Here is a 139962-nt window from a genome sequence, read left to right as displayed (position 1 = left end):
TCTGAACTCCTCCGAGAAGGAGAGCAAAGCTGGAGATGGCAAGAGGGGCAAAAGGAAGAACAAGAAAAACCGCCGGCGACATCACGCCTCAGACAAGAAGCTGTGAGGTGGTGGCATCGGGTGGGCATGGGGGGTATCTGAGGGGGTGATGACTGTGGGAGGGTAGATACCACCTGAGTAGGTTTAAGGAGTGCGAGTGAGTGTGGGTAATGCAAAGGAGGGTGAGAATGACTCTAGTGAGTAGGTAACTTTTGAGTAAGAATGGGTATCATTTGGATAGCACAGGTAACATCTGACTAGTGCGAAAGAGGTGGCTATTTTTATCTGAGTTAACTAACTTGTGGGTTACATCTGAGTGGGTGTGGCTAACATCTGGGTACCCGTGGCTCATTTATTCATCCTACAGATATTTATTGCCTACCTACTAGGTCCCAGGTACTGTTCTAGGAGTTGAGGATACGGAAGGGAGTAAACTCAATAAAAATCCCTGCCTTCATGGCACTCAGAGTAAGTGGGTAATATTTGAATTACTTGGAGACATCGGAGTGAGCATAGGTAGCATTTGAGTACATGTGGATAACAGCTGAATGATCATAAAATCTGGTTAAGTGTGAATTGCTCATTCATCCGTGTATCCATGCAACCCAACAAAATTTCCTGAGGACCTACAGTGTGCCGGGCACTGGGAATACAGAAGGGGAATAAACAGACCAAAACCTTGCCCGTAACTCTCATAGTAGCTATTTGAATAGGTGCGGGTAACATTTGGGTTACTTGAATACACATTAGTGAGTGTGGATAGCATTAGAGTGTGTGGGTAGCGTCGGCGTATAATTGAAAGTAGTTGAGGGTAATATTTGAGAGTGTGCGGGTAACACCTGAGTATGTGTATGGGTATCATTTGAGTAGATGAGAGTAATTTCTAAGTGAGGAAGGGTCTCAAAGACCCACAAACATCTTCCGCCACCCGGGAGACCCCGCGGGAGCAGCCGCGCAGGCGCAGTCAGAGCCAGAGCCTAGCAGCGCGTCCGATCGTTGCTATCATGTTTGCCAGGAGACCACAGGCTGCCCCCAAGGCGCCTGCGCCCTTTGCAGAAAATGGAGGAGGGGGAAACGGTCCCGGATTCCAAGGTTTTGCAGATCTCTTACTGCAGTTGAAGAAAACCCACGCAGATCCAGGAGGAACGTGTCAGGGAGATCCCTGCTCGGGAGAAGACCGCCATCCTCCTTCGGCTGTCACCCGCGGCCTGATTCTGGGGACAGCCTCTCTTGCTGGGGGGAGGCGGGCGGCACAGACCCCTCTAGCTTTGCGCCCTCCTGGAAATCCTGTTATAGCAAAGTCTAGAGCCGTTTTCTGTGTTTCAAAAGCATGTACCTTGAATGTACCTCTGGCACAAACTGGTCCGGAGTGGGCCACCCTGTCAAGCAGAAACCATGGCTGAGAGTGAGTTGCCTGCTCCCCACCTCTGAGGAACTCACTGATCTGTAAGTGGCTGTTGAAAAGCTGTCGCCTTTCTCTACACGCTGAGTCTCTCTTACAGAAGTGGTCAGAAGCGGGACCCTTCCGCCCCGATTGGCTCCTGGGGTGAGGGAGTCTCCCCAAGTTAAATTCCAGAAGCTCTGGCTTGGTGGGGAGGAGTGAACTCCACTCTCTACAGAAGAGGCAAGGCTCCTGGGCAATGGTCCAAAAGGAGGTAAATAATTAAGAGGCCATTTTCAAGAGTTACCAATGAACAACGTTAACACTGAGGTGAAGAAGAATTTTAAAATTCAGGTAAAATCCAAATACATGTGAGTAGGCAGATCTTTTGCTCAGAGACAAGGGACCTGTCAATTTGCAAACTTCTGTTAGTCCAAGGATCTGCAAAGGTTTAACGGAATCTCTTTTCAAAAATGTAACTTATACACAAAGACTCAGCCTACCAAATTGTAATACCGGAGACTGCCAATGTCTTATTTATTATAATAATAATAATTATTATTATTGAGACAGTCTCGCTCTGTCACCAGGCTGGAGTGCAGAGGTGCGATCTCAGCTCACTGCAACCTCTGACTCCCTGGTTCAAGCGATTCCCCTGCCTCAGTCTCCCTAGTAGCTGGGATTACAGGCACATACCACCACGTCCAACTAATTTTGTATTTTTAGTAGAGATGGGGTTTCACCATGTTTGCCAGGATGGTCTCAATCTCCTGACCTCATGATCCGCCCGCCTCAGCCTCCCAAAGTGCTGGGATTACAGGCATGTGCCACCGTGCCCGACCAAGACTCCTAATGTCTTATTGTGGTGGACGTTAGTCATGTCTGCGACTTCCAGCATTTAACATTCTTTTTTTTGTTTTTCTTTTTCTTTTTCTCTTTTTCTTGAGACAGTCTCGCTCTGTCACCCAGGCTGGAGTGCACTGGTGTAATCTCGGCTCACTGCAACCTCCGCCTCCCAGCTTTGAGCGATTCTCCTTCGTCAGCCTCCCGAGTAGCTGGAATTACAGTTGCCTGCCACCACACCCGGCTAATTTTTGTATATTTTTTTAGAGATGGGGTTTTGCCATGTTGGTCAGGCTGGTCTCGAACTCCCGAACTCAAGTGATTTGCCTGCCTCGGCCTCCCAAAGTGCTGAGATTACAGGCATAAACCACTGTGGCTGGCCTCAACCCCCTTTCTTATTTCTGGGAAGCCACCCCTATTTCGCCCCCTTATCAAAGCCAAAAAATGGATGTTCTGTCTCTACACCCCTACCCTGGCGCCCAGGGTGCAGGTAAGAGACCCCCTCCCAAGCAGGCAGAAACTCCTATTAGATTCTTGCATTCCCAGAAAGTGCCAAGAAACAGAAGGAAATTTTAGAATTCACTTGATTGACATAACCTAAAACCTCGAAGACTGATTTTTGCCCCTTTCCCAAGCTGGCTGTCTAGCCTCAGATCACCATCCTTTTCTCTTGTGCAGTGGTTGGGATACACCTTTTCCTGCCATCTCCACACACATATGTGAACTTCTTGCAAATCCATAGTCAAGAAGTGTAGCTCTCTGTTGACTGGTTTTTTTTTTTTTGGAAACATCTTGCTTGGTTGCCCAGGTTGAAGTGCAGTGCCACAGTCTCGGCTCACTGCAACCTCCGCCTCCCTGGTTCAAGTGATTCTCCTGCCTCAGCCCCCTGAGTGGCTGTGATTACAGACATTTGCCACCACACCCAGCTAATTTTTGTATTTTTAGTAGAGATGGAGTTTCACCATGTTGTCCAGGCTGGTCTTGAACTCCTGACCTCAAGTGATCCACCCACCTCGGCTTCCCAAAGTGCTGGGATTACAGTTGTGAATCACTGTGCCCGGCTTCTCTGATGATTCTTTTTTTTTCTTTTCCTTTTTTTTTTTTTTTTTTTGAGACGGAGTCTCCCTCTGTAGCCCAGGCTGGAGTGCAGTGGCGCGATCTCGGCTCACTGCAACCTCCGCTTCCCGGGTTCAAGTGATTCTCCTGCCTCAGCCTCCTGAGTAACTGGGACTACAGGCGCCCGCCACCATGCTCGGCTAATTTTTGTATTTTTAGTAGAGACGGGGTTTCACCATGTTAGCCAGGATGGTCTCAATCTCCTGACCTCATGATTTGCCCACCTTGGCCTCCCAAAGTGCTGCGATTACAGGCATGAGCCACCGTACCTGGCCTGATCTTTCTATTCCTTGTAAATGCCCGGCCTGGGTATACCCACTCGCAGAATATCGTACCACTGTGTTTGTTGTTGCATCCCAGAGTCCCAGCTTGAATAAATGCTACGAAAGCCTCCAGCATGTTTGCTGAATGCTGCTCTCCCATCAAGTCATATTCGTTGTATAATAAGGGATGGTGTGACATTTCTTACCATATTGCAGTACGAAGACTGTATTTTGTGCTTGTTGTGGATTTCAGGGGTATAACATTTATATTTGTAATATACAATGTGTGTGGTTGTTCAATGTGGCCCATGAAATCAAAATCCTACCACTTCTCTTTCAAGGTTTTCTGGACCAGTCAAAGTGTATCCTGGGACTCCAGTACAAGTTGTCATGTAAAACTGTCACCATTTGAAGCTACTTAGCTGAGTCAATATATCACTGATAGGGCAAATCCCAAGCAAAAATTCACAGGTAAATTGAATGTGCCAGCTGTTGGAGGGCTGCATCTGGCTTCTGTAAACCCCTGATTTCAAAAAGGGGTTCAGCTAAAACTCTTCATTGTTCTTTGTGATTGAGATGCTCTTTTGTACAAATATGAACTCATAAAATAAATGTATGCTAATGAAATCACAGTCTGCCCCTTGATTTATGGGGGGGAAATTCATGTAAAATTTAAGTTGGAAAAATGATGTGGCTGCTAAAACAAGTACTGAAAACTGCTTCCATGGCCTGAAGTCTTCCAGGACTACATTTATTTTTATTTTTATTTATTTATTTATTTTTGAGACAGTCTCTCTCTGTTGTCCATGCTGGAGTGCAGTGGTGTGATCTTGGCTCACTGCAACCTCCGCCTCCCGGGTTCAAGTGATTATCCTGCCTCAGCCTCCTGAGTAGCTGGGACTACAGGCGCCCACTACCATGCCCGGCTGATGTTTTTGTTTTTAGTAGAGATGGGGTTTCGCCATGTGGACCAGACTGGTCTCGAACTACTGACCTCAAGTGATCCACCTGCCTTGGCCTCCCAATATGCTGGGATTACAGGAGTGAGCCACCGTGCCTGGCCCTGCATTATTTTGAGAAGGGCTGTTATTGATATTAATGGCCAAACAGGCACAAGACACAGCTTTCTTTTTTTTTTTTTTTGAGACAAAGTCTTGCTCTGTCGCCCAGGCTGGAGTGCAGTGGCACGATCTTGGCTCACTACAAGCTCAGCCTCCCGGGTTCACACCATTCTCCTACCTCAGCCTCTCGAGTAGCTGGGACTACAGGTGCCTGCCACCACGCCCAGCTAATTTTTTTTGGTATTTTTTAGGAGAGACAGGGTTTCACTGCGTTAGCCAGGATGGTCTCAATCTCCTGACCTCGTGATCTGCCCACCTTGGCTTCCCAAAGTGCTGGGATTACAGGCGTGAGCCACCGCGTCCGGCCAAAACATGGTTTTGTTTTATCCTACGAGCTTCTCAGATGTCAGGCCGTTTTCCAGTGGTTGGTGTGAAAGATGAAACAATTTAACCGAAATAAAAACAGTAACGGCTATCTTGTGTTCCAGGCACTATGCCACATTCCTTCATATCATTAGCCCATCATACCCTGCCAACCCTGTGAGGTATGGCCCTATAGGTCCACAATCTCTTATAAAAACCCTCAGCCAGATGTGGTTTCAGGGGTATATGTGGTTCCGAATTCAGAGTTTTGGATTTTAGAAAAATGATACCTTATATTGTAGAATTTAGTATCAATATAGAGGGATGCGGGAAGCCCTTATAATCCCATCAATACTTCTGTAGTGGGCTGGGTGCAGTGGTTCACACCTGTGATCCCAGTACTTTGGGAGGCCAAGGTGGGAGAATTGCTTGAGGCTAGGAGTTCAAAACCAGCCTGGGCAACACAGCAAGACCCCCATCTCTACAAAAACTAAAACAAAACAAAACAAAACAAAACAAATTAGGCATGGTGGCATGCACCTGTAGTCCCAGCTACACTGGAGGTTGAGGTGGAGGGATCACTTGAGGCCAGGAGGTCAAGGCTGCAGTGAACTGTGATTGCACCACTGCACTCCAGCCTGGACAACAGAGTGAGACCCCCCTACATCTCAGAAAAACAACAACAACAACAACAACAACAGATAAGAGATTAGATGATCAACCTGTACTATTATTAAGATCATCATTTCATTCTGTGGATGAAGAAAGTAAAGCTCAGAGAGGCTAGGTAACTTGTCTAAGGCTACAGAGCAAAGCACAACAGGAATTGAAAATAGGCCTCTGACCACATCCTGTGCTCCTAACACTGATGGGGGTCTCTCTCGGGCTGGGAGGCCCCAGCTGATATCGGAGTCATAGAGCATGGTGTCTCTGGTAATGGCTGGGCGGAGATTCTTCAGGATACCTTGGGAAACGAGCCAGAGGTGGGTGGCACTCTGAGGGCCCGTCTGAAACTGCAGTGAACGCTCTGGTTTTAAGTGGGGGCTTAGAGCAGAGAATAATCTTCGCGCTTATTGAATACTTCATATGTACCAGGCACTATTCTAAGCATTTTACACAGAGCTACACAATTTAAACAGAGCCAGGATGTGAACCGGGCTTGAGTCTGCAAACAGCTAGACCACACTGCCTTTTCTCTTCCTTTCCTTTCCTTTTTCCTTTCCTTTCCTCTTTCCTTTCCTCTTTCCTTTCCTTTACCTTCCCTTCCTTTCCCCTCCCCTCCCCTCCTCTCCCCTGCCCTCCCCTCCCCTTCCCTTCCCTTCCTTTCCTTTCCTTTTAGATGGAGACTCGCTTTGTGGCCCAGGCTGTAGTGCCATGGTGTGATCTTGGCTCACTGCAACCTCCACTTCCCAGGTTCAAGTGATTCTCCTGCCTCAGCCTCCCAAGTAGCTGGGACTACAGGCGCGTGCCACCATGCCTGGCTAAGTTTTCATTTTTTTTTTTTTTTTTTTTCAGTAGAGATGGGGTTTCACCTTGTTAGCCAGAATGGTCTCCATCTCCTGACCTCGTGATCCGCCCGCCTTGGCCTCCAAAAGTGCTGGGATTACAGGCGTGAGCCACCACACCCGGCCCACACTGCCTTTTCTAATTTCTTGAGCATTTACCATCCCTGGGCTCTGTGCTAATACCTCTCATGGTCTCATGAACTGCTCACAACCTCTCCATGGGGTTAAGTCTCATTACAACTGCCATTTGCCAGAGAAGGAAACCAAGGCTCAGAGAGGTGAAGAAACTCACCCAAAGTCACACAACCACAGAGTGATAGAACCAGAATTTGAACCCAGGCAGCCTAGCTCCAGAGCCCACATGCTCCACCACATGGAGGGCTAGCAGGGCACACAGATGAATGGGGCCTTGGTGAATCCAGGGAGACAGCACCCTGGCGCCTCCTCCCAGCAGTCCTTGGTGAGAAACAGGGATTCTGAAGGCAGGCTCAGAGTCTCTGAGTGACCAACACATAACATGTGATTCCGGCCGGGAACGGTGGCTCACGCCTGTAATCCCAGCACTTTTGGAGGCTGAGGCAGGTGGATCACTTGAGGCTAGGAGCTTGAGACTAGCCTGGCCAACATGGTGAAATCCTGTCTCAACTAAAAATACAAAAATCCGCCAGGTGTGGTTGTGCGCACCTGTAATCCCAGTTACTTGGGAGGCTGAGGCAGGAGAATCGCCACTGCACTCCAGCCTGGGCGACAGAGCAAGACTCCATCTTAATAATAATAATAATATGTGATTCCCATGAAGCCTGGGGCTGGTGATTCTCCACGTGTCTCCAAGATTCTTTCTCTGCACTTCCCCAGCCTGCTCTGTGAGCTTGGGGTGGGAGGGCTGACTCTGTGGACTGCATTACCCAAGTTCCTTTGCACTATGATTTCCAGCTGGGATCATCTCTCGGGGACCAGGAATCAGGGGATGGAAGGAGAAAGAGGTTGAGTTACTTCTTCCTTGCTCCCGCCTGCTGGGCTCCCAGCCCTTGAGGTTGCATCCATATCACAGCTCTCTCTCTTGGGTCCTCCTGCCTGGAGGTGCTCCCACACCTCCCTCAGTATGTCCCCTCCTTCCAGTCTTTTGAAAATCCCAGCTGGGGCTGGGTGCAGTGGCTCATGCCTGTAATCCCAGCATTTTGGGAGGCTAAGACGGGCAGATCACCTGAGGTCAGGAGTTCAAGACCAGCCTGGCCAACATGGTGAAACCACATCTTTACTAAAAATACAAAAATTAGTGGGGCGTGGTGGTGCACACCTGTAATCCCAGCTACTCAGGAGGCTGAGGTGGGAGAATAGCTTGAACCTGGGAGGCAGAGGTTCCAGTGAGCCAAGATCATGCTACTGTACTCCAGCCTGGGCAACAGAGTGAGACTCTGTCTCAAAAAGGAAAAAAAAAAAAATCCCAGCTGCATGTGCCCTCTGGTGCTTACGGGGCAGGAAGTTGGGAGGGCAGATAAGGGGTGGGCATATGTGCCTAGGTGGGCACAGAGCACACGACTCTGCACCTGCTGTTCCGTCTGACTTTCAGTCGCCCTTCAGGCTTTCCACCCCCTCCCTCCAGGAAACCTTCCTGGACCCCTCAGACTGGATTAGGTGTCCCCATTTTTTTTTTTTTTTTTTTTTTGAGACAGAGTTTTGTTCTTGTTGCCCAAGCTAGAGTTCAATGGCGTGATCTTAGCTCACGGCAACCTCTGCCTCCCAGGTTCAAGCAATTCTTCTGCTTCGGCCTCCAGAGTAGCTGGGATTACAGGCATGCACCACCATGCCCAGCTAATTTTGTATTTCTAGTAGAGACAGGGTTTTACCATGTTGGTAAAATAGGCTTCTCTAGGTGCCCCTATTTTATCCTCTCATAGCTCCCTGTATTTTTCCATCTTGGTAAACCTCTCAATGCTGATTAATCTTATTTGCATAAATCTTTGATGCCACTCTTCCCTGCAAGACTGTGAGCTCCCAGAGGGCAGAACTGGGTCTGTCTCCTTATCCCCAGGGCCCAGCACTGTACCTGGCACATCGCAGGTGCTCAAGAAATATGTGGGATTGTTTTAATATAGGTTTTATTATGATTTAGGTATGGTAAGGCCAAGAGGTCAGATAACTACTGTTGAAAACATGTTTGTTACTCACAGATCCCAAGAGGAAGAGGCCACACTATGACGTGTTACCGGAAACGGGTCCTGATCCAGACCCCAGGCAAGGGTTCTTGAATCTCGTGCAAGAAAGAATTCAGGACAAGTTTATAAAGTGAAAGCAAGTTTATTAAGAAAGTAGGCCGGGCATAGTGGCTCACGCCTTTAATCCCAGCACTTTGGGAGGCCAAGGTGGGCAGATCACCAGAGGTCGAGAGTTCGAGACCAGCCTGGCCAACATGGCGAAACCACGTCTCTACTAAAAATACAAAAATTAGCAGGGTGTGGTGTCAGGCACCTGTAATCCCAGCTACTGGGGAGGCTGAGACAGGAGAATCGCTTGAACCCGGGAGGCAGAGGTTGCAGTGAGCTGAGATCGTGCCATTGCACTCCAACCTGGGCAACAAGAACGAAGCTATGTCTCAGAAAAAAAAACAAAAAAGAAAGAAAGTAGAGGAAAAAAAGAATGGCTGCTCCACAGACAGAGTAGCCCCGAGGGCTGCTGTTTACCCATTTTTACGGTTATTTCTTGATGATATTCTTTTTTTTTTTTTTTTTTTTTTTTTTTTTTTGAGACGGAGTCTCGCTCTGTAGCCCAGGCTAGAGTGCAGTGGCCGGATCTCAGCTCACTGCAAGCTCCACCTCCCGGGTTCACGCCATTCTCCGGCCTCAGCCTCCCGAGTAGCTGGGACTACAGGCGCCCGCCACCTCGCCCGGCTAGTTTTTTGTATTTCTTAGTAGAGACGGGGTTTCACCGTGTTAGCCAGGATGGTCTCGATCTCCTGACCTCGTGATCCACCCGTCTCGGCCTCCCAAAGTGCTGGGATTACAGGCTTGAGCCACCGCGCCCGGCCGGTTATTTCTTGATGATATTCTAAACAAGGGGTGGATTATTCATGCCTCCATTTTTTAGACCATATAGGGTAACTTCCTGATGTTGCCATGGCATTTGCAAACTGTCATGGAGCTAGCTGGTGGGAGTGTAGCAGTGAGGACGACCAGAGGTCACTCTCGTCGCCATCTTGGTTTTGGTGGGTTTTGGCCGGCTTCTTTACTGCAATCCGTTTCATCAGCAAGGTCTTTATGACCTGTATCTTGTGCTGACCTCCTCTCTCATCCAGTGACTTCGAATGCCTTCACCTTCTGAGAATGCAGTCCGGTAGGTTTCAGTCTCCTTTTACCCAGACCCTATTCAAGATGGTGTTGCTGTGGTTTAAATGCCTCTGACAGATGGAGGAGGTTCACAGGGAAGCCCTGGGCTTGGAGGCAGAGGGAGCGGGGAACCAAATGAGGGTCTTTTTTTTTTTTTTTTTTTGAGTCAGTTTCGCCCTTGTTGTCCAGGCTGGAGTGCAATGGCTCGATCTCGACTCACCGCAACCTCCACAACCTCTGCCTCCCAGGTTCAAGCGATTCTCCTGCCTCAGCCTCTCAATTAGCTGGGATTACAGGCATGCGCCATCATGCCCAGCAAATTTTGTTTGTTTTGTTTTTGTTTTTGTTTTTTTTTTGAGACAGAGTTTCGCTCTTGTCGCCCAGACCGGAGTGCAATGGCATGATCTCAGCTCACTGCAACCTCTGTCTCCCAGGCTCAAGCGATTCTCCTGCCTCAGCCTCCCAAGTAGCTGGGATTACAGGCACCCGCCACCACGCCTGGCTAATTTTTTTTTTTTTTTTTTTTTGGTATTTTTAGTAGAAATGGGGTTTCACCATGTTGGCTAGGCTGGTCTTGAACTCCTGACCTCAGGTGATCCACCTGCCTCAGCCTCCCAAAGTGCTGGGATTACAGGTGTGAGCCACTGCGCCCGGCCCAAATTTTGTATTTTTAGTAGAGACAGGGCTTCTCCATGTTGGTCAGGCTGGTCTCGAACTCCCGACCTCAGGTGATCCACCCTCCTTGGTCTCCCTAAGTGCTGGGATTACAGGCATGAGCCACTGCACCTGGCCTCAAATGAGAGTCTTAAGTGGTTTTTGCAGGAAGGATGGGTGAGGTAAAGTAAGCAGGGTTAGCACTTTCAGTGGGATGTGGGCCATAGGGGCTGTCTCTGGTTGTCTAGAACCTGTCCCTGGGGCGACTGGGGCAGGTGAATGGTGACCCAGAATATGAAAGCCCAATAAAGGAGGCAGTTGGGGGCGTGGGCTCTGGATTGGTGGTTTTGCTTTTGAAGAGCTTGTTCAAGGACAAGTTGTTTACTAAGTCTAGGAATTGGCTGGCCCTGGGAGGAGCAGTCCCTCTGGGGTCGTCATGGCCCCAGATGTTAAAACATCAGGCGCAGAAAATACAAGACATGGTCATACAGTGATAAATACAGCCTGTGGATAAATATCTAGGGAGCCAACAGTGGAATTGCACATGAAATTCCTCTCATCAGCTTGCTCACTGGGCAACCTGCTAATTAAGGCAACAGATGCCTCTGTCTTGTGTGTGAAGGTTTGGAGGCAAAGAGTCGTGTGGGACATGTGGCCTGGGTTCAAGTCCTAACTCTTTTTGTTTGTTTGTTTGTTTTTTGAGACAGAGTCTCCCTCTGTTGCCTAGGCTGGAGTGCAATGGTGCCATCTCGGCTCACTGCAACCTCCACCTCCTCCCAGGTTCAAGTGATTCTCCCGCCTCAGCCTCCCAAGTAGCTGGGATTACAGGTGCCTGCCACCATGCCTGGCTAATTTTTGTATTTTTAGTAGAGGCGGGGTTTCACCATATTGGCCAGGCTGGTCTCGAACCCCCGACCTCAAATGATCCACCCACCTTGGCCTCCCAAAGTGCTGGGATTACAGGCGTGGGCCACTGCGCCCGACCCAAGTCCTAACTCTTTCACTTCCTGGGGCATGAGCCTGGGCAAACCACTTCATGTTTTTATACCTCAGGTATCTTATCTCTAAAATGGAGATAGCAGTAACCTATTTCACAAAATCTGAGGGAGAAGTAAATATATACAAGCAACTTAGCAAAGAGGAAGGAAGCTGTTAAATGTTGGTCCCTGCAATCCTGGGTCCAGTGATAATTTGTTTTGTGTTGACATAGAACATGTTAGCCTGTTTTTTGTTTTTCATTTTTTTAGCTTTGCAGTGAGCTAGCCTGGTTTTATAAAGACGTGCCCAGCTTCCTCAAGAGAGGGGTCCGTTGTCCATGTGCTAATAAAAAGTTGTTTTGGAGTCTCAGACACCAAAGGCAAACTGGTGACTACTCCAAGGTACTGCCCCTCAGGAGACAGAACCCGACTGTGTCCCAGCATCAACAGGGGACGTGACAGAGAAGACATCAAAAGCTTTGGAGTTGCACAGGCAGACCTGGGTTCAAATCTTGGCTCTGTTACTAACTAGCTGTGTGACTTCAGGGAGGTGACTTTACCTCTCTAGGCCTCAGTTTCTTCATATGCAAGGTGGAGCCAATACTACCCCTGCCATAGGAATCTTTGCAGCAGAGAGTGTCCATCTTGCATTGAAAACATTGGCTTGGCTAGGCACGGTAGCTCAGGCCTGGAATTCCAGCACTTTGGGAGGCTGAGGTGGGTGGATCACTTGAGGTTAGTAATTCGAGATGAGTCTGGGCAACGTGGTGAAACCACATCTCTATTTAAAGTATACAAAAATTAGCCGGGCACGGTGGCGCACGTCTGTAGTCCCAGCTATTTGGGAGGCTGAGGCAGAAGGATTGCTTGAACCTGGGAGGCAGAGGCTGCCATGCCACTGGGAGGCAGATCATGCCACTGCTCTGCAGCCTGGGCGACGGAGCAACACTCCATCTCAGAAAACAAAAACAAAAACTCAGGGTTGGCAGACGTGGTGGCTCATACCTGGAGTCCCAGCACTTTGGAAAGGTGAGGTGGGAGGATCACTTGAACCCAAGAGTTCAAGACCAGCCTGGGCCACATAGTGAGATCTTGTCTTTATAAAAAATCAAAAAATGAGGCGGGAGGCTCGGTTGAGTTCAGGAGGTCAAAGCTGCAATGAGCCACGATCGTGCCACTGCACTCCTGCCTGGTGACAGAGTGAGAGCCCGCCTCAGAGTAAAAATGAGAAAAAAAAAAAAGAAAAAGAAAAAAAAAAACATAGGCTCTGGGATATTTATAGCAGCTTTATTTCTAAGAACCAAAAACTAGAAACAACTCGATGGCTGAAGACAGGTGAATGAATAAGCAAACTGCAGTGTGTTCATGCAATAGAATATGACACAGCAACAAAAAGGAATGCACTGGGCAGGCGCAGTCACCCTCCCAGCACTTTGGGAGGCTGGGGAGGGTAGATCATGAGGTCAAGAGATCGAGACCATCCTGGCCAACATGGTGAAACCCCATCTCTATTAAAAATACAAAAACTAGCTGGGGGTGGTGGTGCGCACCTGTAGTCCCAGCTACTCGGGAAGCTGAGGCAGGAGAATCGCTTGAACCCAGGAGGCAGAGGTTGCAGTGAGCCGAGATCGTGCCACTGCACTCCAGCTTGCTGACAAAGTAAGACTCTGTCTCAAAAAAAAAAAAAAAAAAAAAAAGGAATGAACCTCAGATGCACACAGCAACATCAGTGAACCTCAGAACCGTTATGTGGAGTAAAAGAAGTCAGACCAAAAAGGAGACACACTATACACTTCCTTTTATATAAAACTAAAACACAAACAAACAAAAAACACTATAGGGACAGAAATCAGAGCAGTGGCCGGGTGCAGTGGCTCACGCCTGTAACCCCAGCACTTTGGGAGGCTGAGGTGGGTGGATCACTTGAGGTCAGGGATTCGAAACCAGCCCGGCCAACACGGTGCAAGTTTGTCTCTACTAAAAATACAAAAATTAGCTGCGCATGATAGTGCATGCCTGTAATCTCAGCTACTCCAGAGGCTGAGGCAGAATTACTTGAACCCCGGAGGTGGAGGTTGCAGTGAGCCGAGATGGAGCCACTGCACCCTAGCCCGGGTGACAGAGCAAGACTCGGTCTCAAAATCAATCAATCAATAAATAAAATAAAAACACCACTTCCAAGGTGCCCGTCACCCATATGTAATTCCCGGGGCGCAGGACACTGTACAAGAATTCTTTCGCTTCAGGGATAATTATTCCTGAGAGACAAGGTCACAGAATAAAATTAGCATGTTTTAATTTGGAATTGCCTTCATTAGAGTCACGGGAATTGTGGCCACACAGTTAGCTCTGTATTCATTTTCTGTGGCTGCTGTGACACAGTACCATATATTAGATGGCTTAAAACATCAGAAATGTATTCCTTCATGGTTCTGGAGGGCAGAAATCCAAAATCAAGGTGTTGGCAAGGCTGAGCTCCTTGCAGAGGCTCCAGGAGAGGAAACTGCTTGCGTCTTCAAGCTTCTGGTGGTTCCAGGAGTTCCTCGGCTGTTGACTGCATCCCTCCAGCCTCTGCCAACAGGGTCATATCCACATCACCTCCTCCACTCTGAATGGCTTTGCCTCTGTGTTATCTTCCTTGACCTCCTTTTTCTTTCTTTCTTTCTTTTTTTTTTCTTTTTCTATTTTTTTTTTTTTTTTTTTTTTTGAGACGGAGTCTCACTCTGTCACCCAGGCTGGAGTGCAGTGGCGCGATCTCGGCTCACTGCAACCTCCACCTCCCGAGTTCACGCCATTCTCCTGCCTCAGCCTCCCGAGTAGCTGGGACTACAGGCGCCCGCCACCACGCCCGGCTAATTTTTTGTATTTTTAGTAGAGATGGGTTTTCGCCATGTTAGCCAGGATGGTCTCGCTCTCCTGACCTCGTGATCCGCCTGCCTCGGCCTCCCAAAGTGCTGGGATTACAGGTGTGAGCCACGGCGCCCGGCCCTTGGCCTCCTTTTTCTAAACTTTTTTGGGATAGGGTCTCATTCTGCCACCCAGGCTGCGGTGTAGTGGTGCGATCATGGCTCACTGCAGCCTGGACATCCTATGCTCAGATGTTCCTCCCACCTCAGCCTCCTGAGTAGTTGGTACTACAGGCGTGCACCACCACATCCAGCTAATTTTTTGTATTATTTTTGTAGAGATGGGGTTTTGCTGTGTTGCCCAGGCTGGTCTTGAACTCCTGGGCTCAAGCGATGATGCACCTCACCGAGTGTGGAGATTGGGGCCAGGCACGGTGGCTTCCATCTGTAATGCCAGCACTTTGGGAGGCTGAGGCAGGAGGATCGCTTGAGCCCAGGAGTTTGAGATCAGCCTGGAAAACATGGCGAAACTCCATCTTTACAAAAAAATTAGCTGGGTGTGGTGATATGTGCCTGTAGTCCCAGCTACTTGGGAGGCTGAGATGGAGGTTAGCTTGAGCCCAGGAGGTTGAGACTGAAGTGAGCAGAAATCGTATCACTGCACTCCAGCCTGGGTAACAGAGCAAGACCCTGTCTCAAAACAAACAAATAAACAAACAAACAAAAAGTGTGTGGAGACTGGAATCTAATAAACCTGAGTGATTCAAAGCTTGGCTCTGCCACTATCTAACTGCGTGACTTTCTTTGGACTCAGTTTTTTTTTTTTTAATCTGAAAAATGAGAGTAACACTTGCTTAGGGAAGGGTTCTAAGGACCAAATGAGAAAGTGCACAGGGCCAAGGATAAAGTAGGTGCTCTGTAAAAATGAATTATTATCAGTATCACATTCCTGGCTTGAAGGAATAAAGATGGAAGCTGTCGTAACAAAAGAAAACAGACTGGCAAACACTGACACAGGACATTAAGCAAAAACACATTTTTATAGTCATAGATCTAGTGCAATTCCCAGCATTCATTCAGTTAATAAATATTTGTAGCTCCTACTTGGAGTGTTCTAGATCTGAGACTTCAGCAGTGAACAAACCAGACTCATATCCCAGACCTAATGAGATAGTATTCTAATAGGGTGAAACAATAAATAAGAACATACAAATAGACCCAGTGTGGTGCCTCTTGCCTGTAATCCCAGCACTTTGAGACCCAGAGGCAGGAGCATCTGTTGAGGCCAGGAGTTCAAGACCAGACTGGGCAACATAATGAGAATACCTCTCTATAATTTTTTTTTTTTTTAAATAGCCAGGCATGGTGGCACACACCTGTAGCCCCAGACACTCAGAAGGCGGAGGTGGGAGGATTGCTTGAGCCCAGGAGTTCGAGGTTACAGTGAGCCATGATCATGCCACTGTACTCCAGCCTGGGTGACAGAGTGAGACCCTGTCTCAAAGAAAAAAAAAAACAAAGTGGTAAGTGCTGTGACGAAAACAATTTAGGATGATGGGGAAAATAAATCTCTGTGAGGTAAATTCTAAAATTAACATAAAAACAAACAAAAAGCAGGGTGCAGTGGCTCACACCTGTAATCCCAACACTTTGGGAGGCCAAGGCAGGTGGATCACCTGAGGTTGGGAGTTCGAGACCACCCTGACCAACATGGAGAAATCCTGTCTCTACCAAAAATACAAAATTAGCTAGGTGGGGTGGCCTCTAATCCCAGCTGCTCTGGAGGCTGAGGCAGGAGAATCACTTGAACCTGGGAGGCGGAGGTTGCGGTGAGCCGGAGATCACGCCATTGCACTCCAGCCTAAGCAACAAGAGTGAAACTCCATCTCAAAAAAATAAATTAAATTACATTAACACATACACTAATGCAAGCATTTTTTTCTCTGGAAAAATACAGAGATGTTTAACCGGTTACTTTTTGGGGTGAGGCTGGAAGGTGGGGGGTGGGGAGAAGAATTCACTTTTGAAAAAAATTTACCTTTCTGTAACTTTTGCTTTTTCTGACCGTGTATCTCCCCTTTTTTTTTTTTTTTTTTTGAGACAGGGTCTTACTCTGTTGCCCAAGCTGGAGTACAGTGGCACTATCTCAGCTCACCGCAACCTGTGCCTCCCTGGTTCAAGCGATTCTCCTGCGTCAGCCTCCCTAGTAGCTGACATTAGGGGCGCCCGCCATCGTGCCCAGCTAATTTTTGTACATTTAGTAGAGATGGCGGGTTTCATCATGTTGGCCAGGCTTGTCTCGAATTCTTGACTTCAGGCGATTGCCTGCCTAGGCCTCCCAAAGTGCTTGGATTACAAGCTTGAGCCACCGCCCCTGGCCTGTGTGTCTCTTTTTTTTTTTAATGGCAACAAAATGTAGCTGGGTAGAGGGATTTCAGCCGTGTTTTCTCTTCCCCATTTTTTTTCCAATTTTCCATTTCTTTTAAATAAATGCAAAAGTGAGGCTACAATTCTCGTTTTTATTCTTTTATTCTGTGATGACTGGAGAAGGGTCTCACCTGCCAGAGATCTGTGCAATTAAAAAAAACCCACAGCTGAACCGCTCAGGATCTGGCAATTTTTTTTTTTTTTTTGAAAGGGAGTCTCGCTCTGTTGCCCAGGCTGGCCTGCAGATGGGCGATCTCCGCTCCCTGCAGCCCTGACCTCCCCGGCTCAAGTGACAGGCCCACCTCAGTCTCCCGAGTAGCTCGGACCACAGGCGCACAACATCATATCCGGCTATTTTTTTTTTCTTTTCTTTTTGAGATGGAGGCTTGCTCCTCGCCTAGGCTGGAGTGCAGTGGCGCGATCTCAGCTCACTGCAAGCTCCGCCTCCTAGGTTCATGCCATTCTCCTGTCTCAGCCTCCGGAGTAGCTGGGACTACAGGCATATCCGGCTAATTTTTAAATTTTTTGTAGAGATCGGAGTCTCGCTATGTTGGCCAGGCTGGTCTCCAATTCCTGGGCTCAAGCGATCCTCCTGCCTTGGCCTCCCAAAGTGCTGGGATTACAGGTGTGAGTCACCGCCCCCGGCAGGGGGTTGACAATTTTTACAAAAATGTGGAACATTTGGGATTTTCATGTCTAAGATTATCCTCCTTGCGTCTCTCCCTGCTCCCCCACCAAATAAAAAAAAAAAAAAGAAAAACAAACAAAACGAAAGCCCTTTTATGACTACAAAACCCAAACGTCTCATCTGAGAGGTCACCACTTGGAAGGCACTGGCGATTCTTTAACCAGCATTCCTGAAACCTAGGTGTCCTTAGGATTTTTCATTTTTTGGTTTCTACAAACAGCTTTTCAGGGAAGCTGGCTTTGGGGACGAGGCCTAAGGGAGGCACCAGAGGCAGAAAAGAGGGGCTCCTGCCGTCCTCCGTGGGGTCCCCACCCCCACCATCTCCCTGCAGCCTCCGCCTCCGCTTCCATCCCACCCGCTTAGCTTTGACCCGCTCGGAGGAGCGCGTCCCATGGTTGCCATGGAGACCGCCGGACTGCGGAGGCCACAAACTGCAAGAGGGAGGGGAGGGGAGGGGCGGGGCCGTGGGAGGCCCGGGGGCTGAGCGCGGCGGCTGGGACCCAGCCAGGGAGAAAGAGGAGAAAAATCTAGCGAAGCCCAACGACCTGGCTCTGCAAGAGAAAAACAACCTGAATAAGCCAGTAATTCTGAACAGGCCGCTCGCTGAGACCTTAACTTCCCCTAAGCCCCACGTATCTTTTCTTACCCTCTCGCCCGTCTCTTTTTCCTCCGTTCCCTCTTTAAAAATTTGCCTGGCTCCTTTACGAGTTAAATAAGATAACGTTTATTTATTTATTTATTATTTATGTATTTACTTATTTGAGACGGAGTCTTGCTCTGTCTCAAGCTTGGAGTGCAGTGGCGCGATCTTGTCTCACTGCAACCTCCGCCTACTGGGTTCAACCAATTCTCGTTCTTCAGCCTCCCCAGCTGGGATTACAGGCAGGTGCCACCACGCCCGGCTAATTTTTGTATTTTGTTTGTTTCGTTTTGTTTTGTTTTTTGTTTGGTTTTTGAGACGGAGTTTCTCTCTTGTTGCCCAGGCTTGAGTGCAATGGCACAGTGTCAGCTCACTACAACCTCTGCCTCCCAGGTTCAAGCGATTCTCCTGCCTGAGCCTCCCGAGTAGCTGGGATTACAGGCATGCGCCACCATGCCAGGCTAATTTTGTATTGTTAGTAGAGGCGGGGTTTAACCATGTTGGCCAGGCTGGTCTCGAACTCCTGACCTCACGTGATCCACCCGCCTCAGCTTCCCAAAATGCTGGGATTACAGGCGTGAGCCACCGTGCCCGGCATTTTTAAATTTTTTTAGTAGAGATGGAGTTTTGCCATGTTGGCCAGGCTGGTCTCAAACTCCTGACCTCAGGTGATCCACCGGCCTCAGCCTCCCAAACTGCTGGGATTAAAGGCGTGAGCCATGGCGCCCAGCCTGAGATGGAGAATTTTCAAAAGAGTAGAGACAGATGGGACCTAAGTTTTTAAAAGATGCCCCCAGCTTCTGGGTGGGGCCTGGATTGCAAGCAGTGATGGGGAGGCAGGGAGCCCAGTCAGGGGGATTTGTACACATCCAGGCAAGACAGCCTGCAAGTATTATGGCTGTTAAGGGGTTAAATGGTTCAACGCATTTAGGAGAATGAGATTAGCTGTGTCTTTAGCGTCTGCTACTGTTTATGCTAGTGCCCAAGATCTGGTTCTAATATTAGATCCACCACTCGGAGCTGTGCAACTTCAGACCGGCCTCAGTTTCCCCATCTGTAAAAAGATGATTGATGGCACTGGCCTTATTACCATGTACCTACCTCTCAGAATTCCTAACAAGGAGGCCTATTCAGCATATCTCTTGATGCCTGGTTCCAAAGATGTGGACCAATCCTAGTCGCAAGTACTGTAGCAGGAGGAGCTTCCGACAAAACCCCTCAAACACCGGGTTAAGGAAGGATTTGGCTTTATTCCGACGGGAGCTTCAGCAGACTCGCCTCTCTACTGCCGGGAGCTTCGGTAGACTCGCGTCTCAAGAACCGAGCTTACTAGCATTGGTCCACATCTTGACTGTGTGTGTGTGTGTGTGTTTTTTTTTTGTTTGTTTGTTTGTTTTTTACATGGAGTCTCGCTCTGTTGCCCAGGCTGGAGTGCAGTAGTGCGATCTCGGCTCACTGCAACCTCGGCCTCCCGGGTTCAAGAGATTCTCCTGCCTCAGCTTCCAGAGTAGCTGGGACTACAGGCACATACCACCACACCTGGCTAATTTTTTTGTATTTTTAGTAGAGACGGGGTTTCACCACGGTAGCCAGGATGGTCTTGATCTCCTGACCTCGGAATCCGCCTGCCTTGGCCTCCCAAAGTGCTGGGATTACAGGCGTGAGCCACCATGCCCAGCCATCTTGACTCTTTGGTGGGCACAAAAGGCAGACTATTCTGGATTCAAATCCAAACTCAACCACTCCCCCTGGCTGTGACCTTGAAAGAGTGGTTTTATGTCCTTGGGCATCAGTTTCTTCAGCTGTCTAATGGGAGTTGTACTCATGCTACCAGTCTCCTGCTATAGCAAGGATTTCCTGAGTTCATTCATAGAAAGCACTGGGAATGGTGCCTACTACACAGGAAGCGCCTCATAAACCGTGCCTATCCTTAGCCATCTCATTCTTTTTTCAAAGTTGCAAAATATTTCACTGTAAGATACTACCATAAAATAGAGGCAGTATCTACTCATGAACTTTTAGGCTTTTTTGTTGTTGTTTATTTGTGGGGTTTTTTTGGTTTTGTTTTTTGGCTTTTTTTGTTTGTTTGTTTGTTTTGTTTTTGTTTTTTTGAGACAGAGTCTCCCTCTGTTGCCCAGGCTGGAGTGCAGTGGCGCCATCTCTGCAACCTCCACCTCCCGGGTTCATGCCATTCTCCTGCCTCAGCCTCCCGTGTAGCTGGGACTACACACGCACACCACCACACCCGGCTAATTTTTGTATTTTTTGTAGAGACGAGGGTTTCACCATGTTGGCCAGGCTGGTCTCGAACTCCTGGCCTCCAAGTGTTCCACCCGCCTAGGCCTCCCAAAGTGCTGGGATTACAGGCATGAGCCACCGCGCCTGGCTATGAACATTCAGGTTTATTCATCCACTCAAAAATATGTAGAGCCCTGACCTCCTGCCAAGCGTCACAGGGGGACTGTTGCAATAAGATCCCGGTACCCATTTCTCTACCCACGCGTCTGGGTGTACGGGTACGGATAGTCGCGTGAATTTAAAATGCTAATCTATGGTGCCAGTGGCTCTCAAAAGGTAGAATCCACTGGCACACCCACCTCCAGGACTTGGCTGGAAACTTGTACATTTCGGATGGCAGGTTTGGGAACCGCTGCCTTTCAGCAAAGGTGCTGACGTGGGCCACCGCCGCTTCGCTGGGAAGCAATGGGCCCAGCTAGGCCCCAGGCGCGGCCACACCCCTGTGGGGGAGGGGAAGGAGGCTGCCCCGAAGGGAGTGGACAGCCCCCCTGTCAGTCTTCCAGAGTCTGGGAGTGTAAGATGAGACGGGGGAAGGTGGGCCTCATTCTGGCGGAGGGCAAGGAGGAACTTCCTGCTGGTGCGCTCCACCGTGCAGAGCCCTAAGCGCGCGGGCTGGCAGGCTGCGGCGCGTCAAGGTCAGCCTGGAGCTGGGTGGTGGCCTGCCTGGGGGCGGGGGACCCTACTGGGGGGCCGGGCTGAGGCCTCTCAGCGCCTCCGCCATATTGAATAGCCTCGACTGGACCGTCTTTGTCTGCGAAGTCCTCTCCCAAGTTCCAACCGCGTCCCAGGGGCCTGGGGCAGGAAGAATCGCTGGCAGCCCGCGCGCCCCAACTTGGAGCTGGGACACCACGTTTCCAGCTTGGAGTGGGCCTTGAACCTTGGGACTGACCTCGCCTCCGGCTCACGTAGGCATCCTGGAAATTGATTCTCCCAAGTCCTTGGTGGAGGAGCCGGACTTGGTCAAGACTGGACTTGTTGCAGGAGAAGAGATTGGAGGCGTTGACTCGTCCCTGGCTGGGGAGGTGAGACTCTGCGGTCAGCGTTGCTGGGACTCCCCCCATCCAGTCCCTCCCTCAAGACTAAGGGCTACAGTAGTTTGTTGGGGCTCTTTGCTCCCTCACCCCAGATATCACCCTGGAGATCTTAAAGACTCTCGAGAAAAGCCACGTGGGGGGCTGGTTCCCCTGGGGCTTCCTCCCGTCCCCCGACTGCCTCATTCTTTGGAGCGTCCCCGATGTCTGCAAAGATGTGGATTTGGACGTCCTCGTGGAAGCCCTAAAACCCGTGGGAACATTTAAGAAGATCGGCAAGGTGTTCCGCAAGGAGGAGGACTCCACGGTGGGGATGCTGCAGATCGGGGAGGACGTCGACTATTTGCTCATCCCCCGGGAGGTCAGGCTGGCCGGGGGCGTCTGGAGAGTCATCTCTAAGCCTGCCACCAAGGAAGCAGAATTTCGGGAGCGGCTGACCCAGTTCCTGGAAGAACAGGGCCGCACCCTGGAGGACGTGGCCCGCATCATCGAGAAGAGCACCCCGCACCCGCCCCAGCCCCCCAAAAAGCCCAAGGAGCCCCGAGTGAGGAGGAGAGTGCAGCAGATGGTGACTCCTACGCCCCGGCTGGTCGTGGGCACGTATGACAGCAGCAACGCCAGCGACAGCGAGTTCAGCGACTTCGAGACCTCCAGAGACAAGAGCCGCCAGGGCCCGCGGCGGGGCAAGAAGGTGCGCAAAATGCCCGTCAGCTACCTGGGCAGCAAGTTCCTGGGAAGCGACGTGGAGAGCGAGGATGATGAGGAACTGGTGGAGGCATTTCTCCGGCGACAGGAGAAGCAGCCCCCCGCGCCGCCTGCCCGCCGCCGCGTCAACCTGCCAGTGCCCATGTTTGAGGACAACCTGGGGCCTCAGCTGTCCAAGGCGGACAGGTGGCGGGAGTATGTCAGCCAGGTGTCCTGGGGGAAGCTGAAGCGGAGGGTGAAGGGTTGGGCGCCGAGGGCGGGCCCCGGGGTGGGCGAGGCCCGGCTGGCCTCCATCCCAGTGGAGAGCGCAGGGGTATCCTCCGGCACCAGCCCGGGGGATCCCGGGGATCCTGTGGAAAATGTGGGAGATGTCTGTGCCCCGCAGGCCTCCCCTAGGCGATGGAGGCCCAAGATCAACTGGGCCTCGTTTAGGCGCCGCAGGAAGGAGCAGACAGCGCCCACAGGTCGGGGGGCAGACATCGAGGCTGATCAGGGGGAAGAGGCTGCAGATAATCAGAGGGAAGAGGCCATAGCTGACCAGGAGGAAGAGGCTGCAGGTAATCAGAGGGCAGGGGCCCCAGCTGACCAGGGGGCAGAGGATGCAGATAACCATAGGGAAGAGGCTGCAGATAATCAGAGGGAAGAGGCCATAGCTGACCAGAGGGAAGAGGCTGCAGGTAATCAGAGGGCAGGGGCCCCAGCTGACCAGGGGGCAGAGGCTGCAGATAACCATGGGGAAGAGGCTGCAGATAATCAGAGGGCAGAGGCCCCAGCTGACCATAGGCCACAGGGTGCAGATAACCTGAGGGAAGAGGCTCTAGCTGACCAGGGGTCAGAGGCTACAGATCCTCGAAGGGAAGAGGCCATACATGACCAGAGGGAAAGGGCCCCAGCTGTCCAGGGTGCAGGTAATCAGAGGGCACAGGCCCGGGCTGGCCAAAGGGCAGAGGCTGCACATAATCAGACGGCAGGGGCCCCAGGTATCCAGGAAGCTGAAGCCTCAGCTACCCAAGGGGCCACAGGAACAGCTTCAGGAGCCAGGGCCCGGAAACAGGTCAAGACAGTGAGGTTCCAGACCCCTGGACGCTTTTCGTGGTTTCGCAAGCCCCGGAGAGCCTTCTGGCACACTCCCCGGTTGCCAACCCTGCCCAAGAGAGTCCCCAGGGCAGGCGAGGCCAGGAGCCTCAGGGTGCTGAGGGCCGAGGCCAGAGCAGAAGCTGAACAGGGAGAGCGAGAAGACCAGCTGTGAGGTGAGGGCTAGAGACAGCCCACGGGCCCTCCCTACAAGCGTGGGAGAGAAAGTTGCTCTTTCTGCCTCTGAACTTGAAAGTGGAGTTGGAGTGCTGCCCACATCTCCACCTTACAACCCTCTTTATTCTCTTGTTAAAGTTTTGTCTCATGCGTTGATTTTTAAAAAATTTTTTAGAGACAGGGTCTCACTCTGTTGCCCAGGCTGGAGTGCAGTGGCATGATCACTGCAGCCTCAAACTTCTGGCCTCAAGTGATCCTCCTGCCTCGGCCTCCCAAAGTGCTGGGATGACAGGTGTGAGCCACCACACGTACCACCTGATAAAATATATATATATATATACATATATACATATATATAGTGATTCCTTGTAGCAACCCAAAAAATGTAAAGAAAGAATTCGATACAAGGGGGTTCTGTCACCTATAGTTTTAATTTCCTCAAATGCAACTCAAGGTGCTCAGCTTGATAAAAGGAGAGCGGGAGGGCAGGGGAGAAATTGCCTGCTTTTCCTGTCCCTTTTTTGCCTGCACACTTAACGTGGACTGCCTCCTTGGACTTAAAAAGAGGACTTGAGCCAACATGCAAATAAAAAAACATTTATGAACTGGTTTCTTAGCTTTGGACTTGGCAACTGACGAATGCTCTGGGGGTGACCCGGCCCTTCCTGTCCGTTCTACTCCCATCCTTGAAGATGGAGACACCTGTGTTTATGTTGTCACTTCGCTTGCCATCCTCATGCCCCTGGACTCTGCTGCTTTGGAGGGGACAGGGCCCTTGGTTTGCATACCTCTCCCGATCTTGGTTGTAAGGTACAGTAAAAGCATCTGAAAAATGCGTTCAAAACACAGATTCTGGGGCCCTCAGCATCAGAGATGTGGATTTGCTAGCGGTGCCTGTGTGGCTCTGAATTCTGTTTGCATCAAGCTTCCAAACATCTGGGCAATTCGGCCATTGGACACATTGAAAACTCATTGCAATAAGAAAAGGCCTAAAAGAGGGGCTGTGGTTGGCCGGACGTGGTGGCTCACACCTGTAATCCCAGCACTTAGGGAGGCCGAGGCGGGTGGATACAAGGTCAAGAGATCAAGACCATCCTGGCCAACATGGTGAAACCCTGTCTCTACTAAAAATACAAAAATTAGCCTGGCCTGGTGGTGCACGCCTGTAGTCCCAGCTACTCGGGAGGCTGAGGCAGGAGAATCTCTTGAACCCGGAAGGTGGAGGTTGCGGTGAGCCGAGATCGCACCATTGCACTCCAGCCTAGTGACAGAGTGAGACTCTGTCTCAAAAAAAAAAAAAAAAAAAAAAGGCTGTGTGTATTGTGCATTAATTGCTTGTGCATTAATTGCTGCTGCTGGTTCTTTTTTTTTGAGATGGAGTCTCTGTCACTAGGCTGGAGTATGGTGGCGCGATCTCGGTTCATTGCAACCTCCGCCTCCCGGGTTCAAGTGATTCTCCTCCCTCAGCCTCCCGAGTAGCTGGGACTACAGGCGTGTGCCACCACACCTGGTTAATTTTTGTATTTTTAGTAGAGATGGGGTTTCACCATGTTGGCCAAGCCTGTCTTGAACTCCTAACCTCAACTGATCCGCCCACTTCGGCTTCCCAAAGTGCTGGGATTACAGGCATGAGCCACTGCGCCCAGCCAACTGCTTCCTATGATTGGGAAGAAATTGGGTTGCTAAGGCCCTGTGGAGGTTGGGAGGAAGCTGGGGGCCTCTCTCTGTATTGCCTTGTGTCCCCACAACCCCCAGCAGTGAAAAACAGCAAATGACCAGACTCGAGCCTTGCTGAGGGCAGGAGAAAAGGGAGTTCATGGAGGTCCAGGGGCCAGTCTGTCGTCCTAACTGGTTGCAGGCCTGGCCTAAGTTTCTTACTTTTTTTCTCTGGAAAGTAAAGAATTGTATCCCACCACCCTCCTTTTGTCTTTCTCTCTTCCACGCTCCTCCCTCCCTCCCTTCCTTCCCCTCCTTCCCCTCCTTCCCCTCCGCTCCCTCCCTCCCTCCCTCCCTTCCTTTGTCTTTCTCTTTCTCTTTCTTTCTCCCTACCTCCCTTCCTCCCTTCATTCCAATCTTCCTTCCTTCCTTCCTTCCTTCCTTCCTTCCTTCCTTCCTTCCTTCCTTCCTTCCTTCCTTCCTTCCCTCCCTCCCTCTCTCCCTCTCTCTCTCTCTTTCTCTTTTCTTTCTTTCTGTCTCTCTCTCTTTCTCTCCTTTCTCTTTCTCTCTCTCTCTTTTCTTTCTTTCAAGGCAGTGTCTGGCTCTGTCACCCAGGCTGGAGTGCGGTATTGCAATCACGGCTCACTTGCACTCTTGGGATCAAGCGATCCTCTGGCCTCGGCTTCCGAGAGCACTGGGATGATGGGAGTGAGCCACCGCGCCCCACCCCAGCTCTTTTCTGAGTGGAGTGGTTACTGCTGGTGCTGCTTGCTGCCTGGCGTGCTGCATGGCCTTGCTAGAGCCCTTTTGTGCATGGTGGTGGATACTTGGCCGTGTAGTCCACGGCTCACAGCCTGGCAAGAATGAGGCCCTGGGGAAAATACAAGCTGTGGACCTCACCTGGAGGGGAGGCTTTGTAGGTGCAGGGAGGCGGAGAGGCTGAGTGGGAAGGTTCTGGTTGGTGGTGGAGAGGGAGGCTGTCCTTTGCTGCTGCCCACCTCAGAGGGCAGAGGTACGTGACCACAGGGACCTGGCCTGCCTAAGGAGCTAGAAGGTAAAAGAACAGCAGAGACAGATGCTCGGAGGGATTTGGAGACCGGAGGAGCAAACAGCAGAACGCAGGAAATGAAGACTCAGAGTGAGTTTCTCTGCTCCTCCTCCCTGCAGCGCCCAGAGCTGTGGGCTGTCTCCGGGGAACAGCGGGGGGGCCTATGAGAAGGAAAGCGGTGTGGACCCCAAACAAGTGGCAAGATGGATTTAACATGGAGTTGTGTGGATTTCACAGACATCAAGCAACACTGGGCCAGTCCCTCTCACTGCCATACACGTGTGTACACACATACACATGCACAGTCGGACCCAGGCACGCAGGCACAGCACATACCACAGACACATGTACACACACAGGCACCACTGGCAGACCACATTCACCAACAGACATTATGATGAACCTGCCCATACATAGACACAGACACGGACACACACGTGTAGCACACACACGTACTCACAGAGGCACACAGATCCACTGCTCCGGGAAGGCAACCCCCACACACCCACAGACCCATTCACGCAAACACTGCCGTACTTGCAAATGCCAACGTGTTCACTCACTCAGGACACGTCACACACTGCTAGATGCCATTGGACATTTTGATCCCCTCAGCCACATGGGCACACTCACATGTTACCACACAGAAACTCAAACGCCAGTCAGTCACAGACAGATGCTTGCAGAAACAGTCTCACACCCGGGCGCGGGGGCTCACACCTGTAATCCCAGCATTTTGGGAGGCCGAGGTGGGTGGATCACCTGAAGTCGGGAGTTCGAGACCAGCCTGGCCAACATGGTGAAACCCTGTCCGTTCTAAAAATACAAAAAATTAGCTGGGCGTGATGGTGCATGCCTGTAATCCCGGCTACTCAGGGCTGAGGTAGGAGGAGAATCGCCTGAACCCGGGAGGCGGAGGTCGTGGTGAGCTGAGATTGCGCTATTGCACTCCAACCTGGGCAACAAGAGTGAAACCCTGACTCAAAAAACAAAACAAAACAAAAACAAACAAACAAAAAAACAGTTTCACACCGTCTCCCTGGGTTTGTTTGTTTTAGAGTCTCCATCACCCGGGCTGGAGTGCAGTGGCACGATCTCAGTTCACTGTATCCTCTGCCTCCTGGTTCAAGCGATTCTCATGCCTCCTGAGTCTTATTTGTATACCCGGCCATCCCTGGGCCATACCCTAGCCTTTCTGGGTGGCCTTGAGGCTTTGGGCAAGTCTGTCCCCCACTGAGTCAAAATTTGTTCCCCCTCGAATGAACACAACGTTTTCTGAACTGTTCCCAGCATCCCCACCGCGAGCATTCGGGGAGGCCCCAGAGGTGGGGGGAGCCCTCTAGTAACTGAGACAGAACAGGGTGTTCAGTATTAGATTTCATCCCAGGCGCCTTGAAACAGCGTCTGCAGGGCCAGTCAGTCCCTTGATGCCTCCGGGGTGTGGTTTCAAATGCACAAAGGTTTCCAAGAGGAAGCCCAAAAAACCAGAGGTTGGGTTCTGAATCCACCTTCATCTGGACCAGTCCAGCTGCTCCTCATTGTCACCAAAGAGGAAAATAAGAGGCCACAGGTGATTCCAGAACACAGACATGGAGGGGAGGGATGCCACTCTAAGACATGGGGGTGGAGGGGCTGGGTACAGTGGCTCACTCCTGTAATCCCAGCACTTTGAGGGGTCGAGATGGGCAGATCACTTGAGGTCAGGAGTTTGAGACCAGCCTGGCCAACATGGCGAAAACCCGTCTGTACTAAAAATACACAAATTAGCTGGGCGTGGTGGCAGGTGCTTGTAATCCCAGCTACCTGGGAGGCTGAGGCATGAGAATTGCTTGAACCCAGGAGGCGGAGGTTGCAGTGAGCCGAGATTGCACCATTGCACTCCAGCCTAGGCGACAGAGTGAGATTCTGTCAAACAAACAAACAAAAGACACGGGGGTGGAAGGATTTCTGATTTCTGATTTCTGAGTCCCCCTCCCAGGCCCACAGGGTGTGACAGGAGAAGAGGGAATGGTTGGGTACTGGGTGAAGAGAAATTTGGAGCTCGGCTGCCTGGCTGCCCCAGCACCACCCCTTGCAAGCTGTGTGACCTTGGGCTGGTTACTTGACCTCTCTGTGCCTCCATGTCCTCATGGGAAAGGGGGATCATAGCAGAGCTTTCCTTCCAGCATTGCTCAGGGTACTGAAAAGGGTGTGATGTGTTTGTGCTCAAATCAACCCTAGGAGACATCATCTCGTCTTATTCCTGCTACATATCAGCGGCGGCCAGTTATTCACTGCACATGCTGGCCTTGACAGAAACCCTAGGGTAGCAGTCCCCGCCCGGGCTGTGCCTGGAATGGCCCAGAGCCCTTGTCCAGCATGCACACAGGAGCCACTCTTGGAATCTCGGGATGGTGCAGAGCACCGCTGGGGCAGCAACAGTCCCTAAAGCTTCCCAGGTGATTCCCAGCAATGGGCAGCCGGGGCTGACAACCGCGACCCTAGGGATCCTAGAGACCATCAGACCCCACAGCTGGGGTCTCAGACTGTGATTCCGGAGCGTTTCTCAAGCTGGTCCTGTATCGCAGGTGCCTGGGGGGTCCTTTGAAAACTCAGCTTTCTGGGCTCCCGGCCCAAAGGGGTTCTGTAGGTCTCAGGTGGGCCGGATAATGTGTATCTAGTTCCCAGGAGACGTTGACGCATCTGGTCCAGGACCTGACTTTGAGAACCGCTGTCCTGCTGCTTTCTGCAGTCTAGCATTGAAAGGCCAGGGAAAACTTCGGCGCTTCCAGTGCTCGGGAAAAACCATCGCCAGCACGATTTAATATTTGTTTATTTTATTTATTTATTTGTATTTATTGTTGTATAGACGAGAGGCGGGGAGCGGGGGTTGAGAGTGGGTCACTATTTTGCTCAGGCCGGTCTTGAACTCCTGGCCTCCAGCCATCTCTTCCCGCACGATTTTTACTAGCGGCCCTGGAGCGCCTCTTGGTGGTTAAATGGGGCGCTGCAGCTCCTGTGCGTTGACATGCTCTCTGCATATCTAGATGTAGGAGATGTGGCCTCCTATGCAAGGGGCGGAGACAGCGCTGGGGAGGGCGGGGCCTCGGTGGAAACCGGGTCTGGGGAACCGGATGGGGGTAGAGAGTGTCGTTTTCTGTCCCCGGAACCCAGGCGTCTCCCTCCCTCCAGCAGCTGGTCATATCCCTAGGAGTTTTAGGGCGCCCCTGTCTCTGAGCTGGCTGCGAGATCGGCGGGGTTCAGGATCCAGATCCCCCCCGGGCCAGCTCTCTGAAAGTCTACACGGCGGAACCTCCCCCAGGTCCCCCAGCGAACTCTGCAAGCTCATTTCCAGGCTGCCTCACTTTTAAACTCCAGGCACGTGGGAATCCAACCCAACAGCGACCACCATGAAGGCAGGTGGCCTTCTTTGGCGCCACTGCCTCCCCTACGCCAGCACCAAGCCTGGCACGGGAGGGGCAGTAGTCACACATTAATAACCCCCTATTATCACACCCACTTGAGGCTTTTAACCTGGCTCTTCCTGCATCTCCCGTCATGCGCTTCCCCCAGGCATCTGCTGGCCCCTCACCTCCTTCTGGTCTTTGCTTACTTGGCACCTTCTCAGTGAGGGTTTTCCAGGCCGCCCCGTTTCCGATGACTGCAAACCCTCTCCTGCCCCGACCCTCCTCGGGCCCTGCCTGCCAGACTTTTGTCCCCAGCAGGCCTCACTCCCTAATGCATGGATTTCGTCTTCATCTAGGAGGCATACCCACTGCCTCCCCACCGCATGCTCGCTCTAGGAGGTTCCTGTTTCTTGCACCTACAACAGGGCCTGGGAAACCCCAGGACCCTTCCTTGCGAGACCTCAGGGCCTTTACGCGGCCACTCCTTCGATCTCAAACGCTCCTCCCCACTCCCTGGGCGCACTCCCTCCAGGGGGCGTATCTTTCCAGCACATTCCCCAGTAGGCGCATCTGGGGTCAGCCTTCCCCAGTCCAGGTGATTTCTATCGACCGTCAGTATTCAACAAATAACTGAGCAGTTGCTGGGGCCGGGAACACCTCGGGGACAGGTCAGAGCTGACCTTGAGGGACTCTACTGCCTCTCCCCGCCACGCCCACCTGCCCCCTGCGGGGTAGGACCCCGCAACCACAACTCCAGAGTCCTCTGCAGGGACTGCTGTTGCTATGGGAGAGGAAGCCAGAGGAAGGGGACGCCATCTAGGGGATACTTGGGCCGTGGTGGCAGCAGCAGCAGTGACGGCCACCGCTGCGAACCAGGGGCTCCTGCCTGGCCAGCGCAGCCACCTGGGCTCTGGGCAGCAGCATTTTCCACGTGGCTCCTCCAATCCTCACGAGCGAGCAGCTCCCTGCATTGCTAGTCGTGAGCCCACCTGACTTCCTACTCTCAGCACTTCCTGATTGCAACGCCCGTGTCACCAATTTCCTCTATTAACCTCCCTGACAAGTCGGCGTGCTATTGAGAAACAAATGAGCGCACCAGGTGCAATCAGAGCTCTGAAAAATAAAGCGAGCAAGCGCAGAAAAGGTTACTTTTTTTTTTTTCTTTTTGAGACGGCGTCTTCCTCTATCACCCAGGCTGGAGTGCAGAGGCACGATCTCGGCTCACTGCCCCTCTGCCTCCCGGGTTCAAGCAATTCTCGTGCCTTAGCCTCCCGAGTAGCTGGGATTACAGGTAGGCGCCACCACGCGTGGCTAATTTTTGTATTTTTAATAGAGATGGGGTTTCTCCATGTTGGCCAGGCTGGTGTCGAAATCCTGGCCTTAAGTGATCCACCCGCCTCGGCCTCCCGCAGTGGATTACAGGCGTGAGCCACCGCTCCCGGCCCATGTGATTTTATTTTAACACAGATAACTGTCTTTGAGTTAGAGACAGGACTTTGGGGCCCAGAAGAGGTGGGAACTCCAAGGGGTTGAGAGAGGAGAGCCTGGGTCCACAGAGGAGGTCTGGAGGGGAGTGTCCACCACGTTATTTGAGGATCCAGCAGGCAGGGCCTTAAGAGCAGCTCCACGCCCCAACAGGAGAGAAACTGCCCCAAATGGGTCGTCAGGACAGCTCTGGGAAACGGGCCCAAGAAAACGCCTTTAAACATCCCTGTTTCACTGACAGGAAGACTTCGGCCCAGAGTGGACGGGAAACAGAGAAGCGTAAGCCTCAAATAGTTAGAATGGTAGCTGAGACCAAATTTTGAGAATTGGAAATGTTTGCATACCATACAAATGAAAATCAGAAAAATATATGGGGATTGGCAAAAGGGCATCCTCTTTCCCCAACACTTTGCCGCCATCTGCTGGACGAGTGTTGTAATGACTATAAAACACCGTGGTGCTGCAGCGCCCCCTAGCGCCATGCAGTTGACAGGCACAGAACAGTTCCAAGAGAATTGTTTTTTCCCACCGGGACGTTTCTGAGTTTATTTGGGGCACACCCAGGCGAAGGCCCTGCACCTAGAAGAAGGTGTTGGGCCTCTTGGTGGTGAAGCGTGGCTTGTGCTGACGGCGCAGGACCCGGTGGGGCAGCGGGAACTTGATCTTGGAGTCGTGGAACTGCTTGACAGCTGGCCGACGGCACTTGCTGGCTGCAATCTCCTCCACCTTCATGATCTGAATAGAGTGGGCCCGGGCGCGGTGGCGAGCGCCCGTGTCTCGGTAGCACTGGGTGACAGCACCCGCAGTGGTCAGCTTCCGGTACTCCCGGTACATGTTGTGGGTGCCGCTCCGGGAGTCACAGCGCAGCCAGATGCCGAAGTTCTTCACCGGCAGGGGGTGCGTCTCAAACACCTGCCCACAGTAGACAGTCTCCCCTGAAGACTTCTTCATCTTCTTTTTTTTTTTTTTTTTTTTTTTGAGACGGAGTCTGGCTCTGTCGCCCAGGCTGGAGTGCAGTGGCGCGATCTCGGCTCACTGCAAGCTCCGCCTCCCGGGTTCACGCCATTCTCCTGCCTCAGCCTCCCGAGTAGCTGGGACTACAGGCGCCCACAACCGCGCCCGGCTAATTTTTTGTATTTTTAGTAGAGACGGGGTTTCACCGTGGTCTCGATCTCCTGACCTTGTGATCCGCCCACCTCGGCCTCCCAAAGTGCTGGGATTACAGGCGTGAGCCACCGCGCCCGGCCCATCTTCTTTAACTGAGATACAAAGTACCAGAAGCGGGACTTGGCGACGACATGATTAGGCGCAAAGATTTGCATGCGGTAGAGGGGCTGTGTGTGGCATTTGGGGGTGCGCAGGCAGCGACCCACCACCTTGTACTCTCGTAGGGTGCCCGAAGCCTTCATGGCGTCCTCTCCGCGCTCGCCGCCACCCGCAAAAGCGAGAATTTTCTTTTTTTGAGACGGAGTCTCGCTCTGTAGCCCAGGCTGGAATACAGTGGAGCGATCTCGGCTCACTGCAACCTCCGCCTCCTGGGTCCGGGTTCAAGCAATTCTGCCTCAGCCTCCTGAGTAGCTGGGATTACAGGCACCTGCCACCACGCCCAGCTAATGTTCTTGTATTTTTAGTAGAGACGGGGTTTCACCAGGTTGGCCAGGCTGGTGTTAAACTCCTGACCTCTGATCCGCCCGCCTTGGTCTCCCAAAGTGCTGGGATTACAGGCGTGATCCACCCCGCCCGGTGGAGAAATCGTAAAAGACCGCTAACAAAAATGCTTTGAGGCCGGGCGTGGTGACTCACACCTGTAATCCCAGCACTTTGGGCAGTCGAGGCGGGCAGATCACGTGAGGTCCGGAGTTCGAGACCAGCCTGACCAACATGGTGAAACCCCGTCTCTACTAAAAATACAAAAATTAGCTGGGCATGGTGGCACACGCCTGTAATCCCAGCTACTCAGGAGGCTTGAACCCGGGAGGCAGAGGCTTCAGTGAGCCGAGATCGCGCCACTGCACTCCAGTCTGGGCTACAGAGCGAGACTCCATCTCAGGGGGAAAAAAATGCTTTGAGAGCTGCACAGCTCTGGGGGAAGTCGTGAGTTTTCTATTCAGGGGTAAGGTTAGGGACCATCCATGTACTAAAAAGGGAAAAATCAGATTAACCAGGCAGGATAAATTCTTGCCATCATAAAATTTTTGTTTGCTAAAAGGGGTCAAAAGCTTTTCCCCAGATATTATTTTAGCATTTGGCATCAAAGGGCTGTTGCGAAGACCCTAAGTGCCTGCAAACCGCCTGACACGTAAAGCGCTCAATGCTACTGCAAACTGGTTCAGGGCACAGACTGCAGCCAGTCAGCTGGTGCTCAAGTCCCGTTCTGCCACTTGCTGGCTGTGTGACTCTGAGTATGTAACTTAACCTCTCTGTACTTCAACTTGCTTATCTGCAAAATGGGCATCTGAAAAGTGTCTGACTGAGCTGGAATGCAATGTTAATGCGTGTGAACTCTTAGAACAGAGCCAAGGGGCCAGGCGTGGAAAATGCCTGCTGTTCCTCGACTTATCCTGAGATGGGTGCCCACCCTGCCCCTCCTGGTCCCTTCAGGTTTTAACTGCTTCCACACGTTTTCCAGTGTCCAAATTCCTCACCCTGGCTCCCCACATCTGCTGGACCACGGAGATGAGAGCCACAGGAGGGTGTGGGCAGAGGCAACCATGGGCCCAGTTTCTCCATCTGCCAGGTGTGGTGCTGGCAAGGAAGGGTGGGGTGGTGGCCTGTCCCTCTGGCTGCCAAGCAAATGACATCCCCCATAGGTGGGAGGCAGGCCCCGCCCCCCTCCACTGGTGCTATGGAGGTTGGGTCATCTCTCTGCCTGCCCTGGTGGCCAGAGCTTGGGTCTGTGACCTAATCATGGCCATTGACAGATGGGGGCCGGGGAAGACAGCGTGAAAGGGACCAAGAGAACGACAGGGAGACAGAACTCAGGTCCTTCCTGCCTTGGAGTCTCTGCTCCACCCAGCTGGGTGGATGCCTGGGTCCATCCTGGTCGATAGGGTGGGGAGCATCTAAGGCCTCCCCCTCCCCCGGGTTCTCTGGTCTTTACTTCACAGCTTCCTTAGTCGGTGGTGAGGCTTCTAGGACCCCTAATTCATGTCCACCACTCCTGGGAGTTCACATCTGCTCCTGCCAGACCCTGAGACTCCCCAGCAGCCTCCGACACCATTGCTTAGTGTCCACACCTGCCCCCAACATCTCCCCCACCTCCGTGTACCTGGCACGTCCCCAGCTTGATGACCCTGATCCAAACCGTAAGCTGTCCCCTACTTCAGCAGACTCCTGTGCTCAAGCGATCCACATGCCTCTGCCTTCCCAAGTGCTGGGATCACAGGCGTGAGCCCCCGTGCCCGGCCAGCCCTGGATGTTCATCACCTGCCTCTACGGGCGTCTCTTGGTCACACTCCCTTTTGGAAGCTACTGTTTCTTTTTTGTTCAATTCATTGCCTCTAACTTCAGAGCCCTACTCACGTGTATTTATCCCCCTTGATTCCCCAAAACTTATCGGCTTACCCAGACCTTCCCCCGTTAAATGCTTTCGCTCCCTCCCATATCCCTTCCGTTTCCCTGAGCCCAGCTCTGTGGCATTGATCCGCTCAAAGTTCTGGTCCTTCTGGTGGGTGTGCCTGAGTCTTTTTGTTCTGACTTAGCGAGACATCGGTCGCCGTAAAGACCCCATCTCTTGCAGCATCTTCTGAATTTCTCTTCTCGTTTAAAAACTTCCTCCAATAGCCACTTGGAAAAAGATAAAATGAGACCCATTCCTCACATCACATACAAGAAGGAACTCCAAATAGACTGGAGATCTTGACATGAAGAAGAAACCCGAGGGAACTTCCCTGAAACCCGGGTGTGGGGAGAAGCACCGACTCCCACGCCAGCACAATTAAAGAAATACTCATACATTTGGCTTCATAAAAATAAACCTGCACCGTGGCAACAAACCACAAGTGAAGTCTAAAGATAAAAGACAGTCTGGGATATAGACTTTCAAGTGGTTAAGGTGGTACAGTTTATGTGATGTGCTTTTCACCACCATTTAACAAAAAAGGACAGAATGGGGGAAAATGATCCGCAACATACATCACAAGCATGGGGCCTCTGCTGTGTCCCCTCCGAGGTGCTCCCACTGGACAGCCCGGCCACATCTGACGGGGAGGAGACGGCGGCCAGACAGGGAGCACTCTTCAGTCTCGGGGAGGGGGAGGAGCGTGATCGTCACAAACGTCCATGTCAAAGACAAAGAGGGGCTGAGGAAACGTTGCAGATTGAAGGAAATGAAAGAGACAATTGAATGTGAGGCAGGACATTGCTGAGGCAAGTGCTACAGCTGGAATGCAGTTGGTTGATTTAAATATAAACATTGAATGCTCCCTTGAGGGACCCAGCTGCCACGGGGAGAGCAGCTCAGGCCACATGGAGGCCACACGCAGGCGCCCCAGTGCCGGCCCAGCTAACGGCCCACAGCAACTGCAGTCACGGGAGTCAGCCCCCATGGAGTCCAGCCGGGCGAGTCTTCAGATGCCTCCAGCCCTCAGGTGCGCCCCGCACAGCCAAGCCCAGCCAATCACAGAACTGAGGAAGACAGCAAGGCGTTCATTGTGTAAGCCGGTGAGGGTTAGGGGGTTTGCTGTGCAGCTGTGCAGCACGGGAGTAGCCTTGACCAAAGAAAAGGCTGGCTCCTGGAGGTCACCTGGGAGCCCGTGGCGTGTCCTCCCTGATAGGAACGTCTCTTTTATCTGGGGCCCTGGGCCACAGTGGACAGTCTATGCTAAGGACGTGATTTAGGGTGGGGGCCGTGGGTCTCTCTGGAGGCTACGGTCAACCATGTGGGGTGAGCAGTCCCCATGACCAACCCCTGAAGAAAACCCTGGATGCAGAGGCCCGGGTGAGCTTCCCTAGGTGACCACACTCCAGTACGCTGTTGCATCCACACGCGGAAAATGAGCGCCGTCCACACGACTCCGCAGGAGAGGGCAGCAGGACACTCACACCCCTCTTCCCTCCGCTCATTCTCACCCCCGTCTTTTCACTGTAATGGACCCTAACGGTGAGGATAATGGCTGCTCTGGGTCCCGGGAGGCCTCCTGAACTGCAGCGGCAGGAAACCCCGACACCCAGTGAGTCCGAGCGCCTCACAGCTGCCCGCCTGGCTGGCTCCCGTCAGGTCTGAAGCGCCCTCCCGACAGCCATGGTGGCTGCTTTGGTCTTTCCCAGGGAAATGAATGGCACTGGCAACCTGGGCCTCGGGCCTGTTTTCCTGAAGCCATGTGTACTTGGCTTCCGGCCCCCGGCGCACCTGCCCCCAGAGGGCAGTGCACTCACTGCCGGGCTGATGGGCCTTAGAGAACGCCTCCCCAGCACCTACGCGCAATCAGGACCGCAGATGCCTCATGTCTGCCTGGGAGGCCTCCAAAGGGCCCAACACTCCTGGACGCGGCCCTGCAGGAGTTATTTGCTCTAGACCATCCCCCAGTGCCACTTATCACCGGAGAAAGCTGAGTCCAGAGGAGCTCAAACTTGGAAACACAATCTCTCTGGAGGACCAAGGCCTAGCGGGGCAGCCTGAATGGGATCCAACGTTAACCGTGACTAAGAGCCACCTGGGAGTGAGACAGGGGTCCTCTTGGTCTCCCTTGATGACTGGAGACGCCTGCCTCATCGTGTGGCGTGAAGAACCACTGCTGGGCCTACCCTGAGCAGGGAGCGGGGAGCGGGGAGCGGGGAGCGGGGAGCGGGGAGCGGGGAGCGGGGAGCGGCACATCACGCTCGGTGCTGGAGCTGGCAAAGGGTGAGGAGCTTCTTCAGCTTCCGCTCTGCTCCACTCAGTGCTGGCCTCATCGGCCCCACCCAGGTGACAGAACTCTCCCCGGGAGCCCACGGCGCTGGGCGGAGGCAGCGGCCACTTGGGCTGTCAGCCCAAAGCTGGGTGGGCCTGGCCAGTGGGACTTCGTGGCCTCCCCACCCTCCGGATCTCCTCAGCAGGCAGGCAGTGACCCAACCCCGGCAGCTCCTGCGGCTCCACCATCCAGAGACAAGCTGACTTCCGATAATGACTTTATTTTAACATATTTAATTACAGACATAAAATAGCTGGGGAGGGGGGTGAGCCCCAGCCTAGCCCCACCATGGGGCTACAGGAGGGGAGGCGCAGGCGAGGCCCCCCTGCTGACCCTCTCTCTGGGGGTCTTCCTATGGCAGGGCCCTATTGCTTGAGTGGGGGAGGAGCCATGCAAACGAGGGGGGCAGGGCAGCCACTCAGCCCCACCCCACCCCGAGGACGGCCTCCCCACAGAATGCCCGGGCTGTGCCCCCAGCCCCAGCTGCTCCACCTCCTTCCTCTCTGTCCAGGGAGCAGACCCTCTGGCCAGCCCCTGACTCTGCCCCTACCCCCTCTGCAAACCTAAAGGGGAATAAATACAAACTTTACAAAGTAAAAGGGGGTCCAACGTTGCCCTGGGGCGGGGCCTGCTCTGCCCCTGGCCCAGGGCCGGGGTCCGGTGGGAGTGGAGGGGCCCTGGGGTGCAGGCCGCCCCGCCCGTCGCCTCACATCATTCCTAGCTGCAGCAGCGTGTTGGCGTAGGCCATGGGCTTGACGTTGGGATGAGGCTGTGGGGCCGGGACAGGTGGGATGGACAGAAGTCACAACAGAGCCCCTGAGCACCCAGAGTACCCACCGGCGAAACCTATCCCCGTCCCTTACCAAGGTCTCAGCCTCTTTGTCCCCAAGCCAGGATGGGAGGGGCGGGGGCCCTGAGGGGTGACTCACCACTGCTGTGAACTGGTGGAACTGAGGCCGTAGGTCGGAGCCCTGGAGGTGGATGTAGGAGGCTTTGTTCCCCATCTGGTCGCTGCAGGGACAAGAGCAGAGTGCACAAGGTGGTCAGGGCTGGGCAGGGCTGGAGGGTTAAGGGAAGGAAGGGCTGGGCAAGAAGGGACAGAGAGAGGGAGAGGGAGGGACAGAGCCACGACAGACACAGATGAATGGAGAGACAGGGACGGGAAAGACAGGAATCCAAGGGGAAAGAATGGGAAGGGCAGGAGGATGAGGATGGGGAAAAGAGGGTGGGAGTGAGGGAAGCAGGAGCAGGGAGGGGCGGGGCGTAGCTCACAGAGGTGGATGCTTGCCAGACCCCACTAGGAATCTGACCACGCCTCCAGCTTTGCCCACACGGAGACACAGGGAACAGAGGAACGTGTCACACGGCACCACGGGGATGCAGTCAGCCTAGTCCAGGACACAGGTGACTCTACAGCAGGCCTATTCTTGTTGAAGAGGAATTTGTTGAAGAAGCCTATTCTTCAACAAATAAATGATGGGGGTGGGGAGAGACAGGGAACTCATAGGCAAAGGGACAGAAAATGTGGGCCTTGTTTGGGTCCTGTCTGGAAGAAGTCAGCTGGAAAAGACACTTAGGAGAGACCAGCAGAAAGAGAACTTGGCAGGATTCGGGTGAGGGCAAGGGATCAGCACTCCTTTGTGGGTGTGTGTGTTATGTTTTGAGATGGAGTCTTACTCCTGCCCAGGCTGGAGTACAGTGGCGTGATCTCAGCTCACTGCAACCTCCACCTCCCGGGTTCAAGCAATTCTCCTGCCTCAGCCTCCCGAGTAGCTGGGATTACAGGTGTGCACCACCACGCCTGGCTACTTTTTGTATTTTTAGTAGAGACGGGGTTTCACCATGTTGGCCAGGCTGGTCTCGAACTCTGGACCTCAGGTGATCTGCCCGCTTCGGCCTTCCAAAGTGCTGGGATTATAGGCATGAGCCACCGTGACCAGCCAGCACTCCTTTTGTGAACATGATATTGTGGTTAAGAAAAAGACCCTGGCCGGGCGCGGTGGCTCACACCTGTAATCCCAGCACTTTGGGAGGCCGAGACTAGGCGGATCACGAGGTCAGGAGATGGAGACCATCCTGGCTAACACGGTGAAATTCCATCTCTACTAAAAATACAAAAAATTAGCCGGGCGTGGTGGCGGGCGCCTGTAGTCCCAGCTACGTGGGAGGCTGAGGCAGGAGAATGGCGTGAACCCGGGAGGCAGAGCTTGCAGCGAGTAGAGATTGCGCCACTGCACTCCAGCCTGGGCAACTAAGCAAGACTCTGTCTCAAAAAAAAAAAAAAAAAGAAAAAGAAAAAGACCCCTTTCCTTCTGAAACGTGCTGGGCAATCAATGGGAGGAAGGTAAAGTGCCCGGGGCTTGCTGTAACACGGGGCAGCTGGTCAGTGCCCACAGGCTGGTCCCACTGGTGCTGCAGAGGTGGGTGATGCGCACGGGGGTGTTCGTCATGCTCTTTCATCTGCTTGTGCCTGTCTTTGACACGTTCCATCATAAAAAGGCAAAACAAAAACCAAGACAAAACTCATGGCTTGGCAGAGGCCCTGGGCAGGAAAGGCAAAGACATACCAGTAGTTGGGGGCAGAGAAGACGGTGACACAGCGGCCTCCGTGAGCCACCTCATAGCCCTCGGCCTTGACCTCGTGGCTGCGGATGATGTAGTCCAGGTTGTTCTCTTCCAAGAAGGCCTTGGTGACGTCAGGCCCAAACTGACAGCTCACGCCCCGCTTGCTGACCGAGCGCCCGTTCTGACGGTGGGCAGATGGGAGAGACGGGGTTCAGGGTGACTGTCTGCCTCTACCTGCTGCCCACAGCCCACACCCGCCGGCCCTGCACCCCACCCAGACTCACCTGCGGCTGTGGATCTGACCAGAGCAGGTCACACATGGGACCTGGTGGGGAGTGAGGGAAACATTAGGAACCCGTCCACCTCCCCGGGGGTGGTCACTCATAGGCCACCTCCTGGCCCGGCCAGGTGCCCACCCCACAGCACAGCCTGGGTGGGGACTGGGCAGGGGACATCCAGCACGGACATGGACATTCAGGACAGGTGACTGATTCTGAGCCACCCCTACTCGCTATGCTGATCTGCCCTCCACACCCCACTCAACCCCCATGGCCCCGAAGCCGGACAGAGCTTTCAACGCCACTATTCAGATCAGGCCCTCTCCCTGCTCAAAGCCTTTGGTGGCTCCGCACTGCCCTAGGAACAAAGTCCTCACTGAGGCCTGTAAGGCGCCACAGGATTTGGGCCCAGTGAATCCCATGTCCAACGTCAGCCCGCAAAGCACAGCCCTGCCTGCTCGCCAACTTCTCCCTGCCTTGGGACCCCTCCTTGAGCCTGGAATATGCTCGCCAGATGCCTCTGCTTCTTGCAGTGGCAGCTCAAACCTCGCCTCCCTGGAGAGGCCTTCCCGACCACACGGAACTGGCGCACCCAATCCACGTCCTCTGCAGCACTTACAGTGTGCACGGGCGTGTGCACCGGTGCGTGAACTCTCTGAGGTGTGTCCGCCACCAGCACAGGAGCCCCAAGACCTCCCCTCCCTCCAGGGGTCCGCAGCTGAACTCACAAATAAGGACAGGCGTGCTCAGGGGTCACCGTGCCCTCACCCCGCACCACGGTCATGACCGTGCTCGCCATCACAACCCCATGAAGGAGGTGCATTGGCCCAAGTCACAGGTGAGGAAACTGAGGCTCAGACCCGCTGTTCCTTGCCAAGGGCACAAAGCCCATCCTCTGAGGCAGGGCCAGGTTGCCAGAGAGATCTGAGCCCAGGCTGCCCCTTTCTGCTGCAGACACCCGGCCCCACCCTGCCCACCTGAATCGGGGGGTTGTCGATTTCGCTCGATTTTCCGGATGTCATCCAGGGTGACGCCATCTTCACTGAACAGGCCTCCGTGCATGATCTGGGGAGTTGGGGGATGCCGCTGTGAGGGAAGGTGCCAGCCACCCACAGGCCCCGACTTCCTTCACCAGCACACATCTGCCCAGGTGTGGCTGGGCGGGGAACCCACACTCAGGGCTCACGCCATCCTCACCAGCACTTTGCCGTTGATGCACTGGGCCAACGGGAGCCACTCGAACACCTCGCTAAAGAGCTCGTACATCTGGGCTGTGTACTTGGCCTTCACCTCACCCTCGAAACCGTAGATCTGGTTCATGTTGTCTGTCTCGTGGTTGCCTGGAAAACACGGGGACAGAAGAGAAAGCTCAGCCTCCAGGTACATCAGTGTCCTCCAGCCAGGCACCCTCAAGGCCCAGAACTGTGCGTGTGTCTCCTGCCCCCGTGGGCTTCATGCCTCCCATTGTGGTGCCTTCCAGATTGGAGGTACCAAGGGTGGAATCTTGACAAAAAGTAGGTCCATGGCTAGGCACCGTGGCTCATGCCTGTAACTCCAGCACTTTGGGAGGCCAAGGCAGAAGAACTGCTTGAGCCCAGCAATTTGAGACCAGCCTGGGCGATATACTGAAACCTCTCTACAAAACAATTTTAAAAATTAGCTGGGCATGGTGGTGCGTGCCTGTAGTGCCAGCTACTTGGGAGGCTGAGGCCAGAGGATCACCTGAGTCCATGAAGCGGAGGCTGCAGTGAGCTATGCTCATGCTACGGCACTCCAGCCTGGGCAACAGAGCAAGACCCTGTCTCAAAAACAAAAAGTAGGCCCATCCGCAGAGCATGTGCCCCAGCCCAGCCCACGCTGAGCTCCACCCTTCTGTCTCGGACAGAAGCACCTGGCCGCCTCCTTCCCTTCCAGCGCTTGAGGGCAAGGAGAAGGCTGCCCAGCCTCGCATCTGCTCAGACTCTGCTTGTCCAGTTCCTTGGCCTGAGTGCTTGTTGCCTCCTGCAACGAGGCCCACAGTAGGGGGCTTCCTGAGCTATGGCCCTGTGCTGGGCACTGCTGCATGAACCCTGTGAGCCGAGGGACACAGGCATGCAGGCTTCGCCCCAGCCTATCACTCCCCTCCCAACTCACCCCGACCCTGCCATGGGCAGGGCCTCCCTGTGTGGCCCTCACATCCTGGTGAACTCCTCTTGTCTAATCTCATCTGGACACCAAGAAACCTATATTTTCAACACCCCTCGGAACCTCACCCACACCCCATGTCTCCTGAGTCTCACAGCCACATCCAAAGGGGAGCTCCTCAGCTCCTGGCCACACCCTGCTCTACGTCTCCCCATCTTTGTCATTGGCAGCCACAGTCCTCCAGATGCTCTGGCCAAAACCCTAGAGGGCCCCTTTTGTTCCCTCTTTGTCTCACACCTGTGTCTGTTCCTCCAGCAAATACTCTGGGCTCTACTTCAAATTTCATTTTGTTTCCAAAGAGACAGGTTCTCGCTCTGTTCCCCACACTGGAGTGCAGTGGTGTGATCATGGCTCACTGCAGCCTCACACTCCTGGGCTCAAGCAGTTCTCCCACTTTGGCCACCCAAGAAGCTGGGACTACAGGTGCACAGTGCCACCATGCCTGGCTTTTTTTTTTTTTTAAGACTGAGTCTCACTCTATCGCCCAGGATGGAGTGCAGTGGCGCGATCTCAGCTCACTGCAACATGTGCCTCCCGGGTTCAAGCGATTCTCCTGCCTCAGCCTCCCAGGTAGCTGGGATTACAGGTGTGCGCCACCATGCCTGGCTAATTTTGTATTTTTAGTAGAGACAGGGTTTCACCACATTGGACAGGCTGGTCTTGAATTCCTGACCTCAGGTGATCCACTGCCTTGGCCTCCCAAAATGCTGGGATTACAGGCATGAGTCACCACACCCGGCCTTTTAAAAAAATGTTTATTAGAGACAAGGTCTCACTGTGTTGCCCAGGCTGGTCTCAAACTCCTGGGCTGAAGTGATCCTCCTACCTCGGCCTACCAAAGTTCTGGGATTACAGGTGTGAACCACCACACTCAGTTCCAGGCTCTACTTCAATCAAGAGAACCCGAATCTGACACCAAGCCTGAATCTTAGGGGGCACAGCTGCCTTGTCAACAGTCTCTTTACTCCCACCCTCGGGCCCTGGTCTGTTCACTCCGTCACTCAGCTTGACTTTAGTGCCAGATTTAGGGCAACCCAGAAGCCTGTTTCATGTCCTTGTGCGAATTAGAAAAAGGGGCCCATCCTCAGACCCTTGTTTGCCATCTGCTGAAAAATGGTCAGAGTAAACATCCATTTCTACACTATCTATGATATAAATGCGTCCTTTGGTGTGATGTTATTGTGCAGTGCACAACATACTCAACCTTAAAAGGCCGCCCTGTGAATGATCTCTGAGTCCACAAAATAAATACAGCTGCAACTATTATCCTTGCAGAGTAAGTGCCCTACCCAGGACCCCACAATGAACCCAAACCTTGTCGCTTCCCAGCTCACCTCGAAGTAGGTGAAAGTGATCTGGGTACAGGAGCTTGAAGCCGAAAAGGGTGAGGATCACTTCTACAGAGAAGGAGCCTCGGTCCACAAAGTCACCATTAAATATCTGTCCTGCTAAGGAAAACATGGCAAGCGTGGAGGGGAAGGGGTGGGGTGGGGGGTGGTGGCAGAAGATGGGCCAGATGGGTTGCTCCTGCCTGGTCTCAAGGCTCCTGTCAGCACCTCCCAATCAGTGAGGACTTGGCAGGGTGCAAGGGGTCTGAGTTTCTAACCCTTTCCTCACTGTGGCTCCAGCCAGAGCTTGGTCGCTGAGCCTCAGTAGTATGGCACTGAGGACCCTGCCTCCTGTCTCCCAGGAAAGCCAGTGGTGGGGAGGTGCGGGGACCAGTCAGTCCACCTGCTTCAGCTCTCCTCAGACAGGCCTGAGCCACAGGGGAGATGGGACACAGACCCTCCCACCATTCACCAAGCAAATACCATAATATGTGGAGATACTTACACAGCATCGAGCGTGGGCCAGGCCCTGTTCTTAGCCTGTCCTCTCAGGAACTGCTGAGTAACAGGGTTGCACATATTATTATCCCCCTTTGCAAGTGGGGATACTGTGACACCAAGCAGTGAAGTAACCTGCTTCGCTCACACAGCTGGGAAGTGGCAAAGCCAGGATGGAACCCAGGTGTGGCCAGTGCCAGGTGCCATTCAAATGCGATCCTGAGGCAGACGAAGACAAGCCAGGGCCCAGAGAGACTGAGCTACCAGCTCAGGTCCTACAGCCGCTGGGTGCTGGCCCAGGCCTGTCCGAGCCTGGAGCCTGGGGTGCGTGGCCAGCCTGCAGCTCCACCCACATCTTGGTGCCCCAGCATGGCCAGGCCTCTCCTTTCCAAGGTCACGTCTTTTCCCTGGCAGGGGCTCCTCCCCCTCTGCAGATCTGAGGCTGGGGCTGGGGGTGGAGGTGGGGAGAGGGTGGCTCTGCCGAGAAGGATACATAGGGGTTGGTCTCCGAGGGTAAACCGTTGAGCTCGAATATGTTGAGGAGGTCATAGAACTGGCCATGGGTGTCCCCGCATACTGTAATCTTCTCTGTCTGAAAGAAAAGAGGCCACCGGAGAGGGAGGGGCCCAGAGAGAGACGTGGGGAGGGGGCAGAGGTGAGGGGAAGGGTAAGAGTTCACAGTAGACCGAGAAGAATCATGCAAGAGACACAAGCAGGGGACACAAACGAGACCAAGAGGCCAGCAGAGAAATGGGATATTCAGGAGGAAAGGCACAGGGGTGGGGGTGTGAGGGAGACAGGGAGGTGGCTCCGTGAGTTCCTGAGCTCTGTGGCCCCTCCCCAGCCAGAGAGCCCACCCCCGCTGGCCCTCCCCCGACTGCCCCACAACGCGCACCTCTTTGAGTGTGGTTTCCACGAGCGTGCTCAGCTTGGAGAGGACCTCTTTGACCTGTACCAGAATCTGGAAGGCAGGGCAGACTCAGTGGGACCGGCTGCAGGGGCTGCTACCCAACCCAGCCCCGAGAGCCTGGACTGCCCAGGAGACGCTGCTGGGCTGAGGGCGAGGGAGAAGCAGGGAGAGAAGAAAAAGGGCAGGGGAGGCCTGGGGGAGCAGGGGCAGGTGGGGCCAGAGGCAGCCGCAGGCTTCTGTGGACTGTGCAGTGCTGAAGCATTGCGATTGTTTCATGTGAAAATCTGGTTCTTGAATTATCTGAAAACACTCAGCATCATGTGGAAATACATACATGAATCCAGATCGTGGAACATTTTATAAAAGAACTGGCCTGGACACAGCTCAATGTCACTGTCATAAAAGTCTCCCAAAAAAGAAGTGAGACTTTCCAGGTAAAAAGAGGTAAAAAGGCAACACTGGTGCTTTCAATGGACCCTGAATTTTTAAAAAGCAGCTACAAAGGATGTTTTAGGGAAAGCTGGGGAGAATTAAAATATTAACAGATGTCTAGAAATGCAGATGATTTATTTTTCACAGACTGGAGATGACCTTGACAATGACATGCATATCTGTCAATGTTTCCAGATTTTCCGGATGGCCCGTGGACTGTCTACCTTAGTATTATTGCATCAATGTCTAAGGTAGGACAATTCAACTGTGGTCATACAAGAGGACGTCTTTGTTTTTGGGAGATCCAGGTTATTATGACTGCAACTTACTCTCAAATCGGTTAGGGGAAAAAAAAAAAGGATACACATACAAATGCATATATAAGCAGACAGACACATTAAGTCAATGCATTAAAATGTTCACAAGTGGTGAATGTGGGTGAAGGGTGGATAGATGTTAACTGTACTGTTCTTTCAGCTCTCTGTAGGTTTGACAGTTTCCAAAATAAGCTGGGGAAAAGGTGTTAAGAAAATGCAGGAGGCACCCACTTCCAGTCAGAAGGCAGAAAAGCTACAAAAGACTGTCTCGCCCTAAAGATGAAAACAAGCCAAGCAAGCAACAAAATCAAATTTAAAGCCATCTGAGGGCTGGCAATGCAAAGGGACCTAAATTAATCAAAATGCAGACAGGACGAGCCTTTCCTTGGGGAAGGAGCCCACAGCTTTTATCCTGGTGCTTGGCAGGCGGGCGGGATGCCCTGGGGCTGGGCGTGAGGGGAAACGAGTGGAAGTTCATGACCATGTGGGGACTGGCGTGACAGATGAGGACTCCAGGGAGCCCCAGCACAGCCCGCCTCTGCCCCCGCCAACTCCCTCACACGGGCTTCAGGGAAGGCTGGGTGCGAGGTAGTGAGGTGGAGAGAAACCCCCTGAGGTACAGAGCGGGGTGAGACTGGAGAGCAGCGAACACCCCAGCGGCCCCACAGCCCGACGGCAGGGCTGAATACCAGAGGTCTCCCACAGTTCCAAAAGCTGGCGACTTTAAAACATAAAGACATCCCTGGAATTCTGCCAGGGCTAAGATCCCAAGGTCTGCTGAAGGGAAACTCCCAATTCTACTCTGAACACATTTAAAGCCAGTGGTAAAGAAATTCCAACAAAAGTTGCCCCTAAACTACAGATGAGGTTCACACAGCCCCTCCCTCTTGTGGCTCAACAGAAGAAATGTGTGCCGTTTTCTTGTTTATTTGTTTTAAGACAGGGTCTCACTGTCACCCAGGCTGGAGTGCAGTAGCTCGATCACAGTTCACTGCAGCCTCAACCTCCCAAGCTCAGATGATCCTCCCCCCTCAGCCTCCCAAGTAGCCAGGACTAGAGGTGCCAACCACCATGCCTGGCTAGTTTTTGTATTTTTTTTTTTTTTTTGTAGAGATGGGGTTTCTCCAAGTTGCCCAGGCTGGTCTTGAACTCCTGGGCTCAAGCGATCTGCATGCCTTGGCCTCCCAAAGTGCTAGGATTACAGGCCTGAGCCACGGTGCCCAGCCTAGGTGTGCCATTTTCTGAGGAAAATCTTTATTTACCTCAGTCTCTAATGTTCTTTTATACAAAATGCCTGGCATACAATAAAATTATAAGACACATGATGAACTGGTAACAGAGCAGACTCAGAGATGAACCAGATGATGAAACTACCACAGACTTTAATTAAGATAACCATGGTAAATGTGTGAAAGGACTTAGTGGAAAAGGTAGACAATATGCATGAACACATGAGACACAGAGAAGAAAAGTCTATTAAAAAAAAACACAACTAAACGAAAATGCCACCAATAAAAAATACAACATAAGAAATAAATAATTCATTTGTTGGGCTTAACAGCAGTTACAAAGAATCAGTGAACATAAGGACAACTGAAATTACCCAAACTGAAATACACAGAGGAAAAATCGTGCAAAGAATTTAAAAATTCAACTCATTAAAATCTAAGGAATAGTATCAAATGGTCTAAAAAGCATGTTATTAGCTTTCCAGACGGAGGAGAGCAGAAATGGGAAGAAACAGAAGAAGAGATAATGGCTAAAAACTTTCCAAAACTAACGAAAGATATTAACCCACAGATCAAAAAGGCTCAGTGAATACAGGATAGATGCAAAAAAAAAAAAAAAAACCACATCAAAGCCAAACTACTAAATACCAAAGATAAAATCTTAAAACCAGTGAAGAAAAAAACAGACTATAAGGAACAAAGATATGAATGATTGTTGAGTTCTCACAGAAACAATGGAGGTCAAAAGGCAATGGAAAAAAAAAAAACAGATTTAAAGCACTGAAAGAAACAATGTCAACCTAGAATTCTACATCCAGCAAAGATACCCCTAAAAATGAAGACAAAATAAAAACATTTTCAGGAAGGCCAAAGCTGAGAGAATTAGTCTACAGCAGATGTACACTGTAAGAAATGCTAAAAGTACTCAGGCAGAAGGGGCATGATACCAGATAGAAACCCACATATGCAAGAAGCAGCAAGGAGTAAGAGAAAGGGTAAATATAAAAGACATTTTCCGTGTATTCATAGATATGTTTCTTTAGAAGACTAGTGTCTATTTAAGGAAATGACAACAATGTATTTATAGCAGATGCATAAGCATGACAAGAGCACAAAGGCTGGGAGAAAATAAAAGGAATCACAATATTGTAAGATTCTTTTTTTTCTTTTGAGACGGAGTCTTGCTCTGTTGCCCAGGCTGGAGTGCAGTGGCATGATCTTGGCTCACTGCAAGCTCCACTTCCTAGGTTCAAGTGATTCTCCTGCCTCAGCCTCCTGAGCAGCTGGGATTAAAAGTGCACGCCACCACGCCTGGCTAATTTTCGTATTTTTAGTGGAGACAGGGTTGTACACATAGGGATTTTGCCATGTTGGCCAGGCTGGTCTGGAACTCCTGACCCCAAGTGATTCACCTGCCTCGGCCTCCAAAACTGCTGGGATTATAGGCATGAGCCACTGCCTCAGGCCGTAAGATTCTTATACTGTCCATTAAGTATCATATTATTATTTGAAAGTAGAATAGGACAAGTTAAAGTTACACATTGTAATCTCTGGAGCAGCCTTTTTCATCCAGGGTTCCGGGAAACGATTACACCTCACAAAAAATATTTCCAGTGATACCTGCTCAGTTCTCCCAAGGAGAGCACACAGATTCACAGGAGAGAAGTTAATTCACTGCGGATACAACGGATGCCTAAGGGAGTTAGGGCTTAATTCTCTCAATACAGCCTCAGCTGAGAAGGGCTGCTCTAGAGCAACCACTGAACACTCCACCCCTCACCACACACGTTCAAAAGTATAACAAAAAATTCAATAAAACAGATAAAATGAAATGCTAAGAGATTCCTGATTCACACAAAAGAAAGTCAAAGAAGGAGAAACGGGAAAAAAAAACAAAAACAAATGGGACATATAGAAGAGAGATATCCAGACAGTAGATTGAAATGCAATCATATGATTGCTGATAGTTAAATATAAATGAACTACACACTACAATTAAAAGGTAAAGATTGGCCAGGAATGGTGGCTCACACCTGTAATCCCAGCAATTTAGGAGGCCGAGGTGGGTGGATTATCTGAGGTCAGGAGTTTGAGACCAACCTGACCAACATGGTGAAACCCTGTCTCTATTAAAAATACAAAAATTAGGCCAGGCATGGTGGCTCACGCCTGTAATTCCAGCACTTTGGGAGGCTGAGGCGGGTGGATCATGAGGTCAAGAGACTGAGACCATCCTGGCCAACATGGTATAACCCCATCTCTACTAAAAATACAGAAGTTAGCTGGGCGTGGTGGCACACACCTGTAGTCCCAGCTACTCGGGAGGCTGAGGCAGGAGAATCGCTTGGACCCGGGAGGCAGAGGTTGCAGTGAGCCAAGATCTTGCCATTGCACTGCAACCTGGGCAACAACAGCAAAATTCCATCTCAAAAAAAAAAAAAAAAGTAAGACTGTCCAACTGGATAAAAAGGCAAGACCCAAGTATATGCTGTTTATAAGAAAAACATTTTAAACATAAAGATACCAATGGGTTAAATACAAAAGGGTAGAAAAGTTATAGCATGCAAATATTAAGTGTAAAAATCTGGTTTAACTATATTAATAGAAAACATGGATTTCAATCCAAAAAGTACCAAAGGCACTTCATTATAATGAGTCAATTCATCAAGAAAGCATAACGATCCCAATTGTGTACCTAATAGAAATTTCAAAATACAGGAAGCAAAAACCTGAGAATTATAGGGAGAAATAGGCAAATCCACAAGTGCAGTCAGAGCTTTTAACAGCCCCCTCCCAATAAATGATTGAGCAATTAGAAAAAAATAGGCCATAAAAGATTTTTAACAGCAGTCTCAACCATCTTGAACTAATTGACATTTATAGAGCCCTATGACTAATGACTGCAAAATACACACTATTTTCCAGTACATACTGCAAGCGTGCCAAGACAGACCTAAAAATAGCCGCAATGGAATCATCCAGAGTGTGTTGTCTGACCAAATTAGAAATCAGTAACAGTAACATCTAGAAGTCCCCAAATATTTGGGAGTTAAACAATACCCTTCTCAATAACCTATGGATAAAATAAGAAACTATAAAGACAATTAGAAAAAAATTCTAACTCAATGATAACGAAAACATGACACATCAAAATTCATGGGATGCCGCTAACGCACTGCCTGGAAGGAAATTTAGTTTTAAGTGCTTTGCTTAGAAGAAAACAGGTAAAATTAACAGCATTAAAGTTCATCTTCAGAAGCCAGAAGAAAGCAAATTAAGCCTCAAGCATGCATGGAGAATAATGAATGAAAAAATCAATGAAACAAACAAACAAAATCAATAGAGAAATTCAACATGAACAATGAAAACATGTTCACAAAAAGACTTGTCCAAGAAAGTCCATAGCGGCTTATACTTATAAAAGCTACAAAGTAGAAATAACCCAATTGTCTCTCAAAAGACTGCATGAACAAACCATGGGCTGTTCAGACAATGGAGGACTTGAGCTACTGATACACACAACATCCATGTATGATTCCCACACACCGTGCCACATAAAAGAAGAGACACTAACTGTTCTAAGTCCATTTGACATTGACATGAAATTCAAAACCAGGCAGAATTAATTTACAGTGGTGAAAAATCAGATCAGTGGTTGTCCCTGGGACGGGAGTGAGGGCTGACCAGAAAGTGGTCAAAGGAGTTTTCTGGCTGACGGAAATGTTCTGTAACTTGTTTGGGCAGTGGGCACATAAAACTATAAAAACTCATCTAACTGGACACTTAAGATTTGTGTATTTTATTGTGCATGAATTATACTTGAATTAAAAACAACCACGAATGGGGACATTCCTCCTCCTCTCTTACCTTTAACAACGCGATCATCAACAGCTAACCCATACAGAGCACTAACCATGTGCTAGGCACTATTTGAAGCAATGATGTGGATTACACACAGTTACTCCTTACCACAGCCCTTGGTGGAGACGATATGATTATCTCCACTGTACAGGGGAGGAAATCAAGTACAGAGAAGTGAAGCCATCTGCCTACAGGCACACAGCTAGTATGTGGGAAGGCAGAGATTTGAACCCAGGCTGCCTGGCTCTCTAGGACCTATCAAGTGGCAGCTTCCCACATGGCCTGCACACTCCTGTAAGGGTCACCTGCCTGTCAACCTGACTCACAAGAAGTCCCGCATCCTCACAACCAACCCAGGAGGTGGTGGATCTCGGCAGATCCCCCAAATTATGGTAAAGTCCCTGATAGGTCAGGGCAGGGGGCCTTGTCCAGATAGGATACCAGAGCCAGAGTCTCACTCAACCAGTTAACACCCTGTGGCCAGTTGCCCTCCTGGTTCGGAGGAGGGGATGGTCTCAGGACTAGGAGCCACCATCAGGTCCCAAACAGCCTGCAACAACCAGCAGCCACAGCTGCCCAAGAGCCTGGGATGAGAACTCCAAGCAACAGACTCCGCTGCTTCTTCACCTTTCACCCTGACCTCTCTGGCCCTTTGTCCCTGCATCTGTCAAACGGCACTGCCCGCCACCGCCCCAAGCTGCTGTGGGATGGATGAGATGAGACTCTGTGGGAAGCCCTTGGCACGGTGTCTGGCACACGACTCCTGCTCAGTGTTGGCTGTCGTGGCCGCCCTCCTCCTGTCGTTGCCGCCCTCCTCCTGTCGTTTTGCTCAGTGCCCATGGCTGGCAGCACTGTGATGCCACCCCAGGGTTCCCGGGTGCCCGGTACCTGACAGGTGCATTACCTGGTAGGCGCATTTCCGGTGCAGTTTTTTCTGGTCCTTGTACCACTGCATGAGCTCCTTCATGAAAGTGATTGTCACTTTGCCATCCTCAAGCTTGGGTCCGCTGTACTCATCCTCAATGGCTGGGGTGTGAATGAGGGGGGACACGAGAGTCAGTGACCACAGCCACTGTGAGTGGGGAAGAGGTCTCGCTCCTAGGGACGGGGCAAACCTGGCTCTGGACACACAGGTTGAGAGAGGGACGGAGCAAGTGAAGAGTCCCCTCCTGGGTCAGGTCTGGCCCAGAGGCCTCTTCCTGACCTCCCTCTCTACCTTCACCCACATCCTTTTACCCTATTCAGTTTTATGGCACTTAGCACTATTCATTTCGTGACTTGTTCATCATCTTATCTCCCTCCTAGAATATCAGCTCCATGAGGACAGGGAGGGCTTTGTTCATAGCTGTACCCCCAGTGCCTAGGACAGTGCCTGGCACATAGGAGATGCTCAATAATCATCTGTGGGATGATCCAGAACAATCACTTGGATCCTCTCAGCACCTAGAGGTGAATCAGACACAGCCTGTGGGGCCTGTGCTACTACCCAGAGGGAGGGCCCGTGAACTGGCAGTGGGTCCACGGCTCCCCAGTCTTGCTCACTGGGAAACGTGAGGCCCTGCTTTGGGCTGTGGATGGAGTGCCCTGGAACACAGGCAGAGGAGTGACAGACAGTAGGCTGGGGACAGAACAAGGGGCCACCCCTGAGCCCACCCCCACCCCCAGGGAATGAAGAGGGCCCGCGTGGAATGTTCTGGGCTGAAGCATGGCGCGCCCGGGCCCGACTCACTCATGCTCTCGATGTCCAGTGAGTCCACCACGGAGCGCTTGTGCTCGTCGCCCGCGATGGCCCGCTCAAAGGCCTTCTGCTTCACGATCTTGTTGCACTCCTGGTATTTCATTTTGGCGTCCTTGTCGTGGGGCTTCACCTTGACAACCTGGTGGGGAGGGAAGGAGTGTGCACGCTGAGGCTGAGGTGGGGGTACAGCGGCTGCCCCCAGGCTGCCCAGCCCTGGGTTCCATGAACACAGAAGTCAGACCGCCTGGGCGCCAGGTGCTGACGGTGCAACCCTGGACATGTTTAACCTCTGAGCCTTGGTTTCTGCACCCCAAAACTGGGTACAGCAAAGCTGCCCGCACGGGTGCACTTCATCAATCTTAGCCAAGAGTGTGCTAAAATCAAACAACTGCCTGTTTGAGGGTTATGGGCTCAGGGTGCCCTGTAAGAATCCCTGTGGGGCGAGCGGCGTCCCAAGCACATGTCCTGATGCTACTATCATGACTACCAAGGCGGCAGGAGGATGAGAGGAAGGGCCCGCAAAGGGCCAATGACTTGCTGGATGACATGGGCTCCCCAAGCCCAGGTTACCTCATCTCTAACAGGGAGGTGACACAGGGCTCCCCTGCCAGGGCTGTGGGAAGGAATAAGTAACACACAAGGCCTGGCACGCAGCAGGGGCAGGCGGGCAGCAACACTGAGTGCTGTCACTTCCCTTGCTCACCCTCTGGGGAGGCCTGGGACAAAGGATTTCCCTGTTTTGTCCACTGAAGAGAGGAACTGAGGGTCACAGATCCCGGACACTGGGTTCAAATCCCAGCTCTGTAGGTCATGAGTTGGGTGACCTCAGGCAGGTGAGTCTGCTTCTGTGGCTCAGTTTCCCTCTGAGGTGGGACTGAGAACCGTATCTCCCTCAGAAGGCCACGGTGAGAGCTGCACGGGTGAATGCTTGTGAACTCTGCACAGTGGTGCCAGGTGAAAGGAAACTCCACGTGGGCGCCCACTGCTCTTCATGGTCCCCGCTCTGGGGCTGCTGCGCTGATGACCAGATCAGACGATAGGCGTGGGGCGCTCGGCTTTGGGACAGAGCAAGTTCCCAGTGAAGGGAGCCCTATCCTCTCCCCTCTCCCCATCTTATTTACTCCAATTCCTGCAAACTCGGATCTTCTAACCTGAAAAGCAGACTGGATTTGGGAGCTGGATTCGGATCCTGGCTCTGCTACTTACTTGCCGTGTGACTTTGGGCAAGTGACTTCACCTCTCTGAGTCTCAGTTTAGTCATGTAGACCCTGTCTGACCTGCCCACCAGCCTTAGCCTCCCCAGGAGCGGACCCCCACAGCTCCTGTGCCAGAGGACAGACTGGGAGGCCCCAGGGCCGGCCCTCAAGGAGCAGGGGTGGCCTCTGGTGGAAAGCCTGGCAGTGTGAGTCAGAAACCTCCAGAGACACCCACTGACCCCTGCAGGCTGGTGTGACAGAGGTGAGGGGTGAGGCTCATCCACGCTGGGAACAGGTGTGTGTGTCAAGCGGGGTGAGAAGAGCCCATGCCTAGCAGGCCACGGCTTCCTCCCTGTCTGGGCAGGCCCAGGGCACCCTGCCAGGCAGCTCCACCTGGGCTGTGGGTGGGTGTAAGGCAGGGGAGGAAGATAGCACCAGGCAGCCCCTGGCATCCTTCCCAATGGGGAGCGGTTATGTGCGCACACCCGGCTGGTATCCAAATCAGCATGTGTCCTGGCCCATGCGGCTCCTCCCACCCCTCTATACCTCCCAGCCAGACCACTCATGTCCCCACCGTGCTGGCTCCGGGCCTTTGTGCAGGCTGCCCCTGCCCGGAGCACCTCATTCGCACCTCCACCTCCTCCTCCAGGTCTCAGCCCCACTGTCCCCTCCTCTAGGAAGCCCCAGAGGCTGGGTCAGGCAACCTCTCTGGGCTCCCAAAGGCCCCTGGGCTCCCTTGTTCCAGCCATGAGCCCTGCTGGGAACCGGTCTGTCCACCGCACTGGAAGGGGGCCCTGTGAGGGCAGGGCTGAGGCTCAGCCATAGCTGTGCTTGCAGCAGTGAATGAATTTCCCTTCCCCCCTTTCTCCAAACAAATGAATGAGTGACTGAGCATTTCCTCCCCGCCAGTCTCCTATTCTCCTATTCTCCTATTCTCCGGGGGCGGGCGGGCTAGGAAGGAAGATGAAGGCAAACAATGACAGTGCAGGCAGGAGAAAGGGAGTGGGAATAGCAACAGGGGCAGCGGAAGCAGTAATAATACACAGCTCACTTCTGGAGCACTGACTATGCGCCTAATACCGTGTGAGCAATTCACTTGCTCATTTATCCTCCCTGCACCTCTACATGGCAGTGTTTTCACAATCCTCATCTGACAGACAGAAAACCAAGGCCCGGGGAGGTGAAGTTGCCCACCCAGAAGCCAGGATTCCCTTCTCTTCCAGGCTAACCTGCGCCAAAGTCCAGGCTCCTGATTTCCGCCATGCACGCTGGGAGGGGCTCCCCTTCTGCCACCTCCCCTGCTTAGGCCTCAGGGCACACTGCACGCCCTCCAGGGAGGCAGCGTGGGGCAGTGGTTATGAGCGCGGGCTCTGGGACTATGCCTCCTGGGTCTGAATCCAGGCCTGCCAGGGCAGGTGGCCTCACGTCTCAAGCCTCCCTCAGTTTCTAGAAAGTAGGGGTGGTGCCAGCACCCCTTGGAGGGCTGTCGTGAGAACTTAATGCCAGGTGGCAGCAGGCAAGTGCTCATCCCAAGGCCCGCTGCTACTGCAGCTGCTGCGACGTGCGAGGTCTAGCTGGGACAGTGAAGATGCCCTGCTGGGCTCCTGCTCCTAGGGAAGGTCATTCACTCCGGACCAGAGGGGACTCAGCTCCTGAAGGCCCACTGAGTCAGAACTTCACATGGAACTTTTCTTTTTTAAAGAAGTGGCATTTGGATTGTATCAAGGTCAGTATTCTGACTGTGATATTTATGTAGTTATGCCAGATACACCTTTAGGGAAAACTGGGATTTCTGCATTACTTCTTACAACTGCATGTGAATCCACAGTGCTAAGTAAACAAGTTGTTTCTAAAAGCATTACCTTCAGTGGGGAGTACTCATGGGTAATGATGTCTGGAGCTGGTGAAATGGTAACACAGGTTCACAATCCCGGAAGAAGCCCTGGGGGCTGCATGTATTTGGGGATTGGGAATTTTTTTGGATTTTAGTAAAGTGATTTGGTGGATGGTTGGGTGCGGTGGCTCATGCCTATAATCCCAGCACTGTGGGAGGCTGAGATGGGAGGTCACTTGAGCTCAGGAGTTCAAGACCAGCCTGGACAACATAGTGAGTCCTGTCTCTAGAAAAAAAAAAAAGTTAGCCAGGTGTGGTGGTGCATGCCTGTAGTCCCAGCTACTTTGGGGGGCAGAGGCGGAAAGATTGCTTGAGCCCAGGTAAGGCCGCAGTGAGTCATGATGGTGCCATCACACTCCAGCCTGGGTAACACAGTGAGATTCTGTCTCCAAAAATCCCAAAACAAAACAAAACAAAAAAACCCCCACGATTTGGTGTACATGCTCTATCACAGGACACCCCCAGCAGGTCCAGGGCAGTACCTAGCAATCACACGCACACACATGGCCATTTCTGCAGCAAAACCCCCAGACATGCCACTGGAGAGTAACCAAGACCACCAGCAGCTTCTTCGTAGTTCAGGTCAGGTTTTGCCACTGAATGAGTTGCCCAAACTTAGCAGAACTGTTCTTCAGAACTGCTTGGGTTTTAAAACTGAGGGTGAGGGATGATAGAGCAGCATCAAATCCCACGTGGAGCGGACCCACAGTACAAGGTGTAACAGGGCATTCTGAGTATCTCCAACATGCAGACAATGAGCTGCAGCCCAGATGGGAGCCGTGCCCGCCTGAGGCATGCAGGCAGCTGGGGGAAGTCAGGTTTCCAGGGCAGGAAATGCTGCTGCCCAGGGACAGCCTGAAGCCTGACATGATGGTTTTCACCCAAGGGGGTTAGTTTCTGGTGAATGAGTCTGGCAAGTTACACCCAGCATTCTCTGGATAGTAAGTCAGAGGAGAGAGCACCAGGGTGCACTGCCTGAGCTAAGGGTGAGTGCTGTGCCAAGAAACTCGGACCCGCTGCGCATGCCCTGCTTACGGCCTGACTCTGGGACACAGCTGCCAGCTCCTGGCTGTGCAACCTCAGTGGAGGGAACTACCCTCTGGGCCTTGGTTTCCTCACCTATAAACCAGGGATAGAGAAAGTCTCCATTGTGCAGGATAGCTGTGAAGATGAAATGAGTTATTACTGCATGAAGGTCACAACCTGGGCCATGGCGAGTGCTGGATTAAACAGCGGTTGTGACGATTCCTGTTACTTTCACAGATCCATGCTGCAGGTGTACAGGCACCAGTATCCGCTTGCAAGGCACCAGGCATTTCTAACTGACTGTGCTGGACTCTGCTGTAAGGAACCCAAAGCCACAGAACAAAAACCAGGAGATCCCAGGAAGGGTTAGGGAGCGCAGAAGGAGTCCCCAGATCTGGCCTAGGTCTGCACCCAAGTTCCAAGCATAGACAGGAAAGAAGAACACAGGTGTGTCTTCTGGAAAAGGACCCAATGAGGGGCAGATCCATCATGCGAGTCAGGGTTCTTCAGAGAGACAGAACCAGTAAGAGAGAGACACACACACGGGCCAGGCGCGGTGACTCACGCCTGTAATCCCGGCACTTTGGGAGGCCGAGGCCGGTGGATCATGAGTTCAGGAGATCGAGATCATCCTGGTTAACTTGGTGAAACCCCATCTCTACTAAAAAAACACAAAAAAATTAGCCGGGTGTGGTGGCGGGCACCTGTAGTCCCCACTACTCGGGAGGCTCAGCAGGAGAATGGCGTGAACCCAGGAGGCGGAGCTTGCAGTGAGCTGAGATCGCGCCACTGCACTCCAGTCTGGGCGACAGAGCAAGAGACACATATACAGTCATGAGCTGTATAATGACGTTTCAGTCAACAATGGCCCGCATATACGAGTTTGGCCCCAGAAGATAAACATGCTGAAATAGTCCTACTGCCTAGTGACAGCGCAGCCATAGGAGTGTCTTAGCGCAACGCCATGACTCACACAAATCCATGATGAAAACAGAAGCCAAGCAAACCACCATGGACATTTTTCTGAAAACACCACCACCTTCTCAAGGGCCTCACGCAGGTCCTTCAGGGCTATCCAGAAGGCACTGTCACCCTAGATGACAGCTCCATGCGTATGACAGCCCCAGAGGACCTTCCAGTGGGACAGGGTGTGGAGGCGGGAGACAGTGATATTGATCTCCTGACCCTGTGTAGGCTGTGTAGGCTAATGTCTGTGTTCGTGTCTTCGTTTTTAACAAAAAAGTTTAAAAAGCAGAAGAAATTTTTTTTCAACAGAAAAAAGCTTACAGAATAAAGATATAAAGAAAGTATTTTTGTACAGCTGTACATCTGTGTTTTAAGTGTTATTACAACAAAGTGAGAAAGTTTTAAAAAATTAAAAAGTTTATAAAGTAAGTTACAGTAAACTAGGTTATTATTGAAGAACCAAAACTTTTAAAAAATAAATTTTAGTAGAATCTAGTGTACAGTGTTTATGAAGCCTACAGACATATACAGTACTGTCCTAACCTTACATTCACTCGCCACTCACGCACTGACTCACCCAGAGAAATTTCCAGTCCTAGAAGCTCTATTCATGGTAAGCGCCCTCAACACGTGTACTAGATTTTATCTTTTTCTTTCTTTTTTTTTTTTTGAGACGGAATCTTGCTCTGTTGCCAGGCTGGAGTGCAACGGCTTGATCTTGGCTCACTGCAACCTCCGCCTCCCAAGTTCAAGCAATTCTCCCGACTCAGCCTCCCAAGTAGCTGGGATTACAGGCGCCCGCCACCACGCCTGGTTAATTTTTGTATTTTTAGTAGAGATGGGATTTCACCATGTTGGCCAGGCCGGTCCTGAACTCCTGAACTTGTGATCTGCCTGCCTCAGACTCCCAAAGTGCTGGGATTATAGGCATGAGCCACCGTGTCCGGCCTATTTTATCTTTTTTTTTTTTTTTTTGAGACAGAGTCTCGCTGTGTTGCCCAGGCTGGAGTGCAGGGGTGTGATCTTAGCTCACTGCAAGCTCTGCCTCCCAGGTTCATGCCATTCTCCTGCCTCAGCCTCCAGAGTAGCTGGGACTACAAGTGCTCGCCACCACGACTGGCTAATTTTTTGTATTTTTAGTAGAGACGGGGTTTCACCATGTTAGCGAGGATGGTCTTGATCTCCTGACCTTGTGATCCACCCACCTTGGCCTCCCAAAGTGCTAGGATTACAGGCATGAGCCACCGTGCCCGGCCCTATTTTATCCCCTTTCTACGTTCAGATGCACAAATACTTACCGTTGTGCTACAGCTGCCACAGCACTCAGCACAGTAACATGCTGTACAGGCGTGTAGCCTAGGAGCACTCGGCCATGCCACCTAACCTAGGTGCGTACATAGTAAGCTGTAACATCCAGGTTTGTGTAAGCACACTCTATGGTGCTCACACAATGAAATCACCTAACAACACATTTCTCAAAAAGTACCCGTTGTTAAGCAATGCATGACTGTACCTATGCATGTGGATATACACGAGAGGATGTTTATTAGAACTGCCTCACTCCACACTGTCTTACCAGTAAGTACAGAGTAGCTGCTTCATGCTCACTAGGTCCAATTAGTAAAATGCCATCAGTGTCGTGGACCAGTGTGATAGCTTGCAGAACGGAAGGGTGATCAATGTCTCCATGAAGGAATACTACCCTACCAAAAACAAGAGCAAAATAATGTCTTTTGTAGACTTGGATGGAGTTGGAGGCCGTTATTCTACGTGAAATAACTCACTAATGGAAAATCAAACACCGTATGTTCTCACTTGTAAGTGGGAGCTAAGCTATGGGTATGCAAGGCATACAGAGTGGTATAATGGAAACTGGAGACTTAGAAGGGGCAGGGTGAGAGGGGGTGAGGGGTAAAAATCTCTGTTCTGGGTGCAGTGTACGGTAGTTGGGTGATGGGTACGCTAAAATCTCAGACTTTGCCACTACACAATTCATCCATGTCACTAAAACCACATGTACCCCAAAAGCTATTAAAACAAAAAGATAACAAATTAGTAACAATTTTCATTGGCAATGTTTTAAAAAGCAAAGATCCCTGTGAGGGAAACTGTGACCCAGGGCTGAAGGACGGATATGTCCCTGAGGCAGGCAGCGAGGGTGTGGCGCTGGCCTTGCCAACTGAAAGCAAACTGCTTCTGGTGGGTCTCACAGACAGGGATGGAGAAAGGACACCTGCCACATCAGAAGCTGCACGGCAGGTCCAGGAGATGCATTCGCCCGCTCGAGCAATGAAACCTCACGGTACGGCAGCTGCAACTGAGGTCACCACCTGGTGAGCTCACGATAATCCCCTGCCATTCTCCAGGATGCAGCCGTCTTCTGCACAGGGCCGAACAGGAGAGCGGAGTGGGGATGTGGTAAAGATCTCCGCCCCTGCATCTTTCAAGTCTTTGATGGTGGCACTAATCTCTACAATCTCCAGGGATGTGCTGCTGTTTTTGATTTACAATTTTCCTAGGTAGAGGCAGCTCTATGGCTTCCATTTAGCCTTTCCCACCATAACGGCCCTTACTCCACAGCTTAGGGAACCCACGTGGGGATTTTCCGCCAGCTGCTGAGTACACTTATTCCAATTGTGCAGCTGGAATGGGGGAAATAACCACAGGAGGGGTCCAGGGACCCACTCAACCCACTCAGAGTCAGACCTGAGCTAAAACTCCATTCATCACCAGGCCCCCTATAGGCCCTTACTGGGGCCTATAGTATATAATCCGACTATAGTATATATAGTATATAATCCGACTGGGGCGCAACAGTCAGATTATTCTAATGGTGGATTTGCTTCTGTGTTCCTGACAGACATCTTGCCTTCAGCAGCTGAGTGCTGACACTTGGCCCCTGCCTCTCCCGGATCTAATTGTTCCCACTGCATGTAAGTTTTACAACTGAGTGACCGTGGTTCCCACCGTAAGGTCCAGCCTGCAGAGAGGAGCAACCAGGGATGCCAGGGCCCCCTCACAAATCTGCTTCTCAAAGTATTGGTAAAAGGTGTGTTCTCTGGACCCTCCAGTGTGGGTGAGTGGGTTTTAAGTGACAAATCCACTCAAGTATTCCAATTTCCCTAAGCCTTTGAATCCCATCCCAAGAGAGACCGGGCATCTCCAGCTCACTCCTGGTGGGCCGCCTTCTGATCCCTGTTTCAGTCAAACCGTCAGCATCTTCTCAAACTCCCCGAGCTGCACCGTTCCATGCAGAATCTGGGGAAGAGGGTTGGGGAAGATGTCGGTGTGACTCTGCAGTTCTAGCCAAGGCAGAAATACGCTGGTATAGTAATTACAAATTTTATTTCTCTCTTTCTTTCCCCTACCTGATGTAGTGGTCCTAGCACCAAGGGTATATACCTACAGTGCTGGAAGCAGGGGTAATTCCTAAGAAACCGTAACTATGTTTTTAAACCTTCTGTCAGAATTCCCAAGGGCCGGATGGGAGTGGGTTGTGCTTTCACACCATCTGGCGAAACTGGGGCTAACAGTGAATGCGGTTATATAGCCTGGTGGTAAAAATAGCCCACTAGTCCCGCACCTATGTAACTGCACCCTATCCGAATGGAAGTGATCTGAGGGGAGGCATGTGCTAGATTAGTGTGCTGCCTACGACCCAGACCCAGCACAGTGGCCAATTCCAATGTCCTTTCCAAAAGGGTGGGTATGAGAAAGAAAAATTATCTGGTGAGCCCCTTTAAATGATCAGACCCAGAGAGGCACTGGAATAAGACAGCAGTCTCATCCCACTCCTCACTTAAGAGAAGTACTCATCCCCTGAAGCCACGTGCTATGTGGACTCTAGACGGCCACGAACCAAGGACACCGTAACTCACACCCTCTAGTTCCACAATGGATGGGCAATTATTAATCAATGTTATTTTTATAAACCAATGATATTTCCTGAAAAACATCTTTTATAATCATCCTTCTTCTCATTTGTCCTTTTTTTGCTTTAAAAGCTCAAGCAGGCCAGGCATGGTGCCTCACACCTGTAATCCTAGCACTTTGGGAGGCTGAGGCAGAAGTTCAGCAGTTTGAGATCAGCCTGCGGAACACAGCAAGACCCCATCTCTACAATAAAGAAAAAAATTAGCCAGGCATGGTGGCATGCACCTGCAGTCCCAGCTACTTGGGACGCTGAGGTGGGAGGATCACTTGAGCCCAGGAATTTGAGGCTGCAGTGAGCAATGATGGTGCCACTGCACTCTAGCCTGGGTGACAGAGTGAGATTCTGTCTCTAAAAATAAACCAAAAACCCTCAAGCCTCTCCCTTGTTCTCCAGTGCTCTTCCCAAGGTAACCTGAAGTGTTTCCAGGGCTGCAATTCTCTCAACCTTGGCCCTAATAAACTCTATGTTAATTCTGCCTCAGTTTCCTCAGTTATGTCAATGTTTCCCGGCCCTGTGAGCAGGATTCAGAGGTACCCCCTCAGACACTGGGTGCCCCTGGACTCGATGCTCAGTACCAGAACAAACCCACTGTGTTCCTCCAACTCCACAGGTCTCACTGGGGGCAAAAGGGTGAGTGCTCCTGAATCTGGACCCCCTCTCTTGTCAGGTGAGGTCTAGACTTTATTTGAGTGGTTTTTTCTACCTCTCTTTTTCTAGAAGGAAGGTTTCCATCTTTGTCTACAAGCAAGGGACTGGGGTTTCAGGGGGAACAAAGGAAACTGCCTTTTCCACCGTTGCTTCACAGCAGGAGGCCCGGGTCATGGCACTGGCATTCTGGTACTGGTGGCTGCACTTCTGGGCTGAAATTACACAGCATGCTTTTTATTTTTTTATTTTTATTTTTTTTGAGACGGAGTCTTGCTCTGTCACCCAGGCTGGAGTGCAGTGGCCGGATCTCAGCTCACTGCAAGCTCCTCCTCTCAGGTTCACGCCATTCTCCTGCCTCAGCCTCCCGAGTAGCTGGGACTACAGGCGCCTGCCACCTTGCCCGGCTAGTTTTTTTTTGTATTTTTTAGTAGAGATGGGGTTTCACCGTGTTAGCCAGGATAGTCTCGATCTCCTGACCTTGTGATCCGCCCGTCTCGGCCTCCCAAAGTGCTGGAATTACAGGCTTGAGCCACCGTGCCCGGCCAACAGCATGCTTTTTAAATTGCAGCTGCTTCCAACTAAGCTGCATGAGGGTAAGTCTTGCCCCAAAGAGAAGAGAAAATAGACCCCTCTGACCCACTGGATTCTTTAGGCAACCAGAGACTTTGCAGAGGTATGGGGACGTTTTTCCATGCATGACGTGTTGGAGTCTTAAAGGGCCTCCCATTAGGAGAAGACCAGTAAGGACTCTAGCTCAGCCGGGAAGGTATGAATAAGGGACTGGTCACTCTGATACCTAAAGCACTCTGCTGTCACAAGGGTTAAGAGATTCCAAGACACATAAGAACACGATTCACAGGCCAGGCGCAGTGGCTCACGCCTGTAATCCCAGCACTCTGGAAGGCCGAGGATGGGCAGATCACAAGGTCAGGAGATCAAGACCATCCTGGCCAACATGGTGAAACCCCATCTCTACTAAAAATACAAAAATTAGCCGGGCGTGGTAGCATGCGCCTGTAGTCCCAGCTACTCGGGAGGCTAAGTCAGGAGAATTGTTTGAACCCGAGAGGCAGAGATTGCAGTGAGCTGAGATTGCGCCACTGTACTCCAGCCTAGGCGACAGAGCAGACTCCATCTCAAAAAAAAAAAAAAAAAATTATTTTACAATCAGCTACTGTCAAAAATTTGCTGCTTCTTCAAGGAAATTCACAGAAAAGACCATGACAAGTATTCTTGAATACTGGTTTCTGATAACTTTGGGGATTATACCATTGAACTAGGTAAACACTTTCAGAACTCTAACAAAAAAATGATGGTTCATGAATACAGTATCAAGTAGAACAAGAATTAATTACTTGTTCACAGGCCTGAACTGATGGAGGACTGAAATGGTTTTTACGGGTTTTGTTTGAAACAGTGCTGATTCCTCTTTTCAAAAAAATTTTTTTTTAATTTTTTGAGACAGGGTCTCACTGTTGCCCAGGCCGGAGTGCAGCATCACAATCTTGGCTCACTGCAACCTCCGCCTCCCAGGTTCAAGCAATTCTCCTCATGCCTCAGCCTCCTGAGTAGCTGAGATTACAGGCATGCACCACCAAGTCCAGTTATATTTCTTTTTTATTTTATTTTAAAACATAATAATAACTTTCTTTTAACAGAGGTAGGGTTTCACTGTGTTGCCCAGGCTGGTCTTGAATGCCTGGACTTGAGTGATTCTCCTGCCTTGGCTTTCCAAAGGGCTGGGATTACAGGCGTGAGCCACCACAACTGGCTGGGTAAAGTATATTTTGGTGAGCAAAATTGAAACATGTACCTTTCTCTCTATCTGATTTCTCTAGAATTCACAAACTATTCATGAATATATTTTATGGCAATATAGTTATTTGCATAACAAAACAATAAGAATCTGTTTCCTTTTGTAACAGGACACACTCAAAACACTGGTTATTTTACCAAGGCTTTTTGACTGGAATAGCATATTTTCAGATATTACCTGACTGCTTTCAAAGATTGGGGTTGACTTTATAAACCCAACGACCTGGAAAAAGAGTGGCCTGGTTTGTTACCTACACAGTTCCCTTACAAGGTCCCTGACCTTTCAGTAAGTAAAGAATGTTATGGACCAGGCACGGTGGCTCATGCCTGTAATTCCAGCATTTTGGGAGGTCAAGGCAGGTGGATCACAAGGTCAGGAGTTCGAGACCAGCCTGGCCAATATGGTGAAACCCCATCTCTACTAAAAATACAAAAAAAAATTAGCCGGGCGTGTTGGTGCATAACTGTAATCCCAGCTGAGGGAGGCTGAGACGGGAGAACTGCTTGAACCTGGGAGTAGAGGCTGCAGTGAGCCAAGATTGCACCACTGCACTCCAGCCTGGGTGATAGAGTGATAGAGACAGAGGGAGATTCCGAGACTCCATCTCAAAAAAAAGAACGTTACTTTGTTATTTTGCTGGTGGCTCAAGCCTGTAATCCCAGCACTTTGGGAGGCTGAGGCAGGCAGAATGCTTGAACCCAGGAGTTCGAGACCAGCCTGGGTAACATGGTGAAACCCTATTTCTACAAAAAAATAAAAAAATTAGCTGAGCTTCATGGCACATGACTGTAGTTCCAGCAACTAGGGAGGCTGAGGTAAGAGTATCGCTTGGGCCTGGAGAGTCGAGGCTGCAAGTGAGCCACGATTGTGCAACTGCACTCCAGCCTGGGTGACAGAGCAAGAACCTGTCTCAAAAAAAAAAGTCATTTTCTGACAGGCCTAGGAACCTCAAGATATTCTGGGATGTCGGGAAGGAATTCACCTAATTTGTAAGGTACAGGCAGAGTCTGATGGTGAATATTTGGCTTGGCTTTACAGCTTCAAAAGGCTTTTAAAAGTCTAATCTAGGTCAGAAGCGGTGGCTCATGCCTGTAATCCCAGCACTTTGGGAGGCCGAGGTGGGTGGATCATGTGAGGTCACGAGTTCAAGACCAGCCTGGCCAACATAGTGAAACCCTGTCTCTACTAAAAATATAAAAATTAGCTGGACGTGGTAGCACATGCCTGTAATTCCAGCTACTCAGGAGGTGAGGCAGAAAAACTGCTTGAACCCAGGAGGTGGAGGCTGCAGTAAGCCAAGATTGCACCACTGCACTCCAGCCTGGCGACAGAGCGAGACTGTTAAAAAACAAACAAAAAGGCCAGACACAGTAGCTCATGCCTGTAATCCCAGCACTCTGTGAGGCCGAGGCGGGTGGATCACCTGAGGTCAGGAGTTCAAGACCAGCCTGGCCAACGTGGTGAAACCCCGTCTCTAGTGAAAACACAAAAATTAGCCAGGTGAGTGGCTGCGCGCGGTGACTCACGCCTGTAATCCCAGCACTTTGGGAGGCTGAGGTGGGTGGATCACGAGATCAGAAGATCGAGACCATCCTGGCTATCACGGTGAAACCCCGTCTCTACTAAAAATACAAAAAATTAGCCGGGTGTGGTGGCAGGCGTCAGTAGTCCCAGCTACTCAGGAGGCTGAGGCAGGAGAATAGCATGAACCCGGGAGGTGGAGCTTGCAGTGAGCCGAGATCACACCACTGCACTCTAGCCTGGGCGACAGAGAGAGACTCCGTCTGAAAAAAAAAAAAAATTAGCCGGGTGTGTGGCAGGTGCCTGTAATCCCAGCTACTCAGGAGGCTGAAGCAGGAGAATCGCTTGAACCCAGGAGGCGGAAGTTGCAGTGAGCCGAGATTGCGCCATTGCACTCCTGCCTGGGCGACAAGAGGAAAACTACATCTCGGGGTGGGGGGAAGTCTAATCTGAAATTCCTCATTTTCCAGAAAAGCCAACTTAAAAGGAGTCTATATGGTCAGTCACTAATCCTGCTGTACTTTATGCAAATAAAGTATAACACTTATTTTGAGAATAAATTGGTCCTGCTATTATTAGTGTCTTTGGTAAAACTGGGGGACTGGAGAGAGAAAAACGATGCTTCAGTAGCACATCTGTGTTGAGATTCTAGCCCTGACCATTGTTTTTGGGTTTTTATTATTTGCCTGCAGTTTGTACTGAATCTTGAATTCTATCTTGGCTACAGTAAGTCCCCAAAGCAGAAGCTGGGTTTCATTTTCCTCATGATGGGTTCAGTTGGCTCCCTAACTGGAAAAGGCTCTTTTTTTCATTCTGGCGTATACATTCTTGTTTTCATTATAATCCTTATGTGCATTATATTTCTACTATTTAAATTACTAATCTTGTTGCTTTACTTCCAAGAAAATGAAAATCCTGGTATCCTAAAGACTAGAGATGATTCAACACACAAGACGCAGCTGTATAAATCAGTGACTTGATTCAGGTCTTCTTTTTGCCACTCTGTGAGGCCATCCTACTTCAGTTTCTGGACACTCTGAAAATTCTCACTGAGCCATCTCCTTCCCCCTCCCCCACATGGAACAGGCCTGCCCTAAAGTTAGCCTTCCTAGTGACGAGGGACACTCTGACACTCAGACTTTGATCAATGCTTTCGAGAAGAAAGATTTTGACTAAATGGGAAAAATGAGAAAGAAAATAAACTCTTCCTTGAGTAATGCAAACCCCCTTTAAATGATCGAGCCTAGAGAGGAACTGGAATGAGGGAGCAGTCATGTCCCACTCCCCACCTTGAGAAAAACTCATCCCCCGAAGCCACTGACTCTGTGGACTTGAGAGTAAGACTCCATAAACAGCTACACATCAACCTCACAACGCCATACACGGACACCATCACTTACACCCTGTAATTTAACAAGGTAGAGCCAATTACTCATCAATGTTATTTTTTAAACTAATGAGAGTTCCTGAAAAACACCCTTTGTAATCACTCCTCTCCTGATGTATCCTTTTGTCTTTAAAAGCTTGAGCTTATGTGTTCTCTAGAGCACTTCCCAAAATAACCTGAGGCTCCCAGGCTGGTCCTCAACCTCGGTCCAAATAAAATCTCTACTTATAAATTAATTTTGCCTCAGTTTCTTCCTTCAGGACAACAGGTATAAATGAAGAGATGGAGGAACATTTATGAGGGTAAAGGAATGAATAAATGAGTTATGAATTAAGAAAACTCCAGTATTACATCAACACTTTGAAAGAGGCTCAGAGTCAGAGGTGACATTGTCTCTAATCTCAATTATACCTAATGCCTGAAAGGGGGAAGCTATATATTTGCTGAGATCACGCCTGCTTTTGGAAACTGACAAGACTGAATAGAAACCTGCAAACCTGACTGGTCTCAGCCTGGGAGACATAATCATATAATGTGATGGACTAATTATTAATGACCTAATGGAGTTCTAGTAACAAACCGGCCAGTAGTACCTTTTGAGTTGTATATTCTTTGGATATAAGGGAACTGTGTTTGAAGACCACAGGTGGCCAGTGGTACTGGGAAATACAGGTTTGATATTCATCATGTCCTGTTTCCTGGCACACAACTCCTAAAATCTTTGCAATCTCCAAAGTGATGTGCCTTTTTGCATGCTCATGTGTTGACTGATGGCTAGCCACCTCTACGTAGCTTCAGGATGGGGGCTGGTCACTGGAATAATCAAAGTGGGACTGTAAGGTTGGAATGTTTCAGCGCCCCCTCCAACCTCTGGGAGGGGAGAAGGGCTGCAGGTGAAGTTGATCACCAATGGCCAATGGTATAATTAATCAAGCCTACATAATGAAACTTCCATAAAAACCCAAAAGGACTGGGTCCAGGGAGCTTCCGAATAGCTGAACACAAGGAGGTTCCTGAAGGGTGGTGCTCCAGGAGAGGGCGGGGAAGCTCTGCGCTCCATTCCACACGCCGCTCTGTGCATCTCCTCATCTGTATCCTTTGTAGCAGCCTTTATAATAAGCTGGTAAACGTGTTTCCCTGAATTCTATGAGGGAGTTCTCCTAGCAAATTAACTGAACCCAAGGAGTGGGTCACAGGAACGTTAATTAATACCCAGTCAGTCAGAATCACCGGCAAAATAAGATCTTGTGATCAGCATCAGAACTGGGGGACCAGTGGGGACTAAGTCCTCAACCTGTGGAATCTAATGCAATCTCTTAGACAGATCCTGTCAGAATTGACTCAATTAGAGAACACCCAGCTGGTGTCCACTGCAGAATTGACTGCCTGGTTGCCGGTAGGGAGAAACCCCCACTCCCTTTCGTGACCAGTGGTCACAGAAACTTTCTGTGTTAATTGTTGACTGAGAGAAAAGAAAAAACACTTTGGGGCCGGGTACCGTGGCCCATGCTTGTAATCCCCGCCCTTTGGGAGGCTAAGGAGGGCAAATTACTTAAGCCTACGAGTTTGAGACCAGCCTAGACGACACAGTGAAACCCCATCTCCACAAAAATTACAAAAATTACCTGGGCATGATGGCGCACACCTGTAGCCCCAGCTACTTGGGAGGCTGAACTGGGAGGATCACTGAACCCAAGAGGCAGAGGTTGCAGTGAGCCAAGATTTGTGCCACTGCACTCCAGCCTGGGCGACAGAGCAAGACTGCCTCAAACAAAAAACAAAGAAAGAAAAAACTCTTTGATTGTTATTTCTATATTCTCACCTCCTTTAACAGATGAGGACAGTGAGGCTGGGAAAAAAGGCACTGGGAGCCATGCAGCTGCTACCCAATCTGAGCTGGCTGTGAACCTAGGCATCCTGAGCCCAGAGCCTGCCCCTCTAGCCCCTGCACTGGTGACCTCAGACCCTCTGCCTGCAGCCCACATGTAAAACAGGGATTTTTGTATCATACGCAACACTCATCTGTACTTGTGTAAATGAAAAGTAATTTCCATAAAACAATATTTATACACATTTGCTCCAAACAATGACCCGTTTTCTTTTCTCTATTTGACGAGGACAAAAGTGCTGAAGCTATTCAACTGATTGTGGCCCAGAAACAGTTACAAGCATGGATTGGGGGTTCAAGTCTCAGCTCTGCCACTTCCCTGCTGGGTGACCCTGGAGGAGGGACATCCCCTCTCTAGGCTTCAGGCTGAATTCAGGCTGAATTCAGGTGCACAAAGGGCTCCCAGCAGTGCTGGGCCCAGAGTGAGCAGACAGCTGAGGAAACTCAGGCTAAGGGGAGCTTCCTTGCCCAAGGTCAAGGTCACGTGTTTGCTCTGCTTCCCTGGCGAGCTCCTGGTCCAGCAGGAAACTCTAGCATCTGGCAAGCAGGAGGTCTAGTCTTGGGAAGATGAACTGCCCCAGGGCACACGGAGCCTGAAGAATTGTGCAGAAGGGAGCAGGGCTGGAGGCCTGCAGGCATGTGGATGGCCTGATGACAGGTAAGCCCTCAGGCTCATGTGGGGGTCCCCAATGCTGCTGGGAGAGCCCCCATGGGGAAATGGGCCATGACAATTTAGGTGCTGGGTGTTCTGTAAAAGGCTCTGAATTCCCCACCCCCTCAACCCTCCCTGCCATCTGCCAGGCCTGGGACATAGCTCAGACGTGGCATACCCACAAGATGGCTGAAGCCAACCAGTCCAGCCTCAGGGAGTATGCGGGCTTGGGCCCTAGACTGGGCCAGAGCCTTGAAAAGAGCTCCTGCTCCTTACCCTGGGGAAAGACGCTCCTGCAGCCCCACATGCGACGAAGACCCTGCCCGAAACCTGTCCTTGGGGCTCCTCTCTTCTGCCCCACTGTCTCCCCAGGCCCCCTTCTCACCTGGAGCCCTGCCCCAACCCAACACCGACTGTCCTTCTTGGTTACTCATTACTGAGCCCTGCAGCTCGTGACCTTTACTCAACCACGTCATCACAGCCACTGCCACCCAGAGGTGGCCACTCCTCCCGTCACCATTTTCTAGATTAGGACACCAAGAGACAATGAGGGAGGGGCCTGGTCAAGAATGGCTTGAGAGCCCAAGTTGGGAAGGCCTCTGCTCTGCTGTCCCTGCTCCAACCCTTCTAGGTGTCACCCTAACCCCCCGCCACATCTCTGCCCCCATCCTAACACGTGTCCCCTAGCCCCATGTTTGGCTCAAGCCTTCACCTGGCTTGAAGTCCACCCTCCACCCCAGCGGCCAATAGCCGGTCCAGTCATCTGAGCTGGCTCCACCGACTGCAGACTCCTGATTCTCAGCCCCACACCAACTGCAGACTCATGGCTCCCAGCTCCCTGGTTGCCCCTCCCTACATGACAGAAGCAGCTCCAAGTGTGATGGCTGCAACCGAAGGAGGGAGTGAAGTGTCTGTGTGTGGCGGCAGGATAACAATCCTCTCGACACACAAGACACACAGCCCCTGCTGCACCGTCCCCACGCGCAGGACAAACACACGTCCCCATCTCAGGGAGCGAACTCTGAGGTGGGAGAGACAAGGCCCTGAGGGCCAGACCTCCTGGGTTCAAATCCCAGCTCTGCCGCTAACCAGATGGGCAGGTGACTTCACCCCTTAGGGACTCAGTTTCCTCATCCGTGCAAGGGGAGTAATCCCAGTTCCCACGTCCCAGGGTGCTGCGATGATTCAGCCAGCCTCCCTGAAGGAAGGTGCAGAGCATACCTGGTGTGAAGGTGTGCGCTCGCTCTGCAGGGCCTCACGCATCAGGATTTTCATCAGGTGGCTGAGGGCACTAGAGAATTCTCACTGTGCCCTAGGTCCCCTCCCTCATCAGCATATCACACACATCCCGCCTGCTGTCCCTGGCAGCGTTATCACCCTTCCTGTTTTTTCTTTTTTTTTTTTTTTTTTTGAGACAGGGTCTCACTGTGTCCCCCAGGCTAGAGTGCAGTGGTGAGAGCACAGCTCACTGCAGCCTTGAGCTCCTGGGCTCAAGTGATCCTCTTGCCTCAGCCTCCTGAGTAGCTGGGACTAAAGGTGTGTGCCACCACGTTTGGTTTATTTTTGTATTTTTTGTAGAGATGAGGTCTCCTCCCCATGTGGCCCAGGCTTGTCTTAAACTCCTGGGCTCAAGCAATCCTCCCACTCTGGCCTCCCAAAGTGCTGGGATTACTGTCGTGAGCCACCGCGCCCGACTTCCCTTCCTCTTTCCTTCGAAGTGCAGATCCTCATCTGCAATTATTTTGCTAACCTATTCAGCGGTGGGTTTTCTGCCTGCCCCTGAAAGACAAGCTCTACCAGAAGAAGGGAGGCTGTGTGGCTCCTGTCCAGCACCGGCACTAACAATGACAGTCACCATCAGGTGAACCATCACAGGACGCGACCCTGCGCCGGGTACTGGTCTACTCATGTGAAAAGCAGAAGCTCACTTTTCCTCACAGCTGCCCTTCAGGCTGATCCTCTCGTTCTCCTCATTTCACAGATGCGGAAAGGAAGGTGCAGAGAGGCAGGGTAACTGGCCCAGGGTCACAAAGTGTGAGATGACTGAGCAGAGCTGTGGCCTGGGCCCAGGGCCCCACAGGCACTCGCTGGCTGGCTAAGTGGTGACTAGAGGCGTGAATGGCTCCTCACACCCATCCCCGCCAGCCTGGCCCTCGGTATCCGCCTGGCTCAGGTGCCAGGCCTGGCCCACTCCCCAGCTCACCGTCTCGTAGTCTCGCAGCGCGGCCCGGAACTTGCCCAGTGCCATGTTGCTGGCAGCCCGGCGGTAATAACCCTTGATGTATTTCTTGTCCAGCTCGATGGCCCGCGTGGCATCTCCCAGTGCGTAGCCATAGCACTCGGTGCGCAGGTAGGCCAGGCTGCGGTTGCCATAGTAGATGGCGTTGCTGGGGTTCAGCTCGATGGCCTGGCTGTAGAACTTGATGGCGTTCTCATAGTCCTTGGCTGCGGAGATGCAGGAAGAGGCATGAGGCAGTGCTCCAACCCCGCGAGGACAGGCCCCGGGCTGGGTGACGCCCAGTCTCCCTGTTCACAGACGGGGAAGCTGAGGGCCACTCTGAGCCCAGAGACATCTCTGCAGCCTGCCCCTCCTGCCTGTCCCAACCACCCTAGCTCAGGGCTTGTCCTCTCGGCCACAATCTCCAGGACTGAAGAGATTCCACACACCCGCCCGCTCAACCCTCCAGCCCCAAGCTGGGCACTAGCAGCAGACCGAGGGAAGAGCACTCCAAGAGCAAGAAGAGCAGGTGCAGAGGCCCAGAGGTGGCTGAGCCTTGTCTGAGCGCCAGTGAGAGCCGGGGCAGCTGGGCACAGTGGGCAGGGGGAGGACAGATGAGACAGGGAGGCTGGTGGGACAGATCCCTGGGCCCCGAGCAGCCACAGCGAGGTCTGGACATTGATGTTCTAAGTGTGGAGTGACAGGATGTGACATCTGGCCAAGCAGAGGTCGGATTTTTATTTGAGATGAACTACAGCTGTGCCCTGCATTTACATCGTGACCTGTGGAATCCTCATGTCTCCATGGGAGTAAGGACCATCTGGTGCTCACCTCACAGACAAGCCATGGAGGTCTTGCTCAAGGTCAAATGCCCTGTCTGTACCTGCAGAGCCAGGCTTGATCCCTCCCTCATGCCCATTTGACAGGCAGGAGAGCCAAGGCTTGCACAGCCTTAGAGGCTTGTCCCCACTGGGGGCCGTGATGTACCAGGGCCATGCAGGGCTTTAGTACACAGGTCCCTTCACTGAACTCTCACAAGCCCGGGGATATGGCATTACCCTGTCTCCAAATCTGGGGACTGAAGCTCAGGGAGGAAAGGCCTGTGCTCAAGGTCACACAGCGGGTGACAAGCGGGCCTTCTGAGCCAGGCCAAGACCAAAAGGTTCCCACTTTCACGCCCCATGCCATGGTGACCTCTGGGCAGCAGTGTGGCACAGGGGCAGGCACAGAGGCAGGAGCAGGTGGCCTGGGCCCAGTCCCTAGCTCTGCCTTTTACTACCTGGGTATCCCTGGGCTACTGAGGAACCCCCTGTGGACTGGGGTTTCCTAGAGTCCTTCTACCAGCAGCCCTGAACAGAGTCCCCAGCCTCACTCCCATTTTAATGTTCTCAAGAGCACTCCGACAGTCCTTCGACCCACAGCCCTGCCCTCCCCAGACAGTGGTGCCCAGTGTTTAGGGTTGGGGCAGCTCAGAGGGGACACCAGGGCTGAGACCTGGAGGATGGGAGTCAGCTGGGTGAAGAGATGGAAGAGAGTCCCAGGCTCCATGAGTGGCTCCAGAGGAAAAGGAAGGAGGGAGGCAGAGAGAGATGGGGACTGACATTACAGAAGGGAGAAGCAACAATCTAACAACAATCCTCTTTGCCAGGCTAACTCCTGGCAATCTTTCAAATGGCTCACGTGTCCCCTCCTCCGGGAAGCCCTCCTTTACCCCCAGGCTGAGTCAGGCCCCCGACTGGGCTGCCCCAGTCCCTGGGCTCTCCTGTGCCTGCCCTGTCCACTCTCATTGTCACTGTTAAGTAATGAGTGTGTCCCTCCATAGCTGTGAGCCCCAGGAGGGCAGGGCCCGGGACTTCCCAGAAACAAGCAAGGGCAGAACCAGGCAGCCCAGATCTGACCGACCCTCCCTGGAATGCCAGAGCCTTCGAGGACTCCTTCAGGCCTCCTGGCTGTGGTCCAGAGGCCGCCTGGCCAGCACTCCTGATGGGGCAGCTGTTACTCCAGTGGCACAGGGAGGGGAGCCTGGAGTCTCAGGGCCTGCCACCCGGCTCTGCAGATCTTTAACTCGAGGCCGCAGGCAAGCAGCCTCCTCTTTCTGAGCTCTGCCTCACTGGGTGGCTGTGAGGGTTTTATGAACTTGTGTAAGAAAACTGGCTGCGGCTGGGTGCGGTGGCTCAAGCCTGTAATCCCAGCACTTTGGGAGGCTGAGATGGGCGGATCACGAGATCAGGAGATCGAGACCATCCTGGCTAACATGGTGAAACCCCGTCTCTACTAAAAAATACAAAAAACTAGCTGGGCGAGGTGGTGGGAGCCTGTAGTCCCAGCTACTCGGGAGGCTGAGGCAGGAGAAGGGCGTAAACCCGGGAGGCGGAGCTTGCAGTGAGCTGAGATCCGGCCACTGCACTCCAGCCTGGGCGACAGAGCGAGACTCCGTCTCAAAAAAAAAAAAAAAAAAGAAAACTGGCTGCAGCAAAAGAAGCGGGCAAAAGAAGTGAATGCATGAGTGACTAAATGAAGGGAAGAAGTGAAGGGAAGAGGAGGAAATGGGAGGAGCCAGTACTCCACGGGTCGACCCACATGCCATATCCTGGCCCTGTTCTATGTGCTTTACAAACAGGATCATATTTAAGCCTCAAGACATTCCCCATTTTAGATGCAAGGAAACAGAGGCCCAGAGAGGTTAAATCATTTGTCCAGGTGTCATCAACCATGTAGAGAAAGACACAGGGTTTGAACCCAGGCAGCCTGAGCTCTCAACCGTGGCCTGCTCCCTCCCCACAAGCTCTTAGACCTGGAGCCTCTTTAGGGGTTAAGCGTAAGCCCCCACCCCCGATTTTACAGAAGCAGGGCGCGGAGGCCCAGAGAGAGGGGAAGACAGTTGAGACACTTCCCTTTGACTCAGACCTGAGACGGGGGCCCGGCTCTGCCCCCAGGATTTCTGGAATAGGCCTGAACTTACAGAGCAATCAGCCACAGTTGAGGGGACAGTCCTCTGAGCCCCGGGACCTCTCTTCTCCCTGCTGGGGCCCCTCTTCTCCTCAACAGGGCCAGTATGGCTCTGGGAGGAAGCTGAACATGGGAGCCAAGCACGTGGCGAGGAAGGGGATATCCGGGCCCTGCTGCTCACACACTCTGACCTTGGGCAAGTGGTTTCACTTCTCTGAGCCTTGCTTCCTTTATAAAATAAACAGGGCCACTCCTAGCCATCTCCCAGCCTCCGGGCAGGATTAAACCCCACGGTGTAGTACCTGGCCACCACAAGGCTCAATTAAGGTGAACTGTAATTATTCTTTTTATTGCTATTCCCACAGCCCTGGAGCCTGGGGCGCTGTGCCTGCTACTGCCTGCCAGACAGCGAGGGGCCTGGGCCAGCAGGGCCGTTCTCCTCTGTAACAGCTCAGTGCCAGGCCCCTCTGGCTGCCTGCCCAGCCCCAGGACTCCTGAGAGCCTGGATCCCAGGTCCTGGGGGACAACGGGCTCCTCCCAATGGCAGCTGTGGCCCAGAATTCTGACACGGCCTGAGCAGCAACCCTCATGCAGGCTGCTCCCATCACAGGGAAGTCCAGCTTCCACCCCATCACCCAGCTGAGACTGAGCCTCATCCAGGACTCCTCCCGATCCCTCAGCTCCCAAAGCCTGGCAGTCACTTCGCTTCTTTTGCCAAGTCAGCCTCCTGAACATTTCTCAGATCCAGCCACTCCCTTCTAACCCTCCAGCCCCACCCAGCCCTGGCCTGGCCTCTCCTACCCAGGTTCCTGGCTCAGCCTCTACCTGGCCTCACAGTCTCTTCTCCTGCCCCACCAGAGGGGTGTTCCTAAAGCACAAACCTGACCGTGTCCTTTCCCTACTCAGAACCTCCCAGGGCTCCCCAGAGCCCCATCCCCCCACCACCCCACCCCAGAAAGCCCTGCCTCCTTCCCACAGCCCTGTGCAATCTGCTCCCCGCAGCTTCATCGTAACCTCCTCCAGCCTCCTACTCACGGCCTCCATGCCAGGTTCCGCTCACCTTTGGGCCTTTGCCACCTGTTTTTTTTTTTTTTTTTCTGCCTGGAGTACCGTCTACCCTCTCTCCAGGCAGCCACTCTCACTTCCTCTCTGAAACACTTCTTGAATCTATTTCTGTCCCTCCAGCCTGGTTGGCGATCACCACCCCTCACCTGTCCACTAATCTAGCCTCCTTCCTGTCTTACCCTGGAGTCCAGTCTCTGCATGGCAGCCAGGGATCTTTTCTGAATGGTAACTGAACCACGGCACCCCACTCTTGAAACATCCCATGGCATCGACCACCCTCAGGATGACACCCACATTCCCCAATCTGACTTCCAAGGTTCTACCTCTGGCCTCATCTCTCACTGGTCCTACCTCCCTCTCATGGCTCCCACCAGATCAAACTTCTCCATACTTTGCTTCTGCTCCTGCTGGAGGCCAACTCTTTTCCAGGGGTCCAGATCCTTTCCACCTCCACCTTCTCCAGGGTTTTGCTGCTGCAAGTCTCCCCTCTCACATGCAGAATCAATTCTCCATCTCTACTGGACTCTACTCTCTTCCATCCTTACAAAAAATCCATCTTCCCCTGACACTGCATGTTGTTTTTTTTTTTTTTTTCTGTCTGTTGCCCGGTCTAGAATGCAGTGACGTGATCTTGGTTCACTGCAGCCTCTGCCTCCCAGGTTCAAGCGATTCTCCTGCCTCAGCCTCCCCAGTAGCTGGGACTACAGGTGTGTGCCACCACACCCGACTAATTTTTTAGTAGAGACGACGTTCACCATGTTGGCCAGGCTGCTCTTGAACTCCTGCGCACGTTCACTTCTTACCACCCTCCCCCATTTCTCCACTCTTCTTCAGAACCAATACTCCTAACACTTAACATTTGCTCTCTCCACTCCCTCCCTTCCCATTCACTCTTCAGCGCCCTCTTGGCTGCACCAGCCCCGTCATTCCCCAACAACTGCTCCTGTCAACATCACCATCAGCATCCACGGAGCCAAAGCCAATGGCCAGTGCTCGCCTTGGCAGCATCGGACTCAGGGCACCAGCTCCTTGTTCTATAAGCGCTCTCTTCTCTCCGCCTTCCCGACACCTTTCCTGGCTTCCTTTCCACCTCACTAAGCGGTCCTCCTTAGCCTCCCCCTCTTCCACTCGGGATCTGTCCTAAGTCCCCTCTCTAGACCCTCTTACTAGATTATCTCATCCATTCCCAACCATAGTTTGATCACACCCAAATTCTTCTCCAGTCCAGACTGTCCCATTTACTTACTCAGTGTGTCCTCCTGTAGGGCCAGGAGTGGTGGCTCACGCCTGTAATCCCACCACTTTGAGAGGCTGAGGTGGGCGGATCACCTGTGGTCAGGGTTTCGAGACCAGCCTGGCCAACACAGCGAAACCCCGTCTCCACTAAAAATACAAAAATTAGGTGGGCATGGTGGTGTGCATGCGCATCTATAATCCCAGCCACTCGGGAGGCTGACGCAGGAGAATCACTTGAACCAGGGAGGCGGACGTTGCAGTGAGCTGAGATTGCGCCATTGCACTCTGGCCTGGGCAACACGAGTGAAACTCCGTCTCAAAAAAAAAAAAAATTCCAAACTGCTCTTTGCAATGACTCGGGGAGACCCTGCATGATCTGCCCTCTGTCCTAATCTCATCTTGCTATTGGTCTCCCGCTAACTAGCAAAAGCCCCAGCCATGCCAGTGTCCTTTCATTCCCCACCCCAGGGCCTTTGCACAGGCTGCCTTAACTCCCTGGAACACTCCTCTCCAGTTCTTCCTCTGTGAGTTTCAGCTTAAATGCTTCCTGCTCAGTAAGGCCTTCCCCCACTACCCTATCTAAAGTAGCCTCCAACCCTTATTCTCTACTTCATCACGCTGCTGGTTTGCTTTCAAAGCACTCATCACAATTTAAGTATTTTACTTATTTACATGTTTTTTTTTTTTTTCACGTCTGGTTCACCTGCAAAATTACAAGCTAAGGACAGGACCACATCTCTCTCCTTCACTGCTATATCCCTAGAGTTAAGCACAGTCCTTGGCACATAACAGGTACTCAATAAATATTTGTTGAATTAATGAATGAATGGGTGCCCCACACTTGACTCTTTCTCAATATTCTAAGTGATACTATTCTTGGGGATTCCCACCCCTACTCCCAAGGCCCCCACCATCACATTCCTTTTCCTCGGTCAGCCCAAATCTTCTACTTCCTTGTTCCCCCCATCTAATGATCCATTCCCCACCCCCACGATTGCCGCCTCTATTGGGACTGTCCCTCCTCTACTCCCCACTTGGCGGCACCCACCCCAGGACTCCCCATTTGGTAGCGCCATCACTCACTCCCCCACCACATGTCACTGCCTGGTAGCGCCCTCTACAGGCCTCACGTTTGGTAGCGCCCTCATTCCAGTCCCCCTCTCGCCCCACAATTGGTGACGCCCTCCTCAGTCTCTCCACTGAGTAGCACCCGCTCCGCACGCCACTCCTAGGTATCACTCTCCGAAGCCCCCTATGTCGCCCCTTGGTAGCGCCATCCTGGGCCTCCCCACGCCCAGTCACTTGGTAGTGCCTGCCCCGCGCCCAGACTGCAGCTCCGCGTTGCCATGGTTCCGCGCGGGCCCGGCACCCTCGGCCTGAGCCGCTGTCCACCCTCCCTGCTAGGCGGGCGCACCTTTGAAGTAGTCATTGGCCTGAGTCTTGAGCTCCTCTGCCCGCTTCAGAGCGCCATCAGCCGGGTGCTCGTCCCGGGGGGGCTCAGCACACTCAGTCCGCTCGCCCTCCGCCATCGCCATGCCGCAAAGCGACCCCTACCCTGGCAACGGCCGCCAGCGGCACCCGGCCGAACCGTCGCGAAGGAGCGCCGGGTGGCCGCCGCCGCTGCCGCACAAGTGTCGTAAAGCGCGGGCCCTGAAGGGGCCCTTCACGCGCCTGCGCAGGTCCCTCTCGCCATAGAGCGCGCGGAGGACAAGGTGACCAGAGGGTCCCCGGACGGTACCCCTGGTAGAGAGAGCCAATAGGGAATGAGAGAAGGGGCGCGCGGGGAAACAGAGCTGGTGTGGCCTCTGCTCCCAAAGTTACCGTGTTCCAAGGCTGTAAAAAGTTTCTCGGTTCTTAAAGTGGGATTTCCCTGCTCTCCTCTAGGGTTGGGGGGTGGGTTGTGAATGTCGCTGGCGGGTGTGGCTGCTTTGCAAGGCAGCGCCATGCCCTACGCGGAGCCGGACCCGGGCGTCAAGCCCTATTGTCAGCTACCTGTGTGACCTTGAACAAATCTTCCCTTCCTCTCTAGGGCCTCAGTTACCCATCTCTGAAAAATGGGTGGCTTCTCAAGCCAAAAAAGGTCCAACCCTGAGGGTGTTTCTGAGTTTTTAAATGAAGGCACTCTGGATTTCAAGTCCTGAGCAAGGCTCAGAAGTGTGTTGCACCATCCCCTTTCTTCCTGTGTTCAGCTTCCCAAATCCTGAATCTTCAAATAAACTCTCCTGTTTGCCTTTTTACAGATTCTCTTGTCTGAGATCACAGCGTTGATTGCATGCACTCTGCCTCCCTCATTTACCCTTCACATGGCAGCTAGAGGTTTGGTTTGGTTTTATTTTGTTTTGTTTTGAGAGGGAGTCTCCCTCTGTCGACCAGGCTGGAGTGCAGTGGCGCAATCTAGGCGCACTGCAACCTCTGCCTCCCGGGGTTCAAGCGATTCTCCTGCCTCAGCCTCCCGAGTAGCTGGGATTACAGGTGCCTGCCACCACGCCCGGTTAATTTTTGTATTTTAATAGAAACGGGGTTTCACCACGTTGGCCAGGCTGGCCTCACTGCCGACTTCAAGCTATCTGCCCACCTCGGCCTCTCAAAGTGCTGGGATTACAAGAGTGAGCCACTGCACCTGGCCGAGGGATCTTTCTAAGACATAATAAAACCATGGCACACCCTCACTCCCAGCCTTCCATGGCCCCAGCACCCTTAAGAGAAAACCCAAACTCCTGATTAGGAGACCCTGAATAGTCTAACCTCAGGCTGAATAGTCTAATCTCCAGATTCCACCCCTTCCCCAACCCCCATCTGCCGTACACCCTTCCAGTCTGTCCTTTCTAAGCCCTCAGGTAGCACTAAGTCCTGTAAGGCTCTGGTTACCCTCCTGGAAGCACACTCCCAAACCTATCTATTCCACTCCCAAACCTCTTGTTAGTCCATCCCCATCTCTCCCACTGCCCCCAGCACAACCAACAATCACCCTAAAGGGCAGATATTAGTATCATCCCCATTTTACAGATAAAGACACAGACTTGCAGAGGTGTTTGACCAAGGTCACAACAACATAAGAAGGTGACAGAGCCAGGATCAGGAATCCTATCTACTTCCTGTGTCCTTCATTGCCACTCTACTGCCTCTGTAGGTGCCAGAGCCCATCTTGGTGGCTTAGTAAATGTTTCTTTTGTGTTCTTTGTTCGTATTGTTTGTTTGGGGGCTGGAGGAAAAGGAGGCTGCCATAATGGATTTCAATTTTGGGTTTGAGTCCAGCAGAATCCTTTCCTGACTCTGTGACCTTGGGCAAGTGATCACCCTCTTCTAAGCCTCAGTTTCAACCTCTGTAAAGCAGGGATAATAATTATCCCCATCACACAGGATTAGAGGAGAGTTTGATAACACGAGTACAGCATTTGGCAGGGAGCCTGACACAGAGTCGTGCTTTTTTTTTTTTTTTTTTTTTTTTGAGACGGAGTCTCGCTCTGTCGCCCAGGCTGGAGTGCAGTGGCGCGATCTCGGCTCACTGCAAGCTCCGCCTCCCGGGTTCACGCCATTCCCCTGCCTCAGCCTCCCGAGTAGCTGGGACTACAGGCGCCCACAACCGCGCCCGGCTAATTTTTTGTATTTTTAGTAGAGACGGGGTTTCACCGTGGTCTCGATCTCCTGACCTTGTGATCCGCCCGCCTCGGCCTCCCAAAGTGCTGGGATTACAGGCGTGAGCCACCGCGCCCGGCAGAGTCGTGCTTTTATATTCACTCCATCACAAATACTCAAAGTAGGCTGGGTATGGTGGCTTATGCCTGTAATCGAAGCACTTCGGGAGGCCGAGGCAGGCAGATCACTTGAGGTCAGGCATTCAAGACCAGCCTGGCCAACATGGCAAAACCCCGTCTCTACCAAAAACACAAAAATTTAGCTGGGCATGATGGCGCACACCTATAGTCCCAGTTATTAGGGAGGTTGAGGCAGGAGAATTGCTTGAACCTGGGAGGCGGAGGTTGCAGTGAGCCGAGATTACACCACTGCACTCCAGTCTGGGCCACAGAGTGAGACTCTGTCTCAAAAAACAAACAAACAAACAAAACCAGACAATACTCAGAGTCGGGCAGAGTGCCTAGTGCTGTGATGGGAGGGGGCTTCCGAGGTGAGCTTTTAGGGGCACTTTACCCAATTGGAGCAGGCAGGGAAAGCTTCCTGGAGTAGCTGGTACCTAAACCAAGATGTGAAATATGAGTAGGAGATAACCAAGTGAGGGGAGGAGGGGAAGAGAGAGAGGCATTTCAGGCAAAAGGAACAGGAAGTGCAAAGGTTTGAGAGTGTTTTTCTTCCCTTGAAGAGATTCCTATGTGCAACCCTGTATGGGGGGTTATAAGAGTGACATACATGACAACAGAGGCACCCACCTGCACATGAGTCCACGGACACACACTCTTGCACACACATGCTCATTTAACTATGGGGAATCATGTCACACAGACACACATTGGTACCCAGAATTACAGCATCAAGCAGTCCCACACATGTACGCAGAATCACATCACACAGACATACGCAGGTTAAAAACAAAACAAAACAAAAAACAGCACCTTCCCCACTGAGAAACACAGGAAACCCAAAGTAACCAGAAACACACATAAGGCAGAATCATTTCACCCAGACAGTAATATGCACTTGTAGAAGGAATCACAACTCCCCCACAACCCACAACACAGGTTCACAGAATGTCACAAAGACCCATACACATACATAGAATGACAATGTGCACATACTCATGCATGTACACACACACACACACACAGATACACAGAATCAGAAAGTGACATGGGGCTGGCATGGTGGCTCAAGCCTATAATCCTAGAACTTTGGGAGGCTGAGGCAGGAGGATCACTTGAGCCCAGGAGTTTGAGACCAGCCTGGGCAACATGGTAAGGCTCTGTCTCTACAAAAAAATGAAAATAATTAGCTGGGCCTGGTGTCATGCACCTGTAGTCCCAGCTACCGGGAAGGGTGAGATGGGGGGATTGCTTGAGCCCAGGAGGCTGCAGTGAGCTATGATCACACCACTGCACTCCAGCCTGGGTGAGATAGTGAGACCCTGTCTCAAAAGAAAGAAAGGGCTGGGCATGGTGGCTCATGCCTGTAATCCCAGCACTTTGGGAGGCCGAGGCAGGCAGATCACCTGACCACCTGAATTCAGGTGTTCCAGACCAGCCTGACCAATGTGGTGAAACCCTGTCTCTACTAAAAATGCAAAAGTTAGGTCCAGGCACAGTGGCTCATGCCTGTAATCCCAGCACTTTGGGAGGCCAAGGCTGGCGGATCATGAGGTCAGGAGATTGAGACCATGGTGAAACCCTGTCTCTACTAAAAATACAAAAAATTAGCTGGGTGCGGTGGTGGGTGCCTGTAGTCCCCGTTACTCGGGAGGCTCAGGCAGGAGAATGGTGTGCACCCAGAAGGCGGAGCTTACAGTAAGCCAAGATCGCACCACTGCACTCCAGCCTGGGTGACAAAGCCAGAATCTATCTAAAAAAAAAAAAAAAAATTAGCTTGGTGTGGTGTTGCACGCCTGAAATCCCAGCTACTTGGGAGACTGAAGCAGGAGAATTGCTTGAACCTGGGTGGTGGAGGTTGCAGTGAGCAGAGAATGTGTCACTGTACTCCAGCCTGGGCGACAGAGTGAGACTTCAAGAGAAAAAAAAAAAGAAAAGAAAGAGAGAACGGAAGGAAAGAAGGAAAGAAGGAAGGAAGTAAAAAAAAAAAAAAAGACACTCAGCCGCCAGTGCACCCACACTCCCAGAGGAGATCCAAAAGATGAGTCAACACACAGAGTTCTGGTGCCTACCAAGGTGAGGTTTTTATGGTGGTATAGAGATTGGTGAGTTTCAGAGCCAGTGTGTCCGGTCTAGTCCCTCCCCTTTCCCTAGCCCAGCACAATTCCCTCCATTGAGGATCCACATCACCTCCAGAGGGAGGAGGTAGGGGTCACACCCCCCCCATAGCACCAATCTGGATAGGCCACCCCCTGATGAAACAGAGCAAGCAGTGCCTTCCACAAAGGGGGTAAATGGGGCTAAGAAGGGGGAGGCCTTTTCCTGTGGGAGACCAAGAGTAGCACCATTTGCAGAAAGAAAGCTGGGGGGTAAGGGAGGCACATAGATGGTGGCAGAGAGCTGAGGGGTCCTGGCCTCTCTCCCCACCCGGCAATATGCAGACAGTGCCGTGCCTGTGCGTGTGCCTGTGCCTGTGCGTGTGCCTGTGCGGCTGGAGAAGTCTTCGGACTGCAAACCACCCAAGAGGTGAGGGAGCCCCAGGTGCCCCGAACCATGTGGGGTAAAGTCAAGGTAAGTGCATGTCTGGAGGGCTGGGGTGGGAAGTGGAGGCGGTTCTGGGGCACAGAGATTGTAGGCAATGAGAATGGAGAGGCATGAAGTCCAGGAGCAGCACAGCCTAGAGGGTAGGGGTCTAGAATGGGAAGACTTAAGACTGAAGGAAGGAATTGGGGTAAGTTTAGTGGGGTGGGAAGCCCAGAATAGATTTAGGAGGGTGGGGTCTGGAATTAGAAAGTTAAGGTTATAAGATTCCGAACCAGAGGAATCTTTAGGGAAAAGTCTAGATTCCATAATCAGAAGCATTTGGAGGCTGAATTATAGAACCAGAAGAATTTGGATCTGATATCAAAGACAGCTGGAAGCTGTGAGGCTTAGAAGCAGAGGAATTTATAGAATAAGGCACAGAATCAGAAAAAGCCTGGCTGGGCTCAGTGGCTTATGCCTGCAGTCCCAGCACTTTGGTGAGGCCAAGGAGGGAGAATTGCTTGAGCTCAGGAGTTCGCGACCAGCCTGGGCAACATGGCGGAACCCCGTCTCTATTTTTTTTTTTTTTAAATAAAAAAAGGAAAAACAAAAGCCTAAAATCTTGAGTTCTAGAACCAGAGAGATTTGGGGACCATAAGATCTAGAATCAGAAGGAGTTGAGGGTGGTAAGATCTAAAACCAGAGAACTGTATAAGGCAAAGTCTAAAATCAGAAGATATTTGAAGGCTGAATTCTAGACCCAGGGTAATTTGGAGTCAGATCTTGAGTGAGCAGGAGCTGGAAATGATGAAGTCTAGAGCCAAAGGAACTTACGGAATGAGGTCTAGAATCAGAAGGCACTTGTAAGTCAGTTCTAGAACCAGAAAAACAGCAGATCACCAGATCTTGAATCAGAGGACCCTGGAGGTAGCACTGTCTAGAAGTTGTGTAGTCTGGAACTAGTGAGTGGTGCAGGTCATGAGGTTCAGAATCTAAGAGAACTAGAGCATTGTCTGGTTCTAGAAGAACTGGTTATTATAAGGACAGGGCTGGGCATGGTGGCTCCTGCCTGTAATCCCAGCACTTTGGGAGGCTGAGGTGAGCAGATCACTTGACGTCAGGAGTTCAAGACCAGCCCGGCCAACTTGGCGAAACCCTGTCTCTACTAAAAAAAAAAAAAAAAAAAAAAAAAATTAGCCGGACATGGTGGTGGGCTCCTGTAATTCCAGCAACTTGGGAAGCTAAGGCAGGAGAATCGCTTGAACCCAGGAGGCGGAGGTTGCAGTGAGCCTAGATGGCACCACTGTACTCCAGCCTGGGCAACAGAGAGAGACTCCATCTCAAAAAAGAAAAAGAAAAAAAGAAAAAAAAAAGATAAACACATCAAACTCTCTGTACTTGTTTTTGATGAGGGCAAATGAGTCTTGTGTATAGAGAACTGCAGAAAAATAAGCTGAACCTCATAAGGTCTAAAACAAAAGTGATTTAGAAACTAAGAAGTCCAGCCAGGCGTGGTGGCTCACTCCTGTAATTTCAGCACTTTGGGAGGCTGAGGCAGGTGGATCAGTTGCGGTCGGGAGTTCAAGACAGCCTAGCCAATATGGCGAAACATTGTCTCTACTAAAAATATAAAACTTAGCCGGGCATGGTGGCACACGCCTGTAATCCTAGCTATTTGGGAGGCTGAGGCCCAAGAATCGCTTGAACCCAGGAGGTGGAGGCTGCAATGAACCAAGATTGCACCACTGCACTCCAGCCTGGATGACAGAGTGGGACTCCTGTCTCAAAAAAAAAAAAAAAAAAAAAAGAGAGAGAGACTGACCAGGCCCAGTGGCTCACGCCTGTAGTCCTAGCACTTTGGGAAGCCGAGGCAGGCGGATCACAAGGTCAGGAGATCGAGTCCATCCTGGCTAACATGGTGAAACCCAGTGTCTACTAAAAATACAAAAAATTAGCCGGGCATGGTGGCGGGCACCTGTAATCCCAGCTACTCAGGAGGCTGAGGCAGGAGAATGGCGTGAACCCGGGAGGCGGAGCTTGCAGTGAGCCGAGATCCTGCCACTGCACTCCAGCCTGGACGACAAAAAAAAAAGAAAAAAAAAGAAAACAAAAGAGAGATATTAAGAGGTCTGGATTTGGAACCAAATATATTACCAATCAGGAGGAGTGGAACCAACAGGAAGCTTGGCGTTGTGGGGTTCAGAACCAGAGGAAATCACTGAATATAAGATCTGGAACCAGGGGGAGTTGGAGGGTGTGAGATCTAGAACAAGAGAGATTAATTTATAGGAAGAGGTCTAGAACCAGAGGAAGTTAGTGAATTCTAGAACCAAAAGAATCTGGGAGTCATAGACTGTAGAGCCAGAGGGAATTAGAGGTTGCGAGGCCCAGAACCAGACAATTTTTGGGGACCGTGAGGTTTGAAAACAGGCAGAATGAGAGGTTGGTGAGGTCCAGAACTAGAAAGAGCTGAAGATGGTGAAATTTGAAGCAGAGGGATTTTAGAGAATGTGAGTCCTAGCTGGGCACAGTGGCTCACGCCTGTAATCCCAGCAATTTGGAAGGCTAAGGCAGGTGGAGCACTTGAGGTCAGGAATTCGAGACCAGCCTGGACAATGTGGTGAAACCCCGTCTCTGCTAAAAATACAAAAATTAGCTGGGCATGGTGGCACATGCCTGTAGTCCCAGCTATTTGGGAAGCTGAGGCAGGGGAACCACTTGAACTCAGGACGTGGAGGCTGTAGTAAGCCGAAGTTACACCACTGAACTCCAGCCTGGGTGACACAGCAAAACTCTGTCTCAAAAAAAAAAAAGAAAAAAGAAGAAGAAGAAGGAGAGGAAGAGGAAGAGACGAAGAGGAAGAGAGGAAGAGGAAGAAGAGGAAGAGAAAGAGGAAGGAGGAGGAAGAGGAGGAGGTCTAAAGCAGACCACATTGGAGGTTGTGTGGTCTAGAACCAGTGCAGGTCAGAGGTTATACAGTCTGGAACTGGAGCAGGTTGGAGGTTGCATAGTTTGGAAGCAGAGGAAGTGGAAGGCTGCTCCTGAAGTAGGAGGACCATGAATGAAGTCAGTGTCCAGGCAAAGCTGGGGGCAGCAGGAAGCCCAGAGTGGAAGGGGCAGGCAGGGCTGGCAGGCAGGGCTTGGGGGGCTTTGGCCTCAATTAGAAGTCGCTGGGAGTAACGTCTGGCCCAGGGCCTCCCCCCACTGACACCTGAGGAGGGGGGGAAGATCAGAGTCCCACATTCTTACAGACCCCAGGCAATTCATGATGATTAAAAACCATATCACGAAATTGACAAAAATAAAAATAATAACATAAGGATAGAAGGAAACGTGATCACACTGACCTGTGGATCATTGTTCTCCCCAGAACCTGGAAACACAGATATGACCCCCTGCCAACCCTCCCCACCCCTAATTCCCCAAAATAAAGCCAAGAGAGGCAGAGAAAGGGATAATGAGGTAACCAAGTATTGAGAACCCCAAGAGAAATCCTGAGAGGAGGAGGAGGGAGCCAGGGACCCCCTCCCAGAGGTCACTGAGCTGAGACTACCCCAAAGAGCCCCCAGACTGGGAGCAGGCAGAGGGGTGAGGGCTGAGGTAGGCCCGAGGTGGGCAGGGGGCACATAGAGAGGAGAGGGGCCCCTCTCCTGGCATCCCCATCCTGTGCGTTGGCTGCCGGCTTGGAGTGTGGTTGAGGTCCTCTCTGGGGGAGGAGAAGGCAGATGGGGAGAGGAGGCGGCTCAGTCGGCTTGGGCCGAGCCTGCCGTTGGCTGGAAGTGGTCCCTGGGCTGGGTAGTGTCCTCGTCTGAGTACGGAGAGAGCAGTGAGGGGCCCAGGCCTGCAAAGATGAAAGATAAATCAGAGGACAACCATAACCCCAATGTTTGAAATAATGTTTAAAATCTGAAGGAAATAGAACACTTGAACAAAGGATTTTTAGTAAAGTAATTTTACTTTTGCACAGAGGGGTGCCTCTTTGGCTAGTTACCAGGAGAGCACGCTTGAACAAAGGGGCACGAGAGCCTTTATTTTTGACACAAGTCTTGCTTTTGTACTTTTTTTTTTTATTGGCTGGGGTCGGGTTATACAATTTAAATTAATTTTGGTTGGCTAAACATTTGATTTGTTTAGATAAGATGGGCACGTTAAAGAAAGCGGAGAGGAAAGGGGAAGCGGTGTCCACAATGAGTTAGAAAGTTAGTCCTTTTTTTAAATAAGGAAAGGAACGTGAGCTGGTATTGATAACGCCTGGTATTGTGGCGTGTCTGGGCATTCAAAAAAGGCAAAAAGGAAAAAAGGAGAAAAAGGGAAAAAGGCGGTGGGGAGAGGTACTATGAATGAAAGAATAAAAGATTGGTTGGATTATTTGAAGAGAAACCTCATCAGATCCCACACCAACCCGTCTCCCCTTCCTGGGACTTAAAAGCCTGGGTGGTGAGGGAGGCCTGCCTGGATTCAAACGGCAGTGACATCTTGGGCACGTTCCGCTCTTTGAACCTCTCTGGGGTGTTCAGGACTGCAGTGAAGAACCCGAGTCCAGAGCCAGATGCTGCCCTAGTTTGAATCCAGGTGTTGATATTTACTTGCTGTGTGACCTGGGGCAGGTGACTTCACCTCTCTGTGCCTCAGTTCCCTCATCTGTAAGATAGGCTAATAACAGCACCTCCCTCTTGGGCTGTTGTAAGGAATAAATGAGTAAATCTATGGAAGGTGCTTTGAACCATAACTAGTACTGGTGAAAAAGCAGTTAAGTCAGCTGTTGTTACTTGGGAAACCAGGATACTCACACGTACTTCATTTATGAGAGTTTATTCATTCAAAACATATTTACTGTCGGGCGCGGTGGTTCATGCCAATAATCCCAGCACTTTGGGAGGTCAAGGCAGGTGGATTACTTGAACTCAGGAGTTCAAGACCAGCTTGGGCAACATGGCGAAACCTCGTCTCTACAAAACATACAAACATCAGCCAGGCATGATGGCACATGGCTGTGGTCCCAGTTACTTGTGGGGGCTGAAGTAGGAAGATTGCTTAAGCCCAAGAGGTCGAGACTGCAATGAGCCATGTTTGTGCCACTGCACTCTAGCCTGGGTGACACAGTGAGAACCCGTCTTAAAAACAACAACAAAAAAAACCCCCGACACATTTACTGAGCACCTACTTTGTGTCAGGTACTGTGCCAGGTGCTAGAGAGACAGCAGTGACCAGGATGGATGAATCTCCCTGCTCTTGTAGGACCGACATTCCAGTGAGAAGCACCAATTGGATCAGGTACATACAAGATTTAGCACAAAGCTAGACACAGCACAAGTGCGTGAATCTTAGCTCCTCATTCACAAATATGTGCTGTGAACTTCCTCTATGCTCAACCACTGCCCATCCATGTGCACAAAGAAGAGTACAGCAGGGACCCAGACACCCCTGGCCCCCGCCCTTGAAGGCCTCATACCCAAAGGAGAAGACAGACAGTCATCAAATGATGACCCAAAGGCCTGTGTAATTATGGACTGTTATAAACCATTAGCACATGAAATCAGGGAGGGCTTTGTGTAAGGAGTAATATTTGATTTGAGATCTAAAGGATGTAGTAACATGGCAAAGAACAGAGGGAAAAGTATTCCAGGCAGAAGGATCAGGATATGCAAAGGCCCTGAGGCAGCCTCCTCGAGCAAGGTGACTTTAAAGCCATCACAATGCCCCACAGAGTCTCCATGCAGTCAGCCTTCACCTTTCTCTCCTCTCTGCTTCAGCTACAATGGCCTTGCTTTTCCCCAAATAAGACAGAGACAGCCAGGCATAACCTCAGCACTCTGGGAGGCTGAGGCAGGAGGATCACTTGAACCCAGGAGTTTGAGACCAGCCTGAACAACACAGCAAGACCTCTTTCTCTACAAACATTTAAAAATTAGCTAGACATGATGAAGTGTACTTGTAGTCCCAGCTACTCGGGAGACTGAGATGGGAGGATCGCTGGAGCCCAGGAGTTCAAGGCTGCAGTGAGCTGTGATTGCACTACTGTGCTCCAGCCTGGGCAACAGAGCAAGACCCACCCTGTCCTTCCACCCCCAAAAAAGACAGATACAGTCTCCACCTAAGGGCCTCTGCACTTGCTGTTCTCTCTGCCTGGGACACTCTTCCCCCTGATATCGTCAGGACTCACCCCAGGTCTTTGCTCAACTATCACCTTCTCAATGAAACCACCCTGATCATACTGTTTAAAACTGAAATCCCCTACTCCAAACTCTTTTTCCTTGCATGCATCATTTCCCCTGTTACGCTTATTTTTATCTCCCACTCTTTTTTTGTTCATTTGTTTGTATTTTTATTTTTTGAGACAGAGTCTTGCTGTATTGCCCGGGCTGGAGTGCAGTGGTGTGATCTTGGCTCACTGCAACCTCCGCCTCCTGGGCTCAAGTGATTCTCCTGTCTCAGCCTCTCGAGTAGCTGGGATTATAGGCACCCGCCACTGCGCCTGGCTGATTTTTGTATTTTTAGTAGAGACAGGGTTTCACCATGTTGGCCAGGCTGGTTTTGAACTCCTCACCTCAGGTGATCCGCCTGCTTCAGCCTCCCAAAGTGCTAGGATTACAGGCATGAGCCACCGCACCTGGCCTGTTTGTTTAAATAGAGACAGGAGCCTGGTGCGGTGGCTCACGTCTGTAATCCCAGCACTTTGGGAAACTGAGATGAGCGGATCACTTGAGCTCAGGAGTTCAAGACCAGCCTGGGCAATGTGGTGAAACTCTGTCTCTACTAAAAATACAAAAAAAAAAAAAGCCAAGTGTGCTGGTGCCCACCTGCGGTCCCAGCTACTCGGGAGGCTGAGGTGGGAGGATCGCTTGAGCCTGGGGGCACGCAGGCCGCAGTGAGCAGACAGTACGCCACTGCACTCCAGCCTGGGTGACACAGCGAGACCCTTCTAAAAAAAAAAAAAAAGAGAAAGCCTGTAATCCCAGCACATTGGGAGGCTGAGGCAGGCGGATCACGAGGTCAGGAGATCAAGACCATCCTGGCTAACGTGGTGAAACCCCGTCTCTACTAAAAATACAAAAAATTAGCTGGGCAAGGTGGTGGGCGCCTATAGTCCCAGCTACTCGGGGGGCTGAGGCAGAAGAATGGTGTGAACCCGGGAGGCAGAGCCTGCAGCAAGCCGAGATCGTGCTGCTGCACTCCAGCTTGGGTGACAGAGTGAGACTCCATGTCAAAAAAAAAAAAAAAAAAAAAAAAAAAAAAAAAAAAGAGAGAGAGAGAGAGAGAAAGAAAATAAAAATGTGAAAAGAAATAAATAGAGACAGGATCTCGCCCTGTCACCCAGGTTGGAGTACACTGGTGCAGTCACAGCTCACTGCAGCCTCGAACTCCTGGGCTTAAGCAATCCTCCCATTTCAGCCTCCCATAACTAGGACAACAGGTGCGTGCCACCACACCCACCTGGTTTTAAAAAATTTTTTGCAGAGACAGGGTCTTACCATGTTTCCCAGGCCGGTCTCGAACTCCTGGTCTCAAGTAATCCTCCCCTCCACAGCCTCCCAAAACACTGTGATTACAGGCATAAAACACTCACCCAGCCCTCTTGCACTTTTTTATTTGAGACAGGGTCTCGCTGTGTTGCCCAGGCTGGAGTACAGTGGCACCATCATAGCTCACTGCAGCCTTGAACTCCCAGGCTCAAGTGATCCTCCCACCTCAGCCCCCAGAGTAGCGGGAACTATAAGCATGCACCACTATGCCCGGCCAATTAAAAAAAATTTTTTAGGCCAGGTGCGGTGGCTCACACCTGTAATTTCAGCACATTGGTAGGTCAAGGCAGGCAGATCACCTGAGGTCAGAAGTTCAAGGCCAGCCTGGCCAACATGGTGAAATCCCGTCTCTCCTAAAAATACAAAAATTAGCTGGACACGGTGGCACGTACTAGCTACTTGGGAGGCTGAGGCAGGAGAATCGCTTGAACCCAGGAGACAGAGGCTGCAGTGAGCCAAGATTTCACCACTGCACTCCAGCTTGGGCGAAAGGGCAGTGTAGAGACAAGGTCTCGCTATACTCTCCAGGCTGATCTCAAACTCCTAGCCTCAAGTGATCCTCCCACTTTGGCCTCCCCAAGCTTTGGGATTACAGAGCCACCTTGCCCAGCCTCCCTCTTGCACAGTTTCTCATACTCGTTTCTTTGTTACAGTCTGTCTCCTGCACTAGAATGTCAGCTCCGCGAGGGTAGAGATTTCTGTGTAATTTGTTCACAGTGAGTCCGCAGCCCCCGGAACCATGCCTGGTGCTTACAGCGTGCTCCATAAATATTTGTTACATGCATGAAGGAAAGAATAAACCGAACGACAGTGACTGTGGCTGAAACAGAGGGTGTGAAGCACAGCATGGTCTGAGATGTGGCAAAGACTGGACCCTGCAGGGATCTGAATCCAAATGAGGAGCTTGATCTTTCTTTGACGGGCACTAGGGAGCCATAGAAGGGTTTTGAGCAGAGGAGGGCCAGGGTCCAATTCAGGCTCTGAAAAGATCCCTCTGGCTGATACCTGGAGGTTTCAGGTGAAGCTGTGCACTAGGAAATGACAGCTTGTCTCATGCTCTGTGGAGGGGCTGCGGGAAGCAGCATCACCACCATAGCCACATGGGAAGACATTTCCTTTAATTTGTTGTTGTTGTTGTTGTTGTTCATCTTAAACCATTTTTAGGCTGGGTGCAGTGGCTCATGCCTGCAATCCCAGCACTTTGGGAGGCCAAGGCGGGTGGGTCACCTGAGGTCAGGAGTTCGAGACCAGCCTGGCCAACATGGTGAAACCCCGTCTCTACTAAAAATACAAAAAATTAGCCAGGTGTGGTGGCATGTGCCTGTTATCCCAGCTACTCAGGTGGCTGAAGCAGGAGAATCGTTTGAACCTGGGAGGCAGAGGTTGCAGTGAGCCGAGGTTGCACCACTGCACTCCAGCCTGGACAACAGTGTGAGACTCCGTCTCAATAAATAAATAAATAAAATTAGAAATACAAAAAATAGGCCGGGCGTGGTGGCTCAAGCCTGTAATTCCAGCACTTTGGGAGGCCGAGATAAGTGGATCATGAGGTCAGGAGATCGAGACCATCCTGGCTAACATGGTGAAACCCTGTCTCTACTAAAAATACAAAAAACTAGCCAGGCATGGTGGCGCACACCTGTAATCCCAGCTACTTGGGAGGCTGAGGCAGGAGAATAGCTTGAACTCGGGAGGCAGAGCTTGCAGTGAGCCGAGATCGTGCCACTGCACTCCAGCCTGGGTGACAGAGTGAGACTCCATCTCAAAAATAAATAAATAAATAAAGTGTGATCATAGGCGTGCAGGCTCCAGAGACCTAGGCTCGGGCTTCCACCCCAAAGGGCAGCTTTGGAGAGCCCCTGCCTCCCTTAGGGTCTCTCTTCCTCTCTTCTCCGCAGTGCCCATGAGAAGACAGAAGAGACAGGAGCTGCCATTTCCATCAAGGTCATCTCCAAGCACTGACAGTCCCCCAGCACCTTTGGAATGGCTCCATCCCTCTCACACCTCCCAGGGGAGAGGGTGCCCTGGGACTCTGGATACCCAGGTTGCTACTCACCCAGGGGCTCATTCAGGTCCAGGAGGTGGGTGCTGGGGTCCTGCAGCCTCCCTGGGGCTGGTCCTCCTGTCAGAAGGAAACTCTGTGGGAGAGAGAGACAAAGCCACCACCATTATCATCATCATCCTTAGTATCCCAGGAACGGCCGGGCTCGGTGGCTGTAATCATAGCACTTTGGGAGGCTGAGGCGGGAGGATCGGGAGGATCACTTAAGTCTGAAAGTTTGAGACCAGGCTGGGCAAGATAGTGAGATATCATCTCTACAAAAATTTAAAAATTAGCTGGGTGTGGTGGCAAGTGCCTGTAGCCCTAGTTACTTAGGAGGCTGAGGTGAGAGGATCCCTTGAGACCAGGAGTTTGAGGTTGCAGTGAGCTATGATCGTGTCACTGCATTCCAGTCTGGGCGACAGAGCCCCTATCTCTAAAAAAATAATAAAAATAAAATAAAATAAAAATAAGGCCAAGCACAGGGGCTCATGCCTGCAACTCTAGTGCTTTGGGAGGCCAAGGTAGGAGGACCACTTGAGGTCAGGAGTTTGAGATCAGCCTGGGCAACATAACGAGACCCTAGTTCTACAAAAAATTTTAAAAATGAAAGAAGCTGGGCACGGTGGCTCATGCCTGTAATCCCAGCACTTTGGGAGGCTGAGATGGGCGGATCATTCGAGGTCAGGAGTTTGAGACCAGCATGACCAACATGGTGAAACCCCATCTCTACTAAAAATACAAAAATTAGCAGGGTGTGGTGGCGCGTGTCTGTAATCCCAGCTACTTGGGAGGCAGAGGTAGGAGAATTGCTTCAACCTGGGAGGAGGAGGTTGTAGTGAGCCAAGATTGTGCCACTGCACTCCAGCCTGGGTGACAGAGTGGACTCCATCTCAAAAAAGAAAGAAAAGAAAGGAAAGAAAGGAAAGGAAAGGAAAGGAAAAAGAGAAAGGAAGGAAGGAAAAAATATATATATCCAAAGACAAGATGGCGCAGTGATTAAGGGCTACTGGGGTCCAGTGGCCACCCATCCGTGGTGTGACTTTGAGTCAGTTCCTGTTCAGTCATCCTACTTGTGTTCTTCCAGAGCCTCATTCCCCCTTCTCCTTCTTCCTTCTCCCGAGGACCTGTGCACAGGGACCGTAACAGCGTGCAACTTTGCTCTGTGTGATCCTGCTGGTTAGCTCACGGGAGATACCAGCAGGTGGGGTATTCATTCTTCCCTGTGAGTTGGCGGTGTCCCTCCCTGGAAGGTTTCAGCCCTCATTACCTGGACTCCACGCGCTGCAGGATCTGGTGACCACCCCACCCTGTACCTTCAGGCCAGGGCTGGTGCCCACTTCCCATGCTGTGCCCCAGGGTGCTGCACCAGCCTTGCTGATTTCCCTACGCTATATTAACACCTTTTTCAACAGTCCTGTTATTAAATTCTCCTCAACACTCCATGTGAGTGTGCTACCTTTCCTGTGCAGACTCTGATACAGTTGTTTAACCTCTTCTGTGTAAGCGTGTATAACAGTAACAAGAATATTTCAATAGTAGTTGTGGGGATTAAATAAGTTAATCATGCAAGGAATTTAGAGCAGTCAGTGTCTGGCACATGGTAGGCACTTAATAAGTGTAAGCTGTTATACATAGAGAGGGACTTTTTTTTTTTTTTTTCTGAGACAGAGTTTCACCCTGTCCTCTAGGCAGGAGTGCAATGGCGCGATCTCGGCTCACCTCCCGGGTGAGCAATTATTGTGCCTTAGCCTCCCCAGTAGCTGGGCCTACAGGTGTGCACCACCACATCCGGCTAATGTTTGTATTTTTAATAGAGACAGGGTTTCACCATGTTGGCCAGGCTGGTCTTGAACTCCAGACCTCAAGTGATTCTCCTGCCGCATCCTCCCAAAGTGCTGGAATTACAGGCGTGAGGCATTGCGTCTGGCCTGTAAACCGTTATATTATCAACCACATCTCATATTCAAACAACCCTTTTCAGAGTGAAGAACCAATGCACTGCTGGAAGCACTAGGGAGCCATGAAAGTTCCTAGAGGGAGGCCTTGCAGAAGTGACATAGTCCAGGCTGGCTTTTTTATTTTTATTTTTTTGAGACAGGGTCTTGTGCTGTCATCCAGGCTGGAGTGCAGTGGCACAATCATGGCTCACTACAGCCTTGACCTCCCAGGCTCAGGTGATCCTTTCACCACAGCCTCCTGAGTAGTGGGGACTACAGGCACATGCCACCACACCCGGTTAACTTTTTAATTTTTTTTTTTTTTTTGTAGAGACGGCATCTCACTATGTTGCCCAGGCTGGTCTCGAACTCCTGGGCTCAAGTGATCCTCCTGCCTTGGCTTCCCAAAGTGCTGGGATTACAGGCGGGAACCACTGTACCTGGTCCCGGCTTTTAAAAAGGGTATTGTGGTTGCCATTGTGCAGAATGAATAGTTGAGGAGAGACTGGAGGAGGGACACTGTGGGAGGCTGCTTTTGTTTGTTTGTTTAGATGGAGTTTTGCTCTTTGTCACCCAGGCTCGAGTGCAGCAGCAGGCTCACGCCGCCTCCTGGGTTCAAGTGATTCTCCTGTCTCAGCCTCCAGAGTAGCTGGGATTACAGGCATGTGCCACCACGCCTGGCTAATTTTCGCATTTTTAGTAGAGATGGGGTTTCACCATGTTGGCCAGGCTGGTCTCAAACTCCTGACCTCAGGTGATCCGCCCACCTTGGCCTCCCAAAGTGCTGGGATCACAGGCATGAGCCACCGGGCCCGGCCGTTTGGTTTGTTTTTGTACACCATTTATGGTCAGCCCACTGAGTGTCAGCTAAGGGCCTAATTTCGTTTAATCCTCATGGCAGTCCCGTGAGATGTAACTATTCCCACTTTCTGGATGAGGAAACTGAGGCTCCACGTGGTGATGTCACCTGCCCGAGGTCTCACAGCTACTGGGTGGCAGACCTGGGACTTGAACCCAGGTCAGTCTGATTCTAGTGTCTGCACTTTGAACTCTGCACTAGTAATCCAAGGCCAAGACCTGTTCTAGTTTGGGGAGGGGGTCCCATGGGAGCAGAGAAGCTTCCTGCAGATACCAGCCACATGCCATTTCTCCCCTTACGCTGCTTAGTTTTCCTTCTTTGCACTTACTGCTTTTTTTTTTTTTTTTTTTTTTTTTTTTTTTTTTTTTTTTTGAGGGAGTTTCGCTCTTGTTGCCTAGGCTGGAGTGCAGTGGCACGATCTCAGCTCACCGCAATCTTCTCCTCCCGGGTTCAAATGATTCTCCTGCCTCAGCCTCCTGAGTAGCTGGGATTACAGGCATGTGCTACCATGCCCAGCTAATTTTGTATTTTTAGTAGAGGTGGGGTATCTCCATGTTGGTCAGGCTGGTCTCAAACTCCCGACCTCAGGTGATCGACCTGCCTCGGCCTCCCAAAGTGCTGGGATTACAGGCATGAGCAACCATGCCCAGCTGACTTACTGCCATCTTACATATATTGGCAGAGGTTTTTTTTTTTTTTTTTTTTGACAAGGTCTCACTCTGTAGCTCAGGCTGGAGTGCAGTGGCGCGATCTCGGTTCACTGCAGAGGTTTTTAATACCCATTAGTGAAACTAGAAGATTAGGCTTCAGTCTCAGCTGGCCCACTGACTTTTTGTACAACCCTCAACCAGCCCCTGCCCCTGTCTGGTTTCCTATCTATAAAACAGGAGGTTTAAGCAGGCTAGGTAATGAAGGCCAGAGAATCCCATTAATCCCCCAACACACCAGGCTGAGGGGAAACAGCAGAAAGTTTTCGGGTTCTGGGCTGGGGGACCTTTTGGGAGGTCTCACTCCCAGCAGCTCCACTCCCTCGTCCTCGTCCTCTGAGCTCTGGGCCAGGGTCCTGGAGGAAAACAGGCAAGAATCTCAGGACACAGCAAACCTGGGCAAGTGTGGGTAACAGTAAGCAGGTGATGAGCATTCGTTCACTCCTCTGAGTACCTATTTATTCCTTTACTCACACACCCACCAGTCCATCCATCCATTCATCCACCAATCCACCTTCTCATTTATCCAATGATCCATCACCCACCCACTCACCCAAACAACCTCTATCCATTTATCCTTCCATTCATCCACCTATTTATCCACCTAGTTGTCCTCCATCTATCTATCCATCCTTCCACCCAGCCATCTACCATCCACCCATCTATCCATCCATCCGCCATCCATCCACCATCTGTCTGCCAGCTATCCACTATCCATCCATCCATCCATTGATCCATCCATCCATCTATCCATCCATCCATTGATCCATCCATCCATCCACTAATCCATTGATTCATCCATCCATCCATCCGCCATCCATCTGCCATCATCCATCCATCCATCCACCCACCATCCATCCATTCATCCATCCATCCACCCATCCATCCATCCGCCATCCATCCACCATCCATTAATTCATTGATTAATCCATCCATCCATCCCCCATCCATCCATCCATCCATCCGCCATCCATCCACCATCTGTCTGCTAGCCATCCACCATCCATCCATCCATCCACCCACCCACCCATCCATCCATCCATTGATCCATCCATCCATCCATCCATCTATCCATCCATCCATCCTCCATCCATCTGCCTTCCAACATCCATCCATCCATCCATCCATCCATCCATCCTCCATCCATCTGCCATCCACCATCCATCCACCCATCCATCCATCTATTAATCCATTGATTCATCCATCCATCCATCCGCCATCCATCTGCTATCATCCATCCATCCATCCATCCATCCATCCACCTGCAGTCCATCCACCATCTGTCTGCCCACCATCCACCATCTATCCATCCATCCATCCATCCATCCATCCATCCATCCATCCACCCACCATCCATCCACCATCCATCTGCCATCCATCTACCATCCATGCATCCATCCATCCAGCCATCCATTAATCCATTGATTAATCCATCCGTCTGCCATCCATCTGCCATCCATCCACCATCCATTAATCCATTGATTAGTCCATCCATCCATCCATCCACCATCCATCCACCATCCATCTGCCATCTGTCTACCATCCATGCATCCATCCATCTGTCCACCATCCATCCACCACCCATCTGCCATCCACCCACCAACCATCCATCCATCCATCCACCCACCCATCCATCTGCCATCCATCCACCATCCATAATCCATTGATTAATCCATCCATCCATCCGCCATCCATCCACCATCCATCTGCCATCCATCCATCCACCATCCATCCGCCATCCATCCATCCGCCATCCATCTGCCATCCATCTACCATCCATGCATCCATCCATCCATCCATCCATTAATCCACTGACTCATCCATCCATCTGCCATCCATCCACCATCCATCTGCCATCCATCCACAATCTATCCATCCATCCGCCATCCATCCATCCATCCGCCATCCATCCATCCATCCATCCATCCATCCGCCATCCATCCGCCATCCATCCACCATCCATGCATCCATCCATTAATCCATTCATTAATCCATCCATCCATCCGCCGTCCATCCACCATCCATCTGCCATCCATCCACCATCCATCCATCCATCCATCCATCCATCCATCCATTGATCCATCCATCCATCCATCCATCCATCCTTCCAGCCACCCATCAATCCATTGACCCATCCATCCATCCTTCTGTCTACCCGGACATCTATCTATCATCCATCCATCCATCCATCCACACTTACACACATACATACATACACCCTTTCACCTACACATCCATCCATCTGTCCTTCCATCGACCCATCCATCCATCCATCCACCTGTCCACCCATTGAAGTGCCAACTATATTCATTAATAATTCCCTCCCTCCCTCATTTAATAAGTCTTTATCAGGCACCCACTTTATAGCCAGTACCAAGCTGGGAGCCTTGGAAGATACCAAGACGTATCCATAAGGATAAGACCACTCTGGATTCGAAATGAGCACATGCTTGCAATTTAGTTCTAGACAGTTTCTTTTCCTTTTTCCTTTCCTTCCTTCCCTCCCTCCCTCCCTTCCTTCCACCCTTCCTTCCTCTCTCTCCACTCTCTCTCTTTCTTTCATCTTTTTTTTTTTTCCTTGACAGTGTCTCACTGTTGCCCAGGCTGGAGTGCAGTGGCACAATCACAGCGCACTGCAACCTCGATCTCCTGGGCTCAAGAGATCCTCCCACCTCAGCCTCCCAAGTAGCTGGGACTACAGGTATGCACTACCACACCCAGCTTAATAGTTTCTCTGACACTGCAGCAATGTCTTCTAAACTCTGACAAAAATTGTCACTAGATCAGATATAACTTTGTTCCAAAGGAGACAGCCCTGGTTGACAGGTGAGAGCTCTGGTTGACAGGATTTGGATAAATGGTGAGAGCAGTGGAGGGCACTCCAGAAGGGGTGTACGGCCTAGGCAAAGGCATAGAGATTGGCACAAACTTGGCAGGTGCTGGGCCCACTGAGGGCCTGGCTGGAGCAGAGATCAGGGTTAGAGAAATGGTGAGGGATGAGGCTGAAGCAGGAGGCAGGGGCAAGACGGGGTGAGGGGATGCTCCCTTGATGTCCCCCCTTTACTGTGGCTCACCTCTTCCGAGCCCCAGCCATGGAAGAGGATGCTGAGGGGTTCCCTCTGGAAGGGTTGGAGCAGCTCAGCCGGGGGTCACTACCCCAGCGGGGCAGCAGAGAGGGCTCAAGGGCTGGAGGTGACAGGCCATGGAAGCTCTGAGCGCGGGGCCGGGGGACAGCCCCCAGAGGTCTGTGGTAGGCCCTGGGTAGCTGCTCGCTGGCGTTGAGCTGGAAGTCATCATCCATGGAGATGTAGGGGGCCAGCATCTCCAAATCCAGAGCATCGGCATCCTGCGGAGGGCAGGAGGGAGGTAAGAGCATAAGCCTTGGACTTGGGTGGACCTTGGCTGACGTCCCAGCACCACCACTTCTGAGTTCTGTGACTGTGGCCAACAGTCTGAGCTTCAGTTTCCTCATCTGTAAAATGGGTATAAGGACTCCCTGAAGAACATGTTAGAGAAATCCTAAATTGGGTCAGAAGCATGGGAGCTCACACCTGTAATCCCAGAGCTTTTAGGAGGCTGAGTTGGGAGCATCAGTTGAGGCTAGAAATTAAGAGACCAGTCTGGGTAACATAGCGAGACCCCCACCTACACAAAAAAGAAAAAAATTAGCCAGGTGTGGTTGCCCATGCCTGCAGTTCTAATTACTCAGGAGGCTGAGGTGGGAGGATTGTGTCAGCCCAGGAGTTTGAGGTTGCAGTGAGTCATGATCACACCATTGAAGTCCAGCCTGAGTGTCACAGTGAAACACTGTCTCAAAAAAGAAAAGAAAAAAAAGAAAAGAAAAGAAAAAAAAAGAAATCCTAAATACCTCAGAGAAACTACTGGTCAAAATCTGAACATTGCGGCCGGGCGTGGTGGCTCATGCTTGTAATCCCAGCACTTTGGGAGGCCGAGGCGGGTGGATCATGAGGTCAGGAGATCGAGACCACGGTGAAACCCCATCTCTACTAAAAATACAAACCGGGCGCGGTGGCGGGCGCCTGTAGTCCCAGCCACTCGGGAGGCTGAGGCAGGAGAATGGCGTGAACCCGGGAGGCGGAGCTTGCAGTGAGCCGAGGTCGAGATCACACCACTGCACTCCAGCCTGAGCGACTGAGCGAGACTCTGTCTCAAAAAAAAAAAAAAATTCTGAACATTGAGAAGACTCAGTGAGGGCTTAGAGAGAAGTGGGAAACATACTGGAAACCAGAGGAAAGGGAATTTTTGTCCTGTAGTGGCTGAAAGTTTAGCAACACTGCTGCTTGCAGTTACGTAGAAAGTAGAAAATACAACAAATACACTAGGTGGTCCAGCTAAGACTCCCAGCCAGAGTGTTGAAGGGGCTGCCTGATTTCTTCTTGTTACTTACAGTAAAAGGTAAGAGGAGAGAGAGATAAAAAATATTTCTCCTAAAGGAAGAGATGTTAAACATGAAGGAGATAGGACTTGAAGGTTTTGAATATTCTCAACCTCCTTGTGCAGTGAATAATTAACTGTACCCAAAGAGAGGTCTGGCTTTTGTCCCAGCTCCTGGAAGGTAACCTCTAAACCTCTGGAATTTTCTGAGTGATAGGAGTGTCTTTGCTATTCACTGTGGGTCTTTTGGATAATCTGTGCTAACCAGGTGACTCATGGTGAGCCCCTAGAAAGTTTATGCTAATGAGATAACTCAGGATGGAGGCTGGCCATGCAGAAAAAAACAACCACTGTGATTAGAGGGTTGGGGCTTTGGTCCACACAAAATCAGCTGGATCCAGGGAAGGTAGGCGTGGCATTGGAGACTGAATTCAATTACATGGGCAGTAATTTGTGCAATCATGCCTATGCAATAAAACCCCAATAAAAACTCTCAACATTGATGCTTTGGTGAGTTTCCTGAGTTGGCATTACTCTGCACATATTGCTACATATCAATGCTGGGAGGATAACATGTTCCTGAGGACAAGAAAACTTTCCATTTGGGACCCTCCAGTCCCAGATTCCACCTATGAATATCTTCCTTTGTCTGTTTCTGATTTGTATTCTTTTGTTATGATAAAACCACCATCCTAAGTATAGCACTTTCTGAGTACTATGAACACTTCTAGCAAATTATCAAACCTGAGGGAGTCTACAGGAGTCTGGGAATCTCCACATTGGTAGGCAGCTGGTCTAAAGTGAGGGTGGCCCTGGGGGCCCTCAAAATTGTGGCTGATGTCAGAAGTCTTGGGCAGACTCCGCAGTCTGGAGAACCATGCCATTAACCTTGAGTTTGGCTGACTGGAGGAGCCCTCCAGATGGGAAATGATGCTAACATTAAGGAGTGGTCTCTAGGCCAGGTGCGGTGGCTCACGCCTGTAATCCCAGCACTTTGGGAGGCCGAGGCGGGCAGATCACGAGGTCAGGAGATCGAGACCATCCTGGCTAACATGGTGAAACCCCATCTCTACTAAAAATACAAAAAATTAGCCAGACATGGTGGTGGGCGCCTGTAGTCCCAGCTACTCGGGAGGCTGAGGCAGGAGAATGGCGTGAACCCGGGAGGCGGAGCTTGCAGTGAGCTGAGATCCGGCCACTGCACTCCAGCCTGGGTGACAGAGCGAGATTCTGTCTCAAAAAAAAAAAAAAAAAAAAAAAGAAGTGGTCTCTGAGCCAGCCTGGTGAAACCTCATCTCTACTAAAAATATGAAAATTAGCCGGGCACGGTGGTGGGCACCTGTAGTCCCAGCTACTCGGGAGGCTGAGGCCAGACGGTCACTTGAAGCTGGGAGGTGGAAGTTGCAGTGAGCCAAGATTAAGCCACTGTATTCCGCCTTGGGTGACAGAGTGAGACTCCGTTTCAAAAAAAAAAAAAAAAAAAAGAAAAAAGGTGGTCTCTGAGCAATGAAGAGTATCCTCGGGCCAGGCACAGTGGCTCACACCTCTAATCCCAGCACTTTAGGAGGCCAGGGTGAAAGGATCACTTGAGCCCAGGAGTTCAAGATGAGCCTGGGCAATATAGTGAGACCCTGTCTCTATTTTTATAATTGTTTTATTTATTTATTTATTTATTTATTTTTTTGAGACAAGAGTCTTGCTCTATCATCAGGCTGGAGTGCAGTGGCACAATCTCAGCTCACTGCAACCTCTGCCTCCCTGGTTCAAGTGATCCTCCTGCCTCAGCCTCCCGAGTAGCTGGGATTATAGACATGTGCCAGCACGCCCAGCTAATTTTATTTTTATTTTTGGTAGAGACAGGGTTTCACCATGTTGGCCAGGATGGTCTTGATCTCCTGACCTCGTGAACTGCCTGCCTCAACCTCCCAAAGTCCTGGGATTATAGGTGTGAGCCACCGTGCCTGGCCCCCAATTTTTTTTTTAAGTCCTAATGAAAGAACTTCTGATATTTGCCCACATGGATTTCAAAACTGCTATGGACCAGGGATATATGCATGCTCCTCTTCCCCGTCCTTTTTGAATAATAGTGTCTATTCCTGTCTCACCACTATATATTGAGTATGTGGGTGACAGATGACTCATCTCCATTAGTCCACAAGCCAAAATGTTGAGAGGAACTGTACTCAAGGAGTTTCCCCAGCACCCAGACCAGATTCAGATGATCAGATTCTGGACTTCAAGCTGATGCTGTAATGGGAAGAAACTTTGGGAGACTTTGGGGGGCCTTGAGAGGTGAGTGAGTGTATTTTGCATGAGAGAGAGACATCAATCATTGGAAGTTCCCAATGATCCCTGCCTCTTGATGTTCACACTCTTGTGTTGTTGCCTCCCACAGTGTACAGGATTGATCTATATGACCAGAACAATATGGCAGAAGCGATGGTTTGTCACTTCTGAGATTAGGCTATGAAAGACTGTGTCTTCAGTCTGGGACTTGTTCTTTCTGTCTCTCTGCTTCCCCATTTGTCTCTTTCTCTCTTTGTTGGATTGCTTGCCTTAGGGAAGCCAACTGCCATGTTGTGAGGACACTTAGGGAGTCTATGTAGAGGTTCATGTGATGAGGAACTGAGGCCTCCAGCCGAAGCAAAGTGAGGGACTGAGGCCTGCCAGCCACCTCGTGTGTGTGAGCTTGGAAGAAAACCTTCTAACCCCAGATGACTATAGCCCTGACTGAGAGTTTGACTTCAACCTCATGAGAGACTCTGAGCAAAAACCAGCAGCTAAGTTGCTCCTGAATTTCTGATACCCAGTCACCATGTGACATAATAAATAGTTGTTGTTTTAAGGTGTTAAGTTTTTAGACAATTTGTTACACAGCAGTAATAACTAATACATCATGCTGCTGTCATTTTATCTATGCACTCAGTAAATCATCCATCCAAATATCACCCATCCATTTTTCATCCAGCTATCAAAATATCCACCCAAACATTCATCCACCCACCCACTCATCCACCCATCAATCCATCCATTAGAATATCTGCCTAAACCTCATCCATTCATCCACCATCATCCACCTAATGAATACAATGGTCCATCCATCCATCCATCCATCCATCCATCCATCCATCCATCCATCCACTCATTCCTTTAGCCATCCCACTAACTTTCTCTAAAGCCACATATGTGAATCCCCAGAATGCAGGGCTAAGGATTACTCCTTCCATGCCAGCCCTTACCTGAGCTATATCTAAATCTGTCTCCACTGCCTCAGTGTCTTTCCCGGAGGTGAAGAGTCTGTGCACATTCTCTGTTCCCACAGGTAGTTCATCTGGGAGATCAGCCTGTGGAGAGATGGAGTAGAGACTTCAGGAAATCTTGAGCCTGGGAGGTGTCAACAGTAAGACAGTCTGCAGCTCAAAGGTAGAAGTGGGGATCAAATGCCTGGCATCTGGGGACAAAGGGGGTCCAATGGCAAATGCAATGAGTTTTGAGCCTGGGTATTCAAAAGTCAGAATGCCTGAGTGTATGTAGATCGACAGAGCAAACATGAAAGTTCCAGTTAGAAGGATCAGAGCCTGGCCAGGCTCAGTGGCTCATACCTGTAATCCCAGGACTTTGGGAGGCCAAGGTGGGTGGCACTTGAGATCAGGAGTTCAAGACCGGCTTGGCCAACATAGTGAAACCCCGTCTCTACTAAAAGTACAAAAATTAGCTGGGCTTAGTGGCACACATCTGTGGTCCTAGCTACTAGGGAGGCTGAGGCAGGAGAATGGCTTGAGCCTGGGAAGCGGAGGCTGCACTGAGCTATGACTGTGCCACCACACTCCAGCCTGGGTGACACAGTGAGACTCTGTCGCAAAACAAAAAAAAAATCCGAAAGACTTTTTTTTTTTTTTTTTTTTTGAGAGGGAGTCTTACTCTGTCACCCAGGTTGGAGTGCAATGGTGTGGTCTCGGCTCACTGCAACCTCCACCTCCCGGATTCAAGGGATTCTCCTGCCTTAGCCTCCTAAGTAGCTGGGATTACAGGCGTCCGCCACCACACATGGCTAATTTTTGTGTTTTTAGTAGAGACAGGGTTTCACCATGTCAATCAGGCTGGTTTTGAACTCCTGACCTCAGATGATCTCCCCACCTTGGCCTCCCTAAGTACTGAGATTACAGGTGTGAGCCACCGTACCCAGCCTGAGGCCAAGATTTTCAAACAAATCCTCTGGTGTTAAAGGTCTTGGAGCCTGGAGTTTGGGGTGGAAACAATGGCGAATTCAGCTGTCTCAGGAGTAAAGGATGAGGTCAAAGGTCACAGTCTGTATTTCTCTGGAGAGAAGATATTTTCTTGGGGTGGTGAGTGGGGATAGTCAACACTGGATAATATAGACTCACTGAGGTCAAAGGTCAGACTATCTTCACAACAAATAGTGATAGTAACAGGTATGATCTGTTGAGCACCAATAGGTGCCAGGCCCCTACTGAGTGCTTCTCATGAATACTCTCATTTAATGCTCAGAATAACCAATGATGTGGTGACATGTTATTATCTTTCTTTTATAGGTGAAGAAATTAAGGCCTCAAGAACTTGCCTGCCCAGCCAGGGTAATGCCACTGATAAATGGCAGATTTAGGATTGAATCCAGGTCTGTATAAATCAGGACATTAGACATTTTGACTCTTTGAGGTCAAAGTTCAGAGAACTGGATGCTTAGTCACAAGCTGGAGTGGGAGGAGGGTCATCTGTGCCAGTTCCAAACAACCCAGGTTAGGGGCCTGATATGGTTTGGCTGCGTCTCCACCCAAATCTCATCTTGAACTGTAGCTCCCATAATTGCCACACACTGTGGGAGGGACCTGGTCGGCGATAATTGAATCATGGGGGCGGTCTCCCCCATACTGTCCTCGTGATAGTGAATAAGTCTCATGAGATCTGATGGTTTTGTAAGGGGAAACCCCTTTCACTTGGTTTCATTCTCTCTTGCCTGCCACCATGTAAGACGTACCTTTCACCTTCCACCATGATTGTGAGGCCTCCCCAGTCATGTGGAACTGTGAGTCCATTAAACTTTTTTTTGTTTATAAATTACTCAGTCTTGGGTATGTCTTCAGCAGCAGCATGAAGATGGACTAATACAGGGCCTATGGTGTTATTTTATTTATATACATATACACACAGACACACACACACATAAATATATAAAAATATATTTACATTCATGTATATTTACATATATGCAAACACATCCACACATGCAAACTTATTTACATATATGCAAATATGTATAAATAGAAATACACTTATATACAGATATTTGCATATGTAAATAAATATATATGCATATATAAATAAGTATATTTGCATATATAAAATGTTTATATATTTATTTTTAATATAAAATATATATTTTTATATAGACATGATTTTGCACACGGTTCCTGGGTCAAACTCCCATGGCCCTTGTCTTTTGTTAGAACAGTCTTTTATTAGAACAGTCTAATAAAACAGTTCGAACAGTCTTTTTGTTAGAACATTGGGTGTGTTAGGCCTCATAAAACAACCTCTCCAGCCTTCTTCTGCCCTCCTTTCACCTGCCCCAAGGCAGGTCTCTAATCTTCCCAGAGTCATAAAACTGTACCCAGAGAGGGTCCTGCCCAATACCCTGGGAGAAAGAATGCTGACATCATGAAGCTTCCATAAAAACCCAAGAGGACTCGGTTTGAGGGGCTTCCAGATAGCTCACCCATGGAGGTTTCTGGAGGGTGATGCCCAGGGACAGTATGGAAGCTCTGAGACCCTGCATTCCCCCATACCTCACTTGATGTATCCCTTCATCTGTATCCCGTGCAATATCCTTGACAATGAACCAGTAAACCTAAATAAGTGTTATCCTGATTACTGTGAGCTGTTCCAGTGAATTAAACCCAAAGAGCCAGGTGCGGTGGCTCACACCTGTAATCCCAGCACTTTGGGAGGCCAAGGCCGGAAGATCACTTGAGGTCAGGAGTTCAAGACCAGCCTGGCCAACATGGTGAAACTCTGTCTCTACTAAAAATACAAAAAATTAACCGGGCATGGTGGCAGACACCTGTAATCTCAGCTACTTGGGAGGCTGAGGCAAGAGAACTGCTTGAACCTCGGAGGTGGAGGTCGCAGCGAGCCGAGATTGCCCCACTGCACTCCAGCCTGGGGGACAGAGTAAAACTCCATCTCAAAAATAAAAATAAAAAAAGAAATTCTGGAGGCCCGGACTTGTGACTGTGACTGAAGAGCAGGGAGCAGTCTTGGGAACTGAGGGCCAACCTGTGAGATCTGACACTACCTCCAGGTAGACGGTGCCAGAATTGAATTGGAGGACACCCAGCTGGTGTTCGCTGCTTGGTGTGTGGGAAAAACTGCCCACATTTGGTCACAGAAGTCTTCTGTGTTGACGATCGTTGCATTATCAGGAGAGCAGAGGAAAAACATAGCTTGAGAGAGTTTTTCCCTAACAGAGCCAGACTCTGGAATCCTAACAATTGAAGAATCTGGATCTGCGTCTTAAAGGAACCTCAACCCCATCTCAACCCAACCTCCCCACTACACAGATGGAGAAGCTGAGGCCCAGAGAACAGTCAGGTTTAAGTCACAGGCCAAGACCACCTGAGGGACGGACGGAGCCTTGGATGCTGAGGGCTCATGTGGGGGGGATGGCTTACCGAAAGAGGACTTCGGGGATGTCGTGTGGCCAGCGGGGTGCTGGGAGTGGCGGCTACTGAAGCCCCATCCAGGATGGGTCCCAGGAGGCGACGGAGGTCAGGGCTGCAGAAACGGCGGGGGTCAGCGGCCAGGGCAGCCTCGCTCAGGGAAGGCGGGTGCAGGAAGGCGAGGATCCGGGGGCCAGGGGCGTCTGCAGGACACATGGAGACAGGGAGGACACAGGCTGGTGACCAAAGGCCAAGGACCAGAGCCCTCCACACCAACCCCAGGAACACAGTCGACATCAGCAAGTCGGGATGGCCACTGTTCTTAGTGTGGGAGTAAGGAAGGGGCCTGGAGGACCCCTGCTCGGCCAGGTGTAAACTTTATTTTTATTTTTGAGATGGAATCTTGCTCTGTTGCCCAGGCTGGAGTGCAGTGGCATAATCTCAGTTCACTGCAGCCTCCGCCTCCTGGGTTCAAGTGATTCTGTGCCTCAGTCTCTGGAGTAGCTGGGATTACAGGTGCCTGCCATCATGCCCAGCTAAGTTTTGTATTTTTTGTAGAGACAGGGTTTTACCATGTTGGCCAGGCTGATCTCAGACTCCTGACCTCAAGTGATCCGCCCACCTCGGCCTCCCAAAGTGCTGGGATTGCAGGCATAAACCACTGCACCCAGCCCGGGTGTGAACTTTAGTGGCCAGATTGTGGTGAGGCTCCGAAAACTCCGAGGGGAGGGGATTGGTGGCTCAGATCAGCATTTGGCCATTCCATTCAGCTCTGGGGAGCTTGCACCTTAGGAGAAAAGACTGGCTCCAAGTCCTCAAGGAGGCTGTAAGGTCCCCAGAGGTTAAGACAAGGCCCAGAGCCAGCTCTGAGCCAGAAAAGGAAAGGATATTATATCAGCAATCCCACCCCACACCCAGGAGCATGGGTGGCCAGCAACAGCTGGGAGAAGGTGAGGTCTTGAAGGACAAACCGGGAGGGAGGCTCATCCACGATGGCAGGAGAGTGAAGGAAGAGGGAGAAAGGAGCCAGACTTAGGAGGATCGAGATTACTGGAAGCCAAAGAGCGGCAAAGCCAGAATAGGGAAGAGGCAGAAGCATGGGGACAATGTGGAGCCACAGCAGGATTTAGAGCAGAGGCCAGCAAGAGACTGAAGCAACCATGCCATAGCCACAGGAGGGGAGGGAGGACAGGAGAGAGAAGAGCATTCTGGGAAACTGCACGTGCAAAGGCCCTGAGGCACGAGGCTGGAGTGTTCCAAGGGCTCTTAGGAGGCTGTGTGGTTTGGAGGCGGAGTGCGCAGGGAAGGGAGTCAAGAGGCAGGTCCCACAGGGCCTGGTGAGCCATGTTAAGGTGCTTGGGCTTTCTCCCAAGGGCCCTGGGGACACAACCCCTCCCAGCCCCAGCCCTGCCCCATACCAAGGCTGTTCCCAGGGTTAGGGGTGTCCTTCTGAGAGGGGGCGCCCCGCTGAATGGGTCTGCGAGAGTGTTGCTCCGTTTGCTCCAGGGACAGCACCACTCCGGTCTCTTCCACCCGGCTGGGGTACAAGACAGAAAGGGGGGTGGGAGTCAGGGAGGGTCCTTGGCTCCAGCCCAGGTAGCCTGTTCAGGTGATGTCCTATTACAGAAGGCAATGGCGCCCAGGGGCTTGGAGGGCGTTTCATAGAAAATAATTACCCACATTTATTTGTCTCCTATAAGGGTTTGATTTTTGTTGACTGCTTTTTATTCTGACAGCGATTTTTTTTTCTTTTTCTTTTTCTTTTTTTAAGACAAGGTCTCACTCTGTTGCCCAGGCTGGAGTGCAGTGGCACGATCTTGGCTCACTGCAACCTCTGCCTCCCATGTTCAAGCGATTCTCCCACCTCAGCCTTCTGAGTAGCTGGGATTGTAGGTGGACGCCCCTATACCTGGCTAATTTTTGTATTTTTAGTAGAGACGGGGTTTCACCATGTTGGCCAGGCTGGTCTTGAACTCCTGACCTCAGGTGATCCACCTGCCTCGGCCTCCCAAAGTGCTAGGATTATAGGCATGAGCCACTGCGCCCAGCCTATTCTGACAACATTTTAAAAAGAAAGTTAAGTTTGTCCCTTCCCAAGCTCCTTCTGTAAAAGGAAAGGCAGAAAAAAGAGCTGGCATTTAGCACAGCCTGGGCAGAGAGGAGGAAGACTGAGGGAAGCGGGTAGGGCGGCACCGAAAGACAGAAGTGGGAAGAGGCCTAGGAACAGACAGGGGACGCCCAGGGGCAAAGAGAGGGGTGAGCAAAAGGCTTCAGAATACCTAAATATTCTCTTTATAGATTTTAACTTATAAACATATTCTTAGAAAGCTATTGATGAAAAAATATATTTTTAATATAGTCTTCGTTACATTACCAAATAGGAAGAATTCACAGGGCTGTAATTTTTATGAATAAGATTTTATTTATGCTGTTTCTATTCATAGATATTTTTCATATTCAAGGGAACAGGTTTATAAATACTTCCTTATGTCCCTGCCACCTCCCTTCACACAGTCTGTGGCTGCAGAGACAATCTAAATGCTCGCTGGGCAAGTTGGCTTTTGGAGAGTTGGGTGGGGCTGAGGATCAGGCCCTCATTTGCATCTCATCTGCATAACCCGCTTCAGGACAGGATGTAGGTGGGCCTGGTTTTCCCACCAGCTCCTTGAGAAGCTATGACCTCTCCCTATCCTCATTAAACCCTCCCTGGGCTGGAAACATCCCAATTTAGGCTGGATCAAGGCCACCCTTATTCCCCTGAAAGACACAAGCACACACAATCGAACTCGTACACACACTCGGTGCACACAGGCACAAATGGGAGCGCTCGCATACACCTGAGTGCATACAAGGGCAGATATGCTCACACGCTCCATACACTTGGGCTCGAATATGTGCACATGTGACACATTCAGTTCACTTATTCATCATTCCACAAACATCTCCTCGTCAAGCACTACTGTGCAGTGGTTCATAGCAAGGACTCTGTAGTCAGTGGCCTGGGTTCAAATCCCAGCTCTGCTACTTACGCAGTGGTGTGATCTTGAATATTAAAATAAAATATATTATTAAAATTAGGCCGGGCACGGTGGCTCACGCCTGTAATCCCAGAACTTTGGGAGGCTGAGGCGGGTGGATCACTTGAGGTCAGGAGTTTAAGATCAGCCTGGCCCACATGGTGAAACCCTATCTCTACTAAAAATACAAAAATTAGCTGGGCGTGGTGGCGGGTGCCTGTAATCCCAGCTACTCAGGAGGCTGAGGCAGGAGAATCACTGGAACCCCAGAGGTGGAGGTTGCAGTGAGTCGAGATCACACCACTACACTCCAGCCTGGATGACAGAGTGAGACTCCAAATAAATAAATAAATAAAATGAAATTTAAAAAAATAAAATTGGCTGGGCACAGTGCTGACACCTGTAATCCCAGCACTTTAGGAGGCCAAGGTGGGTGGATCACGAGGTCAGGAGCTCAAGACCATCCTGGCTAACATGGTGAAACCCCATCTCTACTAAAAATACAAAAAAAAAAAAAAATTAGCTGGGCATGGTGGTGCGCATCTGTAGTCCCAGCTACTCAGGAGGCTGAGGCAGGAGAATGTCGTGAACCCAGGAGGTGGAGCTTGCAGTGAGCCGAGATCGTGCCACTGCTCTCCAGCCTGGGCGACAGAGCGAGACTCCGCCTCAAAATAAATAAATAAATACATAAAATGAATTAATTTCACCTGCTTCTGTTTACTTTTTTTTTTTGAGACAGGATCTCAGTCTGTCACTCAGGCTGGAGCAGTGGTGCAATCTCAGCTCACTGCAGCCTCAATTTCCCAGGCTCAGGTGATCCTCCTGCCTCAGCTTCCTGAGTAGCTGGGACTACAGGCACATGCCACCATGCTGGGCTAATTTTTAAATTATTTGTAGAGATGGGGTCTCCCTATATTGCCAAGGCTAGTCTCAAACTCCTGGCCTTGGCCTCCCAAAGTGTTGGGATTACAGGTGTGAGTTATCACACCCAGCATTCTGTTTACCTTTTAAGGTGGCTACTAGAAAATTCAAAATGACATATGTGGCTGGCATCATGCTTTTATTGGACAGCATTGGGTTAGATAGTAGTAATACTAGGGAGGGCCGGGTACAGTGGCTCACGCCCATAATCCCAGCACTTTGGGAGGCTGAGGTGGGTGGATGACTTGAGCTCAGGAGTTTGAGAGCAGCCTGGCCAACGTGGTGAAACCCCATCTCTACCAAAAACACAAAAATTTGCCGGGTGTGGTGGCGGGTGCTTGTAATCCTTACTTGGAAGGTTGAGACAGGAGAATCACTTGAACCCGGGAGGCAAAGGCTGCAGTGAGCTGACGTTGTGCCACTGCACTCCAGCCGGGGCAACAGAACGAGACTCTGTCTCAAAGAAAGATAGTGGTAAGTACTACGGAGAAAATAAAGCAGTGATGGGACTTGGCAATTTAGAAAAGGGCAATCAAAGAAGGTCTGGCTGAATACACAAGTTAATAAGATAATTACAAATGGTTTTAAGTGCTTTGGTGCAAAAGTACAAGATACCAGGAGAGAAAATGGGGGTGGGGGGCACCTGAGCTCATGTAGGGGCTCAGGAAAGAGGGTCTCCAGAAGTGATGTCTGAGCTGAGACTGGAAGGATGAGCAGGCATGACTCAGGAGAAAAAGGAGGAGGGAGGAGAGGAGAGCATTCTGGGCTGGAGGAACAGCCTGTGCAAAGGCCCTAAGGTTTGGAGGGTGAGTGAGAAGGGGAGGGAGGCAGGAGCTTCACAGGGCCTGGTGAGCCATGCTAATGCCCTTGGCCTTTCTCCTAAGGATGCTGGGGAGCCTCAGAAGGGCTCTGAGAAGGGCAGAGACAGGAGGCATAAGTTGATTCGGAGGCCTGGCATGGTGGTTTCGCATCTGTATTGCCGTGCTTTAGGAGGCTGAGGTGGGAGGATCACTTGAGCCCAGAAGTTTGAGACCAGCCTGAATAACATAGTGGGACCCCATCCCTATTTAAAAAAAAATTATAGGCTGGGTGCCAGGGCTCACACCTGTCATCCCAGCACTTTGGGAAGCTGAGGTGGGTGGGTTGCTTGAACTCAGGAGCTTAAGACCAGCCTGGGCAACATGATGAAACTCCATCTCTACAAAAAATACAAAAAAAATTAGTCGGGCATGGTAGTGCATGCCTATAGTCCCACCTACTTGGGAGGCTCAGTCATGCACTCCAGCCTGCATGACAAAGCAAGACTTTATCTCAGAAAAATTTATATACATATATATATGTTGATTTGTATTTCAGAACATTCCTCCACATCTAGAAAAACCCCTAAGGCTTTAGAAACTGATGCATGTCCTATAGGATAACCTTCAAAGAAAAGCTATAATTATTTTTTCTTTTCTTTCTTTTTTTTTTGAGATGGAGTCTCGCTCTGTTGCCCAGACTGGGGTGCAATGGTCTCATCTCCGCTCATTGCAACCTCCGCCTCCCGGGTTCAAGTGATTCTCCTGCCTCGGCCTCCCAAGTGGCTCAGATTACAGGCATGCACCACCAAGCCTGGGTAATTTTTGTATTTTTAGTAGAGATGGGGTTTCGCCATGTTGGTCAGGCTGGTCTTGAACTCCCGACCTCAAGTCATCTGCCCACCTCGGCCTCCCAAAGTGCTGGGATTATAGGCGTGAGCCACTCACTGCGCCCGACCAAAAAGCTGTAATTTTAACTCTGCCTCACAATGTTGTCATGGATACCTCTGCATTCCTAAATGGTGAAAAGCTTCTATGACACATGATGGAGAAAAAAAGCCCCATCGTGATTTTCCCACGACACATCTATTAGAATGACTAAAAGTAACACCAAACCCAAACACCCAGACAATATGAAATGCTGGCACAGATGTGGAGCAACTGGAACCCTCATACATTGCTGATGGGAATGCAAAATGATACAGTCACTTTGGAAAACAGTTTGGCTGTTTCTTCTTTTTCTTTTTTTGGAAATGGAGTCTCCCTCTGTTGCCCAGGCTGGAGTACAGTGGCGTGATCTCGGCTCACTGCAACCTCCGCCTCCCAGGTTCAAGTGATTCTCCTGCCTCAGCCTCCTGAGTAGTTGGCACTACAGGCATGTACCACCACGCCCAGCTAATTTTTGTATTTTTAGTAGAGATGGGGTTTCACCATGTTGACCAGGCTGGTCCTGAACTCCTGATCTCAGGTGATCCACCCACCTTGGCCTCCCAAAGTGCTGGGATTACAGGCACGAGCCATTACACTCTTCCCTGACTGTTTCTTTCTTTCTTTTATTTTTTGACACAGAATCTCACTCTGTCACCCAGGCTAGAGTGCAGTGGTCTGATCTCAGCTCACTGCAACTTCCGCCTCCTGGGTTAAAGTGATTCTCGTGTCTTGGCCTCCCAAGCAACTGGGGTTACAAGCATATGCCACCACACCTGGCTAATTTTTGTATTTTTAATGGAGACGGTGTTTTGCCATGTTGGCCAGGCTGGTCTCAAACTCATGGCCTCAACTGATCCACCCTCCTCAGCCTCCCAAAGTGCTGGGATTACAGGAGTGAGCCACCGCAGCCAGCCATGACAGTTTCTTAAATTAAATACACATTTACTGTATAACCCATCCATTCCAATCCTAGCTGTTTACCCAAGAGAAATGAAAACATGTGATCTCATAAAATCTTGTATGAGAATGTTTACAGTAGCTGGTTTTTTGTAATCACCCAAATTTGGAAACAGCCCAACATCTTCCAACTGGTGAAAGGATAAAAAAACTGTGCTCCATTCATACCATGGAATGCTATTCACTATTTACAAAGGAACTACTGATATAAACCACAACATGGGCCAGGCGCGGTGGCTCACGTCTGTAATCCCAGCACCTTGGGAGGCTGAGGCGAGTGGATCACCTGAGGTCAGGAGTTGGAGACCAGCCTGGCCAACCTGGTGAAACTCCTTCTCTATTAAAAATATAAAAATTAGCTAGGCGTGTTGGTGCATGCCTGTAATCCCAGCTACTTGGGAGGCTGAGGGAGGAGAATCACTCGAACCTAGGAGGCAGAGGCTACAGTGAGCCAAGATTGCACCAGTGCACTCCTGGGCAACAGAATGAGACTCTGTCTCAAAAAAAACAAAACAAAACAAGAAAGAAAAACCACAACAGGGAGGAAATTTAAATATATCATGCTAAGTATGAGCCAGGCCCAAACGGCTACATACTGTACGATTCCTCGTATGTGACCCTCTGGAAAAAGCAAAACTCTGGGTTCTGAGGACAGTGGTTGCCAGGGACATGGGAGTGTGGGAGGGGTTTACTACAAGAGAATATTTTTGTGTAAAAAATCATGGTAATGGCCGGATGTGGTGGCTCATGCCTATAATCCCAGCACTTTGGGAGGCTGAGGCGGGTGGATCACCTGAGGTCGGGAGTTCAAGACCAGCCTAGCCAACATGGTGAAACCCCGACTCTACTAAAAATACAAAAATTAGCTGGGCTTGATGGCGGGCACCTATAATCTCAGCTACTCAGGAGGCTGAAGCAGGAGAATTGCTTGAACCCAGGAGGTTGAGGTTGAAGTGAGCTGAGATCATGCCAGTGCACTCCAGCCTGAGTGACAAGGGCAAAACTCTGTCTCAAAAAAAGAAAAAAAAAATCGTGGTAATTGTGTAACCACTATTACAATCACACTAATTGGTCAACAGCTGGATTGTGATAGTGGTTACACAATTGCATGCATGTGTCAAAATTCACAGAACTGTGTACCATAAAGAGAATTTACTGCATGAAAACCATATATCTTTTTGTGTTTTTTTTTTGTTTGTTTGTTTGTTTTCAGGGTTTTTTTTTTTTTTTTTTTTTTTGAGATTGGGTCTTAACTACTTTGCCCAGGCTGGTCTTCACCTCTGGGGCTCTAGCAATCCTCCTTCCTTGGCTTCCCAAAGGGCTGGGATTACAGGTGTGAGTCACTGCACTCAGCCATGGCAGTTTCTTACATTAAATACACACTTACTGTATAACCCATTCATTCCAATCCTAGCTGTTTACCCAAGAGAAATGAAAACATGTGATCTCATAAAATCTTGTATGAGAATGTTTACAGTAGCTGGTTTTTTGTAATCACCCAAACTTGGAAACAGCCCGATGTCTTCCAACTGGTGAAAGGATAAAAAAACTGTGCTCCAGTCACACCGTGGAATGCTATTCACTATTTACAAAGGAACTACTGATATAAACCACAACATGGGCCAGGTGTGGTGGCTCACGCCTGTAATCCTAGCACTTTGGGAGGCTGAGGCGGGTGGATGACCTGAGGTCAGGAGTTCGAGACCAGCCTGACCAACCTGGTGAAACTCCTTCTCTATTAAAAATATAAAAACTAGCTGGGCGTGTTGTTGCATGCCTGTAATTCCAGCTACTTGGGAGGCTGAAGCAGGAGAATGGCTTGAACCCGGGAGGCAGAGGTTGAACTAAGCCAAGATCGTGCCAGTGCTCTCCAGCCTGAGTGACAAGAGTAAAACTCTGTCTCAAAAAAAAAAATTGTGGTAATTGTGTAACCACTATTACAATCACACTAATTGGTCAAAGCTGGATTGTGATAGTGGTTACACAATTGCATGCATGTGTCAAAAATTCATAGAACCGTGTACCATAAAGGGAATTTACCATATGCAAACCACATATATATCTTCTCGTGTGTGTGGGGTTTTTTTTTGGTTTGTTTTCAGGTTTTTTGGGTTTTTTTGAGAATGGGTCCTAACCACTTTGCCCAGGCTGGTCTTGAACCCTGAGGCTCTAGCAATCCTCCTCCCTTGGCCTCCCAAAGTTCTGGGATTACAGGAGTGAGCCACACATCAAATTTTAAAAGGCAAAAAAGACCCCATGATTCTGTTACATTTCTTATTTTAACTTGAATAGAGAGTCCTTCTGTTTGTTTGTTTGTTTGAGACAGAGTCTAACTCTGTTGCCGAGGTCAGAGTGCACTGACACAATCTAATCTCGGCTCACTGCAACCTCCACTTCCTGGGTTCAAACGATTCTCGTGCCTCAGCCTCCTGAGTAGTTGGGATTACAGGCATGTGTTACCACACCCGGCTAATTTTTGGTATTACTGGTAGAGACAGCATTTCGTCATGTTGCCCAGGCTGGTCTCGAACTCCTGAGCTCAGGCAATCCGCCCACCTCAGCCTCCCAAAGTGCTAGGATTACAGGTATGAGCCACCATGCCAGGCCAAACAAAGAGCCCTTTTTAATTTGAATTAACGGTTCACTTAAGCAGAAGTTCATGCAATAAATAAATAAATAAATAAAATAATAAAAATTAACAGTACACACCCATACACATACCTGTGTCCATGCAGACACACACACCGGCATTTACATGGTGACACACATTCCTCATATGTGTACATGTCCACACTCCCTCACATACACTTATGCGTGATACACGTGCGTGCTCATATGCACACACACACACATACACCTGTCCACACGTGCCGATCAGGCCCACACACAGCCACTCCAACCCCTCCTCCTGCTTACCTGATTAAAAAATGGACACAGACGATACTCTCCGACTGGGGGCCCCGTCCCCCTGACACCACTGTGGCCTGGGTCTGGGTCCACAGGTAGCCACCGTTCCGGGCCAGGAAGCGATACTGCCCTGTTACTGCCTGGCCCTTGCTCAGCACTGAGGAGGGGGATCGGGAGGGGTCAGAGCCACCAAGGGGGCAACTGAGGAGAGAAAGATCTGGGGGCTGGGTATGAGGGGGTAGGGAAGGAGACAGTTCTCTGGGGCTTGGGGAGCAGGGAGCTGGTGTTGAGGTAGGGAGGGAGGGCATCCTGGGGTGTGGAGAGCTGGGGGGTCCTGGTGCTGGCTGGGGGCCATGCGGCAGCTGGCTCCACGCCTGGGGAAATGGGATACATACAGGTGTGGATGCTCTTGCTGACCGCATCGGAGTCCAGCGCGTGGATGTACTCGTAGGCGGAACAGCCGATCAGGTCATCGGGACTGTAGCCGGCCACTTCTGCGATCCTGGGGGTGGGGCAGAGTGGGGTCTGGTCAGGATGCTACTGGCTGAGAGGGAGGGTAGGTAGAGGGAAGTGGCAGCAGAGGACACGGGAACAAAGCCAGTAAGATGTCAAGAGACAGGATCGTAACCCAGAGAAAAGGAGTAAGAAACAGAGTAAGAGGAGTGCGGTGGGTTGAATAATGACCCCCAAAGATGTCTACATCCTAATTCCCAGAATCTGTAGATATGGTATCTTACATGGCAAAAGGGACTTTGCAGATATGATGACATTGGAAGTTTTGTTTTTGGTCGGAGTCTCGCCCTGTCACCCAGGCTGGAGTGCAGTGGCATGATCTCGGCTCACTGCGGGCTCCGCCTCCTGGGTTCACACCTTTCTCCTGCCTCAGCCACCCTAGTAGCTAGTAGGGGACTACAGGCGCCCGCAACCACGCCGGGCTAATATTTTTTGTATTTTTTTAGTAGAGATGGGGTTTCACCATGTTAGCCGGGATGGTCTCGATCTCCTGACCTCATGATCCACCTGCCTCCGCCTCCCAAAGTGCTGGGATTACAGGCGTGAGCCACTGTACCCGGCTGTTGCTTGTTTTCTGAGGCAGGCTCTCGCTCTGTCATCCAGGCTAGAGTGCAGTGGTGCAATCATGGCTCACCACAGACTTGACCTCCCAGGCTCAAGCAATCCCCCTGACTCAGCCTCCTGAGTAGCTGGGACTACAGGTGTGTACCCTGTCTGGCTACTTTTTACATTTTTTTTTTTTTGGTAGAAATGGGGTCTCACTATGTTGCCTAGTCTGGTCTTGAACCCCCGGCCTCAATCTTCCTGCCTTAGCCTCCCCAAGAGATGAGATCACAGGTGTCAGCCGCCTCGCCCGGCCTGCCTTAGTCTTGAGATGGGGAGATGGATGCAGGTGGGCCCTGCTCTAGGAGCTGGAAAAGGCATGGAAACAGATTCTTTCCTGGAGCCTCCAGAAGGAACACAGCCTTAATTTTGCCTGTAAGACTCATTACTAATTTATTTTTCTTTCTTTAAGATGGGGTCTCACTATGCTGTCCAGGCTGATCTGGAACTCCTGGCCTCAAGTCATCCTCCCGCCTTGATCTCCCAAAGTGCTGAGATTACAGGTGTGAGCCACCATACCTGGCCTAATTTCAAATTTCTGACCTCCAGAATGGTGAGACAGTGAGTTTGTATTGTTTGGAGCCACTGAGTTTGTGGTAATATAATATAGCAGTAATAGGGAACTAATACATGGAGATGGGAAGAAGAGCTAAGAAAAGAGAGAAAAAGAGACAACATGCATGACATAGCAGAGGAAGAGAGGGGAAGAAAAGAACACAAAAAGAAAGAGAAGAATGAAAATAAAGAGTAATGAGGATGATAGGCCAGGTGCAGGGGCTCACGCCTGTAATCCCAGCACTTTGGGAGGCCGAGGTGGGCGGATCACCTGAGGTCAGGAGTTCAAGACCAGCCTGGCCAAAATCGTAAAACCTCATCTCTACTAAAAATACAAAAAGTAGCCAGGCATTGTGGTAGGCGCCTGGGATCCCAGATACTCAGGAGGCTGAGGGAGGAGAATCACTTGAACCCGGGAGGTGGACGTTGCAGTGAGCCAAGATCCTGCCACTGCACTCCAGCCTGGGCGACAGAGCAAGAACAACAACAAAGTAAGGATGACAATAATGATTTAAAAATTAGACACTTGTGCTTTGCACTGGGAAACTCACTGAGCTGCTCAGAATGACCGTACAAGGCAGGTTCTATTATGATTCCACAGGATAGGTGAGGAAATTGCGGCACAGAGAGTTGAAGTCATTTGGCTAAGGATATGCAGCCAAGACCAACACCCAACCAGGCTGAATCCAGAGTCACCGTTCCTACACACGACACCAGGGCGAGGGATAAGACAGAAGAAGGAAGAGAAGGACAGAGGAAGAGAGTTGAAGAGAAAAAGAGATGAAAGGAAGGATAGAGGGCGAACAAATAACAGTTTATTTTATTTATCATTATTATTTTTTTAGAGACAGCGTCTCATTCTGTTGCCCAGGCTGGAGTGCAATGGTGCAATCATGGCTAACTGCAGCCTCAACCTCCTGGGCTCAAGCATTCTTCACACCTCAGCCTCCTGTGTGGCTGGGACCAAAGGCATGTGTCACCCGCCAAGCAAATTTTTTTTTTTTTTTTGAGACGGAGTCTTGTTCTGTCACTCAGGCTGGAGTGCAAAGGAGCAATCTCAGCTCACTGTAACCTCTGCCTCCCCAGCTCAAGCGATTCTCCTGTCTCAGTCTCCCGAGTAGCTGGGATTACAGGCATGCACCACCACGCCCAGCTAATTTTTGTATTTTTAGTAGAGACGAGGTTTCATCATGTTGGCCAGGCTGGTCTTGAACTCCTGACCTCAGGTGATCCACCCGCCTTGGCCTCCCAAAGTGCTGGGATTACAGGCAGGAGCCACCGTGCCCAGCCCCGCCTGGCTAATTTTTTTGTAGAGACGGGGTCTCCGTATATTGTCCAAGGTGGTCTTGAACTCCTGGTCTCAAGCAATTCTCCCATATTGGCCTCCCTAAGTGCTGGTATTGCAGGTGTGAGCCACTGGGCCTGGCTTAATGACAATTTATCGAGTGCTTCCTGTGCGCTGGCACCATACTAACTGCTTGACACAAATTGACTCATTTAAGAAAAGGGACAAAGAGAGAGAGACCCTAAGAGAAAGACTCAGAGACAGAGAGAGAACGAAAGATAAAAGGAGGCTGGGTGCGGTGGCTCATGCCTGTAATCCCAACACTTTGGGAGGCCGAGGCGGGAGGATGGCTTGAGCCCAGGAGTTTGAGAGCAGTCTGGGCAAATGGCAAGACAGCATTTTTACGAAAAAAGAAAAGATATAAAAGACACACAGAAAATTCAGAGACAGGCAGGCACACACAGAGAGAAAGATGGATGAAGTGAGAGAGACAGAGGAGTGAGAGAAATGTGGGGGTGTGGAGGTGGGGAGGACAGCACACTTGAACCTGGGCAGAGGGAAGTGGGCCCCTGCCCACCTGTCATCACAGTAGGTGAACTTCATGTCCAGGCTGTGGCGGCTGAGGAAGGCCCCCCGGCCCAGCGGGGGCTCCAGGCTGCCTGGGTGGGGGATGGCTTCGCAGATGAGCACCAGGCACTGCAGTGGCGGCTCTGAGTCAGGGCTCCCAGCTGGAGAAGTCTGTGCAGGGGGCTTGTAGGCCCTCATATGTCCAGAGCAATGCAGCACCTGGGGGCCGAGAAGCGGGGACAAGGCAGTGGTGCCTCCGGGCCTGAGACCACCCATGAGGCTGAAAGATGCATCCTGTGGGCCCATCAGGGAGCTGAGATTCCAACCCCATGAAGACTCCAGGTTCAAAGGGGCTGAGGATCCCCAGCCCCAGGCCCATAGGAACCCCTCCTAAGAGAGTTTACAGGAGCCCCAGGTCCCAACTCCACAGACACCCATGCTCCTCGATGCACTGAGGACCCACTAGACCTGACCTGAGTGAGCCCCGCACAGTCCCCAGGCCAGGAGATGCCTGGACTCCAGCACCCTTCGAGATCTTTCGGGGCTCACACCCAGCCCCAGCAGCCCTGGCAGCCCCAGCATCCACGCCCTCCTCTGGCCCGGCCCCGCGCACCTTCCAGGTGGCCGCCTTGAGGTTGAGGGTGCGCCCGCGGCTGGTGAGCGTACTCTTCATGCGCAAGGAGAAGCACCGCTCTGTGGGGGCCTCCACCTTCCTCCTGGACAGGGCTGGGGAGGCCCGGGGGCAGGGGGGAGGTCACAGGCAGTTGCACACAGGCCCAGTGCCCTCCGGCACCCTGGCTGCTCAGGCCTCTGGAAGGTCTGAACCTTCCAGAGAGGATCCCCCAGGGGTAGTATGTGTCCCCTCAGACCCCCCAGGGCAGGGCTGTGTCCCGTCAGACCCCCCAGGGCAGGGCCATCTCTCCTCTTCCTACTTGTCTTTGTCTGGTGTTCCAGAGGAGGAGGGGATATGCTGAGGGAGGGGTGGAGCCTCAGCTTCCTCCTCTGTGTGGTGAGGACAGACGCTTCTGGGGAACTCACTCTGTTGGGGGGTCAGGGCGTCCTGAAGCTCCTCTTGGTCACAGGGGTGGATGAAATCAAAGATGCTGTGTCCGATGAGCTCCAGCTGCCGGGGATGAGAGGGGTTGGGGTCTACCAGGGCCTCTCACCCATCTCCTCCATCCCATCCTCATTCCCCTGCTCCAGTTCGCCAGCCTGATTGATTTCACCAGTCTCCCCATTCATGTATCCATCCATTTGTCCATCCATCCATCCATCCACTCAGCAAGCATTTATTCAGCACGTACCAAGTGCCAGGCCCTCATCTATCTATCTATCTATCTATCTATCTATCTATCTATCTATCTATCCATCCATCCATCCATCCATCCATCCATCCATTATCTATCTATCTATCTATCTATCTATCTATCTATCTATCTATCTATTTTTTGAGATGGGTCGTGCTCTGTTGCCCAGGCTGGAGTGCAGTGGTGCAGTGGTGCGATCATAACTTCCTGCAGCCTCAACCTCCTGGGCTCAAGCAATCTGATCCTCCCACCTCAGCCTCCTCAGTAGCTGGGACTACAGTCACACGCCATCACACCTGGAGATATATATATATATATATATATATATATATATATATATATATAGAAATGGAGTCTCGCTCTGTTGCCCAGGCTGGAGTGCAATGGCACAATCTTGGCTCATTGCAACCTCCGCCTCCCTGGTTCAAGCGATTCTCCCACCTCAGCCTCCCGAGTGGCTGGGATTATAGGCATGTGCCACCATACCCGGCTACTTTTTGTATTTTTAGTAGTGGTGGGGTTTCACCATATTGGCCAGGCTGGTCTCAAACTCCTGACTCAAGTGATCTGCCTGCCTTGGCCTCCCAAAGTGCTGGGATTATAGGTGTGAGCCACCACATCCAGCTTTCGGCTAATTTTAAAAAAATTTTTTTGTAGAGACGGGGGTCTCACCATGTTGCCCAGGCTGGTCTCAAACTCCCGAGCTCAAGCAATCCTCCCACCTTGGCCTCCCAAAGTACTGGAATTATACGTGGGAGCTACCGCACCTGGCTCTTCTAAATGGTATGGACACAGTGACCACACACACAAATCCCTGCCTTGAAGAGCTTACTGGCCAGTGGGGTGAGACAGACAGTGAATGAAAGAACAGATAATAACAATATAACAAGTAACACGAAGAAAACAAAAGAAGGACAAGGTGACGCAATGATGGGAGGCTGCTTTAGAGACAGTGGTCTAGACAGTTTCTTTGAAGAGGTGACATTTAAAAAGACTGCTGAACAAAGCAAGTGAGGAGGCCTTGTGGCCCCCTGCAGTAAGAGTATTCCAGAAAGAGGGAACAGTAAGCACAAGGCCCTGAGATGAGACTCCATTCAAATCACACTTGGCTGGCAGGCCGAAAACCCAACTCTTCATTTCAGTTTAGGAAATGAGCCTGGTGCTGGGAGGGGACACAGATGAAGGTGGACCCTATTGGCTCACCATGTGAATGGTGCTGGTGCTGGTGAATAGGGAAAGAGGGCGATCTCGCTCCTCTGACAACATCTCTTGTAGCTGGAGTCGAATCCTGGCTGTGCCACTTCCTAGCTTTGGGACCTCAGGACATTCATCTCTCTGGGTCCAAAAAGCTCACTCACACTGACAGAGAAATTGGTACCAGGAGTGGGGTAACCAGGCAGAGAAAAGGAACAGATACCAACTATTGCGCCCATTTATTTGAGATTAAAAAAAAAAAGAATGGGAACTGTCTTGTAGGCCTTGCTGTAAGGATGAATTAAAGTTAGTTCTACTTTCTACGCTCGCTTAGGCAGCACGTATGCTAAAAATTGGAATAACACAGAGAAGATTAGCATGGCCTCTGTGCAAGGATGATACGCAAATGCATGAAGCCTTCCATGTTAATTAAAAAAGTAAATTTTACTTTCTAAATGTCTCTTGTTCTTATCTTTCCATCCCCATGGCCCCTGCCACTGTTCCTCTTCTCCCACCTGAGATTGGCATCTACCCATTGCTGATCTCTCAACCTCTGATCTCACTCCCTCCAAATCTACCTCCATGCTGTACCTAGAGGATCTTTCAAAAATGTAAATCTGATTCTACCTCTCTGGCACAACCTCTCCACTGCTTAAACTCCTTCTATAGCTCCCCAGGGTCCTGGAGATAAAGCTAAGTTGGCCTTACATTTGGCCACAGGCTACCCTGATGACCTCTCTAGCCTTTTGTCTCTCAGCTTCTCCTATTGCACTCTGCACCTAGGAGGATAAACTTTTGTTTGTTTGTTTGTTTGTTTGTTTGTTTTTGAGACTGGATCTTGCTCTGTCACCCAGGCTGTAGTGTACTGGTGCAATCTTGGCTTACTGCAACTTCCACCTCCCAGGCTCACATGATCTTCCCACCCCAGCCTCCCAAGTAGCTGGGACCACAGGCGTGTGCCAGCACATCTGGCGAAATTTTTGTATTTTTGGTGGAGACAAGGTTTTGCCATGTTGCCCAGGTGAAACACTGAACTCCTGAACTTAAGCTATCCTCCCATCTTGGCCATTCAAAGTGCTAGAATTACAGGTGTGAGCCACTGCCCATGGCCAACTTCTTTATTTCCCCAAATTATCCTGTTTCTTTCTCACCTCTTGGCCTTTGCCTCCTCTGTTCCCTCTGCCATGTACATTCCTGCCCTTCACTGATCCCATCCATTCTCCATACCCCTTTGACCAGCTAAGTTCTTCAGATTTCAGCTCAGACGTCTTCTCCTCCAGGAAGCCCTCCATTCCCACCCAGGCTGGGTCAGGTACACCCCACCCCTGTGCTCCCACAGCCCCCTAGACTGTCCCATCCCAGACCTGACCATTCTGGGTCTTCCTGTCTAGTGACATACCTATATCCCCTTTGTACTGTGAGTCCCATAAAGGTAGGGCTATGGCTGTCCTGGTCACCACTGTATCCCCAGCATCACCAGTACAGGGCCAGGCACAGAGCCAGGAGCTCCTCTCACCTGACTGAGGCCCAGGTGTTTGCTGACATTCTCCGACAGGTAAGCCATGTCTCCCTCGGTGGTGAGCACCATGACGAAGCCCTCCAGGGCCTTCAGGTAGCAGGCATCCAGTGGTTCTCCCCCTGCTCCCACCTGGTTCCACTCCCCTGGTGCCCGGGGCAGGGGGGATGGGGGCATCTCTAGTCAGTTATGGACTGAATTATGAACTGGCCCTGGGCTAGCCTCCCTCTGCCTTGCCTCATTCAGAGAAACTTACATGCACCCCCGAGGGAGTGGGGGTACATCCTAGTGACCTGGATTCCCAAGGAAGAAAGCAGGACTAAGAAGCGCTGGAATTAGAAGCAGGGCCTCCCGGGGGGCAGAATTCTAAGGAAGTAGGAGTCTCCCAAGGGAACGGAATTCTAAGGATGTGGGTGGGCCTCCTAGGAGGACAGAATTCTAAGTGGATGGAACTCCCCAGGGTCAAAATATGAAGGGGCCAGGGCCTAGGGGGAATTGTAATACAGAGCTGATGGGGAAGCCTCGAAGGGGTTCAACACTCATGGAGGGCAGGATGTTCCAGAGGGACAGAACTCCAGAGAAGCAGGGGCTCCCAGAGGACAGACTTCTAAGGGGGTAAAGCCTCCAAGAAAAGTAAAATTCTATGGGGCAAGTCAAATGGGCAGAGCCTCCCAGAGAATAACACTACCTCCCCCGCTTTCAGGGTCCTGGGATTCCATGGGGTTTATGTGTGAGTGTATGTGTGTGTGTGCGTGCGTGGCAAAGCCCGCTGCACGGTGCAATTCTAACTGGGTGGAAATTCAAGGAGATGCCTACTAAAAGAACAAGTGATGTAGAACTAGAGGGGTGGGGAAGGGACAAGGGACTCTCAGGTTCAGCAATGAAAAGTTGGGCGGCGTGGCTTCCCAGTGGATGTATTACGAGACCAGGGCCTATCCATCTGGGAGAGTCCCCGAGAGGATGAAATCCTAAGGATTTAAGGGTTAGGGGATTCTCTGCGAGTCCTAAGGAGGCGGGGCTTCCAAAGGGCGCGTTCCAGAGGGCGGGGCCTCACAAGTGATCGACTTCTAAGGGGGTGGGACTCCCAGCACGCCAGTAACTCAAAGGGGGCGGGGTATCCCCTGGGAAGTGGGATTCCAGGGGGGTGGGGCTCCGCCGAGAAGACGTCCACCAGGGGGCGGGGCTTTGTCAGAATGCGGCTTCCCGGAGGAGGGGCCTCCATGGGATGTGGGCGGGGCCTGGCCAAGACGGGTATTCCCACGGGCGGGGCTCACCTGCGGTGCAGAGGCGGTGCATGCGCAGGTAGCTGATGGTGAGGCGCATGATGGAAGCCTTGTCCAGGTGGGCGCTGACGCCGCGTGCGAAGGGCAGCGTGTGGGCCAGCTGGTACAGCACCTCGGTCTCCTGGCTGCGCCGGCTGCGGGCCGCATCCCGGGACTTCTCCTTGCGCAGCTCGGTGGTCGACCTGAGAGCATGGGCAGCGTTCACTGGTGGTGACTCGGGAAAGACAAGAGGAGGACGGGACGAGCACCTGGGGAGCTGCCACCTGGGGCTGGGGCTCGTGGAGGGCTGGACCGCAGCTGCGCAGGCCTCGATGTGTGGCCCTGTCGAGTTCGCGGCGCTTTCTGGGCCTGGGACGGCTACACTGTGGAGCCCTCCTAGCCCTGAATTTACCTGTGGTCTTGCCAGTCCATGCTGCCTCCTGCGCCTCGCTCCTCTCTGTGGCGCGCCTAGAGCCGCTCTGTCCCCTCCCTGACTTATCTGCAGTTTATTTCCCGGGCTAGGGACGCCTAGGGGACAGGGAGGGCCCCTGCTGGGAGGGGGCTGGCTGAGCTGGCCCAGGGCCAGAGAAGGGAGGGCCCACGAAGGAGAGGCCTAAAGCCTCCCAGGCCCCCTGCCCTACAGTTTCCCAGAATCTCCTCCTCTGCCCTTTCACTTCAACTGAGCCATCCTGTGAATCTTGGAACATAGATCTCAAAGTGTAACGACGAACCACGAACAGGGGCCCTAAGAGGGGCAGGGACCCGCCAGGGTGACACAGCAAAGCAACCTGTTCTGTTTACCACTCACCCTGCCCTGTAATCCACTTCAAATACCTACATTTTGCATGTGGGGTTGGAAGAATAAGTGTCGTTTTATGAGAAATATCTGCCACCTATCCAGCTTTTACTATTTTGTCACTCCTGGTGCCAAGCGTGAAACTTACGTTAACCCGTCTAATGCTCAGTCAACCCAGAAGGAAGTTGATAACGCCCCATTGAACAGATGAGGACACGGAGGATCAGACAGGTGCAGTGCCTGCCCACAAATAGGGAAGCCTGCCTTTAAACAATAGTCTACCTAAACTCTCAAATTTTCTCTCTCTATGGGCCTGGGTTTATGTCCAGGATTTTAGCTCTTCTCCCTGTTTCTGCCACTGTCTTCAAAATCAAACTCCAGGTCTGTCTGAACCTAAAGTTTTTTTTTTTTTTCTTTTCTTTTCCTTTCTTTTCTTTTTTCTTTTCTTCTCTTTCTTTTTTTTGAGACAGGCTCTCACTCTGTTGCCCAGGCTGGAGTACAATGGCATGAATATGGCTCACTGCAGCCTCAACATCTTAGGCTCAGGCCATCCTCCAGCCTCAGCCTCTTTATGTAGCTGGGACCACAGGTGTGCACCAGCACACCCAGCTAATTTTTGTATTTTTTGTAGTGACAGTGTGTCATTTTATTGTCCAGGCTGGTCTTGAACTCCTGAACTCAAGTGATCCTCCCACCTTGGCCTCTCCAAATTCTGGGATTACAGGTGTGAGCCACCACGCCCGGCTTCTTTACTTTCATATAAAATTACAGCCGGAAGCGGCTATAATTTGGAGGGTGAGACAGAGGATCACTTGAACCCAGGTTCAAGGTTACAGTGAGCTATGCTTGTGCCCCTGCACTCCATCCTGGGCGACAGCTGTCTCTAAAAAAAAGACAAAAAACAGGCCGGGCGCGGTGGCTCACGCCTGTAATCCCAGCACTTTGGGAGGCCGAGGCCGGTGGATCACGAGGTCAGGAGATCGAGACCATTCTGGCTAACCAGTGAAACCCTGTCTCTACTAAAAATACGAAAAATTAGCCGGGCATGGTGGCGGGTGCCTTGTAGTCCCAGCTACTGGAAAGGCTGAGGCGGGAGAATCGCTTGAACCTGGGAGGCGGAGGTTGCAGTGAGCCAAGATCTTGCCACTGCACTCCAGCCTGGATGACAGAGCAAGACTCCGTCTCAAAAAAAAAAAAACAAAAAACAAAAACACAAACAAAAACAGAAACCGAAAAAAACAAAACAGACAAAAAACAAATTAGCAAAAATAGAAAAAATAAAAAATTATTACATGATGTATTACATCTAGTATATTGTATATATAGTCTAGTGTAGTATATTATATATATAGTCTCATCCACATTTATAATATTGATAAATATTACCATTAGTAAGAGGCAGCTGTCATTTGCTAAGCATTTGTGTGCTTGCTACTGTACTATGTATTTTATATGTATTCATCCAATCCTCAGGGGACCCCTAGGAGGGAGGCATTCTATTTTTTATTTATTTTTTTAATTTTTAATTTTTTTTTTTTTTTGAGATGGAGTTTCCCTCTGTCGTCCAGGCTGGAGTATAATGGCACGATCTCGGCTCACTGCAACCTCTGCCTCCCGGGTTCAATTATCCTCCCTCAGCCTCCCGAGTAGCTGGGATTACAGGCCTTTGCCACCACGCCCGGCTAATTTTTGTATTTTTAGTAGAGACGGGGTTTCACCATGTTGGCCAGGCTGGTCTCGAACTCCTGACCTCAAGTGATCTGCCCACCTCAGCCTCCCAAAGTGCTGGGATTCCAGGTGTGAGCCACCGTGCCCGCGGAGGGGGACATTTTAAACTTCCACTTTACAATGGGGAGACTGAGACTGAAAGGTGAAGTCCTTGCCCAAGAAGCCCCAAAGCCAACAACTGGCAGAGCTGGGATTTGAATCTGGGCAGTGAGTTTCAGGCTTTTTCTCATCCCCTCCTTGGGACCCATCTGAGGGAAGCAGAACCTCTAGGAGGGGTCACTGTCCCTTCCTAAATTCAAGAGCAGAGGCGGCTTCTGGGGTGGCATCAACCCCAGCCTCGGGCAAGAGACCTGTAGCCCCACCACCCAGGGCGAGGGGATATTTTCCTGTCTGGAGGCAGAAGGAAAATAAAATCCTCAGTACAGCAGGGTGGGAGGCACAGAAGAGGGCAGGCTGGATGGAGGGTTGGAGCAGGGGAGATACTGCCCCTGTCCCCGCCCCCTCCCTCCTGGCTGGTGGGGGCAGGGGCCTCAGTCCTGCCTGCCTGAGAGGACATGCCGTCCTGTTCTGTTCCAGCCCTGTTTGTCTTCCTGCCCAGAGGGTGGGGGCGAGAGGGCCTCACGGTGCTGGGGGCCCGACAGAGGGAACAGGGAGTGGGAACCGGCAGGGAGGTGGGGCCAGCGCCTCACCTCCTAGGCAGCTGGGCTCTGTAATCCTCTGTGGCTGGGCTGCTTCTTCCATAGAAGGAGCCAGCTGGTGGCTGCGGAGGGACCCTCCTTCTAACTCCCAGCCTGCCCTCTGGATGTTCTACTGGGAAGTGTGGGTCTTTCCCATCTCACAGACTGGAGGCTAGTTCCTCTGGCTCAGGGTTCCAATCCTGACTCTACTACTTATAAACTCCACTACTTATAAGCTCCACTACTTACAAGCTCCACTACTTACAAGCTCCACTATTTATAAGGTGTGTGACGACTTATAAGCTGTGTGAACGTAATCGTGCTCTGTCGCCCAGGCTGGAGTGCAGGGGCTCGATCTCGGCTCACTGTCACCTCCGCCTCCCAAGTTCAAGCGATTCTCCTGTCTCAGCTTCCCGAGTAGCTGGGATTACAGGCGCCTGCCACCACGCCTGGGTAATTTTTGTATTTTTAGTAGAGACAGGGTTTCACTATGTTGGCCAGGCTGGTTTCGAACTCCTGACCTCAGGTGATCTGCCTGCCTAGGACTCCCAAAATGTTAGGATTACAGGCGTGAGCCACCGCGCCCAGCCAAGGTTAGACTTATTATTCTCCCTCTGTGTATGTCAGAGGTGGAAAGCATGGGTTTAGGAGCTTCTTGGGCTTTAGAGTAACCTGTGGGTTACCCTCCCCATAGTGTGGTATGTGCATGCAATTACCTACATGGTTTTTACGCAAGCATCTTAAAAGGAGGACTGAATAACAGTGATACTGTAATAATGATAGCATTGGTGTGTTGAACACTCACGGAGCTAGAGACCCCGTTAAGTCCTTACTACAACCCTACTGAGCAGGAGAAGTGATTTCTCCTTCAAACAGGCAGAAACCGAGAGTCGGAGCAATGGTATCCCCAGCCCAAGTAACCCAGCGCCCTCCATCGACACTGAACTATGTTCAACCACTTCTCAGTGAATCTGACCATGTTCCTGCAATGACTTTCCCCATTTTCCGGATGAGGAAGGAAGCCCAAAGAGGTGATGAAACTTGCCTGAAGCCACACGGCTTTTAGTAGCAGAGCCAGGATTCAAACCAGGTCTGTCTACTCTGACTTGAACTCACTTTGTGGCACACCTATTGGGTGTTCTGCCCCTGACCATCTGCTGCCTCACTACTGGCTCCTCATCTTGATCTGGGATGGTGGAAAGGGAGTGTGATCCCCAGTTTTCTTTGATTTTTTTTTTTTTTTTTTTTTTTTGAGACAAGGTCGGGCTCTGTTGTCCAGGCTGGAGTGCAGTGGCCTGATCTTGGCTCACTACAACCTCTGCTTCTCAGGCTCAAGCCATTCTCCCACCTCAGCCTCCTGAGTAGCTGGGACTACAGACACTCACCACCATGCCTGGCTGATCTGCGTATTTCTAGTATAGATGAGATTTTGCCATATTGCCCAGGCCCGCCTCGAACTCAAGCAATCTGCCCACCTCAGCCTCCCAAAGCGCTGGAATAACAGGCCTGAGCCACTGCACCCGGCCTCCCCGTATTTCCAGGACCTGAAACTGAGGCTCAGAGCAGCAGTCACTGATACAAGTCCACGCCACCAGGAAGTGGGTGAGAAGGGATTTGAACCCTGACTTTGGGGCCTGTGCTCTTGGTAGGTGTGCCCACCGCCCAAGGGGCCCCTGCCCTGCCCCTCTTTTGCCTAGCAGCCTCAGTCCCTTCCCCCGTCACACCCCTGCTGCCTCCAGATCGCCCCAGCTGGCCCCATGCCCAGCCCTGGTCCAGCCCCCTGGCACTCTGCCCAGCTTGGGACGTGCAGCTGGAACCCTGCCACCCTTCGTCCGTGTTCCAGCCAAGAACAGGGGGTGGGGCCAGGGCCTGGAAGGCTCAGGGTGAGGCCTGAGAATGGGGGTTGGGGCCCAGTGCCCCCCTCCAACCAGGAAGGAGAGAAGTTCACCTCTTCCCTGCCCTGAAGAACTTGCCACCCGTGAGGAAGGCGTAATAAAAGCAGGGAGTCCCTGCTCCACATTCAGGGCTACTTCTGGGCTTTTCTCTTCTGACACTCAGCTGGGTACTGGGGGGTCTTACGAAAAGCACAGAGGATTTGGTGGGTGGGGGCCTAGGTTGTAGCTGGGCAAGGATGCCTCTTGGCACTGCCCAGAGCTGTCCTGACAGACCAGACGCAGGGTTTGGGTTTGCAAAGGGACTTGGCATGAGGGTCTGTGGGAGTCTCTCTGTCCCCTGACTCTGCTTGTTCCCAAGGACATGGTAATCTGGTGGGGTGCCGGTCCCCAAAATCCTATCTTCTCCAGGAACCTTGTACCTCACTAGACACTCTGGGCTGCAAGCCGTACCCACCAGGGACTTCCCAAGAGCATCCTTGCCCACAGTGGGATGGCAGCCAGCCCCAGCTAGAGGAAGGGAAGGGGGAAAAGGGGTTTGGGGGGCCCACTCACCATCGCCCAGGCCCCCTTTGGCTGAAGGGCCATCCAGGGGATGCAGGAGGGGACGCAGCGCAGCCAGGACCCGGGTGCGAGTTACGAGTGGGTGGCGCGCGGCGGTGAGATGACTCCACAGGAAAGGGCCGGCCTTGGGTGGGGAGGGGGGAGCACCCCAGCTCAGCCAAGAGGGGCCCCCACCCAGCCAGGAGGGGGCGCTGAGAAGGGCGGGACGACAGCTGGCCCAAAAAGGGTGGGATGGAGTTCCCTGGTAGGCCCAGAGCCAGGGCCTGGAATAGAGTGGGGGAGGGGGGAGAGGATGGGGGGGTTAGAAACATGGGGTGTGCACGGATCCAATCAGGCCTGAGAAACCAGGGAGGAGAGAAGGAGGTGAGGCTTACTGGGTGCCTCACATTGGACAGGGAAAGCTGAGGACCTAGAACATTTTCCAGAGTCCCATGAGAACATGGCCAGATAAGACCCCATGGCAGCGGCCCCAGGGCACAGGTTCCTTGTGTTCCAGCAGAGCTGCACCTGCTGGGAGGTGAACCCAGAAACCCACCCTCTGCCCGGGAAGACCCCAGCTGAGCACTGCGGCAGGGGGCGACCCCATCACAGCCTGCAGGCTCACAGCACCCCGCCATGGAATCTCCCCAAAATAAAGCTTGAATGAGGCTCCCCTGTCTCTCAGGATGGGGGTGGAGGGGTGAGATGAGGGGCTGGACTTTGGGACGTGAGTCCAGCTTGTTTCCCTGTTATTTAAGGGAGTGACTCTGGCTTTTGAAAGGATACAAAACGTCTCTTAGGAAGGGTCCCAGATGGCTTCTGAAAGGGGTTCCCCTCTGCCCATTTCTAGGGAAACCCAACATTTAGGAGACTGTATCAGGAAGGGTACTATCAGAGGAGATCTCTCCTCTCTTGAACTCAGGAGAAGAATGCCATTCCAAGGGACTCCCTATATGTGGGAAGGCTCAATTTAGGGGTATCCCATATCACCTAGGATCCCAGGGACCTGGTGGAAAAGAACACCCTCAATTTGGGGAGTTCAGAGGCCAGAGGGATCAATATGTGGCGGGAGAATACCTCCCGCCTGGGGACTGCTCAAATGCAATCACCCCTAATTTATCAGGAATCCCAAGTTCCACCCCCAACCAGAAGGGTAAGCGAGCCTTGGGTAACGAAAAATCGGGGACCCCGAAGCCGCTCTTGGCCAGAGGGGCGGGGCAGCCAGAGACATAGGGAATCCCCCACCCCTGCAGTCTCTAAGGGTGGAGAGTGCGGCGGGGATGTGCCTCCATCTGCGCGTCCCGGGGCGTTCTTGTTTCGCACCCGCGAACCGCCTCCTCCACAATCCAGCTCAGGGGTCTCCAGGAGGAGAGCCCCCCAATTCCCAGAACTCCTGCCCCCGAACTTCAGTACCTTGCGCGCTGCAGCCCCAGCGCCATGGCTCGCAGGTCGCCGCTCCGGAGCCCTCGGAGGCCCCTAGCCCCCTCCCCTGGCCTTGCGAGCCCCCTCCCCAGCTCCTCCCCACGCCGTGCGGTTGGCTGTGCCGCGCCAGGCCCGCAGCTCTGATTGGGCGAAGGGTATGTCACTCCTGAAAAGGAGGCGGAACCAGGGGAAAAGACTTGGAAAGGCAAAGGGGGTGATACCGTGTAATACACACCCCCCAACCACGCCTCTCGCCGCGGACTTCCTAGACAGTGGAGCCCGCACCGTCGCCTGGCCGCGCCTTCTCTGGCCCAGCCTCTAAAGTGCCAACGCCAGTACTCTTCTGAACTCACCCAGTTCACTCTGCTCTCTGCACCCCAGTCCCCAGCCTCTAACCCCCACCTCCTCTCACCTTTCCATTTCCTAACCCCAGTTGGGCCCTTCCGACCTCCCAATTCCACCCCTTTCAACCCCCTAGCCTCCTCTATCCCTTCTAAGGTATTCACAGAGTACCCTACTTCCCCTCCCCACCCTCCAACTCCCAACCCCACCCCAGTTACACAATCCCTGGCCCTCTGGCACCTACCCTTCCCTGTCACTCCCCAGCTCCTCCCTGCCGCCCCTGTCCCATACCCCACCTCGCCCCCGTTCCTCCAGTCTGCACCCTCTGCACCCCAGCTTGCCTTCCCCCACCCCCTCTACTCCACCCTAACCTCTTGGCCTTTCTGACTCCCTTTTCAGGTCCCCACTGATGAATAATTAAGCTTATGTCAAGTAAATATGTTTTAATTCAATCACACCTACTTTAAAAAGAGCTGAGAAATAGTTTTTTGTTGTTGTTGTTGTTGTTTAACTAGTCAACTATGAAGGGAGAGGTACAAAGTTACCTAGCAATAATGAAATAATTACAGTTGGATAAGGAACTGTGTGTGTGTGTGTGTGTTTGTGTGTGTGTGTGTGTGTGTGTGTGTGTTGGACCACTATTCTGCATTTGGTTGGCAGGGAAGAGGATACTATAGCAGAAGTGGCCTTGTTGAACCTTGAACTTGCCAGGCAAGTTGCTCACCTGAGGGCCTTTGCACTTGCTGTTGTTCCCACAGCTTAGAACACTCTTCCTCCAGGAATCCACACAGCTCCCCGGCTCACCCCAGTACCCCACTCTGTTTTCTTTTGGGAAACCACTTCTCTCTCCTCTTCATCTATTTAATTTGAATAGGGTTTAGCCACTGCTCCACCCTCACCAGCTCCAGGGATGGACACAGGATCCAGACCTGGCTAATCAGTTGAGTCTGCTTCCCTGGCCACAGTGATTGGTTCAGGGAAGGCACGTTACCTAATTTAGCCCAATGAGAATCAACCCTGAGACATTTGCTGCACCCATCAGGAAACAGGTTTTTCTATTTCTGCTGGAATTGCCGAGCAGACGGAGCAGATGGAGCAGATGGGGCTCACACTGCCACAAAGAGAAGAGAGGCTTTATGAGATGAGGTTCAGTGCAAAAGAGATTGTGCAGAAATGAGCGACTGTGAAAGGCAGTTTTGACCCCAGTACTTGAGTGCCTGGATCCAGCCATACCTGAACTCCACTTTAATTCTTGGATTTTCAAATGAAACCCACGATGGGCTTTTTTTTTTTTTCTGTTGCTCTTGTTAAATATTGCTTCATTCACTATTGCCTTTTTTGCTTTGTGCTTAGATTAGTTTGAATGGATTTTAGATGCTTGCTCCCAAGAGAATCTTGATATATAGAGAAACTAACTCTCAACCCTCAGTATGGAGGCATGTGGGATGTTAGAAAAGGAGCAGTCTGAATTATAAAGGGGGGCCGACCATGGTGGCTCATGCCTGTAATCCCAGCACTTTGGGAGGCTGAGGTGGGCAGATCACCTGAGGTCAGGAGTTGGAGACCAGCCTAGCCAACATGGTGAAACTCCGTCTCTACTAAAAATACAAAAATGAGCCGGGCATGGTGGCACACCCTTGTAATCCCAGTTACTCGGGAGGCTGAGGCAGGAGAATCGCTTGAAGCCAGGAGGCAGAGGTTGCAGTGAGCCGAGATTGTGCCATTGCACTCCGGCCTGAGTGACAGAGTGAGACTCTGTCTCTTAGTAAATAAATAGTAGAAGGGGCTGCAGAGGAACCAATGCTCTTAGAGCTTGTCAGGGTCTAGGTAAAGACACGGAGTAGAAGAAGTGTTCAAGGGACAAACCGAGGAAGGGGCGTGATTGTTAACAAGGCATCAAGAGTTCCAGTGAGTGTGTTGGAAGAGTTTGGAGGGGGCAGTCGTTGGATGATAGGTTGAGTGGAAGAGAAGAACTCATTGCTTTTGGCATGAGGGAGTCGTAGCAGAGAGCCAATCGGAGGGATTTACAGTGCCCAAGAAAAGCTGGCACTAGTTCAACAAACATTAAAATAGAACTAACACTTTATATATAGAGATGCAACAGGTGTCTCTCTATGATGTAGGATAGCGTTAAACTTCACTCGGAGGTTCCCAGCAGCTAAGGCAATAAGGGAAATGTGTCTGTTGAAATGGTTTTCAATTTTTGCTAAAGGATGTGTTCTTGTTTGTCTGAAGAGACAAGTTTTGTACCTGGAACCGAAGTTAAGGGGGAATTTAAGACCTTTTAATATTAAAATGTAGAGTGGTCTGAGCTGCCAGGAACTGTGGGAGCTTGGTTGCAGCGCCTCACCCTCCTGTCAGGGTTGTCAGAAAGGTTTATTGTGGAAGGGACGTTTGGATGCAGACTTGAGGAGGAATAACAGTGAGGCAAGAAGAGAGAGGGTTGGGTACAGCCGAGTGCAGTGGCTCTCACCTGTAATCCCAAAGACTCAGGAGGCTAAGCGGGGAGGATTGTTTGAGGCTAAGAGTTTGAGACCAGCCTGGGCAACATAGCAAGATCCCATCTCTTAATTTTTATTTTATTTATGTATGTGTTTATTTATTTTTTGAGACTGAGTGTCAATCTTGTCGCCTAGGCTGGTGTTCACTGGCGTGATCTTGGCTCACTGCAACCTCTGCCTCCCAGGTTCAAGCAATTCTCTTGCCTCAGCCTCCTGAGTAGCTGGGATTACAGGCACCTGCCACCACACCCGGCTAATTTTTGTCTTTTTAATAGAGACAGGGTTTCACTATGTTGGCCAGACTGGTCTCAAAATCCAGACCTCAGGTGATTTGCCCGTCTCAGCCTCCCAAAGCCTCCCATCTCATGCCTCTGGGATTAGAGGCATGAGCCACTGCACCTAGCCTCCATCTCTTAATTTTTTTTTTTAACTTTGCCAGGCATGGTGATGTGCGCCTATAGTCCCAGTTACTTGGGAGGCTGAGACGGGAGGATTGCTCAAGCCCAGGAGCTGGAGGCTGCAGTGAGCTATGATTGTACCACTGCACTCTAGTCTGGGCAACAGAGTGAGACCTCATCTCTAAAATAAATAAATACATGAATGAAAGGGCTGGGGGGAAAGTACTGTAGGCAAAGGGAAGAGAATATAACAGTGTGGAGGCAAAAGAGAGCTTGGTACATTGAGGGAACTGACAGGTAGACTGTGGTTGCAGCCTGGAGTATAAAGAGAGGAGATGGGAAGTGTTGGTGGAGGGGTGCATGGGAATGAGATCACACCAAGTCTGAAAGCCGTTAGAGAATCTCGGGCATTCCCCAGGGAGCACTGGGGAGCCATGGCAGAGTTTTGAGCAGGACAGAACACAACACTAAGGATTCCTCTGGGAGCTGGATGTGGTAGTTCACACCTGTAATTCCAGGTTTGGGAGGCCAAGGCAGGAGGATTGCTTGAGGCCAGGAGTTTGAGACAAGCCTGAGCAACATAGTGAGAGCCCATCTCTGAAAAAAATTTAAAAGTTAACTGGGCATGGTGGCATGCACCTGTAGTCTTAGCTACTCAGGAGGCTGAGGAAGGAGGATTGATTGAACCCAGGAAGTTGAGGCTGCAGTGAGCTATGATCCTGCCATATGCTCCAGCCTGGGTGACAGAAACCCTGTATTAAAAAACAAAACAAAACAAAACAAATTCCTCTGGAAGGTGAATGAGAGGGAGTGATATTAGAGATCAGAGAACAAGAAGGAGGCTGGGCTGGGGTGGTGACCTGGGTGTAAATAAGAGATGCCTGGGCCAGGGAAGGGGCCATGGAGATGAAGGAAAGGGGATAGACTGAAGAGATATTGAGGTTCATCATTAGTAGAATGGATAAGCAAATTGTGGTATGCCCATGCAGTGAATACTATCAGCAAGAAAAAAAAATAATGAACTATTGATACACATACATCATGGATGACTCTGGAAAACCTTATGATGAGTGAAAGAAGCTAGACACAGAAAAGAATGTATTATGCAATTTCATTTAAATGAAGTTCCAGAACAAGTAAGGCTAATGTACAAGTGGGAAAAACATCAGGGGAGTCCTTCTTTATCTTGACAGAAATTTGGGTTACACCGGTATATAAATTTGTCAAAACTTAGTGAATGGCACACTTCAGATATGCTCATCTTGTATATAAACTGTACTTCAAAATAGAAAATAAAGAATGGTAAACAAATACTGATAGACACTCTGAAGGACTTATGAGACAGGGTACTGGTGTCTGCAACTTTCATTGAACTGCATCAAAACTAAGCTGGAGTGGGCCAGGCACGGTGGCTCACGCCTGTAATCCCAGCACTTTGGGAGTCCAAGGCGGGCAGATCATGAGGTCAGGAGATCAAGACCATCCTGGCCAACATGGTGAAACCCCGTCTCTACTAAAAATACAAAAATTAGCCAGGCGCGGTGGCCTGCGCCTGTAATCCCAGATACTTGGGAGGCTGAGGCAGGAGAATTGCTTGATCCCGGGAGGCAGAGGTTGCAGTGAGCCTAGATCGCGCCACTGCACTCCAGCCCGGTGACAGAGTGAGACTCCGTCTAAAAAACAAACAAGCAAACAAAAAAACTAAGCTGGAGTAATAGATGGATGGATGGATGGATGGATGGATGGTGTAATGGATGGAAGGATGGGTGGATGGGTGGGTGGGTGGGTGAATGGATGGTGTAATGGATGGATGGTGTAATGGATGGATGGAGGGATGAATGGATGGAGTAATGAATGGATGGATGGAGTAATGGGTGGATGGAAGGATGGAGGGATGGATGGATGGAGGGATGGATAAATGTATAGAAATATGATTGAGCAAATACAGTAAAATGTTAAGAGTGGGGTCTAGGTGATTGGGATAAGGGAGTTCATTGTAAAATTCTTCAACTTTTCTGCATGCTTGAAATTGCTCATAATGAAATGTTGGAAGAAACAAGAAATGTTTAGGAGGCAAGAGGGACACGGTTTGAAGAGTGATCGATTAGTTGGTTGATTATTTGGTTGTGGAGATAAGATTTTTTTTTTAAGTGTCTTCTGCCTTTGGCAAATGGAAGCCTTCATGTTTTTAAGGTGAGTTGGGCTCTTTTCCTGTCACCCTCCTCTTTCCTTTCCCTTGGATCTATTCTTCCAACAATATATGCACCCATTAATCCATTCATTCCTTCCATTTATACCAACAAGTATTCACAGAGTGGTGAACATATGCCTGACACTGTTGTAGACACTGGGGATACAGCAGTGACCAAGACAGAGTTCCCTCACCTGCCCTCATGGAACTTACACTCTAGTTGGGCAGACAGAGTATACACAAGAAACATAAGTGAAATATGCAATTCATTAGATTATGCTAAGTGCTCTGCAGAAATGGAAACCAGGGAATAAGGATGGGAAGTGATTTATTTTTTGGGGAGGGAAGGGGAGTTGTAATTTTAAATAGTGAGGTCATGGAAGGACTTATTGAGAGGGTGACATTTGAGCAAAGACCTGAACATGAGGTGGGAGCTATATAGAGTTCTGGAGGAAGAGCCTTCTGAGCTCGGAGAACAGCAAGTGCAAAGGCACTGAGGTGGGACTTGCTTGGTAAGTTTAAGAATCAACAAGGAGGCCAGTGTGGCTGGAGCAGAGGGGTGGATGGGTATAGTGGGATAAGAGGTCAGAGAGTCAATATTGACAGGAAACCATGGTATGGGCAGATCATGTAGGAAGGATCTTTTAGATTAAGTGTAGACTTTGGCTTTTACTCTGAAGGAGATGGGAACATGGGAGGCTTTTAAGCAAGAAAGCAACATCTGAGTTAGGTGTTTTTTGTTTGTTTGTTTTTTTCTGACAGAGTCTCACTCTGTTGCCCAGGCTGGAGTGCTGTGGTGCAGTCTTGGCCCACTGAAACTTCCACCTCCCTGGTTCAAGCGATCCTCCTGTCTCAGTCTCTAGAGTAGCTGGGAATGCAGGTGTGCGTCATCACACCTGGCTAATTTTTTTGTATTTATCATAGAGACGGGGTTTTACCATGTTGGCCAGGCTGGTCTCTAACTCCTGACCTCAAGTGATCCAACTGCCTTGGCCTCCCAAAGTGCTGGGATTACAGGCATGAGCCACTGTGCCAGGCCTGAGTTAGGTTTTAATGAAGGGAAAAGTCTTCAACTAGGAAAGAGCTGGAAGTTCCCTAGTTTACGAACCACTCCAATGAAAAGATTTGCTTTGCTCATGGATCTGCAGTCTGGGCAGGGCTCAGCAGGAATGGCTCATCTTTGCTGCACATGAAACCCCTTGGGGTGGCTTAAAAGACTGTGGACTGGAATGATCTGAAGCTTTCTCACTCACCTGTCTGGAAGTTGATGCTGCCTATCAGCTGGGACCTCATCTGGGCCCTGTGACTGGAACATCTACTTGTGACCTTTCCATGTGGCTGCTTGGGCTTCCTCACATCATGGCAGCTAGGTCCCAGAGGTCAGTGGTGGGGAGTGGGTAGGGAGAGGGAGGACAAGAGAGAGAAGGGAAGGGAAGGGAAAGGACAAGCAGAAGCTGTGTCTGCTTTTATGACTTAGCCTTGGAAGTCACGCAGGCATGCAGTGTCACTTCTGCCCCCCCGGCCCACCCTTTTTTTCCCCTCTGTCAAGGCAATCACAAAGTTCTGCCCACCTTCAAGAAGAGGAAAATACTCTGCCTTTTGATGGGAGGGGCAAGCTACCACAAGGGAGAGCATGTGAGACTCAAAATATTACTGTGACAATTTCCAGGAAATGTCATCTGCCACACTCTTCATAGCACCGTATCTAGCTATGAAGCACCATATCTAGCTAGGTCCTGTATCCCCTGGGACCTAGCTGCCATGATTTGAGGAAGCCCAAGCAGCCACATGGAAAGGTCATAAGTAGATGTTCCAGCCACAGGGCCCAGGTGAGCTCCACTTATGAGCAGAAGCCTGGAGGTGGAAGTCATAGGCCTTGGGATACTAGGGAATACATGCTTGCCTTATTGACGGGGAAAGAAGATTCAGCAACAAAAACTCAGAACTGTGCACGAACCCAATTCTGATAAGCCAATGTCGCTGGCCACGGTCTCCTGCACATCTTCATGGATATTCTACTTACAATCAGGTCTGGTTGTCTTTATTGTGTGTGACTCACATCCTATTAGCCACAGGAAGTCACATGACCAACCCTGACCTCAGTGGGT

At 51.0% G+C, this 139962-nt stretch overlaps 5 protein-coding genes, 5 long non-coding RNA genes and 1 other non-coding gene across 27 annotated transcripts in view; 6 read left to right on the top strand and 5 right to left on the bottom strand.

Moving 5' to 3' along the window:
• PNMA8C (PNMA family member 8C) overlaps window positions 1-4105 on the top strand; it is a 5189-nt gene extending 1084 nt beyond the window's left edge. Inside the window, exons 1-2 of the mRNA XM_028838594.2 lie at window positions 1-107; window positions 3984-4105. The exon at window positions 1-107 is cut by the window's left edge and continues 1084 nt beyond it. Of these exons, the coding sequence (XP_028694427.1) occupies window positions 1-106 (106 nt within the window). The 3' untranslated portion in view covers window position 107; window positions 3984-4105. The remainder of the gene's footprint in view (window positions 108-3983) is intronic.
• Window positions 4106-21015: 16910 nt separating this feature from the next.
• CCDC8 (coiled-coil domain containing 8) lies at window positions 21016-28923 on the top strand. Of its 3 annotated transcripts, none has more exons than XM_077980643.1 (2): window positions 21016-22782; window positions 22831-24020. In XM_077980643.1, the coding sequence occupies exons 1-2, from the start codon at window positions 21769-21771 to the stop codon at window positions 23407-23409; spliced, it is 1593 nt and encodes a 530-aa protein (XP_077836769.1). In that variant the 5' UTR covers window positions 21016-21768; the 3' UTR covers window positions 23410-24020. The 3 variants fall into 3 exon arrangements, with proteins under 3 accessions (XP_077836769.1, XP_077836770.1, XP_077836768.1); XM_077980644.1 differs by adding an exon at window positions 25083-25328 and having other exon boundaries at window positions 21525-23593; XM_077980642.1 differs by adding an exon at window positions 28012-28923 and having other exon boundaries at window positions 21633-23593.
• A 1745-nt stretch (window positions 28924-30668) lies between these two features.
• Window positions 30669-45752, top strand: LOC144337229 (uncharacterized). The gene is made up of 3 exons (XR_013410030.1): window positions 30669-30792; window positions 45268-45323; window positions 45550-45752. It is a non-coding gene; the product is annotated as an uncharacterized LOC144337229 (long non-coding RNA).
• LOC717246 (large ribosomal subunit protein eL20-like) lies at window positions 31417-32508 on the bottom strand. Its single transcript, XM_077980790.1, has 2 exons — window positions 32228-32508; window positions 31417-31928 (listed from the first exon to the last, which is right to left on the bottom strand). Exons 1-2 carry the CDS (start codon window positions 32393-32395, stop codon window positions 31566-31568), a joined length of 531 nt encoding a protein of 176 aa, XP_077836916.1. The 5' UTR covers window positions 32396-32508; the 3' UTR covers window positions 31417-31565.
• PPP5C (protein phosphatase 5 catalytic subunit) lies at window positions 37078-78195 on the bottom strand. 4 transcript variants are annotated; one of them, NM_001266086.2, is given in 13 exon segments: window positions 37084-37646; window positions 37807-37888; window positions 39445-39623; window positions 39727-39767; window positions 40698-40785; window positions 40918-41060; window positions 43239-43344; window positions 44224-44322; window positions 44626-44691; window positions 51384-51505; window positions 52209-52356; window positions 71349-71590; window positions 78028-78195. In NM_001266086.2, coding segments are annotated over 13 exon segments (1500 nt in total). In that variant the 5' UTR covers window positions 78149-78195; the 3' UTR covers window positions 37084-37583.
• Window positions 57940-69524, bottom strand: LOC144337210 (uncharacterized). The gene is made up of 2 exons (XR_013410010.1): window positions 68368-69524; window positions 57940-58302 (listed from the first exon to the last, which is right to left on the bottom strand). It is a non-coding gene; the product is annotated as an uncharacterized LOC144337210 (long non-coding RNA).
• LOC144337231 (uncharacterized) lies at window positions 58251-69938 on the top strand. The gene is made up of 3 exons (XR_013410032.1): window positions 58251-58383; window positions 65542-67491; window positions 68600-69938. It is a non-coding gene; the product is annotated as an uncharacterized LOC144337231 (long non-coding RNA).
• A 6826-nt stretch (window positions 78196-85021) lies between the features above and the next one.
• On the bottom strand, window positions 85022-132558 carry HIF3A (hypoxia inducible factor 3 subunit alpha). Of its 12 annotated transcripts, XM_077980585.1 has the most exons (17): window positions 132414-132462; window positions 131787-131846; window positions 131013-131422; window positions 125377-125567; window positions 124103-124248; window positions 121124-121208; window positions 120699-120811; window positions 120096-120304; window positions 116958-117064; window positions 116572-116719; window positions 108452-108570; window positions 107046-107236; window positions 103596-103700; window positions 99036-99307; window positions 96200-96317; window positions 92471-92552; window positions 85022-86732 (listed from the first exon to the last, which is right to left on the bottom strand). In XM_077980585.1, the coding sequence occupies exons 3-17, from the start codon at window positions 131330-131332 to the stop codon at window positions 86635-86637; spliced, it is 2304 nt and encodes a 767-aa protein (XP_077836711.1). In that variant the 5' UTR covers window positions 131333-131422; window positions 131787-131846; window positions 132414-132462; the 3' UTR covers window positions 85022-86634. The 12 variants fall into 12 exon arrangements, with proteins under 12 accessions (XP_077836711.1, XP_001108464.4, XP_002801349.3 ...); XM_077980584.1 differs by lacking the exons at window positions 131013-131422; window positions 131787-131846 and adding an exon at window positions 87726-87840 and having other exon boundaries at window positions 86184-86732; window positions 132414-132558; XM_001108464.5 differs by lacking the exons at window positions 131013-131422; window positions 131787-131846 and having other exon boundaries at window positions 132414-132558.
• On the top strand, window positions 122913-123016 carry LOC114674236 (U6 spliceosomal RNA). The gene has a single exon (XR_003725253.1). It is a non-coding gene; the product is annotated as a U6 spliceosomal RNA (small nuclear RNA).
• On the top strand, window positions 126560-132497 carry LOC144337228 (uncharacterized). Its single transcript, XR_013410029.1, has 2 exons — window positions 126560-127208; window positions 129987-132497. It is a non-coding gene; the product is annotated as an uncharacterized LOC144337228 (long non-coding RNA).
• Window positions 126580-129498, bottom strand: LOC144337221 (uncharacterized). The gene is made up of 2 exons (XR_013410021.1): window positions 128728-129498; window positions 126580-127086 (listed from the first exon to the last, which is right to left on the bottom strand). It is a non-coding gene; the product is annotated as an uncharacterized LOC144337221 (long non-coding RNA).
• Window positions 132559-139962: the final 7404 nt, after the last annotated feature.

The sequence above is a fragment of the Macaca mulatta genome, chromosome 19, assembly GCF_049350105.2.
Source record: "Macaca mulatta isolate MMU2019108-1 chromosome 19, T2T-MMU8v2.0, whole genome shotgun sequence".
Lineage (NCBI taxonomy): Eukaryota > Metazoa > Chordata > Mammalia > Primates > Cercopithecidae > Macaca > Macaca mulatta.
The sequence above is the reverse complement of the archived record's forward strand: the minus strand, read 5'-3'. Positions and strand labels throughout refer to the sequence as shown.

Excerpts from the sequence above, each read along its gene's own strand:
- CCDC8 (XM_077980642.1), top strand. The coding sequence starts at position 21,769 with ATGCTGCAGATCGGGGAGGACGTCGACTATTTGCTCATCCCCCGGGAG.
- LOC717246 (XM_077980790.1), bottom strand. The coding sequence starts at position 32,395 with ATGAAGGCTTCGGGCACCCTACGAGAGTACAAGGTGGTGGGTCGCTGC. Across the intron at positions 31,929-32,227 it reads AGTTAAAGAAGATGGGCCGG|TCTTCAGGGGAGACTGTCTA; the intron begins GCGCGGTGGCTC and ends AAGATGAAGAAG.
- HIF3A (XM_077980584.1), bottom strand. The coding sequence starts at position 132,439 with ATGGCGCTGGGGCTGCAGCGCGCAAG. Across the intron at positions 107,237-108,451 it reads TAACCCTGGGAACAGCCTTG|ACGCCCCTGGCCCCCGGATC; the intron begins GTATGGGGCAGG and ends TGTGTCCTGCAG. Across the intron at positions 87,841-92,470 it reads GGACCTGAATGAGCCCCTGG|AGACGAGGTTTCGCCATGTT; the intron begins GTGAGTAGCAAC and ends TATGTTTTGTAG.
- PPP5C (XM_077976543.1), bottom strand. The coding sequence starts at position 78,148 with ATGGCGATGGCGGAGGGCGAGCGGACTGAGTGTGCTGAGCCCCCCCGG. Across the intron at positions 39,768-40,697 it reads TCGACAACCCCCCGATTCAG|GTCCCATGTGTGACCTGCTC; the intron begins GTGGGCAGGGTG and ends ACTCCCCACCAG. Across the intron at positions 37,647-37,806 it reads TCCACCAGTTCACAGCAGTG|CCTCATCCCAACGTCAAGCC; the intron begins GTGAGTCACCCC and ends CCGGCCCCACAG.